Here is a 144179-nt window from a genome sequence, read left to right as displayed (position 1 = left end):
TTTACACATTTAGATATACGAGCTCTGTTAGCTAGAATATGAGATAGCTGAATAACAGTTCTATTAGCTTTCTAGATAATAACAGAATAAAAAAACTGAAAATAAGACATAATAGTATGCAAAAGATGGAAGAGTTTCCACGGCCAACAATGAAAATTCTCCTTTTGCAGCCAAAAAACCAAATGTGCCAAGTCTGTCCAAATTGGTAGGCGCTTGATGTCCTTGTCTTTAGCGGATCGGAGACCCTATTTGATTGCCTTCCCTTCTGATTCATCTGCAGAATCTACAATTCCATAATCAAAGGAAGACACAAACGTATTTGAGCTAAGGTATAATATGGATGCCCGTCCACTTTCCTTGGAGGCACAATGAAAACTCCCATCAGTAAGATGTAAAGAGTATCGTTCCTGTGTATTCAGATGGTGTAGAGGGATAATAAATGAGGTAGGAGAAGGGTGTGGGGTTTGAAGGTTAGTTTCCTGACTGCTGGGCAGATATGGGAAAGACTGTGATGGACATGGTAATGAGGTTGCTGCCCAACGTTTGATATTAGAGAGAACCCTATTCCGTTCATTCCAAATAAAATATAAAATAAAGGAAGCAAATGAGAAAAAAAAAATATTGTACATCAGATTTTTAAGAAAACATTATTATTTTATAAATAAAAGAGTGCAATGATGATGGCGAGAGTAAAGAAATCCTAATAATCCCTATATTAGAAGAGAACTAGATTAAACAAGAAAATGAACATTCAAAAAACAAATGCCAAAAAGATTTGATGCAGATCAGGGGTTCCGAAACCCGAGTCCGATCACTTATGGGCCCACTCAGGTGTTAGATAACTCAAATCACAACAAGAAGTAGCAAAACAGTAAAGAACTTCAGGTTTTACGAGGACATGACAAAACTGTAATTAACGGAAATATTTTAAAGGGATGCAGAGTTGTAAATAAACGGAACTCCCAAATAAAAAGCAATGGATTGTAACGTACCTAATATAAAGTGTAAACTAGAGAGAATAAGTAAACTAAGGATGAATAAGCATACACGATAAAGTGGAGGGTATTATGGGAAGGTGGGGTAATAAAATTAAGGGTAAATTTTATGGACATCCCCTGTAGGTTAGTCCAATGGCACAGACACCCTTAAAAACTTTCAATATATCAACCTTTCCCCTGATGTTAAGCATTGTTAGTTTAAAAGTTTTTTTTTTCTGTAGAGTTAGTTTAAAAGTTGAAATATCCATTTTAACTTCGTTATTATTTTTTTTTTTTGTTTTACAGAAAATGTAATCACACAAACCACACACCAATCCCAAACCGTTGGAGACTAATCTGCAACTACTCAGAGGAAGGTGACCATAAAAACCTCTCCCTTTGCTCTTCTTCCTTCTTCAAACGGTTGGAGACTAACCTGCAACTACTCAGAGGAAGGTGACCATAACCTGCGGCAACTCCATCTTCGGTGACCATCACCTGTGGCAACTACTCAGAGGAAGGCAACCATCATCCGCGGCAACTCCATCTTCGGCGACCATCGCCTGCAGCAACTTCATCCGTATACACCTCCTTGCTGTAACAAAGAAAATGTATGAGAACCTATTGCTGCTTACACCTGAACTCTGTTTCTGTGTAAGCCTTAAACATTTCAATCATTACACCTGAACAGCAAGCCTTAAACATTCCAATCATTACACCTGAACATTCTCTTTGGTGGCTCAGAATTGTTGCACCTAATGCTCTGCAGGTCAGATCAGTGATCGGTTATTTAGCTTTAGTGAGAGGAATAATAGAATTGTGGCACCTAATGCTCTGCAGGTCAGATCAGTGATCAGTTCTTTAGCTTTCTTGATTGAAACCCGACATTAGTGGAAGGAATAATGCATTGAAGATAATGATGTACGCCTAAACCTTTGGGCGGTCTAGTTCGGCGTTTTGTGATTCGAGGTAAGATTCTGAAGCATTTCAATTTTAATGTTTCTGGCCTCTTTGGGTTCTTCAAGAAAGTGTAAACGCCAGACTTTTCGAGGGAATTTAGTCACGAAACTGAAGTGGAGCTTGCAGATGATTTCAACTTGGTTTATCGCTTTTGTTAGCTAACATCAGGGTTCCATCCTGTTGACGTTACAATCCCTTTGCTAGATTCCAGCAGCAATTCGGATCCGGTCTTGGGCTTGGCCCTGCCTCAGGAACCTGTCGATGGAATTGCTCATGCTTTCATCAAATCGCTTTTTAAAGCTTCAGCAGCTCTTTACAAAACAGATCCATGGAAGAGATTGAGACCTCGACATTTGTTTTTGGTGTCCATGTTGGCAAAGACACCGACTGGACCGGTAAGAAACAGCCATTTCCTTGTGCCCAATTCATTGGTGAAGAAGGTGGGGATCTTGGTTTCCATTTGTTTCGATCAGAGCATGATGCATAGAAAATTACGGACTCCAGTGAAAATAAGCGAACAGAGCCATCCGCGAAACCAAACGCGAGAAACATATTTGATGGCGTGAGACGTCGGTGAATGAATTCAATGTCGTTTGCGCCATCGTCGTCGGTCTCCAATCCTGTATACACGGCCCTCACAATTTGGAAGTTATGAGCCGTTTGACGCCGATTTCAGATATGGACTTAATGAATTTGGATTAAGCACTAGACCCTGGAATCTTATATGACATTTATTCTTGCACCAAGTAAACCTTGCCTTGACCGTTGTCTTGGTCAGCCTGGGACCACCTTGCGGAAACAAAGCACCACGGAGTGGATGAGTGAAACTGGCGAAGTAAGCCTTTCTCAAGTCCATGCAAGGACTGAACAAGCTTAGCAACGCTGCCAATGACGCCAACTGTGACTCCGGTCGGTGAATAAGCATCTGAAGGGATACCGTTCAAAGCCATTATTGCACCAGAGAGTTCAGCGACACCAATCAGAAAAAGATCGAGCAACGTCAGATCTCCAGTGATCTTTATCGTTTGCTTTATGGTGTTTCTAATTTTAGGTTTTCTCTATGTTTCTTCTCGCAAGCACTTGATTGGTACTTAGAAGTTGGAATGGAGAACAAACAAAAACATAGCACTCGACAAAGGGCACCCACGTCTTCATGGCAGTTACACTACCTTGCCATTGAGAAACACATCTAATGGTGATTTATTAAGAGAGGACGTGTCTTCAACCCATCACAAAATAGGAATTCAAAAGTCATGGTAAATCTTTTCATACCAAAAATACCCTTCAACAATTTCAATGAACCCAAAAAAAAATAAGCTTCATTAATCGTGTCCCTCATTCTCTCCCAAAAATAGCTTTTATTAATCGTGAGTAGTTTGCATTGAAATTTCTCTTTTTTAGGTAATTATATTTAAATTATTTAAGAAGTTAAAATAAAAAATAAAAAAAAAATAGAAACCAGTGTATGTACGTTACCATGCTCTATACCAATCTTCATTTCCTAAGTTTTTTCTCTTCTTAAAATACCCTTCAACAATATCAATAAACCCAAAAAATAATAGGCTTCATTAATGGTGTCCCTCATTCTTTCCCAAAAAATAGCCTTCATTAATCGTGAGTAGTTTATATTGAAATTTCTCTTTTTTTAGATAATTGTATTTAAATTATTTAAGAAGTTAAAAAAAAAAAAAGACTTTCCCATTCTTCCAAAAAAAAAATAGAAACAAGTCCATGTACATTGTCGTGCTCTACATCTCACTCTCCCAAAAAAATAGGCTTCATTAATCGTGAGTAGTTTACATTGAAATTTTCCTTTTTTTAAGTAATTGTATTTAAATTATTTAAGAAGTTAAAAAAAAAAGACTTTTCCATTCTTCCAAAAAAAATAAATAGAACCGCGTGTGTGTACATTGCCATGCTCTGTACCAATCTTCATTTCCTAAGACTTTTTCATTCTTCAAAAAAAAGAAACGAGTCTATGTACATTGCCATGCTCTACATCTCTCTCTCCCAAAAAAATAGGCTTCATTAATCATGTCCATCATTCTCTCCCAAAAAAATAGGCTCCAGTAATCGTGTCCCTCATTCTCTTCCAAAAAATAGTCTTCATTAATCGTGAGTAGTTTACATTGAAATTTCTCGTTTTTTGAGGTAAGTGGATTTAAATTATTTAAGAAGTTAAAAAAAAAAAAAAAAAAAAAAAAAAACTTTCCCATTCTTCCAAAAAAAAAGAAAAAAAAGAAACGCATGTATATACATTACCATGCTCTGTACCAATCTTCATTTCCTTTGATGATTGTTCTATAAATTCCTTTATTCCTTTGCATCTTCCTTTTTGAGTTTTATATTTGGTTATAGCTTCTTTAAAATTCTTGTTTTCCAATTTTTTTTGGCTTTTGAATTCAGTTACTAAAAGTGCAAGGTATCCTGCAAATTGAAGTCCTGTCATACGACTTGGTACTTTTCTTGATAACTTATTTACATTCATGTGTTTCTTATCAAAAAAATATAAATATAAAAACTAATTTTAGAGTTCATATTTAATTGATTATCTTGCAATTCTGGTAGAAGTAAAATTTTGTTCTTATTTTGTTGGATTTTTTTTTTAATTGTATTTGGATGATTTAAGAAGTTTAAAATTAGTAGGAATGATTAAAGCTTACCCAAAAAATGAAGTAGTAATAGCGAAACTAAAATAGTAGGAAACGTCCTCTCATGTTTTTTAAAATTTTTATTCCCTTTTCTTTATGTAAGTGGTGGATTTAAATAATTTAAGAAGTTGAGAATGAGTAGGAATAGGTACCAGGGTACACTTATATGAGGCTCAAACTCAATTAAATGAAGCCCTTTTACATTAGGAGATAATGTGGCACCAACGTTCTCGGGCTTTATGGCTTAATTATGGTGATAAGAACACTAAATTTTTCCATGCAACTACCTTGCACAGAAGGAGTAAGAACATAATTATAAGGCTGAAATCAAGATCTGGGCATTGGCTAGAGTCAGAATCTGAGGTGGATGTGGAGATTTATGATTTTTTCAAGGAGCTCTGTTCTACTGAAGCTTCTCATAATGTTGATCGAGCTCTAAATCGCATCTCAACAGTGTTTACTGAAGATATGAACCAGGAACTGTGTCAACCTATATCAGATGCCGAAGTAAAGGCGGCAGTTTTCGATATGACCCCTCTCAAATCTCCAGGCCTTGATGCCCCTTTATTTTATCAAAAGTATTGGGATATCGTAGGACCAATGGTGTGCCAAGCCATGCGTCAATTCTTTAATAACCAGACCCATCTTTTACTTATCCCAAAAGGTAAGGCGGTGGAGCGAGAGATCAATACTGCCCGATTGCGCTATGTAATGTCATTTACAGAATTTTTTCTAAAGTACTAGCGAATAAATTGTGCAGAGTTCTGGATCACATTGTGGCTACTGAGCAAAATGCATTTATTAAAGGTCGGTCAATCTTAGAAAACATTATTATTGCACAAGAGATATATCATCATCTGAAAGATAAGAAAGGGGGAGACTACTTAGCATCTTTTCAACTGGACATGAAGAAAGCTTACGACAGAGTTGAATGGGGTTTTCTTGAAGCACTTCATTTAAAAATGGGACTCTGTTGCATGTGGATAAGGCTTCTTATGCAATGTGTGACTTCAATTTCTTACTCTTTCCTTGTAAATGGAGTAGAAAAAAATTTCTTTTACCCAAGTCGTGGACTAAGACAGGGAGATTCACTGTTACTTGTGTTGTTTATACTCTACACTGAAAGCCTATCCTCTTGTTTGAATGCTGCTATGATTGATGGATCCATACCAGGTATAAAAATTAAAAGACAAAGTCCAGAGATTTCTCACTCTCTTTTTGCAGATGATTGCCTGCTTTTTTTTAACTGCCAAACACCACACTGTACGGGCTTTGAAGGATCTTCTTCAGGTTTATTGTGAAGCATCTGGTCAAGCATTTAACTTGGAGAAATCATCTGCAACTTTTAGCTCAAATACTCTAGCAAGAATTAGAAGAAGACTGGCAAAAACAATGGGTATTAAATGCATTATGAAGCCGGAAAATACTTGGGACTACCTACAAAGTTTGGGAGGTCAAGGAAGGAAGCATTCCAAGAAATTAAAGAGCGAACATTATCCAAAATCTCGGGTTGGAAGAGTAAGCTATTGTCTCCTGCAGGAAGGGAGGTGTTACTTAAATCAATGGGCATGGCTACCCCAATCTACATGATGTCTCACTTTTTCATGCCTGAAGGGATACAAGATGATATTATTAAAGCAATGAGAAACTTTTGGTGGGGTCAGAAGGAGAATGAAAAAGTCACGCATTGAGTAAGTTGGGAATGCATCTGCAAGCCTAAAGATGAAGGATTGGGTATAAAAAATCTGAAATCTCAAAACTTGGCATTGTTGGCCAAATTGGGGTGGAATATTATTCAAAATCCTAACAGCTTATGGGTGTACCTCCTGAAGAGCATTTATTACCCCTCTTCAAATTTTTTAGAGGTGTCAATGCGTCTGGGTGGCTCCTCGGTTTGGCAAAGTATTCTCAAAGGAAGAAATTTACTCTTATAGGGGCTTCTTCAAGTGGTTGGTAATGGTCGATCCACTAGAATTTGGGAAGACCCTTGGATTCCATCTCTGGACAGGAATGTGATTTGTAGTACCCGCCCTCCTGATTCTACTCTTTATCGGGTTTTGGATCTGTTGGACGAACAAGGGAAGTGGGATGTTGTGCTACTACGTCAACACTTATAGTCCTATAGAAGTGTCTAGCATCTTACAGATCCCGTTATCTTTATTTGGTGTGGAAGATAAATATTATTGGGGGCTACATCCGCAAGGCTTATTTACAGTCAAATCTGCTTACAAGCTAGTTGAATCTCATTTACAATTACAATCTCAGTCAGCCATTCAAGCTTCTAATATTCCAAAGGCAGTATGGAAAAGTATTTGGAATTCGTGGGTACCTCCAAAAATTAAGGTATTTCTGTTGAAGTTGGTCAACAATACATTAGCAGTTAATTCCAACAGAATGAAGAGGAAAATGTGTACTAGTGATGCATGCCCACTTTGTGAGGAGGAACCTGAATCTGTTGAGCATTCCCTCATTTATTGTCATAAAGCAAGGCAATTGTGGTTTGTTAGTCCTGCAGCTCTACAAACATCTATGGACCTAAGTAAGAGTATGTATGAATGGATTTTGTCTTGGAGTAACCCAAGGGATGGTCTATCCAAATCAGAGAAGAAATCAAGTTTCCTACTCATGCGCTTACAAGTTGGGCAATTTGGAAATCAAGGAATTCCTTTGTGTTTCGTAGAGTAGTCCCTGATCTAAAGACTTGAATTTCTCACATTTCTCTCTATTTCATGGAAATCCAACATCACCAGACTATTGTCTCCAGACATCACAGATAATTTGGTTGAACCTTCTTCCATCCATCCTTCCCATTGTATCTCTATCTTCACTGATGCGGGATTTTCAAGTAATCCAATAGCAATGGGAATAGGGTGCATTGCTGTCAATGAAGCTAAAAAAATCTATTGGGTAGCTTCAAATCATTTGGCTCCAGCTCCTGCTTTGGTGGGTGAGGCCCTTGCCTTGAGACTTGGTCTTGTATTGGCTAAGTCAAAGGGCTATCACAAGGTCGCATTGTTCTTAGATTGCCAGGTATTAATTGAGGATATTGTTCATTCTGATCAACTGCCAAATTTGTCGATCTCGTCTGTTGTCCAAAATATTAGGCATCTTCAACAAGGCTTCTATAGTTGTGAGTTTTTCTTTATTCCAAGAAAGGGAAATTGTTGTGCCCATAATATTGCTAAATGGGCTGTTTGTTTTCCTGAGTTTGGTTGGTGGGAGAACTCATATCCTGAGTCTCTCGCGTCTATTGTAACAAAATTCCCCCCTGTTGAGGAAGAATAAACCGTCTCCCCCTCTGTCTGTGTCAAAAGAAGAAAAAAAAGAATAGGAATAGGTAAAGCTTACCAAAAAAATAAGAATATGAAAACTAATTTTAGAGTTCATATTTAATTGATTATCCTGTAATTTTGCTAGAAATAAAATTTTATTCTTATTTTGTTGGATTTTTTTTTAAGGGAAAATATCTACCCCTCCCCTCTAAGTTTGCCTAATATCAACTCAATACCCAAGTTTTGAAAAATATCTATCCCTTCCCCTACTTTATAAATATTGTATCAACCATACCCTAACCATGTAACGGTGTTAAAAAATTTGGGTAAAGACAAAAATACCCTTTTTAATATCTATTGAAAGCATATGGCTTTCTCCCTTGCTAAGGAAAAGACTATATTACCCTTACCCTTATGTAGAGTTGAAAAACAAAAGACTTTCTTCTTTCTTGCAACACCCAAATCGAGAGTTAGAAGAAGGGGAAGAAATTCCTTGCATTGGCTAATAGAGATAGATACTCCAGATCCAATTAATTCCATTTTTGTTGGTTTAAGCATATCTCAAACTCAACCATCTCACTTACCTAATAGTCCTCCACGTATCACAGGAAACTAAAACTGTTCTTCAGTTTTCACTGAAATTGCCATTAAAGTTTAATAATCAAAATGTATGTTCGATCTCCCCTCCAGCTCTCCCACTCCCACTCCCACTCCCCTCCCTTCCCTCATTGGACCGTAGAAGACTGTCCCAGGTACCTCTGCAGAAAACGAGAAACCAAAACCTTGAACATGGACAGATTTGATCTAAAATTCTCCAAAAATTCTTAGAAATTCTGTCTTTGCGGAGAAGGTTTTTTTTTTTTTTGGGTAAGAATTTGAAAACCCTTTCCCAGAGAACTTTAAAAAAGAAGAACACCTTTAGTAAGAAATTCTTCTGTTGTTTCTGACTTTCCGTTGCACAGTAAAACAAAGGTAGTCAGAAGAAGGGTATAGTTTTACCCCTCCTCTCAGAACAAAGCACTTCCCCTTGTCGTTCTATTTTGCCACTCTACAGTCTCAGAACTTGCAAAACACCAGTCCCATTAGCAGCTAAAAATTTTTATATGTGTACCATTTGGAGAACCTCACTGAGACACTGAGAACATGAGGCTATAGCCAGTGGTAGAGAAGATGGTTAGCTGTCTATTACACATAATAAATTTTGTATAGCCTGAGTGGTGCACTCGTCTGGGGTGGGAACACCATGAATCCACACTCATCAAATTCATATCCCTCGTGGCTCCCTCTTTGTTTCTTTTTGTTTTTTGGTATAACGTCTTCGTTCCCTTGGTTATTTCTTCATTTTTTACTTGCAGGTATGAAAAGTTTTTTCTTGGCTTTTGGGGAAAAACGATGAATGGGATTTGATTTTGAGAATAAAACGATAAGAAACGCCTTTAGCTTTTGGTGTGGGGGGGGATTGGAAGGGTAACATTGGAAGGATAAAAAAGGGTATTTGACTTAAGGGTAATTTGGGGTTTTAGATAATTTCACCTGTCCACGTCATCAGCTATTAGTCATTTTTAACGGTTAGGGTACGATTGATACAATGTTTATAAAGTAAGGGAGGGGGTAGATATTTTTTAAAACTTGGGTATTGAATTGATATTAGGCAAACTTAGAGGGGAGGGGATAGATATTTTCCCTTTTTTTAATTGTATTTGAATGAAGTTAAAAAACAAGTACGTTTGACTTTGTCTTGTAAACTGATTTGTTTTGTAAATTTTATTCTTATTCTATTGGATTTTTTTTTTAAATTGTATTTAAATGAAGTTACAAAACAAGTACGATTTACTTTGTCTTGTAAATCGATTTGTTTTGTGATTTTTTTTCCCTCTCTTAGATCTAGGACATTGCCCCTTAATTTTTATATTGTACAATAAACATTCAACAGAAGACCAATACCCTTTCATAAGGGAAGGATGCTCCGAGTTCCCAGTTTGAAATTTCCTGCTTTAAGATGATAATTATTTTTATATGATTACAACAAAAGAAAGACTCTAAAAGGGGAAATTTGCCCAAGCTTTAGCCTATCTCTCCAACGTGCAACCACTTACCTGTCATTCCCTGCCCCCATCTAAATAAATAAATAACGAATACAAAAATTACATAAAAATAGTAACTCCCACATGACACTTTTTGCAGCTTTGCAATATTGTGTTAAAATTTTTATTTTTTTTTAAAAGTGATACTTTCACAAAAGTTTAGACAGCATTTACGTGGGGAAGATAGGAAAGAGAGACTTGAACATTAGAGAGACACAAAAGAATAGGAGATAGTGAGAGAAAGAGAGAGAGAGAGACGCTGGTATATCTAGAGAAAAAGAGGGAGATGAATATTGTGGGAGAAAGAGAGAGTTATCAAGAGAAATAATAAAAAAGATGGATATCAAAAAAGAAGTTTTTTTTTTTTTTGGGTAGGAAAAAAACAGAAGATATTTGAAATACTAGATATTGATAGTTCAAATAAATTAATATAAAATCTAATATACATTCGAATTGCAACATTGTTTTAAATTTTTTTGTATATTTTAATGTTAAAATTTTTTTTTTGGAGTAATTATACTATGAAATCTCAGTTGTGATCAGAAATCTTGACTGGATAAATTAGTGTTAAAAAAAAAAAAAACCAAGAGAGACAAGGAGACACAAAAGAGTAGGAGAGAGAGAGACACATCGTGAGAGGGGGACTGAGAGAGAGACGGTGAGATGTATATCTAGAGAAAAAGAGGGGGAGGAATATCGTGGGAGAGAGAGAGAGTTACCAAGAGATAAAAGGAAAAAGAGAGTTATCAAAAAAGAAGATTTTTGAAATACTATACACTGATAGATCAAATAAATTAATATAAAGTCTATTATTCATTCGAATTGCAAAATTGTTTTAAAAATTCCTGCATTTTTTTTTTTTTTTGAGTTATACTATGAAATCTTGTTGTGACTAGTAAAACTCAGAATGATAATAAATAAAACGTAATATTATTGTTTATAAAATTTCTATCTTAATTTTTTTCTATCAGGTTATAACCAACGTATTTCAGTTTGAACCGTTACCAAAAAAAAAAAACCAACATATTTTAACTAAAACAGCTATGATTATTTTATTATCACCTTTTTTTTTTGGGTAAAAGTTATTTTATAATTACCGGTATTAACAGATATGAGTGTAAATTATCATGGAATAGTTTTTATTAATTAAATTTATTTACTAAGAAATAATAGTAGAATATGTGATTTGATCATCAACAAAACTTATATGTATTTTATTTAATTATTAAACTATATATATTTTTTTGGTAAAGATTATTAAACTATATATTACATCTGTATTCGTAATATTTCTATTTTTTCTGAATCTATATTAAAATTCAGTTTATTTTTTATTCTATACTTTTTTTTTTTTTTTTAGTTTTTGTATCTCTAATAAGTATAATTAAAATTGCACATTTGACTGAGAATTTTGAAGATTGTTGTCGTTGGGGTGAGAGAGAGACTTGAGAGCAAATGTTGCTCTTAGAAAAAAGAAGACTTGAAAGGATAAATAGGAGAGGAAATACGAAGAAGAGACATGACTGTTTCAAGAGGAGGCGTGACTTTTTTCACTTGCTAATTATCCGTTGGAGAATTAGTTTAGATGGTAGTTACGTGGACATTTTAAAAATAATTTTATTTTATTTTCCAAAAAATATTCCCGATGGTTAAATGTAAAAATCTATTACTATGTATGATATTAATTGGGAAGTCGTTGACAATGGAGGTGTGAATATGTATTGTGTCGTCAAAGTATTAGTTGCACATTTAGCACATGTCCTTTTGTGTACTCATGTAAATATTTTTTATCATCCATTGATCACTTCTTTTAGCTCTATAATAAAAAAAAAGTTTTGAAAATTCTTAATAACTGAAATTACGAACCTTTTTTCTTAATCTTTTGGTAGAAGATATTAAAAACACGTGCAACTTTACTAGTATATATATATTTTAAATGACTAACTGTAACCACTTTCCTTGATAACCATTTCGATTAAGGATACTTGTAGTTGATGGATCCCATACCAGTATGATCATATGCAAAAAAAGATGGAATTCTAGGAAAGTTGGGAGAGATTTAGGGGAGATGGGAGTAGTGGGTGGCATGTGGAGAGAAAAGAGAGATAACATAGGGAGAGGTGGTGGAAAGCATGTGGGAGAAGAGAGAGATAATGAGGAGATGAGAGAGAAGAGAGAGATTTTAGAAGAGATAAATGGAAATCGTGGAAGGCATGTGAGAGGGGAGAAAGAGAGCTAATAGGGAGATGAGAGAGAATCTGATGGAGGACACGTGTCCCTTATTCTCTTTCTAATGATGGAAAGAAGAGAGAGAATCTAATTTATTTTCAACTACCCATATCTCGTACTCCACTGAGCCGAGTAATTCGGCCCTCTTACTATGAGTATACTTCAGATTTCCCATTTTTTCTCTCTCTTTTTTTTTTTCCCGTAACAGCCTACTTTCTTGCAGAAAAAGTGGCTATGTGACAAATTTCTGCCACCCTTGCCCCTTGCTTGGTGTCTATAGTTTTTTGCTGGAAAATAGACTGACGGCCATCCAAAACAATACTTTACACTCTCAAACTACCCACAATAACAAATTGAATATCGAGTCGATTGATATGACACACATTTTACACCGCTAGAAATGGAAATGAGGGACCATGACCCTGAGGCTTGGTGCCATAAAAAGGTGAAAGTCATCAGGTTCTTGATTTCACACCAAATGGCAACATCGATCCGACTTTATATTGACTCTCCGATGGCATCATCGGCGAAACAAAAGTTTAATAAGAGAGACTGTCACACCTCAAACCACCCCCAGGGAGGATCGAGCGGGTGACCCGGATGTCGAACCACATTCGCCAAATCTCCAGGATCTAGAAGCAAACACCACTCATCAGACACACACAACATTTACAATATAATAAGGAAAACAGAGTGCGATGGAAGCTAAAGTGATATATATATACATGAAAGAGCTACAAAAAATACATTGTTCAACAGTAGCTCACAACCCACAGTACTACCCTAATTACATTGTTCGACAAAGGCTACATACATGGCCTTTTCATAGCCCATCATCAAGATACAAAGTATACAAAAGCTGCATCTGTAAGCTATATAAAAGAAAAGTGCCACACGACTATCCACAAAAAGAATGTTCTATGAACATCAAAAGAGAAGATAGCCACCATCAGATAAGCTCCTCCAGCCTAACCTTGTGCACCCGCATTAGAGGGATCACCTCCGTCAGGGTCCACATCAGAATATTCACGATCACCATCACCAAATTGTCCATAATGATCCTCCCACTCAGGGAGATGCCCACCTGCAAAATAATCTAAAAGAAACAATCCCCGAGGGATGAGCTCCACCGAGCCTAGCAAATGAATAATAAATCACATAAGTAGGTACAACCATCATCATCATCATCATCAATCTACATGCTGGGTTCAATTTTATTACTCTACTCCACCTAGCATCACAACTAAGTTACTAGGTATATGCTACTTGCAATAACTCGAGCAACAACCTCAGTCGCTCCCTTATCGATCTTCGGTTGCCACCTCAGTCATTACGGGTAGAACCCACGTTGGGATTAGGAGCACCTACTCCCTCCCTTGGCAGACCCCAAGTTAACCACGTCAACCTGACCCAACTTCTGTTGCCCTCGGCTGTTCAGGAGGCCATGATTACCCACCACCTGCACCCCTGTTGGTAAGGGCTGTAGCATAAGGGTAAATTTACTTAGCTCAATGATCTACATGATAAGTATGAGTTGAGTGGTGTCAACCGTATCCCATTCTACGGGCTACCACAAACCTCATTTCCAGTATGAAATATACTGTGCTCCCGCAGCCCATACTAAGGCTCACCATACCTTTCATTTCCAAGCCGTCTATTACGACATCTAATCTAACAGTTCACATGGCATGTATTTTAGTCATCAATCATTTTATCAACATGCTCATAATAAAAAACCACAGTTACATCTATAATCTCAATGTCTAAAAGTAAATAAATAATAATATAGCACAGATATCAATAATGAAAGTAATTTTATTATCTTTGGCATGTTCACAAGGTTACACCTACAAAAGGATGATCCAATATCCACTCACCTTGACTATACTCCGTTGGTTCCAAAGACTGTCGGTCCGTAAAGGCTCTCAGGCAGGCATCATAGGGCAGACAATCAAAGCCTAAGTAAATAAATTAAAAATATCACATTAATATTCACCAAATTACCCTAGGAGACTAGGAGTAACCTTGGTCCAACTTCTAGACCAAGCAGGACATAGAACTGCCATGCAGCAGCAGTGGTCGATTGGCACTGGTCTATCTAATGGACCAATAGGCTGTTGTGGCCCAAAACCAAAAGGGGTTTATGGTTTTAGACCCAAAAGGGTGCCCAAGTACTATTTTAAGTAACTACAGGGGTTAGGGTCATGTTCTTCATTCATGGTTTACACTGGTTGATTGGATTAGTCCATCCAATGGACCAGTGGCAATCAACGCATTGCTCCAAGTGTAGGAATAGGGTTGTAGTGATGTGTTTTGTATTGGGGTTTATACCAATGGCTCTAAAAAGGGTGTTTCAGACCTTGGGGTAGGTCTGAGACAACACAGGTTTAGGTTCTTTGCAGTGGTTGATTAGTACTGGTCATCAATGGACCAGTAGGGTTATAGTTGCTAAAAGTGCAGGGGCTTCCAGAGTAATGGTATTGGCTTCATATAAGAGGTCCCTAGGTGTTATTCTAGTGGTACCAACATAGGTTCTTGGCCTTGGTTCCATTTAAACAAGGTTTGGTTGCTTGAGCCATGTCCCGGGATGTCAGATTGACTCCAAATAGGTGGTGTAGAGCTGGGATGGCTGGGGTTCTATCACAAAAGGCCTTTCACAGTGTTTCATAGGCCATGGGCTGATCAGGCTTGAAATTGGACAAGGTCTCTGGTAATGGCCGATTGGTACTGGTCCATCCAATGGACCAGAGAGGGTTACAGTCTCAAAACTGAAAAGGGTTTACACCAAGGGTTTTAAATAATACTGCAGTAGTTCCATCAATGATTTAGGTCATGGTTCCATGCTAGATATGAGTTTGGTTGCCCAAAACCTGTCCCGGGGATGTCAGATTGGCTCCAAACAGAGGTACAACACATTATTTTTAACAGGGATTTCATGTAGGACTCTATGCAGGGCATCACAGACCAAGAGGTAAGTTAGGGGTAATACAGGTCTTAATTTTCGATAGTGGTTGATCCAATCAACCACTGCAATCGACCAGTGCATGAGTAGCTCAAGATTTTCAAAAGTCCTTGCTGTTTTGGCTTGGATCTTTGGATTAGTAGCATGCATGGATGATCAGAAGTTACAGTAGGGTTCCATGCATGACATTCAACATATGTATGGTGAAAAATCAAACATGCATGGGGTTCTTAGGGGTTTGGATACCTATGCAAGCATGCATAGCCTGTACACAAGATCAACAGGTTTTTAAACATGTACAATGGTCTTTATCAGTTCTATAACAGCTCTGTTTCAGGAAACAAGGCCATGGATTCATCATGCATTTAGGTATTGAGGCTCCTACACCTATATGGACCATTCAAGGCTAGCAATGGGCATGAGAATCAATTATACAAGCTGTTAATGTCAGTTACAGCATGTATAAATCATGAGAAAATTAGATAAAGGTCAGCCTTAGTAGATACATGCATACATGTAAGAATCCTAGTATCTAAGGCTAGTAAGACATGATTCCTATCACATAAATTATGGAAAAAAATGTTGTACAGCAGGATCTACAGACCAAAGCATGGTTTCAGCCATGAAAAAAGATAGGTAAATAGCGTAGAGTTGCTGGGTTAGAGTTTACCTTGAAGGATCCAAGCTCAAGGAGGTCCCTAGCCTTCTCCTTCCTCTTCTTCTCTTCTCTTTCTCCTTCTCCTTCTCCTTCTCTTTCTCTCTTCCTTCTCTCCAACGAAATGAATAAGAAGGGTCTTTTGGGCTGAAGGCTGGTTTATATAGGTCCAGCCACTAAGGCCTGTTTGCCTAATGCTGTTTTATGAAAATGCATTCTTGAAACTCATTCTTTAATGCAATTGGCTTCAAATTGGGCCCCACATGATCACAGTGTTAGGGTAACATCCCCACAAGTCATTATAGGCACGGGGAGGTGATCCGGGGTGCGAAACACTGGGCCCCATGCATCTGAGATGCATTCTGTGCAGTACAGCAATACTGGTCGATCCAACTGGTTGATCCAATAGACCAGTAGGTAAAACCCTGTTGTTTTTGCACCTAGGTCCCACTGAGGCTTGTGCCATGCCTAGGGCATACCATTAAACCATGTTTAAACATTTAAAATTAAATTTAATCCTGTTTTGATTAAGTAGGGGTTGTACCTTAGGCTGTTTATCAACTAGTGTATGGAACAGTGACACAGACCTGTAGTTGAATCCGGACCGGTAGGTATGACATCACAAGAGTTTCCCCTTAAAAATGAGCACCGGGTTGGTGCACCACAGGTTACTAGTGGGTAAGACCCAGGATCCATTGGGTTATGGACCTACATTCGGAGTTCCGGTCAAGGTCCGGGCACAGGCGTAACAGAGACTATTGCTGCTTACATCAGGAATATGAGAATCAACTTTGGTTTGGGAAGGTAGATGATAGGGGTGTCAATGGGCCGGGTTCGGCCAGGCTTGCCCTAAACCCTAGCCCAACCCTAAGAGCCTTAAACTAAACCCAAACTCAGCCCGGCCCTGCCAGGGTCAAGCATACCCTCAACCCGGCCCGACCTTGGCAAGGTTTTTCCATGCCCGGCCCGGCCCTGATTAACTCTGATTTCCCTGGCCCATTGAGTTTAAAACCTAAAAATGCCCAATCACAGCCCACTTAATAAAACCCATACTATAAAAATAGAGATGAAATTAAGCAAAGTCTATATTGTGGCTTGCACCTATGACCACTTGGTTATAATAACAACCTAAACCATTGTAGCAAGAGTCACAATTATTATATTACATAAATATATACTATGTAATACAGGGTCGGCCTGGCCCTGCCAAGGTCAAGGCCCCAACCTAGGCCCGGCCCACCCCTGCCAGGGCCAGAAAAACAGTAAACCCAACCCAACCCTATATTAAACACAGGCCCGACCCAGCCCTATCCGGGCTCAGGGCGGGTTAGGGCAGGTACGGGATGGTTGGGTTTTTTTGGCACCCCTAGTAGATGAGGCATGATAGGTCGCCTGATGTCATTGGATTATCTCGGCCTCAATCGCAGGCATGATGGATTATCACAGCATCAACAGAAAGACTTGCCCCTTGCCTGGTGGTGTACCCTCCTCCTCGAACCATCTAAATTCTGTTGGACGTAAATCGTGCCCCTTGCCAATGGGCTACGGCCTCTCAGTGTTCATTGATAGCGAGAATTGCCATTGGTTGAGCATATTCTCACTGCCCGATTTGGTAAAGGATTCCCTTCATCGGCATTTCTTCTTCCTCAAACCATTACGATTTTGCTTTCTGGAGTCCTACCAGACGTGCCAAAGTGTTGGTGAGAAAAATCATAACGCACACATAAGGGAACATGCACGTGGTGCAAATAGCGTGGGCGTGCCAAAACCTTTGCGCAGGTTCAAACGAGGCTGCTATGGCCTGTCTTAGCTTCCAACCAGGACGAAATGGCTTGCTCTAACTGATGAACCGGCCTGTTCTGACTTTTGACTGGGACGAAATGACTTGTTCTAAGACGAAACAGACTGTTCTAAAAGGCTAGAAATGGCCTGTTCTGACTTCTAACCAGGACGAGAAGAGCATCCTTTCGTGCCTGAGTAGCTCTAAGGTCTTTTGGGTAAAAAAAAATTATGATGGATGAAGCGATTGAAAATCAAATTGCTTACTTGCAGTCTGTATCCGATTGGAGTTAGTACAACTTATGAAATCCGACATTGATGAAGTTTACAACTTGGTATTTACACTACAACTATTCTACGATCAAATCGCATAATCTTCCAAAAATAGATTTGATGAAGCTTCCACAACTCTACCAGCCATGGATTGATGGAGCTTGCAACTTGATGTTAATGGTTGTCTTCTGAAACATGGCCAAAAAGACAAGGTTACTAGAGTTATTCTCCAAGCATCTCCCAAAAAACTGTTTTGATGAAGCTTCCACAATTTTGTCAGCCACGGACTGATGAAGCTTGCAACTTGATGATGATGATTGCCTTCTGAAACACGGGCCAAAAGACATGATTATTAGAGTTATTCTCCAGCAAGACCTACATGAATGCCTCTTGAAGCACAAGCCAATGAGTCATCGGTGATTTTTTTTTTTTAAATAATTTTTTTATTGAAAATTAAAAAGAGGCAAACAAACCTACAGACAGATTAAAGGCAAAGCCAGCTAAAGTTAAAAAAGGGGGACTCCGTCCTAAAACATATTGGCAAGGGCAACAAGCCGCTCGCTCACCCCAGAGAATAATTAAATAAGGCTACGGGGGTCCGTGAGGTGCACCGAGGGGTCCTTATCCTATTCGATTATCGAAGGATCCCACTATAAACACCAGGCCAATCAAGAGCCACATGGGCCAAAAGAGCCTCCTCCTTAGGGGAAAAGGGAGATAGAATTTTTTGCAACCCTACTCTTAACTCCTTTTTAACTTGACGTTTTTCTACTGACGCGTCCACTGCCGTAACATCAAGATTTGCATTCCTTTGACTTCGAGTTCTGCCACGACCATCTCGAAGAGCATTCCTACGTCCATCAAAATTTTTCTGACCCAACACCTGAGTCCACCCGCCTTGCACCTCTTGATGAGGTTGAATATAATCTGACCCACGAGAATCCGATCTTTGAACTAATTCCACCTCATTAGGCATATTTAGAACGATAGCCCCATCTTGAAAGTGGGAATTATGCACCTTCGAACTCCCTCCCTCTCTTTGGTTCGGCACTAAAATTTTACCTTGATGCTCCGTATCAACAATACCATGTTCCAAACACGTATTTTCGATGCCAACAGTAAGATAGGGACCCGAATGCCCTCCAATTAAAAAATTGTTTGGCTGATTATCAACTCCAACATCACCAGTAGATAAGGAATTTGAAGAGGAACATATAGAGTGACTCGTGGGGGATTTCAATTGATTGACTCATATGGTGATTTCCACTATAAGAGCTCAAGGCCACCCGCTCTTCAGCTAATGAAGTCAAAGCTGATTTCTCCAAAGTCTCATTTGCTACAGTAAGAATAGGTGCAATTGAAACCTGTTCCTCTTGTTGGATCATGTTCACACTTTCAAGAATTGACAGTCCTTCAAGATGGTCCAGTCTAACAGCCGCCCCATCAAAATAAATGTTACCATCATGAATAGGAGTATTTCTTATCTCATTAGTAGCAGCTGACAAAAGAGCATCGACTCCCACCTGCAGCTCTAGCTCACTGGCTGAACCTTCCCGCTGCAAACCATGAGAACTAGGTCACAAAAAAGGATCCAGATTATCACTGTCTTCAAACCGGATATTCTAATTGAAGGGCTCGCTGCAATGTTGTTCTGGACATCCCTATCTCCATGCTCAGAAGCATTAAGAATTCTGCCTATAGGATGCCAGTGAAAATGGAGCCCACCTTCTTCAATCTCCGTGTTGGGGCTTAATTGATTAGCTGCTTGATCAAGCCCCCTCTTCGAAGACTCGCCTCTCTCCAAAGCTTGCAATGCCACATCACTGGAATTTTTTGTCCGCTGTCTATGATCAAACACGATCTCTTTCCCTCTGTTATCAACCGGAGCACCTAGCTCCTTCTCCCTGCTTGTCTCGGCACCCAGTCCAACAACCTAAACCTCCATCGAAACCCCTTCTGGAGGGTTGCAAAACTGCTGACCAGCGGCCCTAGCATTAGCGTTCTTGGGCTTTGCAGCACCTGTAACGATCTTCCTACAAGCCTCAGCATGGTGATCAAACTTGAAGCAGCTAATGCAAAAAGCTGGGAGCTTCTCATAAACAATTTTCTAAAAAAAACCTGAGGATCCACATTCAATCCAGATCTTCTTTGGTAGACAAGACTGCAAATCGATCTCCACACAAGCCCTTGTGACAATCATCCTAGAGCATGCCGTCGTAGGCCCATCCATCTTTAACACCTTTCCAACCGCACCCGCCACTAAAAGAAAATAGTTGCCCTGATAGAGATTGATTGGCAAACTCGGGAAAGAAATCCACACAGGAACAATTGATGACTCCATCCCCGATTTAAAGAATCTGGTCCACTTAAAAAACCTGAAGGAAACCCCTTGATAGATGTTAGTTCTTTGAGCCACACTCTAATATAATCTGCATGATTCAAAAAGCGGAGAAGTTAGTGTCCCTAATCAAGGGAGGAAATTATCACGTCTGCCGCCAGATGAAAGGAAGATTGCAGATCCCTCTTGATCTAAAAAGTTGACGGTCTACCATAAGAGCATTTAGCCACAAGCGCCCATTGCAATGGCTCCTTGGATCGCAGAATCTCCTCCTCTGTAAAGAAGATAGCTGGAAAGCCCAAGTGGGTCAAAGGCGCTTTCACAACAGTCGTAGGCACCTCCACCATAGATGTCCTGGCCAAAGCAGACGCAAAGGACTGCGCCGCCAGCCGTCTAGGATCCAGCGCGGGAGGAGCCGCCATCAAGCCCTAGCAGGTCACGGGTGCTAACCCTAGCAGGTCATTGTCTCTGAAAAAGACTTGTCCTAACCCGAAAGATTAATTACTCTTGATGAGTCATCGGTGATTGGAATCCAACTCCCACGAAAATTACATGACAATATGAGAGATCTACATCTTGAAAGATAAAAAAAGAAAAGATAAAAACTCTATTGTAGAGTGTTGTGTTGTTGATTGTCTGTCCCTTCTTTGCATTCCCCTCTTTTATAATTGCTCCCTGGGTGGTTGTGGTAGTTCCAGCAACTTCCATGAACCTTTTCAGGTGGTTAATCCATAATTTCCTGCCCTACCGTCCCACTTTGTCATTCAAAATCAAAAGGGAAATTCTTTGATGACAGCATGCAATGCGCAGCCTTGAAGCACACACAACCGAATTCCGATTTGTAAAATTTAGGTGCAAACACTTTCTCTTGTTGTTGTTGCCAAAGATTATTCCAGCGACGACGACGTGACAGTAGTGCCAAGCGGACCATCGAGAACACAAAAGCTTTAATATGAAAGAGTGTTGTACTTCACGGTATTCACCAGTTCTGGAACGAAAAAGCTTTAATTTTTTTTTTTTTTTATGAGAAAATAAAATATATTACAACTAGTCAAAAGATACAGATATGTAGTTCCTTGTTTGAGCATTTTTAGCTAGGTTTAATTTGAAAAGAATGTGGAAAAAACTTTAATTTGATTGCTTAGAGGGGAAGAAATGGCAAATTTTATCTAATCGCTTTTTTATCGGTAATCAATCCCTCTCTAGCCGTTCCAAATAACGTCTACGACCTCCTCCCTGAATACGGCCTTCCAAAGGGTCTCATTCCGGATGTCATGAAATCCTTCTCAATGTCCGATGAGGGAGACTTCAAGGTGGAGCTTACACGCATTCGCTATGTTCAGTTCGACGAACTCGTCTACTATGATAAAAAAAGATGACTAATAGTTGAGCTACGGTGTTGTTTTTTATGTTTCTGGCATTCAGGCTAAGAAATTATTTGTTTGGGTTCTTGTCACCGGAATCAAAGCCGTTCCCAACTCCGACCTAATTGAGTTCTATGTTGGGTTTTTGTCGGAGCAGTTCCCGGTCGAGCATTTTCAGACTATTCCCGCTTGTAACAACACAGCGTATGAAAATCAACAAGGGACAGATCGGGTTAGGACTGTTGGATCTTACTTTGCCACGTGTCGACATTTTAGGGGTCCACTAGACGTGCACTCGAGATGATAAAATCCCTGAAAACATTATTCGAATTCTAGTATGTAAACAGAAATCTGATTAAAATCTAGGAAAATGCTTGATTGTTGATAGATAGAAGGGAAGAATCTAAAGCTCTTGAATCAATTATGTGATTTTTCTAGATTTGAGTAAGTACCAAAGCATTGATAGAACCAAGCCTACTATAGGATCTTAAAGAGACTCATTCCATGCTAGCTTTTAATTCTTGTGTTAGGAGTTAGATCCCACTCTCAGATTACACAAAACTAATCACTTCCAGGCTTTTATGTTTGTAACACAAGAAATGAATAGGAAAAAAAAAATTCTGAATTTATGTATCTTTTTCTTCTTCTTAAAGTCCAAACAAAACCTAAATTACATTACATCTGAAACAGCAGATGGGTCCCACTAGAGAGTAAATCATATTTGCCACTAATCACTTGGACTCGTCCGAAGTGGGACAGAGAGAGTTTGGTAAGCGAACTTTGACCAATCGGATAAGATTATAGGGGCATTTATGTAAAATGACATGGTCATTTTATCAATCAGATTCATATCTAACGATCTGAAATCGTTATGGCACCTTCCCACATTCTTTTCAAATCAAAATCCGTAACAAATTATTAGTGTGCGAAGATTTGGAGGGAAAAACAAAGAAAAAAAATCACGAAAATTTTCAATCCCGCCGGTTTAAAAGTGAAACGAAGACAATAAAACGTAATATACTTTAGCATAGTATAAGTACTATTTAAAAGCCCAACAAGATCTCTCTCTCTCTAACAAGCTACCTCACTTTTCTGTACCAATTTTCCTTTTTTTCTGTTCAGACTCGTTCACCAGAAATTATCGAAATAGAACGCTGGATCTCTTCGGGGGACATGCCTGACGTCGGAATTTCGGTGGTTCCAGAGCAGGTTAGCATCGTGAACTCCCTGAATAGGTGCAGGTTTGTTTCGTTTTTCTGATTCATTTTTGGATTTCTGGTTCTATTTTGTACCTTCGACAAGATTTTTCAGATCTGCCTTCAGCTTTTCGATATTTAGAACAAGTTTCGTAGTTACGGATGGTGGTCGGGGGGAAGCGTTTTGTTTAGGGTTTCTGTGCAGCTGCTTTTGTGCAGTTTTTTTTTTTTTTTTGGGTTGGATTTTAGGTTCTGTTTTCTCGATTTCCGGAGGAAATCCTTGAATTTGGGGATTCTGCTTCGGTTGTTGAATGAAATGAAAGGGGACCTTGTACATGATCGGCGTGGGAAGCTGGAGAAGGATAGGGTGCCTTCGGGAAGATTGATCATCAAGAAGAAAGGGGATGAGGCGAGTACTGCTGTTTCTTCTGGGAAGCAGAAGCTGTTATATTCGAAGAAAGAGAAGAGAAAGCGGTTGATACTCACTGATTCTGAATCTGACAAGGACGTGTTAGTTTCTCCCCGTAGAAAGATTGTCCGTGGAACCACTCGAGATAGTAATGGTTCTGCTGCTCCTAAAAATAGTACTGTAGATTATTCTAAGAGCAAGGGAGATTTTGAAAGTGGTAGGAAGAAGAAAACTAGGTCTGAACAAATTAAACATAGAGATGATGCCAAAAGTGTTATGAACGGATTTGCTGAAGATGAAATTGGAAGCAAGAGAAGTAGGCTGGATGTTTTTGAATACACTGATGATCCCATAGTTGACACAAAAAAGCTTAGGAAGTCGCCTTTTGATGGTGTTGCAATTGGTACTGGCGGGCACAGCATTTTGAGTTTGAAATTTCGGGAGTCAAGTGGTAGGCGGAGGGAACTTGGAAACGAAGGTAGCAGAAGTACAGTGGTTGAGAAGAGGAAAAAAACTGTTTTTGACAGGACTAGCACTGAACAGGAAAGAGGAACAGATTGTTTGGATAAGAAGAACAAGTTTGAGGGAAAAAGAGATGGACCATTTCAATCTGTTGGCATGCTTAGGGAAAAGTCAAGGGATTCTGGTGATGAAACTATCAGGCTGCCTGGGAAAAACGGTGTTTTGAAGGTGATGATTAAGAATAAGAAGAAGGTACTTGGATCTGAAAAACCTTATAGTTACCATGACACAGAAGAAAATGGAAAGGATTCTGAGTCTGGAGACACTTCCATTTGGAACACACCACTCTATCCTCTCTATTTGAAAAACAAATCCCGCGATGAACCGGATTCTTTTGTAACAAAGAACCAGGTGAATCTGCAGAAATTCTCACCAGCTAAGAGCGAGAAAGCCTGTGATTGGAAAATGGAGGACATTGATGCATCATCAAAGTTGGATTCAAAGGAGATGGATCTATGTAGTTCCAAGAAAGTGGTAAAGAGCAAAGCAAAGAAGAATCTAAACGATGAAATCCCTTCACCAACTCAAAAGGAGGGAAGAGAAAAGTGTTCGAGCACAAAGAAACAGTTATTACGAAATCACATTCGAGACATGCTTCTCAGTGCAGGCTGGACAATTGATTGTAGACCTAGGAGGAACAGAAACTACTTTGATTCAGTGTACATCAATCCTGCGGGAACGGGTTACTGGTCAATTGTAAATGCCTATGAAGCGCTTAAAAAAGAATATGAAAAGAAGAACTCTGGCAGCGAGTCTAATAGGATCAATTTTCCTTTTACTCCGATACCAGATGAAGTGCTTGGTACACTAACAAGGCAGACACGTAAAAAGATTGAAAAGGAAATGAAAAAGAAGCTCAAAAACAAGAAAGGGAGTAAGATTTCAGAAGAAGCCAGACAAAAGAAATCTGCCAAAAATAAGCACATTATAAAGAGGACCGGGAGAAGCAAAGATGGAGGAACAATGAGTTCACTAATCAAGCATACTGGTAAGTTGCTGAAAGGGAGAATAAAGGATAATGATAAGGGGCTAGCCAAGATTCAGAAATCTACTCAATCTTCTAAAGAAGTGGATGATGCTGAAACTCTGCTTCATGAAGAGAGCAATTCGAGTGTTATCTCACACAAGGGAATGCCAAAGTCAGTTAGGTTTCAAAAGTCAACCCTTGCATCCAGTGCTCATATGCTATCAGGAAAGAAAAATAAAAAGCCAAGTCGTTGTGCTTTGTTGGTTCGCGGGTCCAACACTGGTGTAAATCCAGATGGTGATGATTTCATTCCATACTCTGGAAAACGAACTGTGCTTTCCTGGCTTATTGATTCAGGAACTGTTCCTTTGAGTGGGAAAGTGCAGTATAAGAATAGAAGGCGCACACGAGTGATGCTGGAGGGTTGGATTACCCGGGATGGCATTCACTGCGGATGCTGTAGCAAGATCCTCACTGTTTCAAAGTTTGAGATTCATGCAGGAAGCAAACTGCGGCAGCCGTTCCAAAATATTTTTGTAGAGACTGGGATTTCTCTCTTTCAGTGCCAGCTTGATGCATGGAATAGACAGGAGGATTCTGAATGTCATGGATTCCATTTCGTAGATTTTGATGGTGATGACCCAAATGATGACACCTGTGGCATTTGTGGAGATGGTGGGGATCTGATCTGCTGTGATGGCTGTCCTTCAACTTTCCATCAAAGCTGCTTGGGTATACAGGTGTGTATAGATTATTACATTCCTTTTTTTTTTTTTTGGTAAATATTATTACATTCCTGATGCTTGATAGGTTGTAGATTTATCAATTCTCCTGTTATTCTCCTTTTTTGGTGTGTACTACTAGAGTTTGTGAAGCATAAAAAGGAAAAAGGGATAAGGGATTGCTGCGTTTGAGTTGTTATTTGTTTATTTAATTTATTAGATTGGGTTATCTTTGGGATCATGTGCACGTGCTTGAGAGGGCAGTACTAAATACCAGCTCGGATGCAATGTATCCCAAAAGCAGATGGTTTGGGCTAAAATAAGTCTTCTTACTATCGGTTTATCCCTGTCCTTTTGAATATGTTACTCGGGTAGATCCTTTGATTTTTAAACAAAACAAAGTGCACTTAATTCCCTTTTAACCAGAAAAGGGAATGCTATATTTTGTTGTTGTTTACTTGTGGAATTACTCATGAAATTTCCTTTTCATTTCATTTATTAGATGTCATGTCCATTTTCCTGTTTCTTGCAGATGCTTCCTACAGGTGATTGGCATTGTCCAAATTGTTCATGCAGATTCTGTGGGGGAGTTGGTGTTAGTATTGCTCAGAAGGATCCTGTAACTACCTCTGCAATACCCAAATGCAGTCTCTGTGAAAAAAAATGTACTAATCCTTTTTTCTTGTTATTCTGAATTCTTTTGTTCTTCATTTTTTTGTTTACTACATTCTTTTTAATTTTATTCAAGTGAAAGTTGTTTATAATTTTTTTGCTATTGCAGATCATCAGTTGTGTGTTGAGGAAACAGATGTTGTTCCTGTTGATTCCAATAATCCACACTCTTACTTTTGTGGCTTCAAGTGCAAACAGGTGTTACTTTTAGTAACTGGTTTTTTATTTGAACGTATTTTAGCTACTTCAGTTGGCTCTAGCTTTGAATGCCTGTGCCTAGCTTTGATTAGCAGTGTAGCACTGAGGTTCTTATATCATTACAAGGAATCAAATTTACTCCAACTCTGATTTTCATCATTGCTGAAACTGAAATATTTGGTGATTCACCAAATCATTGTAATTTTTTTACAAGGTTTGAGATCGAAACCCAAATATTTTGGGTTTTGACCGAAACTCTACATGTTTTGGCTGGCTATTTCATTTGTCTATCTATTTTGGTGGTCAAATGGGTGTATTTTGGCCAGAAACTGCGGGGAATCCTAATTAAGCATCTCTAAACACATTGAAACTTTTAGTTCATAAAAAAATAACATCAAAGTGATAGTTTGGTTTTGTACCCTAGGTTGGTAGTGTACGCCATATCCTGTTGTATACTTTTCTCAAATATAGCTTATTAGAACACACAGAATTCAATGAAAACAACTAAATGACGCATTTGGAATGAAGAAAAATCATATAAACTACACGAAGTTTACAAGTACAAGTGTTACAAGTAGTCAAGTGGAATTGTACAACCAAGGTTAAAGCACCACTACTAAACCATTCCTCTAACTCTATGTCAGTACCACATAGAGTTCCGAGAATGCTTGAATCCATTGGGGGACGAAATGACTGAGAATTCACGAAAGATTTAAGTTTTGACAAAGGTTGAAAAGAATGCAGGCTGACTCAGAATGTTGACTGAAATTTAGAAGCATGATTTTTTAATTGTTTCAGTTGATTATGAAGGTAATCACTAGTGGGATTAATTTTTCTGCTGGTAGAAGTAAAATATGGGGGAATGACCTGACTAAATGAGAAATACTTGAATGTCAGGGTGGTAGTTTGACTCAAAACCTTGACCCCCCCCCCCTCCCCTTAATGTGGTGGGAGAAAGGATCAAAACCCCATTTCCATGAGAAGGGATTATTTCCATCACTTAAAAAGATTCCTGTTCCAAAATTTGCCGTTTTTAATGTTGAATTTCCATTGCAATGCCATCAAAACCTTAAAGACGATGAATAATGTCCATTCCACACTTCTCTCTCCCTGTGGCTGAAAAATGAGGTTTCTGCTCAAACTTTTGCCTCTCCCCTTGTGGCAGAAGCTGCTGCTTTCCCAGAGACAATGTTGCTGGCTTGAATCCTTGGATTATGGAAGGCCATGATTGAATCAGATTGCAAGCTTTTGATGAAATGCCTGAAAAATGGAGTGCCTCCCTTAGAAATTCATTCATTGCAGACGATATCCTTGGCCTTGCTTGAGATTTTGATATCTTTTTTTTCTACTTGATTAGGATATCATGCAACTCTGTGGCTCACAATCTTTGCACATGGAGCTGCAAGACTTCGATTGAACCAATTTTGGTCTCTCACCAATGACATCTCACCATACTCTCTCATAGAGCAAAGCACAAAGTTATGTTTTTTCCCCCGCAATCTCATTAATCAAATTCATGTACAGGGCTGTAGTCCCTTACAAACTTATATATAAGACTTAAAAGCAAACTAAAGCACTTAAAAGGGAAGGCCTAACCTAATCCTTAACTAATAAGGTAACATAAACTGCGTAGGAAACTAAAATTATGAAAGAAACTGACTTAAAACAGGACTCTAACTAAACTAATGAGGTAAATCCCCTTTTTTTACTTTTCACCCATATTTTAGGCTCATTAATTAGTCCAATACAAAGAAAACCCATGGGATCAAAGGCCCAACACCTGCATAACCCAACCCAGAGCTTATTTCCAATACAATAAGCCCTCTAGGTGACTTATTTGCATCACTCCAACTTTGAATCTTGCACAAATCTTCCAACAACGCAGCAAATCCTCACCTCCACTGCGTTCCTCTACTGCCCAAGTACTGGTTCCAATCTTGTACGACAGTGATTTGGCCAATAAAGAACCAAAACTGTGTTTTCCAAGGTTCTGAATAAAAGTAGGCGAACTGCAAGAAATGGTTGAAATTTCTGCCCTTTTCTTGTGAAATGTGGGATTTATAATATGGGATATGAACAATTTTGACCGAAATATCGGCAAAAACGATACAAAAGGCCGAAATTGTGGTCGGAAGATTGACATCTTTGTGTATCGCAAGCTGTTGCATTTTGACAACCTGTGAAACCAATAAATTTCATGAAACTTGGGTACCATGATTTAGAGGATGGGTTGCTTCTCATTTTTTTTGGTGGGAATAGATAGGCCCCAAGGAGATTTAAACTCATGATGTCTTAATTATGAGGTGTTGATCTTTGCCAACTGAGCTACCCCCTTGAGGTGGTTGCTTCTCATTTACTTTAGCTTTCCTTCTTCTACCCGAAAAAATCAACAACAATAACAACTCAGCCTTATCCCAACTAAATGGGGTCAGCTACATGGATCCTTACTAATGTAGTCCTGGAATAGGAGATAATCCTACTAGGAGCCAGGTAAAAACAGGTTCTGGTCAAGCCTTCTGTTTGGGGCTGATTAGGGGCTGTTTAGGCCAAATTTTAGGGTTTAGGATAGGAATTTGGGAATGGGTTTTATATGGCTTTAATAGGCAGATCTGGGGGGTCATTATGGGATAAAAATAATTGGATTTGGATCAGTTTAAATTTTCTGCAGAATTAAGGTTAGGGTTTCGGGTTTTAGAATTAGGAAAAATGACTAAACTAGGGTTTTGAGTTGGAGTATTGGGCTGGGGCTGAGGTCGAGTATTAGAGGGGCTAGGGGGAAGGTTTGGCTGCAGCAGGGAGGTTTTCTGATGGCTGAATATGTCTAAACAGAAATTTAGGGTTTTTTTTGGGTTTAATGGAGAAGAGAAATTTTAGGGTTGGACAGATCTGATCAAGCCCAAAGCTGGATCGAATGAAAGGGTTGGGATAAGGATGCTATGTCTGAATTTTGAAGGGGTTTTGATGATAGGATATGGCTGGACAGAATTTAGAGTACTAGGGTTTATGAGATTAAAACAGAAAATTAAAGGGGATCGAATGGGAAGGGAAGGAAAGCTAAAACAGAAATTTAAAATCCAAACTCACACTGGAATCCACCGGCAGTAGCTTGAATCGTTGAAGGATGAAACTACCTTCGAAGAGAGATCCTTCCAGCCGTCATGGCGTAAAGAGTCGCAGGAATCCACCCACCCTTCCACCTTGATAAACCCACAAGGATGCATACATTCACAAGGGAGCAAGGAGCAGCAACAAGCAGCCATGAATTCTGTCTTTTTTAAATTCAAATCTCAATGTGGGGGAGCCTCCCACGATCCACTTTATTTATAATAAAGGCCTAAAGCCACATCCTAATACATTCTAACTACCTCCTCACTTAAAATCGTGGAAGGGTCCTAATTGAAATAAAATTACTAATTTAAAATAAAAGAATCTACTTAAAACAACTAATTTAAAGAAGATTCCATGTTAGCCAATAGGATATAAGGACCTATTGACCAATAGGAACACTTCAATTAAATTAGACCCATTGAACCAATTGGATGCAACCAATTCTAAACCGGTTCAATAAAAATAACTAAGTATTGGGCTAATCCCGTATGCAACCTATATACCCCTAGTTCCTCATTAAAGTGGCCTATTACATAAAAAACCCTTGGGAACAAAGGCCCAACATGTATATAACCCAACCCTAGGCCTATTTCTAAAGAAATAAGCCCTATTTGGTGATGATCCTGCATCACTTACCCTCCAATCACCTCAATTCGAGGTCATACTTGATACAAGGCCTAAGCTATGCATGTCTTTCCTCATTTCTCCTATGGTAATTTTAGGTTTGCCCCTGGCTTTTGTAGTTCCTTCAATATGAATTAATTCACTCCTTCGTACTGGAGCATCCAAAGGCCTTCGTTGAACATGGCCATTTCACCTCAAATGACTTTTTCATAGCTTATCATGTATCGGAGCTATTCCCAAACCAGCTATATTATGATCATTGATTCATTTCTTACTTTATCCTTCCTAGTTTTGCCATTCATCCATCTCAACATCCTCATCTCCACTACACCAAACCAGCTCTAATAATAAAAGGGAACCATTTTCAAAATGGGTTCTTTGGGGGGCAAATAGTATAATGCAAGACTGGTTTGGGTGGGATTGGTCCAGATTTGAACTTTTTGGTTCAAATCTGATTCCATCAATTGGGTGACCTGGTTCAATACAAAGGGCGTACCCATGGCACAAGGCTCGCGCTACTGCGGGGTCTGGGAAGGGTCATAATGTACGCAGTCTTACCCCTGCTTTCGCAGATAGGCTGTTTCCAGATTCGAACCGGTGACCACTTGGTCACAATGGAGCAACCTTTCCATCGATTGACCTGGTTCAATGAACCAGTCATTTCAAGTCTAATCGTGTGATGATTTAGGACTTCATTTCGTTCTTTAATTTATTATTCAGTTATTAGGATAAGTTTAGTAAGTTGTTAGTGTCTTGTGGGGCCTATTCCTAGATTTTAGGAATCTTATATGCACACAATCATGGGTACCATAGGGAGTAGTTCCTTTTCAATTAGTCTTTACTTTTTTTATTATTAAAGTGTTGAGTCAACTAGGGACTCTCTAAGATAGCTTGTGGTTGGAGAGTTTTTGGCAATTTAAAAATTTTCCTCTATTTGGATTGAGTCAGTGTGATGTAGATCGACCAGTGATTACCTGGTCAAAATTTTGGGTTTATTCAAACCCATTGATTTCCAGAGTTAAGTTGGATTTACTTCCAGAATTAAAGAGGAGATCGATCAGTTATTTAAGGAGATATTTTCTATCCTATTTCCTACTATATCTAGCAGTTTATTTCCAGCACATTATGAGGTGATTGATTAATTTTATTTGAAGACTGTCATTAGCTATTGCCAGCCTGTCATGAAGGGTTTATTTTCCATAATTGAACAGATATTGTTCAGCTCTATTGGGAGGAGATTTTGTGACCAAGTGGGCCCCACAACCAGCTAGGTAGTGAATACAAATTGCAGATTCAATTGCCAATACATGGAGGACTTCTACAGCTGTTATAATTTTATTAGATAGGTTTCTATTGGGATTTGTTTCCGTTTTTGTTTTATTAATTAACTTACATGTAATTAGAATGTTTGTTAGATTTAATTTCGTAGATAGATTAGGACTGTTATTTGGTTTTCTTTAAATATATTTGTAATAGCCATTAGCTGGGAACGATTGAGATAATTAATATTTGAAAATTTCTTCATGAAGTTGTGCGATTCAGGGGAGAGGTGAGATGGCTTGAATGGGTGAGAGGCATAGTTGTCACGGCGTCACGGCGATCCAAGTCGGTGGAGGGGTGTCACGTCGATATATCGACATGTCGCCCGCCATGGCGTTGCCATGGCGAGCATGTCGACCATGTTTTATTTTTTATTTTCTCTATTTTTAATGTGTTGATAGATGTATACTCAAGCCATGTTTTATTTTTTCTCTATTGTTTCTCAAGTTTTAAGAAGAAAATTCAGAAATCGAAGAAGAAATCGAAGAGGGAAAGAAGAAATCGAAAGAAATCGAAGAGGGAAAGAAGACAGGAAGAAGAAATCGAAGAAGAAATCGAAAGAAATTGAAGAGGGAAAGAAGAAATCGAAGAGGGAAGAAGAAATCGAAGACAGGAAGAAGAAATCGAAGAGGGAAAGAGAGTCTGGAAGAAGAAATCAAAGAGGGTTGCCATGGCGTAGGTCGCCATGCAGCCCTCTCCAGCGCCAGGACGCCATGGCGTCGCCATGGCGACGCCATGACAACTATGGTGAGAGGCCCGGGAGAGAGTGAGAAGCTCAATCCAAATTTATCCTTCTACCTATCTTCTACCTATCTGTATTAGTTGATTTGCTTGTGAGAAATCTGTGTCTTGAATCTACTGCAATCTGAGATCCATTCAAAGATCTAATTGGGTGGTTATTATCCTTGTTCGATTGCTGAGAACTGAGAAGTGCTACTACTGATATCTTAGTGATCCTGTTGTGGAATTAGTTCCTAGTTGGGGACTGATTCTACATTATTTGGTATCAGAGCTTACCATGGCCAGCCATGAGTTACCAGAATTTTACTATGGACTGGAGCTTGACCTTCATCACACCAAGGTGATCATTCGAATATTCAAAACTCGAGGTCCAGTTTTCCCTAAGTGGGGGGGGGGAGCTGATGCGGATTGACCAGCAGGTACCTGGTCCAAGTTCTGGGTTTATTCAAACCCATTGATTTCTGCTCCAAAGTTGTCCAGCAGAATTAAATTGGATTTGCTTCCAGAATTAAAGTGGATTTACTTCCATAATTAAAGAGGAGATCAACCAGTAATTTAAGGAGATATTTCTATCCTATTTCCTATTATACTGAGCAGTTTATTTCCAGCACATTATGAGGTAATTGATTAGTTTTATTTGGAGACTGTCATTAGCTAGCGCCAGCCTGTCATGAAGGGTTTATTTTCCAGAATTGAACAGATATTGTTCAGCTCTATTGGGAGGAGATTTCGTGACAAAGTGGGCCCCACAGCCAGCTAGGTAGTGAATACAAATTGAAGACTCCATTGCCAATATGTGGAGGACTCCTACAGCTGTTATATTTAGTTTTATTAGACAGGTTTCTATTGGGATTTGTTTCCGTTTTTGTTTTATTAATAAACTTGTATGTAATTAGAAGGTTTGTTAGATTTAATTTCGTAGATAGATTAGGACTTTTATTTGGTATTCTTTAAATATTTTTGTAATAGCCATTAGCTGGGAATGATTGAGATAATTAATATTTGAAAATTTCTTCATGAAGTTGTGCGATTCAGTGGAGAGGTGAGATGGCTTGAGTGGGTGAGAGGCCCATGAGAGTGAGAAGTTCAATCCAAATCTATCCTTCTACCTTTCTTTATTAATTGATTTACTTGTGAGAAATCTATGCCCTGAATCTACTGCAATCTGAGATCCATTCGAAGATCTAATTGAGTGGTTGCTATCCTTGTTCGATTGCTGGGAAGTGCTACTGCTGATATCTTAGTGATCCTGTTTTGGAATTAGTTCCTAGTTGAGGACTGATTCTACATTACAGTGTTATAAACAAGGTTTAAAATCTCGTCTCATCTCGCCATTTCGGGCTGGTTGAGATTTCCGAAATATTCGAAATATACTGAAATTTCGCCGAAATATGGTATTTTTTCTGCCATATTTCGGCACTCCATCTCGGTGGGTTTTGGCCATATTAAGGCCTGATACTTCATGTACACCTTTATTTAAGCTAAATAAACACATTTAAATCTTCATATTGCAAAAAAATGAACTCAAAGTGGTGTTTTGGGTTTGCACCCTTGATTGACAGTATACGGTTGGACCCTGATGTATAAATAGTTAAATACACATTGTTTAATGAAATATACCGAAATTTTGACGAAATATACTGAAATTTCGATGAAATATACCCAAATATTCTGAAATTTGAACATTTTTCATTTCGGAAGCCCATTTCGTCTTTGTAGTGTCGAAATTACCGAAATATACCGAAATTTCTGCGATATATTGTGAAATTTTGAACCATGGTTATACATTTGTAAAGGCTTAACAACCTTCTTCACGAATTGAAGAATGAAGTTGGTTTAGTTATTGGATAAATGAGTGTTGATGACCTCTCTTTCCTCTCTCTGTCTCTCCCCCACAATTTGGGTTTTCTCTCCTTTCTGTCTATGCGACATCTCTCTCTTCTCTCTATTCTTCATACTTGTGGCAACCGGATTATGTCTTTCTTATTGTCGTCACCAACATATCTTTTAGATCTGCATCAACTTGGTATCAAAGCCGAACTTGAGTCTACATCATGGAGGTTGATCCATACAATTTAGCCCAATCTATTAGAGATGGTCTCTGTACACTGCTAACACGACTTTGTGATCTCCAAACAAGAATTCATGATCTTAGGACAGGTTGTCGAAAGATTATTGATAATATTGACCGCTTTTGTGATGAGATGTCGAACCTCGAACATGATAGAATCTTTAGAGGGCGGATCACGGGTGGTCGAAAATGTGGACAACGAAAGTGACGATCAAGCTGAAGTAAATGGCTCGATCAAGATTGAAGCTGAGGAATTGATTGGTGGTTCAATTGCAGATGTGGAGCCCCACAATTAGAGTTCAATCGGAGAGATATCGATCATTAGGAGATTGTGACGGTTGATTGTGAGATGCATAGGATCTATACCCCCATCAAAGCTTATAATGGTAGATGACCAGCCATATCTAGTCTAATCATGGGGATGTTTTAGGACTTAATTTTCTTTCTTTTATTTATTATTCAATTATGAAGATAATTTTAGTAACTTGTTACTTGTGGGGCCCCTTCCAAGATTTAAGGAATCTTATATGCACACAATCTTAGGTACCATAGTGAGTTGTTTCCTTTTCAATTGGTCTTTTCTTCTTTTATTATTAAAGTGTCGAGTCAACTGGAGACTCTCCAAGATAGATTGCGGTTGGGGAGTCTTAGGCAATTTAAAATTCTTTGTTTATTTGGATTGAGTCAATGTTATAAATATGTAAAGGCTTAACAGCCTTCTTCACGAATTGAAGAGTGAGGTTGGTTTAGTTATTGGATAAGCGAGGTTGGTGCCTCTCTCGTTCTCTCTCTCTCTCTCTATCTCTATATCTATATATATATATATGTATATATATATACATATGTATGTATGTATATATTCTATATTCTTTATACTTGTGGCCATGGAAGAAGAACTCATTCAAAACTCCAGGTTTCGACCGAGTTGTCTCGATTTCGCAGCCTACCAAGACGAGATATGGGTCGACTTTAAATTCGACCTGGTTTATAGAGGTTTCACATGGTTTTGATATTGTTTTGGCCATATTTTGGTAATTTCACAAGTTTCGACTTGAACACCTATATAAATTCACTTATCCCCATCAAAACATGAGGACACCTGGCTTGAAACCAGGATAGGAACTTATGCCAAATATCATTTAATTAAATATTTTTTTTACTTGAGGTATTGTTCATAAATAAGCAAATATCCCGTATTTGAATCCAATAAAGATAGTTAAGAAATCAAATTCTAAAAGGATAAAAAATACAACACCCCAGTTCAAGAACAAAAACTGGATTTTCAACGATACGTGAAATTTGTGACTTTCTAATGGTGGGTTTTTTTTTTATCAAATCTAAAAATTCCATAGATCTTAATACAGTAAAACATTGCTAAAAACCAAAAGAGCGGCAAAATATTAATTTGTTTTGATATCTAAAAAAATATTTTCATTCAGAGCGATTTTGATAGCATTCGCGCATACAAAATAAGGTTTGACCAGAACATAACTCCTTCAATATAAATCAGACTTAAGCAATCTTGGAAATGTCCAAGAACAATATACACTATCAAACTTGGGTCAGAACCACAAGTATTATTTTGAGTGTTCTGTATGTGAAACTAATGCACGGATTGGGGTTTCACGGATTGGGTTCAAAATGTAAAAAATAGGTTGCACAACAAGAATCATGGAAAAAAAAAAACTTCTGGGCCTCGAAACCAAGGTTTCAAATTGGCTTGGAAAAAGTACCAGGTTTGGACCAAGATATGGTCGAAACCCCGGGAAAACTTGATTTCTAGCTGGTCAAAATCAGTGTCGGCACCGAGTTTTTGATCATTGCTTGTGGCATATGTATCAGCAAGGTTATTTCTCTTTCTTAGGCCCATCAGCAGCAGATCTTCTCGCAGATCTGCATCATAGTAAATTATTAGTAACTAAGTCTTGTTTTACAAAGATTTACTTTAAGTGGGGAGGAGGAAGAGAGGGTAGATAGGTCATTTTATCAATATTGCAATAAAAGAGGGGCAGTGGAGAAGGATGAGAGAATGGCGGGGAAGGAAGAAGAGAAATGTTTTGCAAAATCTGTAAGCTGTAAAATAAGTTATGGTAATTTTGGAAGAAAATTTCTATGGTTATCAGTAAGTGGTATGTCAATTGATAAGGAAGAGGATTTAGTCTTTATTTATGGAATGTGGAGAGGGAATCTGTAAATATATTTTGTCAGACTACTGCTTTGCTATTGGAAGCTCTCTTGTGTAGATCAGAATCATTCACCGTGAGACTATTTTGGTTGAAATAACCTACTTTTGATTCGAATCTGAAGTTGTGTATCATTGCTATAAGATTCTAATAACTGGCTGTCCTTTAATTTCTGGACTTGCATTTTTCTCTATTTTGGTAAGTAGTGCTTGAGTCTGTTTATTGATGTAGCTGTGACCCTTGTTGTGCCGAAGGACCTAGTTTGTGTTCACAACTTTACAATGTTCTTCCTAGAAGCCTCTAATAAATCTTAAGAAAAAAGAGAGTATGTTTCACTCAAAATCTAATTCAACTTTATCTTATTTTCTTGAATCTCTCATGTAGAATTTTTTTTTTAAGGGGGGGGGGGGGGCAAAGAGCTTGTTCCCTGTCGTGATGTGATCCCACTCATCAGTAGAAGTGGAGCTCTCTCAATCATATCAAAATTCGACATAACTTTTATAAATCCCACCAAGGCGATACGTGGGTTTGGGCTTCTCCTTCTAGGTTTGACTCTGGCCCCGAAGCCTGAGGTGAATTTGACAAGGGGAAGTCAAATTTTGATGTTGCAACCAATACTTGACAAAACCGAAAGATGAGTTGCCTTGTATCGGGTGAAGAGAAGAGGGTGTGGTAGCTAGAATGAACAGTCGACTACCATGGGAGAGGGAATCAACTACGAACTGCCATCTCCTGAAATTTTGCTACTTTTTTTTTTGTTCATTTTTGAATTTCTATTTATCTTATTAATTTCTACTCTAGCTTCCCAGAGGTTTTGAGGGTATGGTTGAATTCTCTGAAATAGATCCAAAACTAGGTATTTATAACCAAATTCTTTCTTATGGCTTAAAGAATTTCTATATCTATAAAAAAAGAGCGTCCCAGTGCACAAGGCTCTTGGTACTGTAGGGTTTGAGAGAGGCAAATGCATAGTTGTCAAGACGCTAGGCGATGCAAGGCGTTTGAGGTCCTCCCTAGTTGACCGCCTAAGCGGCCTAAATCGCGTTTCAAAATAAATTTTTTAATATATCAGTTTTATGTGTGAAACAATCAAAACACACATTTGGTTTATATGTTCTTGAAATTGGTCATTTTCAAGTATTCCTAGTTTCACATTTGGTTTATATTGTTCTTAGAAAATATGATGTTATCAATAAGTAATTAACCTGCTCTCGATTTAGAGAAATGTTCTTGTTCTCTAAGAAATTTGATTGATTAAATGATTTTATTTTTACATGAGACTTTTTGTATTAGGTAGAGCACCAAACCAGCTTTCCAACGAATCCAAGATCACTTAAATCTGATTTGTATTGAAGGAGTTATGTTCCAGTCAAACCTTATTTGGTGTGCGCGAATGATGTCGAAATTGCTCTAAATGAAAATATTTTTTTAGATATCGAAACAAATGAAAATTTTACCTCACTTTTGGTTTTTAGCAATGTTTTACTATATTAAGATTTATGAAATTTTTAGATTTGAGAAAAACCCCAACATTAGAAAGTTGAAAATTTCACCAACCGCCAAAAATCCAGTTTTTGTTCTTGAACTAGGGGGTTGACTTTTTATCCTTTTGGAATTTGTCTTTTTAACTATTTTTATTGGATTCAAATAGAAAGTATTTGCTTATTTATGAATAATATCTTAAGTGAATGAACACAGCTTTAGCCCCGCTTTGCGGAGAGGCTGTTTCCATGTTTCGGATTATTGATTCATTTTATCCATCTAAAAAGTAAAAAATAGATGATAATTATTTTTTATTTTTGGACCTCTTCAAGCAACAAAGTAAGCAATGGTTTTATGAGGTAGGAAATCAAGTTTAAGGGGGTAGATATAAAAAAAAAGTAATCAAAAGAACTAACTGGAATGTACAATGGATATAATGGTGGAGCAGCTTCCATTTTGTGATTTTTCATTGTAGTTTGTGGGTCCGAAACTTCATCTGGGCCATGGGAGTGCAGTGATTCCCAGTCTAGGCTGTGGGTTAGGGTTTTGCTATAGTTTCAAGGTAGTGGATTTTAGGATTTAAATTGGGTGAGGTGACCCCATTGGGCTGCAGATTCAGGTTAGAAGTGATTTCAAATAGATGTTGAAAATTGGGGAGTAAATAAAGAAATTAATAATGGATTCTTAGGTAATAATAAATGATTGCTATAACATATTTATTATAAGAGTTTTAGTTAAAATTGCTGTGAATAATGAATTAGTTATCTTTCTGAATGATACTGAATCAATTATAAGGTTCAGACTTCTCTTTTCTAAAGCCTTTGGTTCTCGGTGAACACTTCATGCATTGTTTCTCTATGGGTGAATAAGCATTTAAATGCTCATGGTTTCCTGTACATGGCCATTTTATATGCTAATAATTTCTTAAAGACATTTTCTTTGGTTCTTACTTCAGTTGATGCAAGCTGATAGAAGTCTCTGTAATTTGTCATCCATCAAGTGCCTCTAGCAATTGAATAATGCAGTAGGAGCCATTGATTTCCAGCTTCCAAGTGGTTATTATCCATAAACTGGTTAGAGTTTATTGACCATATGAATTTTTCTCTAAGGCATGTTATAGTTGATGATTTTGATGACAAATTCTGTAGTCTGCAAAAATATTTTCTGATTCGTTGTATCTTTCAAATAATCTTTGGCCAAGGATAATTGGATATGCACTTTTCAAAGTCCTCATATCAACAACATTGGAGGAATTTTGTAATTTAGGTGCTTATTTCTGTTGCTGTTAGATCTTATTAGTTTGAAATAGTGGGAAAAGGAGAGGTGTATTCTTTTAAATTTGCTATTTATTTGCACAGATTGGTGGATTGATGATGCAAAGATATATCTGGAAGATCTATCCCTCTTAAACCGAATAATGTACAGAGCTACTTAAAACTAGTTTTAGTTGGATTAGTATTAATATATTAAAATGTGTAAGAACTATTGGTTATGGTTTTTCCTAATATTGTAATATCTGAGGCTTTGTTTGTTTTAAAACTATTAATTATAGGGAGCTCTAGTGTATTAAGGTCTTGGTGTAATGCCTCAAATTATTCTAGCTCTCTTGGCCTGTGTTGTCTGATACTTCTTTCACACTGTTTCCCTTTTTTGATTTGGTATCTGCTCATTGAAGGCCACACATATTCGTATTAATGTTATTTTTGTTTGTTTGTTTCTTTTTTTTTTGGGGGGGGGGTGTTGGGGGTTGGTTCTCCAGCTTTTTGAGCAATTACAGAAGCTTCTCGGTGTTAAACATGAGCTTGAAGACGGGTTTTCGTGGACTCTCATTCAGCGTTGTGACTTGGACTCCGATATGTCTCCCCGTGTGCTGCCTCAAAGGGCTGAATGCAATTCTAAGCTAGCTGTTGCACTGGCTGTTATGGATGAGTGTTTTCTGCCCATTGTTGACCGGAGGAGTGGGATCAATTTGATTCACAATGTTCTGTACAGTTGTGGGTAAGGACTTGTGAATGTATATTTTAGGAATAGTAAAGTTTTGGTTGATGCTACACTGTTGAGCTTCTTAGCTTTACACGCTTTGTGAAATCAAATTTGACACTTGTCGCAATAAAATAGAGCATTGGAATTCTGGCCAGTTTTGGAGCCATGTGTTTCTGAAAATGTAGATTATTGGTGGGTTGTCTGTTTATTTTTGCTCAATGCTAGGATGATTAGGTCCTTCACTAGGTCTTCACCATCTTAGGAACAAAGTAGTGGTTGGAGAAAGAGTTTCCTTATCTTTATGTCAAGACTTCTTTTATTGCTTTTACAAATTTTGGGAAAACAGGAGCATTGTTGCTGACTTGATTTCCTGTGCTTGCATTAGTTTTTTACACCTGTGTAATGGCTTGTTATTTAGCCATTAGAAACTGTTCGACTTGGCTGTACTTGCTATTATCTTCATCTGTATTTGAATACTCTTCTTTTCCATTGCAGATCAAACTTTAATCGTCTAAACTATAGTAGCTTCTACACTGTTGTTCTGGAGAGGGGTGATGAAATCATCTCTGCAGCATCGATCAGGTAATCTTTCTCTTAAGGTCATGGCAATTAGCTCACTATGCTTCTGATTGGTTGGAAAAGAGCATTTGACTTTGAGATCCTGGGAAGACAGGAATTGATATTTTGTGATTCTTTAAACCTTTAAAGATGGAATAAACCAGAACTGCTGAGGATGTACTCTTGAAAACTGGGCTGTCATTGGGCTGAAGAGGATGTCCGTTGACTCAGTTCCCAGTTTGGACAGGCCAACCACAGTGGCTTCTTAGAAGTAAATAGAAATAATAATACATAAGATTTTGAAATGACTAACTGTAAATGGAGAAACTTAGACAATACTTTTAGCTCAAGGAACCTATGGGTTTTATGTCAACTTGGTTATACATAGAGAAGATGATATGCAAGGGGTCCAAGAAGGCTTTACATTCAAAGTAATGAAAAGGATTCCAAGACAGAATGTTTGAATGGAGTTACCATAGAGTTTGTTAAAACCTCTGGTTGTCCATTGTTGCTAAGAAGAGATCATTCTTTTCAATAATCAGCAATCGTAATATAAATCAATTACCGTGAGGATGTCTTTTTTTGTTTTTATTTGTTTTTTGTAATTATTAGTTTAACATCTCCCAGTAACATATTTGATATAATAGGGATATGAACTAGTCATTGAACATCCAACGTACAATAGTCTTTCTTTCCCTTGCATTATTATAAAAGCTGATATAACATAACAAAATGTTGATGCAGTTAACACGATAGTGGATTTGGGATTATTTTGTAATTTTGCAAATTTATTTAATTAGGGAAGTAGACATACATAGGAGATTTGATTGTTAATGTTATCTAGTTTCCCAGTTTGGTTTGGTTGCTATATTCAGTTAATTTAGAGAATAGGAGTCTTTGCTTATTATATTGTAACCATTGAATGAAAGTAGAAAGTAGTATATTTGAAAAATGGAATATTGAATTTGAAGTTGAGTTTTACCTCATGGGCATGTGCGCGCATGCTGTCTTCCTCCTCTAGTCTCTCTTTCCCTTCTTCAACCTACAGCTTCCCAGGTACAATTTCTGCCTTTTATTTGTTCATTCCTCCTATCCTCCTTGTAACTCAGGTACATTCCACCCTCTTTCTTTTATTTGTTACGTACCATTATTTTGCTTACTTCCCTGTTCCTGCAACTTGCGGTAGGTACAGCCACATAAGAGCGTTTGAACTCTATTACTTTTCATCTGTTCTTCCTCATAATTTGGGGCTTGAGTCACTACCTTAGGGCGATTTAAAACTCACGAGGCCAGTCCCTAAAGATACCTCCACTGAGAGATCCCAGCAGATTTCAGTTGTAGCACCATAGGAAGAAAATTCTGCTGATGCCTTCCTAACCTTGGGCTTTCACAATCATTGATTCTTTTACAACTAGTTAATTGCAATTTGTAAGAATTGAAATGGGGTGTGGATTCAGTATGAGTGCATTAGAAGTGAAGATGATAAAGTCTAATAAGTGATGGGGATATTAAAGAGATGGAAAACTATTTCTATGACTTCCTAAATGAAAGCAATATAAGTAATAATGTGTTAGAAGGTTGCAATAACCATTAAGAAGCCACAAGTCGATACATACAAAAATTAGGGCATCTGAAGTAAAGGAAGCTTTGAAGAAGATGAAAATAGTAAGGCAATAGTTCCAGATTGTATTCCAATAGAGGTGTGGAAGCGCTTAGGAATCTGAGGAATAACTTGGCTAGCTAAGTTGTTTAATAAGATTGTGAGTACAGAAAAAGGCCAGATGAATGGAGGAGAAGCATTGTGGTTCTGATTTATAAAAATAAAGGTGATATTCAAAGCTGTAATAACTATAGAGGAATAAAACTATGAGTCGTATTTTGAAATTATGGGAGAGAATAATTGAAACCCTCCTGAGTCAAGAAACTAATATTTCAGACAACCAATTTAATTTTATGCCAGGCAGATCAATTACAAAAGTTATTTATTTGCTTTGGAGACTAATGGAAAGATTTATAGAATGTAAGACTGATCTCCATATGGTTTTATCGACTGAGAAAAAGCTTGTGATAGAGTCCCTACTCCCTAGAGAGATAATTTGGCAAGTATTAGAGAAGTGTTTCAAGTGAATATGTGAACATAGTTAAAGATATGTATAATGGTGTGGTGACTAATGTAGGAATTGTTGGGGTGGGGGACATGGTAGTGAATTCCCATTTACAGTTGGTTTACATCAAGGATCAGCTCATGTTTGTTCGTGCTAATCATAGATGAGTTGACTAGAGACATTCAAGATCAAATCCCTTTGTGCATGTTTTTTGCTAATGATATTTTTTTTTTGGATGAATAAAAATTTATTACCAAGAAGAGAAAAAAATACAACTTACAAGGCCCTGACATTACAAAGAGGGGGAGTCAAGGGGCAAATACAATAGTAGGGGAAAGCCCCCAAGCTTCAACAATCAACCTATTTCTAGGAGTGTTGGCACAACGGGAGGGGGATGCCGAATTCTTGGATCTGATATAAAAAAGGATGGTGTCCCAAATCTGTTGGAAGGATCTTGACTTAGAAGTTCATCTTCTGAAGTTACATTCCAACCAAATGTGGTAGGTAGCAGCTCTAAATGCAAGCTTTTCCACAATAGCGCAACAGTCCTTCCCAGGGAAGGTCATGTCCACTTAAATACATTCTGTGCCAAATGGAAGAATTCACTTCCTGTGAGGCTAAAATTTGGACAGTAGGCCTTTCTAAATAGAGGAGGAGAATGGGTAGTCGAAAAAGAGATGATCCACGTCGTCTAATGCATTCCAACAAAGGCAGCAAGAAGTAGAAACAAGGATTTGGCGCTGAAGGAGGAATGCCTGAGTAGGAAGACAATGAGTGAACACCCTCCAAACTGTGAAGCTATGTCGCGGGATGTGTTTCGTAAACCAAATCAGCTTGTGCCAAGTTTTGATCGAGCCACGACTTCTAACAAGATCCTAAGTGGACTTGGAACTGAAAATCCCTGAGGGGTAAGCAGTCCAAGAAACAAGGTCGTCAGTACCAGGGGGTCTACGAGGGATGGATAACATACCATTCCAGATGGCCGTTAATGAGTGGGAGGGAAGGGGGGGGGGGAGTCTTGCATGCTGATAATGTTTGAGACCCTGTCTAACCTTTGCTTGACTAGCATTGTAGATAGCTCTGTCTCCAACAAGATGGATAAGAACTCCCATACGGTGCCAATCATCTAGCCAAAATCTCGTGGTAGCTCCATCATCAATTTGGGTTTGATGTTTGAAGTGCAAAATCTTCCTCCAAACGCAAGAGGCATCCAAAGGTGAGGGAGTGGTCCAGATGGTGTCCTTACGAAGGAGGCGTGAGTAAACCCAGTCAACCCAAACACTTTCCCTCTTGGTCGCCAAGTTCCAAACCAGCTCAAGGATCTTGGTTTTATTGACATCTTGAACTTCTGCGCAGACCAAGGCCTCTTCATCTTTAGAAAGGCAAACAGAAGATCAATTGATCAGGTGGAGAAATCTGGATGCCATCACTGCCCTTCCACAGAAAGGCGCTTATGAGAGACTTTGACTTTCTGATGATAGATTTTAGGAGACTAAAAATGTTGGACCAGTGGATATAGGATGAATGAAGCATGAATCAGCGCTCAAGATGGCCCACATAAGATAGAAGCTTGGCCTTCCAGAGTTGGAGTTTCTTGCGCAGAAAATCCAAAATGGGGGAATAGTGGTGGACAATCAATCTGGAGGGGATGAGAGGTAAGCCCATGTATTTGATCGGGAGCCGGCCCAAGGAAAACCCAGTAGTATGTAACAAAGTGAACTTGACATTCTCAAGTACTCAGCAAGGAAGAGAGATTTTGAGTGGTTGATGCAAAGGCCAAACAACTGCTCAAAAAGGGTAAAACAAGACAAGGTGGTCTCCACCGATAGGGAATCAGCTTTTGTGAAGACCATTAAGTCATCAGCAAAGGTAAGGTGAGAAAGGTTGAGGACCTTGAATTTTGGACATGGGGAACATGAGCTTCATATCCATGGAGGATCTGCAGAGAACTTTAAGGGTGAGGGAATATAAATGGAAAGAGAAGATATCCCTAACAAATGTCAATGAAGGAAGAAAAGAAATTGTGGGGTTACCATTAATAAGGACCAAGAAATGAGGAGAGGAAATGCAATGATAACCCAGTTGATGAAGTTAGGGGAAAGACATCTTGTATAAAACAATACGAATGAAGTCCCAAGACAAGGAGTCAAAGGCCTTGTGAATCTCAGTCTTCTTAAGAGCAGCAGGGATGAGGGGTGGGATTTTCTATCAAAGCCTCTGACAAGTTCATTGCAGAGAAGGATGTTGTCACAGATGCTTCTTCCTGAGATGAAGACAGACTTCTTGGCAGTAACAAGGGAGTCAACAACGAGTTTCAAATGGTTGGCAATGAATTTGTAGAGGAGATGAGATGAAAGTCAGAGTAGAAGCCCGTTCTTTCGTTGGGCTGAGGCAAACAAAGTTTGGTTGATTCCTTTATGCGACTGGAGTTGAAGAAGCTTTGGATGGCTTTGACTAGGTCAGGTCTGATGATGTCCCAGTAGGAGATGAAGCCCCATACTAAAATTGTTTCGGCTTATGGCTTGGTTGGTAAAATAGGTGGCAAAAATAAATAAAAAATTCAAATTTGTAGTTCATTATGGGTAGGGACACTATAGCCAAAATAGAACGGTTCGAATAGATGGGAAGGAAGAACCACTGATAGCATTTGCAACTTCTTTCCGATTGAAAGGGGTTGAACGGTGCGGTTCTTTTGTTCTTACAGTCGTGGCAAGAGAGGTTGATTATCCAATAGTTGGTGCTATTGGGGTAGTTTATGGGAGAGGATAGTGGACAGGATTTCCTCCTCAGAGGGGATGGCCTAGAGGGATGGAGAGTGGGAGGAGGGAATGAACTTGTTAAGGAGACCCTCAAGAATAATATGGGGAGAGGAAGAAAGGGTGGGAGATGGATTTGAATAAATAAATGGGCTCAGACTTGGTGTCCTCAATAGAGGAGAGAATGGAACCATCACTCATAAGAAGATTGGTAATGGAATTGCAGTTGGATCTCATAGTTCTGTGGAAGTAGGTAGTATTGGAGTTATCAAGCTCAAGCCATTTGATTTAGGATTTCTAACAAAAGAAGCCTTTCTCTTGGGCAATCAGGGAGTGAAGGTCAATGGAGGAGCACACATACACGGCTTGAAGGAGGTTTAGCAGTGTTGGGATCAATACCGTTGCAATGGGATATCAGAGTACGGGTAGGAATGATGATGGAAGAGAGTGGGTAATATGAGTTGTGGTCGGTTGGGATGTACTCGAGTTGAAGTCCAAAGGGCTTGGGATCTACGAGTGAGGGTATGGGTTGGTAATAGTGACAGAAGGCCCATGTGAGATGGGTTTAGGTAGTGGAGGTAGCAGGTGGACTAGATGGATAGGACCCAAGAAGAAGAAGGGGTGGAGGGGCAGATGGGCCAAATGGTGAGGGCCCGAGAGAGGGGGGACTTTGGGCTTAAAGAGGGGTGGATGGACCCAAAGGGAGGATTAGGCTGAAAGGTAGTGGGAGAGTGGGTTATAGGATTGGTGGGTCTCGCAGTGGTAGATATGTGAGGATTGGGTAACCGAGGAGAAAGAGGTTGTAAAGTAACCTCGTTAGAGAGCCTTAACACTGTTTCGACTTGGGGAGAAAAGGAAGTAGCATAAGTTGCTCCCTCCATCCACTCTCTGCACCATCTATAAGGCAAAAGTGCAAAACTCCCTCAAAGGGCAAATGGTTTCTTCCTATTCACTGCAAAAGTGCAAAACTCGTTAAGCCCAAACTCCAAGGCACACAACTTGTCTTCAGCAGTAGAAGAAGCGAATAGGAAGAAGCCATTTGCCCTTCTAGGGAGTTTTGCACTTTTGTCATTTCATGGCTTTGTTGTCTAAAAGGCTGAATTGGTAAGAGCACAGTTTTGGCTGATCCAACTGAAGTAGGGTATGAAGTGGAGCGAGAGGCATTCTCTAGATGGAGAATGTGGCTGGCTGGAAAGGGAGCTCCAAGTCATTCAAGGTGGTAGGGGGTTGGGGAGGATGGGTGGTAGAGGGAGGGAGGAATGAGATGGGTGGTGGCGGCCAATGTCCGCAAGAAGGTTCTCTCACGGGTAGGGTCTGTCCTATAATAAAACTTCAATGATTTGCTGATGATAATGTTTTTGTCAAAAGCAAGGATAAATACCAATTTGGAATTATGGAGATCAACCTTGGAATGGAAGGTTTTAAGATAAGTTTAGAACCAAAAAAAAAGAAGAGACTAAGAGTGAGGTGGTGAAATTGATGATAGGGAGTTACTGCAAAGTAAAAATTCTAGGTACTTGGGTCTTCTTATCATCCTTGCTAGGCTAACCGGTTATTACTGTATTCCTATGCTGGACCTTATCCGTAAAAGGCTCTAGTTGTGGAAAGGCAAATTCCTCTGCTATGCAAGAAGGATTGAGTGTATCAGATCAGTTCTTCAATCCCCCTACATCTACAGGTGTGGCATCTAGGGCTTCCTAAGTCTACCATTAAAGCAATGGAATCCCTCTTATGTGCTTTCCTCTGGAAAGGGAAAGAAGCATCTAAATTCCTCCACCCAATCAGTTGGAACTTGGAACTCCATTTGCCTTCCCAAATTTGAAGGAGGTCTTAGCCTTCACAGAATCCGTGATTTTAATATTGCGGGTATCCTTAAGTTCATATGTAAAGTCTCCATCAGGCATGATTCTATTTGGGTCAATTGGGTTTACTCCTACCAACTCAAAAAATGACTCCATTTGGATTGTTCCCCTTCCCGCTGACTCATCTTGGGTCTGGCGTAAAATCCTTCTCCTTCGCCCCCTTGCCCTTAGTGCAACTTCCTCTGTGATTGCCGATGGGTCCTCCATCTCCCTCTGGCTTGATCCCTGGCACCCCCTAGGAGTCCTTTACAACTTACTTGGGGCTCAATCGGTCTACTCTTTTGGAATCCCCAAATATGCTCCTCTTTCCTCAATCATCTCCAATGGTTCTTCGTCCCCCCTCCCTTCCCCTCCTCTCCCTCCGGTCTCTCTCAGGTTTGGTCCTTTCTCCCCATCACCCCCTCTCCCCTTTCGTGCGGATAAGGTTATTTGGCTCCCCTCCTCTAATGGTCTTTTTAGCTTTAGATCCGCTTGGAATTTTGTCAGAACCCCAACCCCCAACTTCCCTTGGCACAAACTAGTTTGGTTCAATGGCCATATCCCCTACCATAGTTTCATCGTTTGGAGAACTCTCAACCTTTGCCTCCCCACCCAAGCTTTCCTCTTCCACCGCAACATCCCTGCCCCCCCTCCCCTATTGTATTTTTTGTTGGAATGGCATTGAGGATATCGATCACCTTTTCTTCTCCTATCCTTTTACCTCCACTATTTGGAAAAAAAAGCCCTTGATTCCTTTTGGCCCCGTTGTAGGAGATCCCCACCCTTTGCTCGGGAATGGCCTTGGTTGGGTATGACTTTTTCTGGTAGCTATATCTGTGATAATGTTGGTAAGCTTGTGTTCGAGGCTCTGCTATCTCTCACATTTGGATGGGGCAGAATCTTGGGTGATGGACCTCCAACTCCATTCATTCAATTTGGAAATCCATCTTTTTTTATGTCGGCTCTAAACTTCATATGCTGCCCCATGGTTCCCTTTCTGATTCCCCAAGGAACAAGCACATTGTTGTATCTTGGGTATTAGATGTTTCTCTTTTTCAGTCTCCTAGCCCCCCTTCCTAGGGCTTGAAACTTGTATAGTTCTCCTTCCCGCTTTCTCCCTTCTCTCCCTTTTGGGGTTTTGGTAAAGAATTTTTTATTCACCCCAAAAATTTTTTTTTTTAGGTACTTAGGTTCAATCATAAAGAATGAAGGAGAAATAGAGAATGGTGTTGCACAAAGAATTAAAATAGGATGGATGAAGTGGAGGGGCGTGTTCGGAGTGTTGTATGATCGATGTATTCCTTTAAAACTCAAAGGAATAATTTATAGGATAGTTATACAACCAACAATGATATATGGAGCTGAATGTTGGGCAGTGAAGAAACAACATATAGATAAACTTAATGTAGCTGAACTGAGGATGTTGAGACGGATGAGTGGTAAAACTAGAAAGGATGAAATAAGGAATGAACAAATTAGAGCTAATTTAGGAGTAGCGCTGATACATGATAAGTTGGAAGAAAATTGTTTGAGGTGGCATAGACGTGTGCAATGTAGGCTTTTGAATGCTCCAGTATGGAGGAGTGATTTGATTCAAATTGAAGAAGGAGCTAAAAGAGTCAGGGTTAGGCCTAAAATGACTCGAGGAGAAGTGGTGAGGAAAGACATGCATAACTTAGGACTAGTAACAAGTATGGTTTTGAACAGAGCTGATTGGAGGAAAAGGATCCATGTAGCCGATCCCATTTAGTTGGGATAAGGTTGTGTTGAGTTGAATACCTGTATTGGACTCCCAAATTTTACAAGGTAACCAGGTGTGTACTTGTGGGTTATGTTGGGGCTGGTGGGTACCCTGAGTATCCAAATACCATGCCCATCCATTACCTGATAAGGGTTATATCATACCCAATCCCAGACTGGGGGTGGGTTCCTGTTCTAACACGCTCCATTACGATCCCTAAAATAATTGTATGATTGATTATGGGAAAGGTCATGAAATGATTGGGCAGTGTTTCTATGAGCCATTTTTGTACCTAGATTTTTGGGAAGTTGAACATAATGTTTTCTTGAAGCTGTCCGATTCACATGGTTGCTAGAAATCTGTGGAAACTGGCTGGTCTATTGAAGTTTGTGAGAGTTTGGTTTATGGCTATAGTCAAATGCAGAGATGTCCAGTTTGGTCTCATCCATATTTGACCTTTCACCTGGTTTCAAAACTATGGTGGGACATCATACTTGGTTTGTTTTGGTAGTTGAAACCTTTGTTAATTGTTTACTGGCCTTTGCTACTTAGGCTTTGTAGTTATGTTATGTATTTAAATGACAGAGCCTTATTTCTAAAATCTCAATAGTTGATTTATTCAAATAAAGGACCTAATCTGAAAATTTTACTTGTATGAATTGATTTTATGCGTACACCAACTGATTGAAACAACAGCAATGTTGTTCTTCATGTGAAAAATGACTAAATTACAAAATAAAGGATTTACTTTCTAAATTTGATTGAATTACATTACCTGGTGAATTTTTTAGCTTACGGGATTCATTTGTAGGAATCATGCTCCTCCTCTGGCTCTGACTAAATGTTATGGTTGTATAGGATCCATGGGACAAGGTTAGCAGAGATGCCCTTCATTGGGACTCGTCATATTTATAGACGCCAAGGAATGTGCCGTCGGCTTCTAAATACAATTGAGTCGGTATGGTTTTTAGACTTTCTTATTTCTTGTTTGTACATGTAAATGCATTAAAAGTAAAAAAAATAAAATAAGTTATTAGTACTTAACAGTTACTTGGTTTGGGAAAGTTTGGGTGTAGTTGTTAAGTTTGTCACTGATCCTCAAAACCTAAGTAAAACAGGACTAATTTGCAAATGAATGGAATACATGAAATCACCCCAAATATTGTCTTGTTGTATGTTGGTACTGTTAGTTGCATTCGCATTCACAGGTGGTTGACACCTTTTTGGTTTTCTGTGTCCAGCTTGATTTTTAGGTTCTACTCAAAGCTAATTATGTTTCAACCTTGTATTTTTCTCATTTCAAATCTCGACTCTGCTATGGGAATAATTTTTGCTGAAATCATGTGTAGGTCCTCTGCTCTCTAAATGTGGAGAAACTGATCATACCTGCTATCTCCGAACTTATGCATACATGGACTGTAGTTTTCGGGTTCAAACCTCTTGAGGAGTTGCACAAACAAGAAATGAGATCCATGAATATGCTAGTATTCCCTGGTGCAGATCTTTTACAGAAGTTTCTGCTGAAGGATGAACTCTCTGAGGGGAATGTTAGTGCTGTTGAAGGTAACTCATAACTGATATATTTTAGTTTTCTGTATAAGCTTTATTATTATTATTTTTTAAAATTTTGAATTTGGTTCACAATCTTGTGCCGTTCTTGTCAGTTATGGAGCCTGTTGTAGTCCAAAGCGGTGGCGATAGGCCTAAGGCAGCAATGGTATACGATATTGGTTGTCCTGCTGAGCCTGATGTCACTGCCTCTGATAAGGGTGTTGTCCGTGAAGGTCAAGTAAAAACTGAAGAAGTTTCTGCTGTTGGATCAAGTTTCCAGGATACTGGTGGTTCTTCGCATGATACTTCTGATGTGATGCAAGGTCCATTAGATGGTCCTGCTAGTCCTAATGTCTGTGCTTCTGATGAGGATGTTGTCTGTGATAGTCAAGTAAAAAAAGATGAAGTTGCTTCTGTTAGATCTGGTTTCGAGGATATCAGTGGTTTGTCACATGATACTTCTGATTTGATGTGCAATCCTTCAGATGGTCCTGGTCAAGCAATGTTTCAAGCTTTCACGGAGAGAAGCACGTCATATAAGTCTGAAGAAGTTTCTATTGACTCCGCATCTCTCCTTTATTCTTGTCCCACACAAGATGAACTTGTGAAAGAAAAAAAGCCTCCTGCTATTCCTAATGTCTGTGCTTCTGATGAGGATGTTGTCTGTGATATTCAAGTAAAAAAAGATGAAGTTGCTTCTGTTAGATCTGGTTTCGAGGATATCAGTGGTTTGTCACATGATACTTCTGATTTGATGTGCAATCCTTCAGATGGTCCTGGTCAAGCAATGTTTCAAGCTTTCATGGAGAGAAGCACGTCATATAAGTCTGAAGAAGTTTCTATTGACTCCGCATCTCTCCTTTATTCTTGTCCCACACAAGATGAACTTGTGAAAGAAAAAAAGCCTCCTGCTATTCCTAATGTCTGTGCTTCTGATGAGGATGTTGTCTGTGATATTCAAGTAAAAAAAGATGAAGTTGCTTCTGTTAGATCTGGTTTCGAGGATATCAGTGGTTTGTCACATGATACTTCTGATTTGATGTGCAATCCTTCAGATGATCCTGGTCAAGCTATGTTTCAAGCTTTCACGGAGAGAAGCACGTCATATAAGTCTGAAGAAGTTGCTATTGACTCCGCATCTCTCCTTTATTCTTGTCCCACACAAGATGAACTTGTGAAGGAAAAAAAGCCTTTGTCGGATTCTGCTATTGCATTTACTACTCAATCTAGTTCAGAGGGTGAGGAAGATTGTTTTCTTGAAGTAAAGCTTGATGTTGCTGGCACTAAACCTGATCTTTGCTCTCTAGAGGAAATTTCTCTGCAGAAAACTACCAAGATAACCGAATAGCGGAATGTTATTTCTACTTCTAATTATGTGGATACTGAAGAAAACATCCATGCATCTGGTTGTGGTACATTAGACGTCCATGATGTTAAAACTGAAATCATTGCTTCTGATCCTCATTTGCATGCTTTTGTTGATGGTGTATATCCAAGCTATTGCTGCCAAATCTGAATTCCCAGATGCTGCTTCTGTGCATTGTTCACCAGTTCCCAGTAGAAATATTGTTTGCCATCTTTCAGAGGGTACCATTCAAATCTGTCCTCATGATGCTCAACCTCTTTCTACTCTTTCTCAGTGTAGTTTTCAGGGTTCTGGAGAAAGTTTTTTACATCAAGATTTCAAGTTGCAAAGGTCTCCAAATTTTCTTGTGATGCAACTGTTACTGGAACTGATACTCATACAGTCAAAAGTGAAGCTTTTGAGGTTGTTGGGCGAGGATCCCTTCATTGTCGATTCCAAGTGTAATAATGTATCATCATAGTAAAGGTTTTGACTCAAGTGAAGGAGAAAATACTGTGGCTTCAGTTATACCTAGTTACCATGGTTCTTGTGGAGCTTCTGTGCATTCTTGTCGTGTTTCTTCTGTAGGACTTCATTCTCAGGCCGAGTCAAAGTACTGGACTTTGTAAATCTGAAACTGTGCATTTCCCATTAAAATGTACCTCCTGAGGCAGATACTTGTGGTGCAACTTGTTTTGAGTTGAACCATCAGGATTATAGTGAATTTAATGTACATGAAGATGCTGCTGGTGAATGTAATTGCCATGGTTCTGATGCAGTTACTTTTGTGGGAAGTCTGAAATCATCAATAGATCATTATGTTCAACTGAGTCTGGTTCTCAAGTTGCTCATGTGGATGTGATGTGGCATAATTCTGAGTCCCTGTGCAACAGCCTTCCCCTAACTTCTGGTGGAGGTAGTGCATATGATCTTCCTGAGATGATTATTCAATCTAACCAGGCAACTTTGAGTTTATTCCAAGCAAATGCTTGATGAGCATGTTGTAGGTGTTTTTGGCACTCTACCTTTTAACTCCATTATGGGAAGTTGTAATTGAAGAGTTAATCTAGTTCTTTTGCAAATTCAGATGTTAAGTTAAAAATGAAGTTTTGATGATAAAACCTATTTCATTGTTTCAGCAGCATAGATACCATATATTCTGTTATATTATTTACTGCCACTTCACATTTCTAAATGATCTCATAGTAGGGCCTCTTGAGATGGTTTTATGCTGTACTGCTACATGGAACAGGCTGGAAGCCAAATATTTGTAAGTACGTCCATGACTTGATAAAAGATGTTTAGTTTTATATATCTCAGGGTACACTGGTGTGCTTGTTTTTTGGGTTGGAGAAGGGCCGGGGCCTGGAATGAGCTATTGAGATGTATTCATTTTTTTAATGGATGTGTATTAACAGAACAGTTGGCTGCATTTTATCTGGGTGCTTTGATGTGGAAAGATCAGATCCTGGCCATGGAACTGAATGGATCCATGCTTTATACCTATAGAAAAGGTATTGATCGAAATTTGGACTTCCATATCTAACTAATATGGAATTCATGTGTCTGTTTTGATCTTAAATTGGATATGGATCACCAAGCAAGGTTTTTTTTTTTTTGGATAGGTAAGCCCCAAGGAGAGTTCATCTCATGACCTCTTATTTGTGGTGTTGGTCCTTGCCAATTGAGCTTTCTCCATGGGCTTCCCAAGCAAGGGTTTTAATTGGGGTTCAAGAACATGATTGCAGTTTGTGGTGTAAGTATTGTTTCTGTTGTTAAGTTAGCTCAGATTCAATGAAAGCTCCCTGAAAATTCCAGGTTCCTAAGATTTCTACAAGAAAGTGATGCCTTCCCCTTTGGCACCTGGATTTTTTGGGCAGTTATAGAACTGCATCTGTTCCTAGAAGAGTTAACTTGGGAGCTTTTGAAGTTTCACCCTTCTCTCTTATGAAACTGTAAAATTAATTTATCAAACGAGAAAAACAAAGAAGTATGGATCTCTATATCCACTGTGGTGCCCATTCGGTCCACTACTCTCCTCTCATGTTCTTTTAGAGGCACCTACAACCTTTTTACATGCCCATATATGATGTATCTGTCTAGGGGGTCAGAGGTTGCATATCCATGAGTAGGGGTTTGTCGGAGGTTGCATATCCATTACATGTTTTTGTATATCTCTCTCTATATTCCTTGGTGGGGTGATGGGGGCTTGTATTTGAGTTTATTCAACAATCCTATTTGAACCTGATGTTTACCTTTCCCATCATGCAATGATGTAGCAGTCTTATTAACTCTCCTATGGTGTTTATGTTCAAGAACAATATGGCGCAGTTTTTGGTGGAATATTGAATAGTACAAGACTGCCAATAATACATTATACTGTACCTTGAGATGAAATGTTTCGGGAGTCAAGTTGGACGAACAATGTGCTTATTCTATGGATTGACCAAGGGCATGCTTGTGAGAGTGGACCATGCAGACATCTCTGTAGTCCACTTGTCAGCTTGCAGCATGATCATTGCAGATCTTTTGTGAGGAGACTGTACAGTAAATTTTGGTGCAGTTTGTCGACTGAAACATGCTAACGATGAGTATGCTCATATGTCAATGTCTAAGAAGTTCATTTGAATTGTTAAATTTCTTTCGTCTGTTGCAAATTTCAGAAATCAGAGGTCAAGGTGAAAAACAAGATCTTTTTGAGTATGCATGATGATACTGTATGCCTTATTTATTTATTTTTTTGTTTGTATCATTATCAATCTATTCATTTTGTTATCTATTGGACCTGGATTCATCATAGACTTCTCATTTTAGATTATACATGTTTCCGAGCAAGTCATAGATCCAGACTTAAGTGACTCGTCTGCTTCATAGATGGGGCCTAATAATTCTCCTATCTAATATAACTCTTGAATGACCCTTGATTCCTTAGAAAGTTTGAATATCTAATATAGCTCTTGGGTGGTTAAGTGGGAAACAGTCGATGATTGGAAATGTGCCACATGGCCGTAAGAATTATAGGTGGCATATGGAGCATTTCCATGTGATTTTATTCTTGATCTGTTTCTTATAAAAAAAATTTCTTGGCTTGGGCCATCCAGTCTTTGGATCAGTGTTTAATGGGTCATATCTATGATATGGCTAAATGGTTCATCTAGAATTAAGGACCTTAGGTCTTATACAGTCCTTTGTTTGAAGGAGTATAACAATTTATTTCCCTAGTATATTGTAGATTTCTTGTAGAGGATCGACCATGGTGGAACGGTTAGGTTGCTTCATTATGACCAAGTTGTCATGGGTTAGAGTCTCTGGAAACAGCCTTTCTGCAAAGCAGGGGTATGGCTGTGTACATTATGACCCTCCCCAGACCCTGCAGTAGCGGGAGCCTCGTGCACTGGGTATGCACTCATTGTAGATTTCTTGTAGGAGCTAGGTTCCTGGGATCTGTCTTCCCTGATTCCTTTAAAGCTTGCAGGTATCAATATTACTTCTGTTTTGACTCTTGAAATTCTGAAGTGATAGAGAAGCTAGAATGAGAAGAGAAAATAGGAAACGAGGGGAAGAGAAGCGACAGCAAATCTTAAATAACTCCAAAATATCATCTATCCAAAAGATGGATTAAGGAATCGGATTGGATGAATCGCCTCATTCGAATCAGAATTGCTATCACCCGATCTTGATTCTTAGTGATTCTCCACAACCTATTTTGGATCGGGTGATCCGATCCAGAGTGATCCGGATCGAACCGATTCCTGCAACTTTCCCTTTCCATCGACGACAATCCTGGCAGAGCATATGCTTCTGAAACCGGGAGAGAGGAAGAAATGGAGGGTGGAGTATATAATTGAAAGGCGGATCTGTTCCTGGTTTCCCAGCAAGGTTGATGTTGCAGGTTGCCAATCCCTTTCCACCCTTCTCTTGTTTCTTCCATCACGATGGGTTGTGGTTACCCTTTTGTGTACATGTAATGCCAATCTATCCATGTCCATTCTACATTCCCCATTAAGACACTCCTGCTGCATACCTTTGTAACTCAGCTCGCCTCAATGTAACTCACCAGTTGTCTGTCACGATGTCCGCACGTCATGTCAAGTGCTGACCATCGGTCTCTGGGAGGCTGCAATGGCCTGCGACAATGCGTTTTGATGTGCTAAAGGCTTGGGGTTTGTGTTTGAGGAAGAGGGAAGAAGTTGGAGGAAGCCATGAAGGAGAAAAGGTTTTGTCTTTATATTTTAATATTTAATTGACCATTGTTTCAGCTGATCCAGTTCTCTGGATTCTTTGACAGGAACCGGCTGATTCTGTCTGATCCGGAACGGGATCAGATCGGAATCAGTGTGAAACTATTCATCTCTGATTCTGAACTCTATAACCTTGATCCCCAAAAAAAAAAATTTTGTATATCCTTTATTTTTCTATTAACCAAATTCTCAGTATGACGAATTACCCTGCAACGTATGTACATGGCATATATGAATTTTAACAAGTAGCTTACAGTCGCTTTGAAGCAAGTGTCATTCCTTCTTGAAGCTTTTTTCTGATTGTTCAAAATTGAGTATGTTGCTTGTTATCTGTGTTGAAGTTAGTAATTTAATGGGGGATGAGCAAGGGAAGAAGTGGCATCTAGGTGGTAAAACTAAATTTTGTTCTGGTTTTAATGCTGAGTTAAGACGGTGGTGTATGTTTGATAGCTTGGGGTCATTGTTGACTTGATTTCACACTGAACTACCTGAATTTTGGTTCTCAAAGTTAAAAGGTTAGAGTTGCTAAAATAAAATAGTTGATGGGTTTGGAGACTTTAATATTTCCTTGATTTGGAACAGATGATAGACTGTATGGAGAAGATATTAGTGAACTTAATATTTCCATGCTGCAGCAACATATTACTTGACTTTTGCAACATCCTGGGGAGAGGATGGTTTCAAGTAAATTTAAAGGTCAAGCTTAAACGAGAGAGTTCTGTGGAGTGTAATCATCCTATTCAGTTTGGAGGAGAGTACTTTTAGAGGTATGAGGGAGGAGATAAAATAGCAGAAGCAAAGTAGTATTTATATTTATATCATTCCTTCCATCTTTAGCTGGTCATGGGGAGAACTTATACTGTAAAAACAGATCTGGTCTAAGTCTGTTCCTTTGAGGATTGAAACAAATCCTTAGTCTAGGTTTTTCTATGGATAATATGCAAAAAATGTGAATCTAATTGACAAATTTGTGTGAGATCGAGGGGAGGCAGATGGAAATGTGTATCATCTTCTTGTCTGCTGTTGGATGATCTGCATTTGTGGTTTATGGTTCTTATTTTGCTTGTTGGTAAAAGACATTTCATTTCATAGCCATACATTCCTTTTGCTGAGCATGTGTAGATTCCGAAATTGGTATAGTTTGTAGTTTGCTGGCTCGTGTGGACAGACCTAGGAGTAAGGGAACTCCAAGAGTGGGTATGTGAGCTCCTTTATATTCTGGGTTTTTCTTTTGTTTCAACTGTATAGCTTGCTGCTTCGTTATGGATTTAAATGCATCTGTTTTACAGTTTCTGATATATAATGTGCCTATGAGTCATTCGACACTTTACTGTTGCCTAACAGAATTAGGGATGACAATAAGTTGGGATAACTGGCTAACATGTCCCTTATATTGAAGCAATATCCCGTGTTTGAAGTAGTCATACAGTCCCGGAAGCTTTGGTGGAGTCTTGCACTGGATTTGGGTTCATTTGGTGAAACTGAAATGGTGTACATTGTGTTGAATTTCATGTTTTGTCTGGGGATCTTGAGCATTTATAACCAAAGCCCATAAATCTGTCCAGTTCATCCTTAACCATCCTTATCTAGAATGAATATTTAAATCGAATTTTTGAGAGATCTTAGCCATAGGTTGAGAGTCAGTTAGATGGGTGCATTGGGATTGGCTCATCATTTCAGATCTTACTCCTTTGTTTTATGGGGTGTTGGGTTATTCTCTGCTGCTTGTCCAGGCAAGAACTACGTAAATCTTGTACCTCTAGAGAAATGAGGGTTTGATCTTCTAATTTCTTGAGCATTGATTCCCCCGCCCCTGCCTCATTAGTTAGTCTTACCAGGATTTTTAATGAAAAGAACACCTGGAAAATTGAAGACAGTTGTCACGGGTGTTGCATTTTGGGATAAACAATAGAGAAGAAATTCATCTTTAATTGAAAGTATAATTTTCTTGATGTTGGCATTTACTATTTTTCTTATGGTATAGGGATCTTGAAATTTCACAATTCTTGCAAACTACATGTTTGGTTGAAAAGTCTGCATTGTGGTCCACAGTGAAGTTTAAAGACCTGGTTTTTCAATGTAAATGACAGCATTAAAGCTGAGCTGTAATTGATATGACAACTGTAGCCATTTTAATTTGACTTCGACCAAGTTGTGACATTTTCTACTAATACAAACACTTATTATTATTATTACAACAACAACAACCACTCAGCCTTATCCCAACATTATTATTATTATTATTATTTTAGTGTTGTTATTGTTGTTGTGCTCAATCTAATATGCGTTGCTTCCAAGCTTTATGACAAGGAGGCAACACCCACTTGATTTGCAATGATTTTGTTAGGTTTTATATTCCAAAGTTGATATTTTCAGCAATGTCAACTGGGAATACAGTGGTTGGCTGCATTCAGTGCAGGGGATCAATTTATGCTTTTACCTACTGTGCTGCTAGAATTTACATCTTCGTTTGAAGCACACTTTGTCGGCCTTAGTTTTTACTATGAGCTTGTTGAACTTGAAATTCCTTTCCAATTAGTTTTGCTTTATTCATGTACTGTTTAATCCATTATCTTCTAATCTAATATTTGCTTATTTTCAATAGAAAATGTACCCCTGGCTCTGAGCATATATTTTTTATTTTTCCTGGTCTTGACAGTGAAAGATCATATAAATGCATCTTTTAGTAAATGATTGTATCTTCTTTTTTATTTTTCAGGTAATGATAGATAAAGGAACATGGATTCACACAGCATATTGGGTCTTCCTTTGAGTTTGTTAAAACTTCTCCATGCTTTTATTGCGTTTGAGAAGATGGATAAGATTCCAAAGACAGGTATCTAGCAGACTGGTTTGATTATTTCCTATTGATAACAGAGTTCAATGAGTTCCTGTAATACATATTTAGCTTTGCGAAAATGTTTCCTATACAGCCAATGAACTGTACACCCTCTTATATAGGTATTTTTTTAATATGAATGATACCATTTCCCATGTCACCATTGGTGTGACACGGAAGATCACCCACTGGCAGCGTGGGGAACCTATCCCCTTGTTCTTTATTGTTTTGGTCGTAATTGAGAGCTGGCAATTTTTTGATTGTTTTTTGGTGGAAAACCCTTCACTTTTTTATTATTTAGTTTTGGTTCTGGCCGTGGAATCCATCAAGACGTGCTGGCATGTTATGTTGGGCCATAAAACCCCACACTCACTGTATTTAAACTTCGAAATGTGCTTTTGCTCTTGAGTGTTCTCAAAGATACACAACGATTCCAATTGGGGTGGGAGTTTTTAACTATTGTTGTTTCAATGAAGGGAGAGAAGATGGATACCTACACAGGGATAGTCCCTTTCATCTATGGTATGGTTTGTCAGGTCCGTCGCCGGTGGGGATTTCGAAGGCTTTCAACCGAAGAACCATTTGGTTTGAGTAATAAGAGATTTCGGATTGCTGTTCTTGCCGTCATAATGTCAGGGAAGTTGCAGAATGCCGCAAGGTTTATGCTTGGGTGTGGGCGTCAACAAAAGGTTCAATTGCGTTTGATCCGTGCATAATGTGTGACCTATTATCATCTGAAGCCGATTTGGTGTTGTGGTTTGATGGTCTGTTAGTTTGATTATTTGTTGTGATTCAATTGTAGTGATTCTTTTCCATTCTTTCAACTGTAAGATAAATCCATCGTTCTCTAGTATGCCTTTTCTATTATTCCCAGTATCCTTTTTCTTTTCTCTCCCAAAGTCAAATTAGTAAAGCTCCATTTGGTTGCAAAGGAAATTAGTGGTAGGGAAGTGAAAAAATGTCAAACCTAAAAAGGAAAGATTTGTAAATAGGGAAAAAGATCTTTAGTTCTTGGTGTTTCTTACGCCCTCTCACAGGACACCGTGATATAACATCTTTGCTCCTGAGGTAGATACCTAGGTGTGTTCACCCATTGGCCCAAACGTTTGTGTAGACACCATACGACAAAGTAGAGATCTCTTGTCCAAATAAATATTACCACATGTTTATGGCATCAACTCCAAATAATTTTATATTTGATAATTAAATTTAACTTTACTTAGCAGCAAAATCTCTTGAATTTGAAAAGTAATATAAAAATTAGGAAGACGTGTCTAGCGGCATGGCCTCTAACACCAGAACGGGGCCAAACACAATGCGTATGGGAGCATCAACAAGAAATGAGATTTTTCATATTTACAGGGTGGGACAGCCATTTCACCTCCCTTTGTTTTTGGACACAAGCACTGTGTTGTCAGGCAAGGGTTTTTTTTCTTGAAAAGAACATCTAAAAACTATCAGTACTAACTATGATGAGAAATTATAATTTATAGAATTATATTATGTATATATTTATAAACTTTTCTTTTTTAGGTTTGAAAATTTTCACTTCCTTTCCATCAATTTTCTTTGCAACCAAACGGAGCCTATAATCTATAACAGATATTGATGCTTTACGGAAAAAAAATGTTTAACTTCTCTATTGTTTTATGGAGTTTCCAATGCCAAAGATCTTGCATGATATGTTTGTTTTGGAAATGTTAGTGGCGTACCTCTCACATGCTAGTCTTTGACCCTCTCTTGTTTATGTTAAACCATTTTCTTCACAAGGACAACGAAATACAATAGCTATATTTGACTCAATATGCAATTATCATAGAAAAAAAAAATATGGAAAATGTTCTCTGCACTGGGGTGTAGGATGTGCCCAGGCATATGGGGGCTGGGCGAAATGACTGCCCCGCCCCTTGAATGACCGAAATGGTTGCCTTGTCCCACCCCATATGTCTTGGCGCAGACCGTGCACTCTCGAGTAGAGAACATCACCCCAAAAAATATTTATGTTGCATTGGTCCCCAAGATATCTTGAGAACTCAAATAAGGAAGATACAGACGAGTTGTGAGGTTTCTGTGGCGGAAAAGAAATTCAACAACCATCCCAAGGGGGTAGCTCACTTGGCAAAGTCCAACACCTCCAATTAAGAGGTGATGAGTTCAAATCTCCTTAAAGAAAAAAAATTTCAATAGAGTAACAATGTCCCATGCCTTGCCTTTGTCATCATATCCTCTCTAAGTTATCCATCGCGAAGGGGAGAATTGTATCTAAAAAATTGAAATCAAACCGGTATCAAATCAATGGACCGCTAAGAGCCCGTTAAGAAAAACACAAGAACCCAAAACCGACCGAACCCCAACATCTCCTTAATGGTTCAGATTCGATTTAGACACCTTTAACTCTAGCACACTGGCAATAGATCGATTGGGACCACTCTCTCTGAACTCTTGGAGCTTATCATCCTGATCCTACTATTGCTGCTTGGCTAAGTCCCCATGGTCTTGTAACTTTTATCTACACCTTGGGCTCGTAATCCATAATAATATTAAAGCTTCCTTCGGCTGAGGAGGATGAGGATGGTTCAGTTGGTAGTGTCACGATGGGAGGCTAAAAAGGTACCATCTGTCATAAGCTTCTATCGTCGTAGGGATCCTGCAGGGAATGAACTCCAATGGAGGAGATACTATTTGATCATCCCACATCAACGCAGCCATCTGTGCCTCTCAAGTGGTCCCCATTGTAAACCGATCCCTACTTATCTCGAACCCCCCCCACATCTGGAATATCTTGAAGCAATCCGTTTCGATCCGATTTTTAGTTTGGTTCAATGTCTTATCGGTTTTAGTCCAATTTGGTTTCGGTGTCACAAACCCTAATCCGAAACGTGATCCAATAAAAACTAGTGATCAAGAACTCGACCAAAACCTGTCGAAACTATTGAGTTGTCTCAGTTTCGACAGGTTCTGAGACGAGTTGGACTGAAACTTTTAAAAATCCCTTAACTCGGCCTGGTTTCGAGCGTTTCGGTCTGGTTTCGACTGAAACCGACGGTTTCGATCGAAAGCAAGTCGAAACGGTCGAAACCATGACCAAACAACATGCTTTTTCCTTGGTTTTAGCTGAACTGAACATGATGCCAATAATTCACAGACCAAGTATCTTTACTTTTAGGTGCAGAACCATACTACACAGCCTTATCTTCTACTCCTACCTTCTTTTTCCCATTCAAACCAATGACAGCCTTATCTTCTATTCCTATCTTCTTCCCTTATTTATTTTTTTCTTTTAGTTAAAATTCCATTATGAGTCAAAGTCGTCAATCATTCCAAAGATTTTTTATTCAAAATGGAGAAAAGGATCTGATGAAGAAATATTTGGGAAAAATGAAGTTGTTCTTGGTATTCCTTTTGTTCTATTCTATTCTATTCCACAGTAATTGTTCAAATTGTATGTTGTATTGTTTTGTTGATTTTGCTTTTTTTTTGGGGGTTCATAGATCTTGAAAAGAGGAACATTTGAAGGAGGAGAGCAGTTTTTACGGAGACATCTCCTTGTATGACAAAAAGCTTCTCAGGTGGGCTGAGGAGTTCAATAAAGATTTTGAGATTAAATTCCAACCCTCTGCTTTTCTTTTCCAATCGGTAATGGACTATCATACCAATTGGTCCCATAACATGTCATGGGATACGTATGTTGTGCATTCGGAGAAACGGTTTCACAATTTTCAGTGGTACGCTGCTCGTGGATTAGACCCACCAAGAAACTCTGCATGGAATTGAAGAGGGGCATCTTAATATTTTATTTGGATTCAATGTATTTGTTATACCCGCACCCCGGATCATAATTAATTATTATTTCTTCCCCGTGACGTGTGGTTATCACTGCCACGTGCTGGTGAGCTGTTCTCACTGGTGGTCAAACCCAGTTACAAATTATTGACCATGATACGGGCTTACCATTGACACACCATGGCAATGGAGAAGTAAGTTCTAGCCCTTGGCTTATTTATTTATCCTTTTCCTCGATGCCCTCGAAGTGCGGGTCAAGATTTAGACCGCCTGGGCTATTTTAGTTGAGTTGGGAATATTCTATTTGTGGGTCCCACTTATTTAAGGGAGCGTGTGATGGGCTTATAATCCTATGGTGGATGGACCCATCCCCAAGTGGGTTCTTTTCTATTTGAAACCTGTGGGCAGACCCATTTAGTTAAGATGCCCATTCAACTTGAGGGCCCATTTGACTCTATTTGACCCAAAGATGGATTAACCCATTCCTGTACCCTAAATAAGACCATGGGTCAACCCATTAAGCCCTCTTGATCCATTTAACTTAAACTATCCATTTGGCCTAATGACCCATTTATCTTGGATCCACCCATTTAGCTATTTGACCCATTTAACTTAAAGTACCCATTTAGCTATTTGACCCATTTAACTTAAAGGACTCAAGACCCATTTTCTATAAATAAGACAAAGGGGGGGGGAGAAGCATTCATGTTCATTTCTTCTCCCATCTAACCTAAATCGTGGAGGAGAGAAAGAGGAGAGAAAGGAGAAAGAAGAAAGAAGAAAGAAGGAAAGAAGAAAGAAGGAAGGAGAAAAGGAGAAGGAGGAATGGAAAAGCTTGGTTGAAGGCTTGGAACCTCACCTTGTGGAGCCCTCTACGTGGAGCTTTTCTACATTGGGGAAGGTAAGCCATTGAAACCCACATCTCTTCATCTATTTTGAGTTTTGAGGTTTGGGAAATGGGAGAGATTCGACCTAGGGTTCTCTTGGAACCCAAGGAATCGATGGAACCTCTAAACCTAGACTATGGTGGAGTTATTTCACTCCATTACAACCTCTAAGCCTAAGCAATCTCTTTCCATTTGAGAAATTTAAGGTTTCTACCCTATTATGTCCTAATTTAGGTTCTCTTTGTTTTTCCTCTTAAATCCATGGGATTACATGGACCTAATGAGGTCTTAGAACCCTAATGGACCTAGGAGGAAGCTTTCTTGAAGCCTCCCTACCTTTAAACCCCTTGGAAAATGAATCCCTAGCAAGAAACCCTTCAATTTTTGATTCTCGGTATGTGGTTTTACATGTGGTTTCGCACCTGAGAAACCACACCTGCAACCACCCTTGGCAGAGACCTTCCTAAGCCCCTGGTTAGCTAGGATTTACATGTGGTTTTAGACCTGCAAGAAACCACCACCGAAATTACCTTCCCGAGAAGGCCCCGTGAAGCTCGGATTTACACTCGTTTCGCTTCGAAACCACATCTCGCAACCGACCTTGACTAAAACTGCCCGAACCCCTGGTTTCCTAGGATTTACACTCGGTTTCAGTTTTTCAAACCACATCCAACCGACCTTGACTAAAACGTCCCGAACCCCTGGTTTCCTAGGATTTGCATGTGGTTGCAGAATTTGGGCATGAAACTACTCCTGCAACCACTTTGTTTCTAAAACCTTATACTTAAGTGATTATGGAAGACCTTTTGGGGATCCTTTCCCTTCGCTCGTTTAACCTTATTTCACTTTTTGTTTAGGTTAATATATTCATCTTGTGGCTTATTGCTTGATCGAGGCGACAACTGATAATCTTGGTGCTTGGCATATACGTTGTGAGTGGGTTTGGTTGTTTGGGCTTGATATTATTATTGCATTTTATATTATGTCATCATTATAAATTATTAAGCATGCTTGTGCATATTGCATATTTTATATATGAATGTTATGATGTAAATTGGAGATGCTTTACTTTGATGGGTCTCATTGCGGTGGGTGCGTGCTGGAACCCCGGATAATATATATAATTATGAAGAAATTATGCTTGAATGTCATGTTGAATCAGATGCGCCGTGCGTCTGGTAACCGGGCACTAAACCGGATGAAAAGTTGATGCGCCCGGATTACATCTCGGGACGATAGGACTTGCATGTAGCGTGGCTAGGATTTTACACCCTTATGCTACGACCCTTACCAACAGGGGTTTAGGTGTTGGGTAATCGATACCGGATTCCGTGGAGGTGGGAGAGGCCATCATGGTAGTATTGGTTATCGGGTCTCCACTCGAGTGGTCTTGGAGGCTTCGATCGGCGTAGGTCCCACGTGACAATTGAGGTTTCATTGTGGCGATAAGTTAAGTGACCCACAGTGTCTCCCGAGTTGTCACGATGATATACCTCGACTTAGTTGTGATGTTAGGTGGAAAATTTACTTAACATATGCATGCATCATTGGACTATGTGAATTGTGTGTTTGTGCATCCCCATCCCCTCACTGGCTCAGTGGAGAGCTAACCCCCTCGTGTACACAATTTTTAGATTATGATGCAGGTACGGAGGAGCCGGAAGTTGTGTTAGAGGAACATGGCAACGGGTGCCCTTGTGACGATTGCGCCTACGGGCCGTGAGAATTCTTGGGACTTGTTCCCCTTTTGTTTATTTTAGAGCGTAGGCCCATGTAAAAACATTTACTGTTATACCCTTGTTAATCATTATTAGATGGTAATGAAAAATGGATTAACTACAGTATTTATCATCTAGGCTTTGATCATCTTGTAACTATTGATTTTATACGCTTCCGCAAAACTACTGATCATTTGGAATGTAATATTTCCCTTTCCGCACTCTGATATTATATTGTTTTAATATTAGTTATGACTGTGCGTTGGGACACTGTGTCAGTGATCCTGGCAGCTTAGTAGGATGATAAGCATTGTCCTAGTCACCCCTTATAATGTATTTTATCCCTTGTTGGGATGGGGGCGTGACAGAGTGGTATCAGAGCAATGATGCTCTGCACCGACCACAGTCTCGCGGACTCTTGATTTACTCTCCACAATTAGGTTCTAAACTAAAAATCTTCAAGAACATAAATGATTGTGTGCAGACATAGGAGAAGACTGATTGTGGTGAAATAAGAACTTAGAAGATAATAGGTAACATGGAACTTAGGACTTGAACCATAGGCTGTTAAGCTACAACTATGTAATTGTTTGGTTCAGTCTTAAGTAGGTCATAAATGAGTAACTATATGTTAAAATTCATAAACAATAATGAACCAATTATAACCAAGCATAATTATCAACAATGATTTAAACAAGAAAGAAGTAAGCAAGTACATAAAAATATATAAGATTAATTAGAAATGTCAAGTTGTTCCAAATCTTCCCAGAAGGCAACCATATTCTTCTTATTTCAATATTCATCATTTTATCTATTCCAACAAAAACATACGATTCTATCCTGCTCAATCAAAAGATACTAATCTAAACACCATGATTGTTCCAGATTCTCTGCTTCGGCATAACTGTGTCTTTCCCAACTCAAAATGCAAGATCTCATCTGTTCCAACTCAAAACATTTGATTCTGTTCATCTCAGATTAAATATACAAGTCTACCATTTCTAAAAGTTTTCAGTTTTGCACCCTAAGACAAAAACTAGAAGAACTGATCCGAGATAACTTCAATTTGTTGAGAGAAAACTGAGCTAGACATTGCACCACCGCCACCATCGCGACCAAGAAAGGTGTCGATGCCACCTACCTCTCTCTCGATACCTCTAGGCGCCAAGTCTGGTTGGAGAGTTGCTTCGTGACCTCATCGAAGCCATCCACCACTCGTAGGTTCAGCTGCCTTATGGTCGCGAATGTCAATACCTCCCACTTGATTAAGGTATAGGGATTCCTTCTAAGTGAACAATAGGTCCTTGCTCCTCCAATGGACACGTTGATAACGCCGCCAACCGTGGCCGCAATGAAGGCTATAGGAACCCCCTTGACACATGAAACAACCCGATAATTCTGTATGCCTGGGTTCTCGGTATCCAGATTTGTATAGAATGGCAAATGAGTTGTAGGTAGTATGGTTCAGGAAGGTTGAGAATGTTGGTCCACCCCAATGCCTCGAATCTCTGCCCCACCATGGAAGCTTTGAGATCATCCAACACTACATCCCGTCCTTCCACTATATTTTTAAAGCGGAAGTAGTCTGGGTAAAGCTCTTGGTCCTCTATCTTTTGAAACCATAGTGGATCTAGGACAGTTGGTGCAACTTGTTCAACGCATGTACGCCGTGCTCATGGGGCCATTAATTGTTTTAACCTGCAGGCAAAAGCTAAGATTGATAGCAAATTAGTACCTTGAATGCTAAGGCCTAAGTAGATGATCAATGTAAGGTTGTGAAGCTCAAAACCTAGCCCTTGATTTTTCTTTCAAAGCAAATTAAATTACAGCAGAATTCTTAGGCTAGAAAATTCTGATTTTTTATCCAATTGTGATCTAAGAAGTTGGGAAAAAAGGAAGGCATGGCCATTATGTGAATGACATGATAAGTAATGAAGATTCATGGTCATAATATGCTTAGAAAATAATGCTTTATGCAAAGTAGTAAGTTCAAACAAGAAGTAGACTTGTTCGATCATGGAGCATGCCTTGGGCTTCAAAAAGAATTTTCAGATTTTGTGATTAGAAGTTTGAATCTTGAGAAACAAGTAAAGTTGGCTTGTGACAACTCAAAGGATGTAAACTAAGCCCTATCTAGTAAGACCGATTCATACATGGCAAAAGAGAAGAGGAAAATTTGAGTAGGTTTTGGTTTTTCCAAAATCCAACCTAAACCCTTGAGTTAGATGCCAAGATTGTATGCAAGCCTTTGTATAGGTTGCTTATGGTGAAAAAATGGTTAAGATTAGATTGTGAGTAGCCTACCGAGCAAAAGGAAACAAAAACCCCAAGTTTTATAAACCTGAAATCGATTTTGGGGTTTCTCCTTGAGAGAAATCAATGGGAGAGAGAGAGATCTAACCCGAATGCGATTGGATGTTGTTGAGGAGTAATTGGGAGCACTAAAATCCACCGAGGGAAGAGAGAGCAAGAACGATCACGGCTTTTGGTTCTTCAAATGTATTAGGATTGTGTTTCGAAGGAGGGAAATAAACCCCTAAGTTGCAGGTTTTAAAATTTTAAATTTTTGGGCCATGCGGTTTCACCCGTGGATTCAATTTTGTGAAACCCATTGAGAATCCATGAATTTCTGAGAACAAAATTTGATTCTGTAAAAGCTCGGATTTACCTGTGGTTGCAACTTACTGAAACCACACCTAAAACCTCCTAAGCTAGAAAGGGTTTTCTTGCCCTGTCTTGATGAACCAACCTATGTTAGGCTTTTATTACCTCTATTTGATGTTTTCCTCGCCCCTCTTGTGGCATATCTTACCCCGGTAACTTAAGCTTTATCTTGGCAAATAAAAGTATAGAAGTGAAATGTCTACAAGATGTGAAAATTATATTGTGACAAGAGCATATAAGGGAAAATGAGACACGATAACCATAGGAAGATGTTTGGAGTAAAGAGAAATGAATAAGATCAATGCACATGTAAAAATCCATGTGAGATTCCTAATGCGTGGATGTGAATAATGAGATCAATGTGAACAACATATACTTTTGGCTACTTTACATCCCAACCAATATCAAACAAGCAAGTTATTGGATGAAAATACGCCAACAAGAGACAAGAATTATTTATTTAAGGAAAAGAGGAAAGATTCTAAGGATTTTATCAACAATCATGTATACAAGAGAATATGCTTGAAGATAAGACAATGTGATAATTTTCTATGAGATTTTATGACATGTAAAAGAATTAGATTTGAACTTGGTGAGTTTTCCCAAAATACTGTGAATTGAGGACTTTACTACAACCAAAACTTGAACATAATCCAAGTAAAATTCAACTATATATGATAAACCTAGCAACAATCTCTAAAATACTTGCAAAGACTTGAAATTTATAAAAGATGCAATAATCAAACAAGGATCCAACAACTTAGTGCCATCGATCAAATAGGACTTGATTACACCCAAAAATCCTAGTTTCGGCCAATCAATTTTGGTATGGATTTGGTGTACATGGCTATGGGATTACAAGCAAAATCAAGACATGATCACAACTTGAGATGATTCATCCCAAATCTAAGAAAAGAGAAAGTAGAAATGGGAAGAAAGCCATATCTTGAACAAGTGAGAGTTAAACCTTGAGGCTTAAGATTACAAGAAAACCACCCGAGGGAAGCTTGAACGGAAGTCCCTGTAGAGCTTTTTCTCCCTGCGGTTATGTTCCTTTCTTTGGAGTCAAAAGTGAGTTTTAAAACTCGCGGCTCTGTTATGTTAAATTTTTGCAAATGAACGAACGAGCAAATCCACTTATCGTGAATCCACTCCGCATAAAACTTGAAATTATCATTATAAATCTGTGCGGATCAACGAACGGATCCACATTCATGCATCCGTCCGTAAATCCGTTTGACTTAAACCCTCTCGGCCATTGAGACTTTTGAGATCGGACAAACGAACGGATTCGCATTCCACATCCGCCCGTTAGTCTACTCTCCCTATTTTCGCAGAGGAGCCACGAACGGACCCAGAGTACTGACACCGCTCGTGAGTCCACCCGATTTCTTTTAGGATTTTTAGCTTGTTTTGGAGACCTTTGACTACACTTATATGTGATGATTATGTGCCTATACCCTAGATCGGACACCCCGTTGTGTGACCCATTTGTGGGAACCACCTAAGTCTAGTCAATACCTTGAATTGAAAGAGGTTAGGACTTGTACCCGACTGGGCCAGCTAATAAGAACTAGCAGGCATTGGTAACCGTTGTGACTCCTCTCTTACATAAGAGGAGAAGAGTTACCTTTGAGGATGAAGACCTTCGATCCTATGAATTTAAAGACCCGAACCTTATGGATAGGAAAACCTAAACCTATACGGGTAGAGACCTTCAATGGGGTGCGTAGGAAAGGAAAGTAATGGACTGGTTTATTTGAGTAAGCCATGAAGGTCACGTGTATTTGGAAGTCATTCATAACACCTCAAGCTAGTGACGACTCTATTTGAACTTTACTTGGTCCATCCAAACCTTGTTTAGACTCATAGAGGAAGTCCTACACCGTGATTTGACTTTCCAAAAAAAAAAAGGGACTTAGTGAACCGTACCTGAGAACTTCTTGTTCTTGTGGATTGACCTAGATGACAGATATGTCCATAGGGATTTGAATGTAATTATTGAATCTATGCCTACATATTGGTGTGATAAATATATATAGATATCCCTTAGAACCTTGGACTTGTGTGACTAGAGTGATTCTCTGGTACTACAAGTATGACTTACCTCGACCTTGCTGTGAAACTAGTTGGTGCCCTGACCTTGGTTGACCAAACCTTAGGGTAATGAAGAGTGAATTTAATGACCGGATAGGTTAAATTATGGAGACTGCTTGAAGAGTTGACTTGGATAAAAGCTAGTAAAGGTTGTTGGTTCTCGAAAGAGGACTGATGTGGACTCTTCCCTGTGGGATAACTGTGTTGTAGGTTTAAAGGTTGTGAAAGCTGAGATTGAAGGATGTAACAAGACCTTCTCCAACGACAGATATGAATGGGGTAATGGATCACCAAATGCGTCCCCTCCGTACTGGGAGTGAACAATAGGAGATTCCATCAATATTCCAAATCATTCTAAAGTTGGGTTAGGTAATGAGACAACCAGATGTGAAAGCCTTCAGAGTGTGAACCCTATGTTGGGACATGGACAGGTTAAATCCTCTAACCTAAGAATGACCAGAGTAGTGAAGGCTAGAATGGTATCACCTGATCTGGAAGATTTAGGGAACTCTGTTCCTTGAAACTTAACTTAGTAGTTGGAACCTTGCTTTCATAGGGTTATTGTGAACCACACCCCTGTGGTAATGTGACCCTGTAAAGAAAAGAGAATTGTGAAACCTGACTTGCTGTGCCATGTAGGCACTGCCTCATCTTGACTCGACCTTTGACTTAGTTCAAGATGTGGGTGACTTGGGATGTTGTTATCCAACAGTCCTTATCACTTGAGACCCTAGCTGCCTCAAATTTCGGGGACGAAATTTCTTGTAAGGTGGGGAGGATGTTATACCCGCACCCCGGATCATAATTAATTATTATTTCTTCCCCGTGACGTGTGGTTATCACTGCCACGTGCTGGTGAGCTGTTCTCACTGGTGGTCAAACCCAGTTACAAATTATTGACCATGATACGGGCTTACCATTGACACACCATGGCAATGGAGAAGTAAGTTCTAGCCCTTGGCTTATTTATTTATCCTTTTCCTCGATGCCCTCGAAGTGCGGGTCAAGATTTAGACCGCCCGGGCTATTTTAGTTGAGTTGGGAATATTCTATTTGTGGGTCCCACTTATTTAAGGGAGCGTGTGATGGGCTTATAATCCTATGGTGGATGGACCCATCCCCAAGTGGGTTCTTTTCTATTTGAAACCTGTGGGCAGACCCATTTAGTTAAGAGGCCCATTCAACTTGAGGGCCCATTTGACTCTATTTGACCCAAAGATGGGTTAACCCATTCCTGTACCCTAAATAAGACCATGGGTCAACCCATTAAGCCCTCTTGACCCATTTAACTTAAACTATCCATTTGGCCTAATGACCCATTTATCTTGGATCCACCCATTTAGCTATTTGACCCATTTAACTTAAAGTACCCATTTAGCTATTTGACCCATTTAACTTAAAGGACTCAAGACCCATTTTCTATAAATAAGACAAAGGGGGGGGGGGAGAAGCATTCATGTTCATTTCTTCTCCCATCTAACCTAAATCGTGGAGGAGAGAAAGAGGAGAGAAAGGAGAAAGAAGAAAGAAGAAAGAAGGAAAGAAGAAAGAAGGAAGGAGAAAAGGAGAAGGAGGAATGGAAAAGCTTGGTTGAAGGCTTGGAACCTCACCTTGTGGAGCCCTCTACGTGGAGCTTTTCTACATTGGGGAAGGTAAGCCATTGAAACCCACATCTCTTCATCTATTTTGAGTTTTGAGGTTTGGAAAATGGGAGAGATTCGACCTAGGGTTCTCTTGGAACCCAAGGAATCGATGGAACCTCTAAACCTAGACTATGGTGGAGTTATTTCACTCCATTACAACCTCTAAGCCTAAGCAATCTCTTTCCATTTGAGAAATTTAAGGTTTCTACCCTATTATGTCCTAATTTAGGTTCTCTTTGTTTTTCCTCTTAAATCCATGGGATTACATGGACCTAATGAGGTCTTAGAACCCTAATGGACCTAGGAGGAAGCTTTCTTGAAGCCTCCCTACCTTTAAACCCCTTGGAAAATGAATCCCTAGCAAGAAACCCTTCAATTTTTGATTCTGCAGGTATGTGGTTTTACATGTGGTTTCAGACCTGAGAAACCACACCTGCAACCACCCTTGGCAGAGACCTTCCTAAGCCCCTGGTTAGCTAGGATTTACATGTGGTTTTAGACCTGCAAGAAACCACCCTGAAATTACCTTCCCGAGAAGGCCCCTGTGAAGCTCGGATTTACACTCGGTTTCAGTTTTCTGAAACCACATCTGCAACCGACCTTGACTAAAACTGTCCTGAACCCCTGGTTTCCTAGGATTTACACTCGGTTTCAGTTTTCTGAAACCACATCTGCAACCGACCTTGACTAAAACTGTCCTGAACCCCTGGTTTCCTAGGATTTGCATGTGGTTGCAGAATTTGGGCATGAAACCACTCCTGCAACCACTTTGTTTCTAAAACCTTATACTTAAGTGATTATGGAAGACCTTTTGGGGATCCTTTCCCTTCGCTCGTTTAACCTTATTTCACTTTTTGTTTAGGTTAATATATTCATCTTGTGGCTTATTGCTTGATCGAGGCGACAACTGATAATCTTGGTGCTTGGCGTATACGTTGTGAGTGGGTTTGGTTGTTTGGGCTTGATATTATTATTGCATTTTATATTATGTCATCATTATAAATTATTAAGCATGCTTGTGCATATTGCATATTTTATATATGAATGTTATGATGTAAATTGGAGATGCTTTACTTTGATGGGTCTCGGTGCTTAGGTGGGTGCTGTCTTGAACCCCGGATAATATATATAATTATGAAGAAATTATGTTGAATGTCATGTTGAATCGTATGCGCCGTGCCGTGCTGGTAACCGGGCACTAAACCAGATGAAAAGTTGATGCGCCCGGATTACCTCTCGGGACGATAGGACTTGCATGTAGCTGTGGCTAGGATTTTACACCCTTATGCTACGACCCTTACCAACGGGGTTTAGGTGTTGGGTAATCGACACCGGATTCTCGTGGAGGTGGGAGAGGCCGATCATGGTAGTATTGGTTATCGAGTCCGCCACCGAGTGGTCTTGGAGGCTTCGATCGGCGTAGGTCCCACGTGACAATTGAGGTTTCATTGTGGCGATAAGTTAAGTGACCCACAGTGTCTCCCGAGTTGTCACAGTAGCATATACCTCTGACTTAGTTGTGATGTTAGGTGGAAAATTTACTTAACATATGCATGCATCATTGGACTATGTGAATTGTGTGTTTGTGCATCCCCATCCCCTCACTGGCTCAGTGGAGAGCTAACCCCCTCGTGTACACAATTTTTAGATTATGATGCGGGTACGGAGGAGCCTAAGTTGTGTTAGAGGAACATGGCAACGGGTGCCCTTGTGACGATTGCGCCTACGGGCCTTGAGAATTCTTGGGACTTGTTCCCCTTTTGTTTATTTTAGAGCGTAGGCCCATGTAAAAATATTTACTGTTATACCCTTGTTAATCATTATTAGATGGTAATGAAAAATGGATTAACTACAGTATTTATCATCTAGGCTTTGATCATCTTGTAACTATTGATTTTATACGCTTCCGCAAAACTACTGATCATTTGGAATGTAATATTTCCCTTTCCGCACTCTGATATTATATTGTTTTAATATTAGTTATGACTGTGCGTTGGGACACTGTGTCAGTGATCCTGGCAGCTTAGTAGGATGACAAGCGTTGTCCTAGTCACCCCTTATAATGTATTTTATCCCTTGTTGGGATGGGGGTGTGACAGTATTATTCATGGTTCAAGTACTTTATAATTATGTGAACTAATTATAAATTTATAATACTATTTTAGTGTCTGTATTGTATTAGTGCGTACGTTAGTAAACTTGGGTCAATAACCACAAGTACTATTTTCAGTGATTTTTTGGTGTGTTTAAAATGTGAAAAATAGGTAACCTACAAAAAATTAGACCTAAAAAACTTTATTTTGGGGTCGAAACCTTGGTTTCCCCATCAATGGTAAAAATTCCCAGGTTCTGACTGAGATATGGCCGAAATCGAGACGAACTCGATTTCTGGCTGATCGATCGAAACCTTTGTCGAAACCAGAGTTTTAGAACCTTGATAAAAACTCATTGGTTTCTAATCGATTCGGTTTCGGACTAGGTTTTGACACCCCCCAGTGGCAGTACCGGGGCTCCCTCCGGTACTCCCTCGTTAGACACGTGGCATGAACGTTGCTCTGAACGAGGTTTCTCAAATCAAACTCCACTGTGAGAGCGAAATGTGAAGCATCTCTCAGATGGAGCTCTTCTCACAATCTGCTCTCCTGACATGTCCTCCGTCTCAGTCCCTGAAATCTAGGGTTCGCTTTGTGGATTTCTCTACGATTATCCTCCCGAAGCGCTTGCAATTCTCCACACAGCCGCAGAATCTGAGACATATGGAACCTCAGAGAACAGTCTCTTGTGTCTTTGGAAATGGAGAAAATGGTTCTGGTTCGCCGGTGACAACAATTCCTGAGGCAGGTAGGTAATTCAACCTGATTTTATTCCTAGGGCATCAGTGTTCTACTGAGTTCATGTCTGTGAGATTTTTCGTATTCGTTGCCGGTTTAAATCTATAGTTTCGTCCTTTCGGCAAACGATAGGCGTGGAGTTGACTACTTTAAGCATCGATAGGTCGAATCGGAGAGGTCAAAAGAGTGACCAAAGAAACGAATGTATACGTGAAACTAAATTTAGATGGCTCGGGAATCGCTGACAGCAGCACTAGTATTCCATTCCTGGATCATATGCTGGATGTGAGTCATTTTGAACTTCCATTTCTAGATTTTAATTCTGCAGTTTGGAAAGTGGGAGGTTCTGCGCGAACACAGTATCCTTTGAGAACTGATTCAGCGCCTATCCCTCGTGTCTTTTTGTTTTATTTACAGCAACTTGCATCGCACGGCCTGTTTGATGTGCATGTAAGGGCTTCTGGTGACACTCATATTGACGATCATCATACGAATGAAGATGTTGCTCTTGCGATTGGAACGGTGATCATCCAATGCGTTATAATCGATTGTTCCAAATTATGCTATTTCCTTCATGGACTTCTCATTACAAAATTGCCTGTTCATGATTTTTGCTCTCACACTCGCCCATTTTCTTTACTCGGCTTGTTCTTGCAGTCACTTCTTCAGGCGCTTGGGGACAGAAAAGGAATTAACCGGTTTGGAGACTTTTCGGCTCCACTTGATGAAGCTCTAATACATGTTTCACTGGTATATTGTTTATTTATATTTGATCGTGATGTTAGCAAGTATGGTGACCTACAATGTGTGTCTATATGGAAACTGCAAGATTTACCCATTGGCATGAACAAGCACTCTTTTCTTTATAGACTCAACTGCACTGAACAGAAATGTTCACCATTTACTGAAACCCACCATCTATTCTACATGTAAATATTTTTAATCTTAATTTCATAGATTTAATTTTCTTTAAAAGTAAATCTATGAAATTACGGAATACTCTTTATTTTTAGATTCTTTAACCGTACGCCTTTTACTCTGAATAACAACATCAAGAACAACTCAGCCTTATCCCAACTAAATGGGGTTGGCAACATGGATCCTTACCCTCCTCGAATCAGCTCTATTCGAAGGCATACTTTATACAGGGCCTAAGCTATGCATTTCTTTCCTCACCACTTCTCCCAGAGTCATTTTGGGTCTACCCTAACTCTTTTAGCTCCTTCAATCTAAATCAAATCACACTCCTCCATACTGGAGCATCTAAAGGCCTTTGTTGACCATTACAAATGCTACCTCAAACCAATTTCTCATAGCTTATCATGTATCGGAGCTACTCCCAAATCAGATCTAATTTGATCATTCCTTTATCCTTCCTAATTTTGCCACACATCCATCTCAACATCCTCATCTCAAGCTACACTGAGTTTATTTATATGATGCTTCTTAACTGCCCAATATTCCATACCATACATCATAATTGGCCATATGACTATCCTATAAAATTTTTCTTTAAGTTTTAAGGAATACGTTGGTCACATAACACTCCGGACGCACCTCTCCATTTCTTCCATCCTATTTTAATTCAGATTGTTTGAACACTTTGACCACCTACTGGAAAAGTACTCTCATTGGATCATGGAGATAGTCTTTCTTTCTTCCAGCCATAGTTTGTTGCTAGGTTAATTTGGCCATTCTAACCATTGGACTGATGGCTTGCAAATTGAACTGGCCGCGTGTCAAGTTCAAATCCAATGTCAACCATTTGGCCCATTGAATATTGGAATTCCTCTTGTATTTTCAGCTGTTCAATGGTTTTCAAACAAATGGAATTCTCAATTAGTATTTGTGGCAAAGTTCAACTGGGCTGATTTGTTTTTTTGGATTGGTGAGTGGGCTGAATTTGGTGCATGCAGAGAGTAATGTGACACAAGATGCCCAGAAACTTGAGCACCAACTGAGCTGCCTGCAATTTGGCCTAACCCACGACCCACTGGGAGAACCCCTCACCCTCAATATTTTACAGGAAAAAATGGGAGTTTCTGACAAGCTCAGAAATTAATGAATCTGCAATAGAAGGATGCGTATGGCATTAAACCAGAATGATGCAGTCACAACTGTCTGATTTGGCCTAGGAAGACCTTATTTTGGACTGTGGATGGTTTCTTTAGGCCCTGAGTTATTTGTCCTATGGGTTTCATCTAATTTATAAGCCCATCTTTGGGGGATTAAGTTTTCATACGGGAATAGTGTCTTAGCTTTTCAGTGTTTTAGTTGGATTATGATACTTATTAGCAAATATAGAGTACTGTTTAAGTCTATTTACTTTATTCAGTGTGTGAAAGTGAATAGGATTCCTTTTAGGAGTCTACTTAGGAATTTTAGGAGTCCTTCTATAAGTAAACATACCCCTGTCCATTAAGCATGTTTTGAGTAATAGGAATTGAGATTTGTATGAGTTTTGGCACTGTTGAGTTGTGTAAATGTGGGTGAAGGCTTTTGTTTTGGCCAGCTGCTTTATTCTTCTGTACTTGTAGTTTGGTTCTTTATCATGTTGAGGTGTTATTTCTCCTTAATTTCTATTCTTGTTCTTCTTCTTCTCATCTTGATTCTCTAGTATCTTATACTGAATATCTACCATATTAATCTGTTGAGACATTGTTTCCAGTCTTTAAATCTGACTTCTGAATTCTGTCTACATTATTGTTAACCAATTTCTGATATCTGATCATCAATGTTTACCTTATTTTCTCAGTTCTTGAAGTCAGCTTAAAATATAAGGTGACTGGAAACCATCTGTTAGATCTGATCTGATTGTCTGGATTTTTTGTTCAATTGATATGCCTGATTAAACTGTTTACTCAACCAGAATTTCAGAGTATTCAGGCCACTAGATTCTGAGATATTTTAATTCTCCTATCGCTCATCTAATCTGTCCACATATTATTCCTACTAATTTTCTATTGGTCCTGGTATTATTGAAGTCCTTTGCTTCTGGATTCTTTTTAGAACCCTGAATTGCACTACAGAGTCTCCACATAGTTCCATGCAATTGTCTGTATTGTATTTTTTTTTTAAATCTTGTTGACTTTTTTATGCCCAAGGTATAACTATCTGGGTATCCTAGTAACTCACACATCTTTCACTCCTAACAAATTTCAGTCTTTTCAAAAGCCACTGTTTATATGTCTATCGGATGATCTTGTTTTACTAATTATCATTCTGGTCTCTTAAATGTGGCACTGGATCCAGTTGGTTTGAGCACAAACAGTGACAAGCCTGGACCTGAAATTTAAACTGGGCCAGTATATTGACAACCCTAATTTAGGAAATCCAGTGAGTTACCCAGTCAAATAATGAAAATTCAGGTGGCATTGGGCATGTGCACGTCGAATGACTTAAGTCAGATTGCATCAGATAATGAACAAACACCTACCCAGATGTGATTCTAATCTGGTTGGTATTAACCATCATAATCTATAACAGACCATCCACATTGGTGGGATGGTTAAAAGATTATGCCTACTCTATGTTCTGCAGTATCCATTTACTTTCTTCAATACAAGTTGTTTGCTTATTAGCATAATTTCTGGTTCAGGATTTATCTGGGCGACCTCATCTGAGTTATGATTTACAAATACCCACTGCGAGAGTTGGAAGATATGACACCCAGGTAGTTTGCTTCACTGTCTCTAATAACTCCTTATAAACAAGTTCAATCTGTTTCGCAGACTCCAAAATAGAGGTATTAAGTAGTTAATGTTTTGTTGATGTTTTTTCTTATTGAGGCCATGTAGATTTCTTCAGTAATGTGTGTAGTCTATCTAGTTGCCAGTTCCACAGTTTCAGCAAAGCTACTGGTCTGCCTACCTTTTTTTATTTCTTTATTAATTTCTTTTTCGCTTGGAAGGGGTGTGGGGGATGGTCCAACTTTCTTGGGTGCCTTTGCATTTAAATTTCTGCGCATTAAGTGTCAATTAGTTTTGCATCTTAGATTACATTGTGATATGGAAGCCATGCCTCCTGGAAGTTAAAACTTTAAATCCAACCTTTGATTTTTGCCATTTATCTCTATTTTGGCCTACCTAAGAAATAAACTTCCCAGCTATTTTGTGCTGACTATAAATATTGATATCTTAAATTGGATGTTTCTTGTAGGCTTTTTATGACTTGTGATTGTTTAAAAGATTCCTACAAAAGCAATTCATCTGATATGCTCAATAAAATTTTTAGACCCCACTTCTAGTTCCTTACTTCCTTCCCTGTAATATAATCCGTATAAGCAGCAGGCATAACCACAGATCATTGAGCTATTACTGAAGCCCTATAAAGCTAAAAGCTTTTTCGCCGTTTGGTGTAGGCTTCATTTTTCAGCCCCCAAATTTTTAAAGTTACAGATAGCTATCCGCTTTTTTTATTTTGTGAGATTTGAAATCTGATAACCATATAGGAAATGGTATTTCTTTTCAAAGTACTTCAAATCAAATACCCCCCCACTCACAGCAGTGGTTTGTGGAGGCAAACCAGCCATGTCCTTAACCATGATGTTCAGTGATAGGTCCCTCCATTTGTCTTCATTCGGTAAACTGCATAATAGATACTGAGATCCTCTTGCTTTTGACTTCTGTTTTACTTTTTCTCTTGACTCTCTACTTATGGATGAAATATATTGATCCCATGGTATGGATGCTGTGATTCCTTCAGCTTGTGGAGCACTTTTTCCAGTCCATTGTGAATACTTCTGGTATGACACTCCACATCCAGCAGGTAATTATGCTCTGCTTCTTGTTAATTTTTGGAGTGTTTCTAAGGTCCCTTATATGCCTCTAATCTTCTCATGTGTCAAAATGATAATCCAACTTTGTTATTAATTTTGGGTGAGTAAAATTCAATCCAGCTTAAAATGCATCATAAAAGTTCTCGGGGCTTTACAATACAAGTAAAACTAGTGGTACCTCATCAAATTCTTGAATACACTAAATGAATTTTGGGAATTATCTCTTTAATTTACTTTTCGATTAAATTTTGCTTTTATTTATTGCAGCTAAAAATAGGAACTTAAAATAGACAGGATTTCCTGCAGTCCTGCTGTATGAGGACTATGCACAGGAATAGCCACCGATGGAAGGGCAGGCAAAGCATCTGAGCCACTTAAACACTATGTATTACAAGCCTACCTTGGAGATACTTTGTCCTTACCTTGTATTGGAGGCTTTTTCTAGCCTTCCCAACTTCATGAAATCGATCCTCATTATTTAAAAGGATTCTTACTTCCCACTCCAGTTTTTGCAGAGTCATTTTCTTATAAATTGGTAAAGTTGTATTAGTTAAGCAAACAATATAAGTGTAAAGCCTGATGTACAAAATCTAGCTTATGTGTTGTCTGGGTTTATATACAACTATATGGAATTCAGATGGTGAAGAAGACGAAAAATGAATGACCCTATCTCGATGACATCTTGAAATTTAACAAAAAAATTTAATTTCTGGATGCAGCTTGCTGGGAAAAATTCTCATCATATCATAGAAGCAACGTTCAAAACTTTCGCTAGAGCTCTTCGTAAAGCAACGGAGTATGACCCACGCCGTCTCGGCTCTATTCCAAGGTCTGTTTGGAGTATTATTGTTAAAGTTTCTGTTAAATTTTGTTGAGATGTGTTACCCGATATTATAAGGGTATTTTGGGTTTTTTATTTATGCTTTATTTATGTACTTTTGAACAAGGGTAGGATCGTAATTTGGGCTGTGACTGTTCACGTGAACAGTGTCGTGAACAGTATCGTAAATAGTGTCGTGAACAGTGCTTCCCTTTGTAATCTCTTTTATTATTATTATTATAAATAGAGAGCTTGACTGATCTCATTGATCATTCAAGCCATTCACGAAATTCCTGTTTTGTTAACATGGCATCAGAGCCAAATACACTCTGATCTAGGTTTTCAAAACCCACCTCCCTCCCTTCAATTTTTTTCTCCTTCCCTCCATCGAGCTTCTTCCCTTCTTCTTTCTTCCTTTCTTTTGGTTCTTCTTCTCCCATTAGGGCAGCACTACTGAGGTGATCGTCATGATTTAGTTGCTGCCCCAATATACCTCCTTTTTGAATCGAGTGGAGCTGAAGCACTGTCTGCGATTTGAAGATTCCTATTTTTTTTGGAGATCAGGCCTCTACATCTATTTCGGCTGCATCTTCTATTGTGGGATCTTTATTTGATATTGTTCTCAGCCCCTATTCACTTCATCAGATTGGTTGAAGACCCCAGCCCCTTATCGATCTCTCTTCTTAGGGTTTTTTTAAAAACCCTGACGTTAATCGATCTTGGGGTTGGGCTGCTGGTTCCTGCTGCATCTGATTGGCACCCTTGCTGCCTTCATTCGACATCATTCCCAGCCTACATATCTGAGATTTTTTGCTCCAATACAGCCCTTTTCTATTGGGGGTCGATTCCAGAATTTTTGGATATTTTTGGCTGTTTGCTTCGCTTCATTGAAGATTGGTTACTCTGTGCAATGACTGGTTCAGATTCTTCTTCGCCTCTTCGTATTGATGGCCAGCCCGGACTGATTTTCTTCCTCTTGCTGCCCCAATCAAACTTGATGGCTCTAACTACTGAAGTGGTCTCGGTCTACCTATTTGACAAGAGGCTGGCCGTGGCCTCACTAGCCATCTTCTTGGGACAACAACTAAACCAAAGGGAAAAGGGTTCTCAGCTCAACAAGTAGTTATCGAATGATGCGATGGTGATGTCCTACTTGATCCATTCTATGCAAGGGGATATCTCAGACAATTTTCTTCTATTGGACACTGCCCATACTATCTGGAATGGTGCCAAAGAGACTTATGGTCGCACGGGGAATGATGCACAGGTCTATGAGATTAGAAAGAAGGCTAATGCCACTACCCAACAGGAGCTCTCTGTCTCCAAATACTATGCTGCCCTCAAGAACATGTGGCGCAATCGGATCATTACTCCGACTATCGCCCTCTCACTCTCGATCGGCTGCCTATCGCAAACACGTTGACAAAATACGTGTCTATGATTTTTTGGCTGGACTAAATATGGAGTTTGATCCTATTCGGGTGCAAGTACTTGGGCAGTCCCCTTTTCCATCCCTAGAACAGGCCTTTGCCTTGGTTCATAATGAGGAATCTCGTCGGGCTGCTATGCTGCATTCCTCTACTGTTGATCGCTCCGCCTTGCAAGTTGCTTCCAATACTCCTTCTCTTACCACTACTGATGGTGGTACTGCTGTCCCTAAAGGTCCTGTCAAGTGTAAACACTGCAACAGGCTCTATCATACTAAGGCTCAATGCTGGAAGCTCCATGGGAAGCCTGCTGATTTTGAGGAAAAGAAAGCCTGTGGGAAGTTTAAGCCCAAGGCTCATATGGCTGATTCTCCTACTCCTGCTGCTGCTGCCCCTTCATCTGACATTGGGCTTACTCAGGATGAGCTCCTAGCTTTCCGTCGCATGCTACAGGCCTCTTTCGTTGCCTCCACTACGGCATCTACAACTGCTGCCCCTCTTGGTTCTAATTTTGCCTCAGGTACTCCAGTTAGTAGTCTGTGTGCATCAGCTGTATCCAGTCCTTGGATTATAGATTCCGGTGCCACTGACCACATGACTGGCTCCTCCCATGTGTTTCATCTTTATTCTCCATCTTCCGGCAAAGACAGTGTTCGAGTAGCTAATGGTTCCCTTTCTCCTATTAATGGGAAGGGTTCCATACGCTGCTCCCCTACCCTTTCATTAAAATCTGTTTTGCATGTTCCGTCCTTTTCTACCAACCTTCTCTCTATTAGTAGTCTAACTAGAGATCCGAATCGCAAACCGACTTTTTCCCTTCTTATTGTGTCATACAGATCCGGAGACGGGCGTACGATTGGGGGTGGTAAGATGCAGGGTGGTCTCTACTTACTTGACCCGGGTCAGCCTTCTACTTTGCATTCGGCTTCCTCTACAGCTCTTCCCCTGACCTTCATCTCTGGCACTGCCGACTTGGTCATCCATCCCTTAGTACTTTGTCTCTTTTGTTTCCGAGCTTGATTAAGCATTGTAATAGGAATGAGTTTTTATGTGAAGCTTGTGTTTTGGCCAAACAGACTCGTTCCAGTTATTCTTCATTAAATAAAAGAAGTGAGTTTCCTTTTGCTTTGGTTCATTCTGATGTGTGGGGCCCTGCCCGTTGTACTTCCCTTTCTGGTCATCGATGGTTTGTCTCGTTTATTGATTGTTATACTCGTACCACTTGGGTGTACATGATGAGCCATAAAAGTGAGGTCTTCAGCTGTTTTCAGTTATTTCATCGTATGGTTCAGACCCAATTCAATGCCACCTTGCGCATTTTATGCAATGATAATGGCAGAGAGTACATGGAGGGTCAGTTCCAACTTTATTTGGTTGCACATGGTATTGTCCATCAGACCAGCTGTGTTGACACACCCGCCGTAATGGGGTTCTTGAAAGGAAAAATAGACATCTCCTCGAGGTAGCCGGGCCATTATGTTTGCACGGCAGTTCCTTCTCACTCTGGGGTGATGCCATTCTTACCGCGCTTATCTCATCAACCGTGTGCCTACCGTGTCCTTGATGGTCGTTCCCCGTTGATCTCCTCCAGGGCTCCTCCTCTTTTGTGGTTCCCCCCAAAGTTTTTGGTTGTGTTGGCTATGTCCGCAATCATCATCCTCATGGGAAATTTGATCCACGGAGCATTCGATTGTATTTTTCGGCTATTCTGCGACCCGAAAGGATACAAGTGTTACCATCCACCTTCTCGTCGTTTTTTGTCTCCATGGATATTGTCTTCCATGAGTCCTTGTCATATTATTCCCGGAACCTCTTCGGGGAGCGGGATCGGGGTTTTGAAGATGTGTCGCATATTCTTCCGGCTTCTATTCAAGGGGAGCCCTCAGTAATTCAGGCTCCTATAGTGGCTCCTATTCGGGGGAGCGTAGACCGATCGATCAAATCCTGTTGATAAGGTATATACCCGGGAGCGCACGGGACAAGTTGAGACTACCACCTCCACAATCGTCTGCACTTGATCCAGATCCAGACCCTACTACATCATCTGGTAAGGATCCTTCCCTTGACTTACCTATCGCTGTTCGTAAAGGCGTTAGGTCATGCACCCAACACCCCATCTCCAATGTTATTTCCTATGATGCTTTATCTCCTTCCTATCGTGCATTTGTTTCTTCTCTTTCCTCTGTTTCTATTCCTCAGAAATGGTAGGAGGCGATTGCAGATCCAAAGTGGAAAGCAGTCATGATGGAAGAAATGATGGCCTTACTTAAAAATGAGACATGGGAGCTAGTTGTTCTTCCTTTGGGTAAGAAACCAGTCGGGTGCAAATGGGTATTTGTTGTCAAGCGAAGCGGATGGAACAGGTGGATAGATATAAAGCCAGGCTTGTGGCGGAGAGGCTTCACTCGACTTATGGGATCGACTACCAGGAGACATTTGCCCTTGTTGCAAAGTTGAACACTGTCCGGTCTTCGCTTGTCTTGTCTGTCAACTTTGGTAGGACCTACAATTGGATGTAAAAATGCATTTCTTCATGGGGAGTTGGAAGAGGAGGTTTATATGGATGTTCCTCCGGGTTTTTCCTTTGACAAGACCCATGGGAAAGTTTGTAGGCTCAAAAGGGCACTCTATGGGTTGAAGCAATCTCCACGGGTATGGTTTGGTAGGTTTCATAAAGCCATGGTCTCCTGTGGATACAAACAGAGTCATGCTGATCACACTCTGTTCATCAAACGAAAGGGAGAAAAGGTCACTCTTCTCATAGTTTATGTTGATGACATAGTTGTGACTGGTAATGATACAGATGAAGTTTTTCACCTGAAGGCTTTCTTGGGACGGGAATTTGACATAAAAGATCTAGGACAGCTAAGATATTTTCTTGGGATTGAAGTTGCCCGTTCTCCAAAAGGCATCTTTCTCTCCCAGAGAAAGTATGTTCTAGATTTACTATCAGAGATTGGTTTGCTTGGTTGTCATCCTTGTGACACTCCCTTGGAAGCTACTACCCGTCTGCAAGAGAAGGATGGTTAACCTGTTGATAAGGGCAGATATCAACGATTGGTGGGCAAGCTAATTTATCTCTCCCACACCAGACCAGATATTGCCATTGCTGTGAGTCTTGTGAGTCAGTTCATGCATGATCCTTATTCCACTCACATGGCTGTTGTTCTTCGTATTCTCCATTACTTGAAGTCAGCTCCAGGAAAGGGGATCCTTTTGTCTCCTCATGACCATCTTCGCATTGAGGCTTACACAGATGCTGACTGGGGTGGTAACCCTAATAGGAAATCTACCTCCGGCTATTGTACTTTTGTTGGAGGAAATCTAGTCACATGGCGGAGTAAAAAGCAAAATGTTGTGGCAAGATCTAATGCTGAAGCTGAATTCCGTGCTATGGCCCAGGGCATATGTGAGTTACTGTGGCTTCAGAGTTTACTCCTTGATATTCGTGGTTCTGTTCATCTTTCAATGATGTTGTACTGTGACAACAAAGCAGCAATTAGCATTGCCCACAATCCAGTGCAGCATGACCGTACCAAACATGTGGAGATTGACAGACACTTCATCAAGGAGAAGTTAGAGAGTGGGCAGATTTGTATTCCTTTTGTGAAGTCTGGAGATCAACTGGCTGATGTCTTCACCAAAGGGTTGAGTGGGAAGTTGTTTTATCCTAGTCTAGTCAAGTTGGGCATGTGTGATATCTATGCCCCAACTTGAGGGGGAGTGTTGAGATGTGTTACCCGATATTATAAGGGTATTTTGGGTTTTTTATTTATGCTTTATTTATGTACTTTTGAACAAGGGTAGGATTGTAATTTGGGCTGTGACACTGTTCACGTGAACAGTATCGTGAACAGTGTTTCTCTTTGTAATCTCTTTTATTATTATTATTATAAATAGAGAGCTTGACTGATCTCATTGATCATTCAAGCCATTCACGAAATTCCTGTTTTGTTAACAAATTTGTATCACTTCTAATGCCATTGATTTTCCAGCAAAATCCTTTTAGATATCAAACCTATTCACTGATAGAAAACACTGCAAATTTCTAACAAGATGTAGTTGGCAAAATTCCAGAAACATTTAGTGGCCATCAGTGTGCTCACTAGCTTCTATTCCTCTTTGATGTAAAAAATATCCATTACATCTGCCTTTTGTTTTCCATCTCATGTAGGAAATGCATCTCCATTTATAGACTGCTTCTCAGTTGAGTAACAAAGAATAAATACAGAAGGAACCATTTTTTGTTGCAAGGGAGGGGGAAAGGAGGGAACCATTTCTCAAACCCTACTGGATACCATTTTTTGTAGAACTAACGCTTGCAAAGTTTCTGAAAGTATCCTAAAACTTTCCACTTCTCACAGTTTCTGAATATTCTGCGGCTAGTATTCTGAAACTTGAATTCTATTAAAAAAAAAAATCTAAATAGTACTTCTCTCTTGTTTACAGCTCCAAAGGGGTTTTGTCACGTTCCTGATGTTGCTAGGTCAACTTGTAACATGGGGTTCAACGCGCCTTTGAGGTAATGTTTACAATAAGATGCACCCCCTTTTCAAATGAAAGGGTCACGTTTATGCTATTGCATTGTTTAATGTCGGTAAGTTTCATCAGAAGAAGGTGAAACCAAGTGAAAAACAACAAGAAGTCCTGATTTATTTCTCATCATTCTTCTGAATCTTTTCTCCGAGGTTTGGGTAATTCAATGTGGGACAGATGTTAAATGAATCCAAAGTATTCAGGTCTATACGAGCACTGGGTGAAAGATAAAAGTACAAAAATCGGAAGTTCCAGAATACATAGTTCTTTAAGTTACCCTCCAATGAAGTTCTTATTGTACAAGGCCATTCATTTTTTTTGACGTTGTCTCTCTCTTTTGAAGCCTATGTTTTTCAAAGGGATGTGATATGTTGACCACATTATTCCCTGATGGCACAATACCTTTTATGTCTATTTTCATTATCTATGGATTTCAAAGCAACTCATAATGTGAAATAAGAGGTTTTCATAGTACAGATATTAACCATTAGTGCCAGAATATTTTCTTCTTCAATACATATGTCAGACAGCATTGTATCTAAATTACAGAAAAGAGGTGAGGGAAGACTATTATGCACATAGAAGTATCGAACCAAAAGAAAGGACAAGGTGAATCTTTCACAATGGATGAAGGTAAATTTTCCCCGTTATTTAATGCTACATCTAAGAACACTGCCAACACAAGTGAGATTTTTTAAGCAGGGAGAACAATTCTTATCAAATCAGTTTTGAATTCCATCCCAACTCTTCAAATGTATTGTTTCCTCTTTCTCAAATCTCTTTACAACACTGGATTCTATCAGTGCTTCCTTTTGGAGAGGGCGCACCAGTAACAAAGGCTTTTGCACCCAAATTCACTTTGGGGCAAAAGTTTTGTGCCAAATATTTCCCCAACAAGTATCTCCTCAACCCATCCACTCCATATAAATCAGGATATTGGACTTGGAACAATATCCGATCAATTTTACCAGATTTTAGGAAAATTGTTTGCTGGCGCATCGGAACAGGTCAAAAAAGTCAACATATGGACGGACCCATGGATATCATACCTACAAGGCTCCCATTCTCCCCCACACACACTGTTCTACCTCACCCAAGATATAAATTTGTTAATGAGCTCATGAGTGGTAGAACATGAAATACAACACTGATTGCCGCCATCTTCGCCTCCAATATTAGCCAATACACTGTTTATCCCACAATGATCAACTCTTCACCACTACTAGCAAATCAGGTATCTTATCCACTAAAAGTGCTGCTGCATACCTCTGTGTTACAACTTGCACCATGAATCATAACAATAAACTGTGGAACAGAGTTTGGAAACTGAAACTTTATCCCAAATTTAAAGTTTTCATTTGGAAAGTCCTCATTGATGGTCTATCAACTGGGGATACATAACCAAAATAAACCCCAATCTCAATGCATGCCCCATCTGCCATGAAACATTTGAAACTGCTTGGCATATTTTCCTCTCATGTCCGCTTTCAGAGAGAATTTGGGTTGTTGGCTCACTTAGTTTCCGAACAGAATATCTTCAAGGATCCAGTCTGTTTGATGTCATTTCACAACTCATCTCTGATCCAGCACTATCAAAATCTGAAGGAAACAGAATTCTCTATATTACGGCCATCACAATGTACTTTATATGGCTCAACAGGATTGAGACAGTTTTCAACAAAGAACAGCTGCACCCACCCTATCTTAATTGTGAAACAAATACAAAGGTGGGAAAGAGATCTTCATCTCAGCCCGGTTGGTATAGAAGATCAAAGCCAAACTCAAACTACACAATCTGCTACAGTCATGCTCATTATCAATCTCCTTCTTTCTGGAGTTGAAATCGATCATTGAAAGGTGGGTGGAGATCAGCTCTTATTTTAAACCACAGGTTTATTGCAGCTTCAATGGATTTTTTTCCTCTAAGGTTCCCTCACCCATACGGTTGTGAGGTTTTTTTACAGATGTTCGACATGTGTCAGTGACAAATCCAATGGCTGGCTTTTGAAAAATTAAGTTATTTATCTACTTATGACTCTCTCTCTCTCCTCTCTCCACTCCTTCCTCAAAACCACTCTAGTCTTCTCTCTCCTCTCTCCATGTAAGCAGTTTCCCAACTAAAGAGTAACTATCACGTCTCCTCTTACCCGCTCTCATCGCTCTCCTCTCTTTATTCCATTTCCAAAAAGAAACGAAGAGCGATTACTTTCCATTCTATATTGAAACACCACCGTCTCCTTCATGAGCTCAGAGATGCAGAGAGTTGGACGGTGGTGTTCTGTGAAGAAGAAGAGTGGGAGTGGTGGTGTTCTTTGGCAAACCTTTGAAGCGGTGAAGCGGAATTGAAACTGAAAACAGGTGCAGAACAACACCAACACCTGAGACTGAAAACAGGGGAGGAAAAGAAATGTCCCCAAAGAACTCTCCTTTCCATTCTATATTGATATAACCTGGGAAAAAAAACTTCCATAAGGTTTTTAGGTCTAAAAAATGATGCATGCTCCAAGGACTAACAAAGACGCTTCGATTTTATCAAGGTCTCAGATGCACTCGAACTTGCCCCAAATCGTTTAGGGTTTGAAAGTACGATTCAAATATTTACAATCCATTATTTCTAGATTCATTTTTTTCAGACTTCTAATTCTTCCAATGAAGATCTCATGGTCCAAGACTCTGATTAGAAATGGTTCAATATTAAGAGTAAAACTGAAGACTTCCACGCTGATGATATTGTTTACGAAGGTGGCTCCTTGATTCTATTTGTTTTTTGTCAAAAATCTGAATCTCATTCAACTTCAGGATCTTTTTGATTTGGGTTCTTTTGGTTGTTGGAAATTACGGTTTCTGATTTAAATAATATTTGATTTGGAGTTGGAGTGTTACCTTGGTGTTTGGCGATGGATTTTAGCCAGCTGTGTTTCTCCTTGTTCTTCCCCTCTCTATCTCATTTCTTAGTTCTCTTCTTTTTCTTCTTCTCCCTCTCAGGTCTGTTTCCCCCATAACTCCTCTTTTTCTTTAATATTACTTTTCTTATGTTAGTATTACAACTATCTTGTTGTACCCAACCTATGCTCTGTTCTGGGTGACACTTGCAGCCAGAAAAGAGTGGATTGATCTCCTTTGAATCTGTTCTAATAAATCTGAAACTTTGTGTGTTGGTTACCCTCCAATGGGTGAACCTACCTTCACGGTTCCATCAGAGACCCTTTCTGGAATCAAGAGGTTATGAACTGAAGTTTCACCCAGTGTTCCCTCTCATCTGTTGTGGAATAAAGTTAGGGTTTTAGGGCTGGGAATCGTAGCCTTAATACCAGAATGAAAAATTAGTTTTTTCTCTGCAACAGAATTTTTGTTTGCTTCTCACGTATTTGCATCAATCAATCTCTTCCACCAAAGTTAGGGTTTTAGATGGAAGAATGGAATAAAGTCTTTTGTTCTTCCCGTCTTTGTCTCTCGGCTTCGCTCTTCGTTGATTTTTGAAAATGGTATAAAGAGAGGAGTTAGACGAGATCGGGAAAGAGGAGACGTGAGAGTTACTCTTTATTTGGAAAACTGCTTACGTGGTGAGAGGAGAGAGAAGAACAGAGTGGTGTTGAGAAAAGAGCGGGGAGAAAGGAGAGAGAGGAAGAGTGGTTTTGTGGAAAGGCTGGCGACAGGAGAGGGAGAGAGTCACACGTATATAAATAACTTAATTTTTGAAAAGTCAACTGTTGGATTTATCGCTGATACGTGTCGAACATCCGTAAAAAGAACCTCACAATCGTATGGGTGAGGGAACCTTAGAAGAAAAAAATCCATGGACTCTCTAGAACTAACCAACTGGTTGACAGATGTAGAAGCTCACCCCTGGTCATGGAGGCTCTTTGACTTGAATTTTGATAGCAAAATTAGTCTCAGTTTATTTAATTTTGTATCTATTATTAAGCTGCCATATCTTAGCACATTATGCCAAATCTACAAACTCATTTTCTTTTCATTAAAAAAAAAAAAAAAAAAACTTGTTATCCTTAAGTTTATTCTCAAAAATTATTTAATACATTATTTATGTGAAAGAGCAGGATTTACCTTCATTGAAAATATGTCTCATCTTAAAAGTGTAAAATAAATAAATAAATAAACTTATAACTTTCTAGTTCACCACTTTAGGTACAATAAAAATTTCCCAATATATAGACAGACGAGGTAACTCGATACATTCTGCATATGCCAGGTCTCACACATGGTTTCAAACCTCTAAGCAACTCAAGATTGACATCCATGATATGACATGGCATTACAAGGCAGGAACTCCTCACCCTATAGGTTTAAAAAAAAACTGTAGCATATCAACAGAACATTTGTGAACCAACCTAGCAGTCTTAATGCCGGCCTGCTAGTTACTCTCTTGATGTCTCTTCATCCTACAGGGAACATGGCAACTTGTATCGTTTGTTTTTGTTTTTGTTTTTTTGTTCTTTCCCTAGTTTATTAATTTGGTTCTTTCGGTTTTTTTTTGGGGAAAATTATATTGTCACCTTTTGAGGTTTGTATTAAATACAGAATGATCCCCTGTGTTTTTAAATTATACAGCCTCACCCCTTTAGTGAACGGTGTTAAATAATACAATGTAAAATACCAACTTTAACCTCTTCTAATATCTTGTTAAATAATGTTGAATGGGAACTGTCAATTTTGCCCCTTAAGATTATAGACCAAAACTCTATTCAATTCAAACCCTCTTTACCGTTGTCTTCTTCCCCAAACTGCAGTTGCCGAAATCGCTGGATCTGTAACTCCATCACACAGGTATTCCCTTCTCCACCTGCCATTATCTGTGTCTTCTCTCCCTCATCTCAATTACTCATCTCTTCTCCCTCTATTTTCTCTCGTATTTTATGTCCCCTGCTCTCACGCCTATCCCTTATCACCGTTAACCCTAAAAGTTCAGCAAACCCAATGCCGGTAAGCCATTCCTCAAAAATCCCTGCAAAATGTGCTTGCTCATTTTTCATTCCTTCTATTCTTTTAAGCATGAAAGCTGGTGGTGGAGATTTACCTACTTCTTGGGACAGAACCAACCATGCCTGCTTCTCAATATCAGGATTATCTTCAATAAGCACTCCTTCCAATTCAAAGATTGCACCCAACCACCCAGCCCCCATTCTTTCCTGCCGTAGTAGTGAGTTCCATAGAGAAGGATTATCTGCCTTATTTGGGGGTGGCAACAAACACGGTCTTTGTTGTGTGCTTTTATCTATCCAGTCATTCAAATCCCGGGATGATCTCTCTTCCCTCGGATATCAAATTTTGAGGCGAAATCTTAGGTAGTTGAAATAGCTCATAAAAAAAACACATGATGGAAGAAATATACAGAAAATTGAATACAAAAAGGGGAGGTTTTGAAGAGAAATTCGTATGTCGAAACAGATATGCGAAATAAAACATCAGAAGGAAGGAATCACGCCTTACAGAGGATCGAAATTTTAAGGACTAAAAACGATTTCAACAAATTTCAGAAGAATTCTGATCAAAATTCACAGCCAATTGCCCAAGAAAGAGAGAAAAAATTGAAGTATTTTACAGACGAAGAAATTTATTGGATACAAAAGGAGAGGTCTATGATCAAATATCAATTGAAACTTGCACGGAGAATATAAGAACCGAATAACGTGAACAAAAGTGAATAAACTTTGATAGCGAAATTCAGATGAAAACCATACATATAGGTGGAGAAAAGCATCGAAGGTGGTATCTGACCAGAGATCGATAGAGAGAAAAGAAGAAAGAGAATTGTTTTGCAGCTTTTCGGCACCGATCTCGTCTTTTCCAACGTAAAAGAAGAAAAAAAAAATCAATAAAAGAGGAATAAATTAGTAAAGGTGGAGAGAGACACGGAGACATGCACTTTGCTGAGAAATCTTCCACTCACAGAGAAATGAGAAGTTTGCAAATTCGAACCGAGAAGCGAGAACTCAATTACGAATTCGCCTCTTTTGTGAGTTCCTTCCTTTGCAAGAGCCTTAATCAAGAAAAGGGCTAATAACCCGTCGACCCAGAGGGGAGCTGACAAAAATCAAACATTCTTCGCCTGTGGAAACCATCCTTGATAGGAGAAAATTGAGACACAGGACGGTGCCCAAGAAGGGACGTCGTTGTTGAATCCACCATTTTAAGCCAATTTGAAACAACGACCACTACAATTTAACCCAAATGTGAGCTTCAGAAAAATATCTCGTTCTCTTTTAAGGTAGAAAAATATAATTTCAATGCCCTCTTTGAATTGAACCAGCACCAATCAACAAACCATTCTGAAACAAACCAAACTCCCCTCGTTTCCAGAATCCAGACCTACAAATTGAGGTTTTAGAACACTGTAACTTTCTTCAACTCCTATAAAGATACACAATTTTTTCAGGCAGGGGATGGAGTTGAGAACCCTAAACTGCAGATGTCGCCGGGTCGTCGCAGTTCAGAGGAAGGAGTGCCAGAACCCTAAACCCTCTTTGTAATTCAAGTATCAGGGGGGTTGAAGTTAGGGATGACCTATGGGTAAAGTGGTAAGCTCACACCTCATTAGGGGTATATTAGTCATTTGAAGGCAAACTTAACTAACACTGTAACACCTAATTAACGGAGTGGAGCTGACTGTAATAACTAATTAAAACTCAGGAGATGTGGCTGTATAATTTAGAAACATAGGGGTGTCTCTATATTTAGTGCAAACATCAGGAGGTGATAATGTAATCTTTTCTTTTTGGGTTTTTTGTATGTATTCTTTTGGTAAAAGAGAACATTACCTAATCATGTGGCTCATGCACCTAGAAACAGTAGTACATGAAAGTACCGTCTTGCCTCCTATGAAATCAAAAATTACTTCTATGTTAATGCCCCTATATGCATTATTATTGCCCCCCCCCCCCCTCTCAAATGCTACACGACAAGACAACGATCATTTGCCCTTTTCTATTGATAGGAGGGGGACGGGGGGAAGGGAAGAACAACAATCATAACCTTATCCCAACTAAATGGGGTCAACTACATGGATCAGAAAAGATCATGACAGTAATACAAGAGTAGTAGAAGGAAGAAACGGTAAAAGAGGATTAAAAATAAATAAATATAATATAATATAATATAATTACTAAAGGAAAAAGTCAAAGCAATAGTCACAGCAGCATCCTAGGAACATCCCCCTACTAGGAGTTGGCTACAAGGGTCCTTGTCCTCCAAACAACTCTATCCATGATCATACTAGGATCGAACCCTACCATATGCTTATCTTTTTTCACCACTTCTCCAATAGTCATTTTAGGACTGTCCCTACCTCTTTTAGCTCCTTCAAATTGAATCTAATCACTCTTCCTAACTGGTGCATTCATGGGTCTCTTTTGGACATGACCAAACCACCTCAAGCGGCTCTCACAAAGCTTGTCCTGGATTGGTGCAACTCCCACTTCGGTTCTAATACAAACATTTCTCACCCTATCTCTCCTGGTCTTGCTACACATCCTCCTCAACATTCTCATCTCCGCTACACTCATCTTATCTATATTACTCTTCTTAACTGCCCAACATTCCGCTCCATATGTCATCGCTGGTCTTATTACTGTCCTATAGAATTTTCCCTTTAGCTTAATAGGCATGCGTTTGTCACATAAAACTCCTGATGCTCCTCTCTACTTCATCCATCCCACTTTAATTCTACGGGAAACATCATCCTCTATATCACCCTCTTTGTTAATGGTTGACCCTAGGTATTTAAAACATTCACTTTGTGGGAGCTCTCGCTCCTCAAGTTTCACCACTTCATCACCTCTCCTGATTGAAGTTACACATCATATATTCTGTCTTTGTTCTGCTTAACATAAAACCTCTTGATTCTAAGTTTGATCTTCATAATTCCAGTTTCGCATTAATCCTTTCCACCGTCTCATCTATCAAAACAATATCATCAACGAAAAACATACACCAAGGGACCTCCTCTTGAAAATGTCCGGTTAAATCATCCATGATGAGTGCAAACAAATAAGGGCTTAGAACTGACCATTGGTGTAACCCAATTATAATTGGAAATTCATTATTTTGTCTCTCTGCTGTTTTGATACTTGTCACCATGCCCTCATACATGTCCTTAATTATATCCACATAGATACTTGAGTTCCTTTTCTTCCCTAAGACATGCCCAATGGGCTCTCTAGAAACTCTATCATAGGTCTTTTCTAGGTCGATGAAAACCACATATAGATTCCTTTTGTAAGCTCTAAAGATTTTCATAAGCCTCCTAAGAAGGTAAATAGCTTATGTCATTAATCGCCCTGACATAAAACCAAATTGGTTCAGATATATCAATTTCTCTTCTTAAGTCAACTTCAATGATTTTCTCCCAAAGTTTCATGGTAACCAAATCATGAGATAGCCAAAAAATATGCACTTATATATAGCAAATCCTATTCAACAACAAAAGCCTTCAAAGGATTGAGATTCCCATGGGAAGCGTTTCTTGGCATGGTGGTAGCTGCCAATGCAGTAGAGGCCTAACTTAAGTCCAGAAAGAGATGACATATTTGACTTCCCCACCCCATGATTTAGTATAGGAGGATTGGTACCTTTGAGAGGGCTGCTATGTGGCAGGCGTGAGGAATCCAGCCCCAACTTGACTAATGCATTTTGTCGAGCACCTGGCGCCAACTCATTCAGCACAACAACCTGACCATTATTGCTACTCAAGATACTGGGGGGCCACTGCATAAGGTTCTATTTGATGAGTGTCTACAAAAAGTTCATTTTGAACACAACCTCCCCAAAACAATCGAGAGATCACATGTTTGACTCCACCCCTCCTCTCCCCCCCCCCCCCCCCCCACAACACACAGCACACACACAAAACGGACGCGTACATCCCCTAGCCGCCCTTCCTTGAGTCGGGATGACAACTCCTAATGGCCTATGGGCCCACGATTGGAGATGACAAAACCCCCAACTGGACGAAGGGGGTTTGCCCCGAATCGTTATCGTCTCTACGGTTCCTTGATCGGTGCGGTTCCCTAGCGCCTCTCACAAGAGGGGGGTAGGACCCACCCTGACACTGACCGAACGCTCAGCCCGGGTGAAGTCCACCCTCCTCTTGTGAAAGGCACTAAGGAACCGCACCGGTCAGAGAACCGCAAGATAAAAATTCGGTTTGCCCCATATCCTAATCCATCAGATATGGCAGAATTTTTTATTTTGGGATTTCCCACATCACAAAAAAAAAATAAAAAAATCTGGGATTCTTTCCGAAGGTAATCTTTCCACCATCATATTTTCTAAATATAGTCCACTTGCCCTATGTTACACTTGTCATGCAAGAACCTAGAATAAAAAATAAAGAAAAAGTATCCATTAGAGCACCAAAAATCACCGGTCATTCCCAGGATTTGGCATTTCCTGGGTTGCTCGCGTCTCACTTGATAAACCTGCTTCATCTGCTTCTCACCATTGGAGACAGTTTCCTGTTGTCTAGAATAGAAGCCTTAATTTCTAGGTCGTTGCCTGTCAATCCAATTGGTCGGTGGCAATGGTGGGGACCCCAAATTCCAATCAGTTGACTGGTGTAGGTTTGGTGAATATTCAGCATTTTGCACCCCATTATGTGGCCAAGATCTCACCCCTTCTTCAATCGTCACGGCAGCCAGCCCTGTATTCAAGTTATACTGTTCTTGATACGATTGCCCATCTTGTGCCCTAAAATTCTGTCTGTTGCCTTGCATCTCATGGAAATTTGGGCCTGTTCTTGAGCTAGTAATGGTGCCTCGAGGAGGGTTGTAATGTGCATTGTAATAATTCAGGTCCTGAGGAAATCCTCTTTCATATCCAGAAGGTCTAGCTGGCCAAGGCCTATTGACCATCTGGTTATGAAAATTCCTCTTAAGTGGGGCATCCAACAATGCAGAGGAAGTCGCGGTGTTAGCTTTGATTTGAAGTGTGTTTTTAAGCAGCCGATGAGCTGCTTCTCCCAAAAGGGGTCCAGATATAGCCCGTGGTACAAGTGGCCTGAAAAAAGAGAATCAAATAAATGTTGGGAACACTTTTTTCCAATTCTACAAATAAGAAAACATGACTAATCATAATAAAGTCCAAGAAGTAAAGGTGCAGAGACTATAGTCTCATCCATCCCTTCCTTAGCAGATCAAAACAGAGGAATATTCTGTTTGATGAGTTTCAAGGCCACCATCAACAATTCACTACACTGATGCAAAGAAGGATCACCTGTATACAGTTACCGATATATCCTCTTATAGGATTCATGGGCTTTCTGTTGTAAAATTTAAAGAAGTGTGATGTTACCTCTCTCTGAATTGTGAACGCCGTCCACTGTTGTCTTCATGCCATAACACGGGGAATGGTTTTACGTCGTAAGGTTTTATAATCTGTCAGTTAACTAAATGTCAGACATGAGCATCCCTGGAGCACACATTGGAACATTACAATTTCTAAAAATAGACAACTATCATAAACCTAAAAATGCACGTACACTGCACCATAACGATTTCTAAAAATAATCAAATATACAAACCCCAAAAACATCAATATCATTTAAAGTATTTACAAAGCAATGCAACAGAATACAAATGTTTCTAAAATAGAAGAGAATTTACTAAACCCATTGGGTCTTTTGGACAACTAAGAATAAGGAACATGCATACCCAGGGGATTGGGTCGCAATGAACCTAAATAACTCCCTTCCTTGGTGTCAGTATTGGGTTTGATTTTCAGATTGTCCAGTTGTGTAATAATAATATTTCCGACTCTGCTCAGTTCTCTATTTTCTTAGAAAGAAAGGCAAACGTAGGGGCCTCATGAGTAGGATTGGTCAGCAGAGTTCTCAGAGTTTCTTGTCCACTTGGTTTATATTCCTTTCTTTTTGATGAAATCTTAGAAATTGGGAGAATGACTTGGGTCAATGAGACAGAAGCCAGCTTTATTTATAATGTAGAATAGAAAATTCTTGAATGAGTACAAGACCAAAATATCCCTATTGACAATTCTACCCTTGTACCCATATTACAACACTCCCCCTCAAGTTGGTGCATAGATATCAATCATGCCCAACTTGCTAACAATAGAACTAAACAACTTAAACTTAGGCCTTTGGTAAGAACATCCGCAAGCTAATCATCTGAAGGAACGAAAGTGATGCACATCTGCCCACTATCAAGTTTCTCTTTAATGAAATGATGGTTTATCTCCACGTGCTTTGTTCGATCATGATGAACAGAATTGTGAGCAAAGCTGATTACAGACTTACTATCAGAGTACAAACGCATAGCATATCAACCTTAATTCCAAGGTCTTGCAACAACCCTTGGGGCCAGAGAGCCTCACAAATACCTTGGGCCATAGCCCGAAACTCAGCCTTTGCACTAGAACGAACCACAACTGTTTGCTTCTTGTTCCTCCAGGTGATAAGATTTCCTCCAACATAAGTACAGTAACCAGAAGTAGAACGCCCATCATCAGGTGATCCAGCCCAATCTGCATTTGTATATGTTTCAAACTTCATGTGACCATAAGGAGAAACCAAAATTCCTTTCCCAGGAGAAGCTTTCAAATATCTCAAAATTCTGTGGACTGCATCTAAATGTGTAGAATAGGGGTTATGCATATACTGGCTTACCAGACTTAATGCAAAGGCAATATCTGTACGAGTGTGGGACAAGTAAATCAGTCGTCCTACCAATCTCTGGTACTGCTCTCTATTTACAGGTTCCCCTTCTTTTGACCGAAGGTAACAATTAGGCTCTACAGGGGTGTCAGCTGGCTTACATCCCAACATACCTATCTCAGATAATAGATCCATGGTGTACTTTCTTTGAGATAAAGAGATTCCTTTGTTTGAATAGGCAACCTCAATACCCAAGAAGTACCTAAGCTTACCCAGATCTTTGATCTCAAACTCAGTACCCAGAAACTTCTTTAAAGAATCAATCTCCCCCTGGCTACTCCCTGCGATGACTATGTCATCCACATACACTATCAACCATAGTTGTCACGGCGTCACGGCGATCCAAGTCGGTGGAGGGGTGTCACGTCGATATATCGACATGTCGCCCGCCATGGCGAGCATGTCGACCATGTTTTATTTTTTATTTTCTCTATTTTTAATGTCATTTAGTATGCTATAGTATATATCTTATAACATCAAAAATCAGCATGAAAGTGTACTACCAATATACTATGATTTAATTCATGAAAGAGTAATATCCATTAGTGTACATGAAAGTATGAAAACATAGATTAGCCTATCAAATAACTGTGTATGTGTGCCTGTGTGCCTGTGTGCAAGGTAAGAAGAAGAAAAAATATAAAAAAACACCATCTCTGTGGATCGCAAGCTCGCAATCGCAAGGCAAGAAGAAGGGGGAAAAAAACGAGAGAACTACGCTGTAATAAATCCCTCCACCCCCCCCCCCCATTCTGTCTCTCGACTCTCTCCCTGTCTCTGTGTGTGTAATTGTGTATGTGTGGCTGTGTGCAGGGCAAGAAGAAGATAAAAAAAAACACCTTCTCTTTCTATGTGCAAGCCTGCAACTGCAAGGCAAGAAGAAGAAAAAAGTAAAAAAAAAACTGAGAGGTCTACGACTGTAAGCAAGCCTGCAACTACAAGGCAAGAAGAAGAAAAAAGGAAAAAAAAACAAAAAAAACTGAGGTCTGTCATCGTGTGCAAACCGCAACTCGCAAGGTAAGAAGAAGAAGTTAGAAGAAGAAAGAATGCGGAAGTGAAGAAGAGAAGAAGTGAGAAGACGAAGAAGAAGAAGAAGAATCAAGAAGAAGGATCGAGTCGCACTCACGGAGGACTAGGAGGAGATTGGAGAAGAAGAAGAACCAAATAAATAAAAAATAAAAAATTACTTACCTGGAGGTTGCCGGAGGGGTTCGAACTTGCCGAGAGTTGCAGACTTCCAGCTTCAGTTCTTCTTCTTCTTCTTCTTCTTCTCACTTCTTCGTCTTCTTGACTCCTTCAGTCTCCAGACGTCTCACGAAGTCTCTCTTTTGTCTTGACAAACTTTGCGATTTCTAAAATCCCCAAATTTCAATTCCAATTAGGGATTTAGGGAATACTACTAAAGTGTTCTGTTTAATCTTTAATGGTTTTAATTTTTAATGTTAATGTGACCAATACAATTAAAGGAAAAAGCATTTAAGCTTTTAAAAAAAAAAATTTTAAACCTGAGTTTTTTACACTTATATCGACCGATATGCCCATATATCGTGATATGGCGTCCATGCCGACGCCATGTACGCCATATCGGGCGATATTTATACATGAGCCATGTCGAAGGTCAATATGCCAGTTTCTCCAGCGCCAAGACGCCATGGCGGCGCCATGACAACTATGCTATCAACATTGTCACATATTTGGTAGTCCTTTTAATAAAAAGTGTGTGATCTGCATTGCTTTACTTGAACCATATGGAGAGCATAGCTTTATGAAACCTACCAAACCACGCCCTAGGAGATTGCTTCAACCCATAAAGAGCTCGATTGAGCTTACACACCTTTCCCTGAGTCTTCTGAGAATCAAAACCTGGTGAAATGTCCATGTAGACTTCTTCAACCAAGTCACCATGCAAGAACACATTTTTTACATCAAGCTGAAAAAAGTTTCATCCCTGATTTACTGCATAAGACAGGAGAACTCTCATAGTGTTCATCTTAGCTACCGGAGCAAACGTCTCCTGGTAATCAATCCCATATGTCTAGGTAAAGCCTCTAGCAACCAGCCTGGCTTCATATCTCTCAATACTTCCATCAGCCTTGTGTTTGACAGCAAAGACCCATTCACACCCTACAGCTCTCTTTCCCAGTGGAAGCTGAACCAAATCCCACATGCTATTTTTGCCAAGGGCTCTCATCTCTTCCTCCATAGCTTCTTTCTAATCTGAATGTGCCACTGCCTCCTGCCAGGAGTTAGGAAGCGAAACAGAGAACAAAGAAAAAAGAAAGGTTTGGAAACTAGGAGACAACGAGTCATAAGAAACCACATTAGAAATTGGGTGATGAGTACAACTACGTTTACCTTTCCTAACAGCAATACGAAGATCTAAAGTAGGATCATAAGGAGGAACATATGGAAGCTTACCAGAGGGCTCAGAGTTAGTATTACTTGGAACTGTTTCAGTCAATTCTGTAGGAGAGATGGTAGTAGGTCTGTTGGTTGTGCTTTCTCTTCCTGGCATATATCTGAAGTGACTTATCTCCTTGAACCATTTTTTCCTTTCCTGGCTAAATGGTGGTTTCAATAGGCACAGGAGTTTCCCCCTGAACAGGAACCTCACTTTGGCTTTGCTCAGTCTCCCCCTGAACAAGAACCTCACTTTGGCTTTGCTCCTGTTCCTGACTAGCAACCCCATCCTCAAGAACATCCTCTTCTTCCCATGGTAGATCTATAGGAATTTGAAGGACCCCTTCCTGGTGAACAGACTGCCCCTGAAGAGGGACAGGGTAGCAGGGAACATCTTCCTGAAAAATAACATCCATGGAAATGAAGACTTTTCGAGAGAAATGATAGTAACATTTATATCCTTTTTGGGTAGCAAAGTACCCCAAAAATGTACATCTAGACCCCGGGGATCTAATTTCCCATGGACATGGTGATTACGAAAAAAAGCAACACAGCCAAAAACTTTAGGAGGGACCGGAAATGTGGTAGTACCAAGAAGAGTTTATATGGGACTCTTATTATTTAGGACACGAGAGGGCATCCTATTAATAAGAAAGGTTGCAGTGGTAACAGCATCTCCCCAAAACCAAACAGAAACATTCATAGCAAACATTAGGGACCTAGCAACCTCAAGAAGATGACGGTTTTTTCTCTCTGCCACTCTATTTTGAGGTGGAGTATCAACAAAGGATGTTTGATGGATAATCCAATGGGAAGAAAAATAGGACTGAAATGTCCCAACCGAGTACTCAGTGCCATTATCAAACCGAAGAATTCTGATTTTAGCATCAAATTGAGTAGAAATCATGTTGTGAAAATGCTGAAATATAGAAAACACATCACTCTTCTGTTGCATTAAATAAACCCAAGTTGTACAACTAAAACAATCAATAAAAGTCACAAACCAGCGATAACCAGAAAAAGACACCACACGGGCAGGGCCCCACACATCAGAGTGAATTAAACTGATTGGAACCAAACTACGATTATCCGACACAGGGTAGGTATTCCAAGTCTGGTTTGCAAGAATGCAAGGATCACAATGAAAATTGTTCAAATTACATAATTTAATAAAACTAAGGAATAAACTAGATAGAGTTCTGAAGGGTGGGTGTCCCAATCCACGATGCCAAGTGTGCAAATCAGCAAGGGTTTTGGAAGCAAATTCTGGGAGAGAAACCACAGTAGATAATGCAGTAGGAGGTTGCTCTAACAGGTACAGGCCACCTTCCATCTTACCACATGCAATCGCACTGCTCGTTTCCAAGTCTTGAAATACATAGTGAGAAGGAAAGAAAGTCACTTTACAATTGAGCTCACTGTAATACTACTAATGGACAACGTTAGTTGAAAAATTGGGGACATGAAGAACAGAAGATAAAGAAAGGGAAGTTGAACAATGGATAACACCCTTGCTACATATAGGGGAAAAAGAACCATTAGCAACCCGAACTTTATGGTTACCAGCTAATGGAAAATACTGGGAAAAAATTTTTAGGAGAACTCGTCATGTGATCAGTAGCTCCAGAGTCAATGATCTAAGAAAAAAATTTGACAAAGGAGCTATGACCAAAAAACGAAATACCTATGGTAGAACTGTCAGAGAAAGGTGCAGTAGTAGCAAAGGCAACACTGGCATGGACCAAAGGTGCTGAAGTAGAAGATTCCAACTTAGACATCAAACTCTGCAGGAGAGTCATCTCATCGACATAGAGGGGTATACTAGAGGAAGCATCCTCAGAGGTGGACTGGTGGGCAACACTACCTCCAGCTCTTGGCTGACCACGCCCACGAGGCTCAGGTAGACGACCATGGAGTTTCCAACAACGATCCTTGGTGTGGCGTTCCTTCCCACAGTAGTCACACTTCACAGGAGGGCGACTAGCTGGAGCAGCAGGACCACGATTTTGGACCCCAGGTGAGCCAGTAGAGGAGGTCAGAGCCCCTTCGGAGGGAGCCGTATATAGGGCAGCACGGTCCATGGGTGGAGGATGCACCATAGCTTCACGCCGGCTTTCTTCAGAGGTCACAATGGCATAGGCCTGTACAAGGGCAGGAAAGGGATCCTTATTCAAGACATGAGCACGGATGGGATCATACTCCATATTCAAGCCCGCCAAAAAATCATACACCCAAAACTTTTCTTCCCATTGGCGGTAGGAAATAGTGTGAGCTTCACATGTAGCAGTAAACTTCCCAACTTCCCATAGAAATCCAAGGTTTGCTAAATACCCCGCATGGCATTATAGTACTGGCTAAGAGTAAGATCCTTCTGTTCCATCTTATGAATCTCTCAACAGAGTTCGTAGCACTGGGCAGCATTACCAACCTTAGAATAGGTTTCTTTGGCAACACTCCATACATCGGCAACATTCTCCAACAGAAGATAACTCTGGGAAATAGCAAGATCAATCGAATTGAGAAGAAAAGACATCAGAAGGCACTCATCGAGATCCCATTTATCTTGGGCCTTCCCTGCAGCAGTTGGACGAACGGAGGTACCCATCAGATGGCCTTTCAAACCATGGGAACCAATAGCAAGCGAAACAGACCTCGACCACATGAGGTAATTATTGCCATAAAGTTTAACAGAGTTAGTCTGGAAGGTAGGGAAATCCTTCTCACGGTGCACAAAGGACCCTCCTTGTCCAGAAGAAATGGCAAAATTTTCGTCGTCAGACATGGCCGTGGAGAAAGGCAAAAAAAAAAAATCATAAGGCTTCACTCAAAGAAGCAGCACATAAAAAAATCTCCAAGAGAAGCGGGAGATTTATTGCATAGTAGAAGGAAAGGGCCCTTGGTGGGATACACTAACCACCAAGGGAGGGAGGGAAGGGGAACCCCTACGGCTATGGCAGTGGTGGTGGAAAAAGTTGGAGGGGAAAAAACAAAAAAAAAATTGGAAGGGAGGTGGGGCAGTAGGCTCACGAGAAGAGAGAGAGAGGCAAGACGGGAGAGAGGAGGCAAAAGTGGTGGTGGTACTACGGTGGTGGTGCTGCGGTTCTGTGAGAGGCGGCCCTATTGGTCTCTCAAGCATGATACAAAACCCTAGGTCAATTTCTCTTGGCCCTGGATACCATGATGAAATCTTAGAAATTGGGAGAATGACTTGTGACAATGAGACGCAGGCCAGCTTTATTTATAATGTAGAATAGAAAATTCTAGAATGAGTACAAGACCAAAATACCCTATTGACAATTCTACCCTTGTACCCATATTACAACACTTTTGAACCTATGAAAAGAAAGGTATTTCTTCTGGTTTTGGTCAACCATCCAAAGCACTATTCCTAGTAGGACGACTTCTATTTCTTTCTCTAGTAGTAGATTTTTGAGTGTTAATGCAGTTGGGTGGTTTACAACTGGCCACTATTAAAAACTTATCTTCTGGCAGTTTGTAACCACATTTTCTTGAGATAATGAATAAAGCGAAATTTTTGTTTTTCTACTTCAACGTATGCACTATTTGGGTGATGTATTTTTGTCTGAAAAGCTACATTTCCAGTCCCTTATATTAGAGTTCCTGCACTGATTTAGAAATAGAAATTTTATGATTTGAATCTAGAGAGTTGACCTGAAATACAACATCCATATTAGAGATAATGCAACCAACTGAAAAATGTCCCCATGAGACTTTGACTGTGACTTCATCTGAATGAGGATGCTCAACCTCCACCGACTGCTGAGAAGTATAAATACATGTAGCTGGTTTGACAGACAGCTCTAGGATTTTGAACTTATTGCATTATACTTCTTTAATTTGGATCCCTCAAACATATATTATATTTGTTGACTGAGCTTATAATTTTCTACACTCGGAGGTTCAGTTGCTGGATGTACAGAACAGCTGATAACTTCTAAGGTTCAGCACCAGCAATGAGTAATTTTCAGAAATAGAAATCCTGAAAACTAGAAGGGGGATTTTACAAAGCAAGTTAACATAACAGAAGCAGGATATTCTATTCTTATTCTCAATCAGTCCACTAGGAATCAATTGAATGGATTGAAAGATAAAATACAATGTCAACTGAGACTAACAGCCCGTGTTCAGATGCAGATAATTAAGGATAACTACAGGAAAAGGAGATCAATGAGGATGATTAAAGAAACATGTGCTAATGGAGTAGTATAACATGGAAAGAAAATCCACACAAAAGGCTATATTCTCCATCCGACTGTAGAAAACTTGAATATGGAAAAAGAGGAAACAAAGAAGTTATACTGTAATTTTAAAGAAGTAAAGAACCAGAATGATTAGAGAAAATTGTGAAAGAAAATGAACTAAAAGACAGAAAAATAGAGGTGTCAAGCTTCAGCAAAGTGCACTCAGAAGTTTTCATGGACTCCTGGAGGTAGCAAAGCCACCAACACTGACAGAATTTGCACACGAGGCCACACAACTTAAAAGAAAACTTGATTTATATGTGTCAGCAAAAATAGCGAACAAACCTCTTCTCTATTAACTTGATCACACATTCTAGTATGGAACCCCCCCCCCCCCCCAAGTGTACTAAGTAAAGTGAACTGTTGACCACCACATAAATAGAACTTAATGAATCCAAGCACAAAGAAAAACTAATGTAATATTCTAAGGGGTGGAAACCTTTTCACATAATTAAATAGAAACCAAACTTTCCATGCTGCATAACTATGGTAGCTCAGGACTCCTGGGAAAATTCAAAAAACACCAATGAATTCAAGAAAAACTGGATTCAGTATGCACACCACTAGGAGATCACTGCTTGAGATGCCAAAATGCAATAACAAATAGGGAACTCATGGCCCTCTCAGAAGGTACAAAATTATAAATAACCATTCCCATCAGACACTGCCACCCAGAGACACATAAATTAAGCATATCTAGGTACCAGGGACAACAAACAAATGTCCACCATGTCCTCAACAATATTAATGACTATATAGCAGTTATCAAGGCAGCGCCTTGTTGGTGTCGCCCTGGTTTCTTTCCCTCCACCACCACCTTGTCACCGTGACAACTATGGTATATAGTTGTTTGCAATCAATTCTATTTTGAAAAAAAAAAGTTAATAGCTTTTGTATACCTTTTTGGGCATTTTTACACCTTCCGGAGGTTCTGGAATGTGATTATGGGGTTGAGGATTAAGATAAGTAGCATTGCTGCATGAAAGAATACTGAATGTGAGAAACAGGAAAACCTGAAGCTTCACAAACCAAAGATGGCAAGTGGACAGTAGACTCACAGGACACGATTGTTTTCAATGTTTGGCAACCCCTTGACTGGGGAAGGAACTACTCTCTTATACCCATTTCTTTCACATAACCAAATGTAGCCATTCATTCCGCCGCTGCAATAATTCAGTAATTAAAACCCATGTTTATATACATTATCAAAAACCATCCAGACTGATTCAATAAAGCAAGTAATATACCAACCAACCTTATATCTGTGTCAATTTGATAGGCGGGGAATATTTCTGAAGGAGCTGACTGATAACAGAATACGTAGCATGGAAGGATACGCCTTGCTAAAGGATGGCTCTCATAGACATATAGCAAATCATACATAATTCTATTTCGAGCCTTTTCTTCTTCCTGAGTGTTCCCATCATAAATGGCCAATGTCAGCATCCATAGCATAAACTCAAAATAAAAGGATTCAGACACAAAAACCCAAAAACCAATCTTGGAAATTGATTGCTATACTAACTACTTGCAATGGATCTAAATCCTTCCATTGAAAAGTATGAAACATTTAAAAGGAATCAATGGAAAACCATCAAGAGTTGGAAAATTCAATTTTTTCCCCTTTAATTACCAACTAGTGCCAATATAATATCCCCCAACATTTTTTGCATGCTCTCCTGGGTCTGGGAGTAATAGTGAGGCTTCCTACGTCCACAAGATATCTAATCTCTGATGAGAAATCCAAGTATCATTTGTTTCTGAAATCTGAGATTTGTGGAGATTGTTGTGAATTATAGAAGACCAGAAAAGAAAAAAGAAAAAGAACGGGAAGAAAAGATATTAATTGCCACACCGTCAAAGTTTCCTCAAGCTTCTTTGTTGCAGCAAGCAACTTTCTCTCATCGATGAACTGCAGCTTTGCAACGCCCTAAGCTCCAAAATAATTTGCAATACCTCCCATCAGTTTATATCATAAGGATCTATAGACATAAGCTGTCGATCAGAAATTAAGGGCAAGAATATACCTGCCATGCAAAGCGTTTACCATTCATGTCAATCTCAAAATCTGTGCACAGAAAGAAACCCAACATCATAAGAAAGAGAACAAATGTTTGAAACAATATGTTAACAGAAGAAAGGCATGAAACAATGTTTAAACAACAAAGTTCTTTACCGGCAGGATAGAAGGAACTAATTGGTGATGAAGGGTCAGTCATCAATGCCCTGAAATGTTCAGGCAGAGAATTGGAACTACAACAAGAATTACGCTTCACCATCAGCCCAGAAGGAAAGAGAACAGTGTCTCAATGCCAAATGTAAAATGTTGCCATTCCAAATAATTGCAAGACAGACAACTCAGAAATAAAACAACCTTGCAGCTGGTAATGTTCCCATAAGCTGATCAAAGGGTTTAAATGGTTCTCCCCGGAAAAATGTGATCTCTAGATCTGCCAAATCTTTAAGATCAGAAGCAAAAGGAGCATAGTGGTATGGATAGTACCTGATAAAAGCAGAAAATGCAAGTACCACTTGTAAGCACTATAATGAATATTAATATTCCAAAGCTCCTGATGGAAGAACTGAATGAAGGCCCCTCTCCCCTGGCGGTGCTAAGGTAACCCACCATACAGTCTCTCATCAAGGAGATGTCAGGACAAATTCACCCTAATAGATTGATCTTAGTCATACAATCCATAGATATTTTCTTGTATATCTCCACATTTTATGATGTACCAAAAGAACGGTAGGATGAATGGTATATATCATCCAACCAGGTTAATATTTGGTTTTGAACATCCCTGGTAGGAACAAACCAAACTCCCTATCTGAATACAAACTGCATAGTTGGGAGGAGAGTTTCCACTTGTCCCATTATCCTGTCTGTACAAGCACTCATTTCTCAGCAAGGCTCACATCAAATGGACATTTGTCAAAATGTTATCTGGAGCCGTGTATTTTATACATCTAAGGTAAACGGATGGAAACATGGTATTAAGTATTGGTCGGGGATTTGACAGACAGTCCAATATATGCCGGTATCAGATGGCACCCATAAGATCTATGATATACAATGGATCAGAAAATCCACACGAATACCAAGCTTTTGCCCCTTGCATTGGTTGATCCTTTCTCTGAATCAACCAAACCACAATGATCTGTATGACTATGCCTGGTAACAAATATAACAAATAAGGGGGAAAGAAAAAGATAGACAGGTTTCCATTGACACATGGCAAAACATTAACACCCCCCCTCCAAAAAAAAAAACAATAACAAAAAGGAATAGACACGGTTTCCATAACTGACCATAGCCAAGAGCAGACACCTTGGTAGTAATACCGCATGACCCAGCATAGACCTTCCACGTACTTCAAGACCTATGAAAGCATGTCTTTAGCCGGTGATCTTCCAACAACCAAATAAACGAACATCTAATGCAGTCTTGTAAGTTTATGTGGACAATACTTCACAATGACATATAGTATTGGAAAGCATAAAGAAGAAATTCATTTCAGAAAGAAAAAAATTTATTCTAGTAAATGTTAAACCATCATATTGTTCAAGAGAGTGTACCCATAAAAGAATGACTCAATCATTCACAATATCTACAATGAATTATGAGTCTCCTCGATTTCAGAAGGCTCTAGTTTTATAAGAAGTGCACAAATTACATTTAAGAGAATGATCTTTGATTAATAAAAGATACAAAGAAACCATTAGAAAAAATTCAAAACCACCAGATGGCACTAGCCACTAGGCACCAACTAATGCAGGCACAGAGCAAGAATAGGCCCAGTTTCAATAATAATTAGTCATGGGCTTTTAATTTTATGGGTTTTAATTGTAATGAGCTCAAATATAAGGCCCAAATCTTAAGTCCAAGGGAGGATATGCGGGATTATTTTTTGGGAGAGGGTTTCCAACGCCAGTGTGGGGGGAAATCTCCCACACCACACCAATTAGGCCACGGGTATCGATTTCGTCAATAAGGGCTCACACTGTCAGGGAGGAAAGAGAGTCTAGGAATGTGGGAGGGTGTGGAAAGCATCCCACACTGACGGTGGGTCCATTAATAGAGTTGTAAGGGGTTAGCTTTAGTTTTTAAAAATTTCTAATTTAAAAGTCTATGATTAGAAGCTTGTTAGTAAGAGTCCTATTTCTCTGTCTTATAATTTTCTCACCTTTTTTCAGTCTTTACGTTGCACAACGGTAACTCTCTCTTATCGATTTCTACCTTCTTTGCTCTCTTTCTTCTCTAACTCCAATCACAGGCTGCTGTACTGCTGCTATTCTAAGTCCCCCATCATTATCAGCAGGTTAGCTCTTCTCTCATCATTGTTCTTCTTCTTTTTTTCCTCTGTTCTAGCCCTCTTACGTATATCCATCACTTTTTCTATCCTTATTCTTCTCTGTAGTTCTTCTTTCTTTTTCTTTCCTCACTTCTATTCTGTTCTTACAATCTGTGCATTAATAGTTCAATATTGCTGCCCCTTGTTTCATCTGAATTTCACACTGAACACATCCCCTAGTCAATTCTTGATATCCCTAGTCAATTTGATGAATACTGTTGTCATTATTTTATCGTACAATTTATTTGTTAGATATTCTAATCAAGGGCCAATATCAGAAGCTTCTTTGACCCTAATTTATATTCTAGAATTAGGGTTTTAGCAGCTGCATCACCATCACATTGTAACTACTGCAAAAAGATACTTCATAATAAAGATGAGAAATTGTATTCATAATAAAGATAAGAAGTTGTAATTAGTTTTCGGACATTCCAAGCATGATACCTAAGTACCTAACATAATGTCACTATTCATTAATATCCAAAAAAATCTGTATATGAAAGTTAGAGGGGGAAAAAACTGTACGCATTTGATATATGTAAATCCACAAACCATGCATGACTGTTAAACAAAATGCAGACACTTTAAGTCCTATAAGTTAGGCAGAACCAGCATATGCTACTTTCCAGCCTAAACCAACTAATACTCTTCAAGAGAACATAAGGAAAAAGAGTCTGCTTAGTTAAAATGAAAAGGAAATTTAGGTGTAATATATTAGGGTTTCTGCTTCTGAGTTTTAATGTTGAAGAGGGTCTTTGGTGTAAAATGAAAGTCAAATTCTTTGTACTTGTAAATATAAAAAGTACTGATGTATAATGTGGAAAAGTATGCTGCCTTTACAGATAAATATTAAATACACATGAAAAGTCAAATATAAGAGAAAGAAAGTTTCTGTTTCCACTTTCTTCCTCGCTTATCCTTTTTCTCCTTATCTTCCTCTCCTTTCTTTTTCTCTGTTCTTTTTTGCCATTTTCTCTCCCCTCCTTTTCACCCCTGGATTTACTTCCCCCACCCCTCCCAAATTTTCCCCCAAGAATTTTGAGTCTCCATACCTGACAACTTGGTGACCAGTTGCCTATGCCCTAGGAAACTGCCTTGTCCCCTATGCAATGGCTAGGCAACACTTAAAAAACTATGGAAAGAGTGTACCTTTTATCGACAACTATAGAAAGAGTTTATCTTTTATCACTTTAATGGGCTTTGAATATTAGGTATAAAACATCTTCTCCGATAGGCACACCAATATGTACCTTTTAGTAATGTCATGTAAGAGCGCACCATAATTCCCCATCCATATACCCACAATTCTCAAAAACCAATCAACAGAGCCTAAATAAAATAACAAGTTCTATGTGTTCCTTCACACTAATGTGGGTCATTCACCATTTATTCAAGAGAGATCAACAAAACCAAAAGAAGGTTCATTAGGTACTTGCAGTAGGTTTCTTTATCAACTGTAAGGAAAAAGGAGTTTCACATGTATAACAAGGAAATTAATAATGAGTAAATAATACCAAATCTTCCCCTCTCATCACACCCAATTTAACTAATACTTATCCCTATTTCCAGGGATCATGTAGACATATCATGTTCTGCAATTCCAGACAATCTAGGGACATATCGATCAAAAGCCTCTCCAAAGGATCTGACTTGAGAAAAAAGGAGGGCATGATAGATTCTCCAACTCAGTATTATTTCCGCGTAGGGGAGGTAAATTGGCAATAGGTAATGTAGGGGCAATAAATGTGTGGTCTCTAATGCCCTTATTGGCTTATTCTTACCCTAGGGATGTTGGGGTTCTTCATATTACCCTCTAGGCCTATAGGTTTAGGTAAGGATTTGTCCTTGAGAATTCCCATTATCAAGCAAGTAAACGGCTAATGTAGGGTAGTTATTTCAGCCAATAATTCTTGTAATGCCACGCATTCCTGTTTGCTATGTTTTAATATTTTATTTGTTTATTTATGAATATTTTAATGTTTTATACAACAACAACAAACTCAGCCTTATCCCAACTTAATGGGGGGAATATTGTAATGTTTTATATTCTATTTTAATACATTTTTAAATACTATTCAAATGAATTATCCAATATTGAAGTTACTATAATGTGTATTATTTATTCTATTATTTTTGTATAAGTTATATGAATTGTGTGAATTTTATTTAAAAATATATCCTATGGTATATGTATATGTATGTATGTATGTAATAGGTATAATATATGGTGTGTATTTGTATAGTATGCTAAGTAAATAGTAAAGCATGAGGTGTCAAGGTTAGTAGTAATCAGCTTAATTAATATTAACTAAGATTTATTAACCTAAGTGTTGTTACTTAGTGTTAGTGGATTATTTGAGGTGACCACAACTGATTAGGCCACATGGCTGCATATGCTGATGCCACCATGTGCATGCCTTAGCTTGAGGTGGCATGGGAGGGACTGCCACACATCAAGAAAGGAGGAGGTGGCTATGGAACTTCAGCCACCTAAAGATTAAGGTTTCTTGGCTGAGTGTTGAGTTAATAAAAATGGTTTGACTATGGTTAATCACGGTTAGTAGTTAGTACTGTGATGCAGATTTATCACCAAACTGGGCTTCTTTTATTAGGAATAAGTCTAGGGTTGGGTTATATACATGTTGGGTCTCTGATCCCATGGGTTTTCATTGTAATAGGTCACTTTTATGGAGCTAAAGTAGGGGTACCTAGGTTGCATACGGGATTAGTTGTATACTTAGTTTATTTTCATGTTTTAGTGTTTTAAATTGAACCGATTGAACCCCTGGTCCAATTTAAGTGATTTTAGAATCTTTTTAACTTAAGTTATATTTTAGAATCTTTTTAACTTAAGCGGCCAATATAAATAAAGCTACCGAAGGGCTCCTCTTTACCTCACTGTTTTAGAAAATTTTGCTCAAGCTGCTCTGCAACTTTGTTCTCTCCCTTGGAGATTGTCTTGTGTTCGATCAAGGCTGGTTGGATTGGTGTTTGATCCAATCGACACCTTGCGGTGTGAAACCAGGGTGGTTCGTTGGTGGCATTGGTGATTGATCCAATCGACACCTTGCGGTGTGAAGCCCGGGTGGTTCTCTTCAAATTCTACTTTCAAGTTTTCTGTCCAAGATCAAATTTTTATTCAAGCTACTGCCATTACAAGCTGCTGCCGATTAGTCTTTGCTATTGCAAGCAAGTTTGGAAGCATCCTCAACCCCATACTTCTTCTTCTCATCCTCTACAGCCCAACACTTAAGTTTTCCCCCTTCTTGTTTTCAATTTCCCATAACCCTAAGTCACCCATAGACCTAACCAGTCATCACCTCAGCCCCAAATTTGGATTGAATCTTCCCTCCTCAATTGGGAAATTCGATCTGAGTTTGATCTTCAAACTCCCTCACATACCCTAGTTCCCATCACTTCCATTAAAACTCCATAAACCCTAATATCTGCTCAGCCCATCCCAACCATCAAACCCTCACCCAAAGCTGGCCGAGTGACTCTCCATACTTGGAAACTCGATCCAAAGCCCACTCCAAAATTCCCCCCCCATTAAACCCTAGATTCCCTCACTTTTCACTTTCTAAAAACCCGAAACCCTAACCTGCTGCCATTCTAGTTTACACACTTTCGCTCATCAAAACATCTCAGGACCTTCCCTGATAAACTCCCCTACATCTGCCTAGCATAACCAACACCTCAAACCCTAACCCTAATTTTGACCTAAAACCCTATTTTGACTTAATCGGATCACCAGTTCATATCAGATCCTGGTTTACTAGCTCCTAGCTGGTCTTCTATCAGTCTAGGACTACATTATATTTTCTGCCCTTTTCTTCATGCTTTGATCTACATCAAGGGGTGCACAACTCCAGACTCTATAGGCTGTGAGTGCACGTGGTGCACTAACCTTTGAGACAGGGTTTGAGAATTTATGATCTTTTGGATAAACTATGTGTTAAAACAATCTTTTGTTGTAATATAACTCTTGTTAACACTGCTGAACTCTTAGTGTTTGCCACCGGTTGTTGTATACACAATGTGTAGATCTTAAATCCAGCTCTGTGTGTTGTTAAGTCTTCTTCTATGTATGTGTGTGTTGTATGGAAGTTGGATTATTGTATAAATGCGAATGGTGATTTCTGACCAACACCCATGAGGGCAAGACCTTATACCCTATCCGAATTAGGGGTTGTTACAATTCTCATTTAATCTCAAACATTCCAATTGGACCTTTAAGGAATGGACTACAAATGGACCTTGAGCTACAAGTTATGGGCCTATCAAAGCGTTATGGCTATTAGTGTAACCCTATCTAGGCAGGTAAATGGGTAAAATGGAGAGAGGAAGAGCTGTTTACCCTTACCCAACCCATTTAACTAGGCGGTAAGAGACGCCTAAGGGTTGTTTACCCCTACACTACCCATTTACATTACCTTCCAAAGTAGGGGCGGGTATAGGCAAACAGGTATTCATTGCAAGCCCTACTTCTGCCAATAAAATTTTCAGTATTCGTTATCTTTTTTTATTCCGTTGCTCATTGCAACATGAAAATTCAATATGCTTCCTGTACAAAATCCACAGGTGCAACTGTTAGCCATTAAGTTGTCCTAACAGGCTAACAGCGAAAGAAACCAGAGTACTTTTTCTAGTCACTAACAGAAAGGCATTATTTATTTATTTATCTATTTATTTGGGTACAGAGGCATTACATACAAGAGGATAAAAGAACAAGAAAGTATGGGCATACCCAGTGCACGAGGCTCCCGCCACTCTGGGGTCTGGGGAGGGTCATAATGTACACAGCCTTACCCCTGCTTTCGCAAAGAGGCTGTTTCCAGACTCGAACCTGTGACCACTTGGTCACAACGGAGCAACCTTACGGTTGCACCAAGGCCCACCCTCAAAGAACAAGAAAGTGCTCCACAAAATCAAAGCAGAAACAATGAAGAAAGACAAAAAAGAAAACCAAGTCTCACCATGGCACAGTACATCAACTGAAAGATATATTACAAGACGTTGTCCTCCAAACCCAGAGAAAACAAATGAAACAAAGTCAAGAAATAACTCATATTTCTCAATGAGGCATGACATAAAGAAGCTATATTCAATAAAGTCTAATATTCAGGAAATTTTGGAGAATAAAGCTATGTTTCTTATGTTGGAAAATTTTCCTGCCACATGCTATTGTGGGTTGTGATAATCTTAGTTTCTCAATTTTCCTTCATTATTTTCTGTTTCACAGTTATTGTTCATGTTTCCACCATTCGCAGGAACTGTTCACTTGTACCATTCACAAATACCAATCCCTCATCCCATCAGAAATTTAAGAATGAGAAATTACAAGTAACTTATAAAACAACAGCAAGTTCAGATATTGGCTAAAAGAGCAGAAACAACAATCAAAACTAAATGGTTACCGATTAAAACTGAGTGTACTTACAACATCTTTTTTAACTTCATCAATTTTCTTTGGGTCTGATATTTCAAATTTCTCAACATAGTATCTCTCTTTGTAACCTGGCTCCCCTAGTTTCACCTGAAAAATGAAGATCATAACCCACTTCAGAGTCCAGTATTTTAGGAAAGAAGATTTGTTCTCTAGTCTCTATGTTCTGAGCATGCAAGCAAATGTGCAGGCAGCTCAAAAGCATCTGAATCCAGACAATGAAATAATGCTAAGGGCAAATTGTAAAGAACCACAAAGCCCTTTGTTTAATGGATAAATATAACACTTAAAACTCCTGGACTCATTTACATTTGCATCAGTGGCTCAAGGTTCAAGGACCATTTAATATATAAAACTATGTCAGCAACACGCATATGGAAACATACCATTAAATGAAACAGAGAAACCCCTACTAACCCTGTTTCATAACATCTTGACACAGTTAATATTTCAAAGAATTGAACTTATAACACATAATAATAGCATCTCACAGGTGTAAGTGAAAGAATAAGTGAATGCAACTGCATCTAGCTTCAGTTATTGGTCATTGAATTTCTTTTAAGTGATCCAGATCAAGTAATACGATATGCATATTTGGAATTACTGTTTACAAGTAGGACACAATCCAAGTGTGCATGAATCCAGTCGTAAACTGTACAGTAGAACCAGCAGAGATGGCAGACCTTATCCACAGCCAACATCTGAGGCTCCTCGGAATTCTCTCTTCTCATTTTAAGCTTCATCTCTTCATTATTCTCATGTGCCTGAAATAGAATAACAAATATACGCTCAGATAAAGAACAAATGAACATCATCACCTACACATAACACAGGTTTAGAAACACCCTAAAGCTAACCACTTTGATTTCCTACAAGCACACCCCAAGGGGTTTGACTATACAACACATATAACACAGCAGGAGAGGTCCTGAGTCTCCTGACTATATCAGTGGTACTTGAAAACCTCCAATGACCCATTGCTTTACAGTATTACATGTCAGCACATAATAAAAGATAGAAAAATGGCAATAGTAAAGCAAGAGTTTATAACAATAATAAAGGAAATCATTCAGCCCCCACATGACAAGAAGAGACCAACTAGCCAAGCTTGGCTACATGGACCATCCACAAGACATTAATAATAATAACAATTTAACACCTGGCTGTTTAGAAAGAATCTCCTTTAACAGGTACACTTAATTTTGCCACAAGGAAGATTAATGTGGCAAATCTGACTGCTGGATATCTAGGAATGGTCTGAATAGGCCACATATCAAATTTCAGCCTCAAATTCAATGATTTACCCTCCCATCTAATGCCATACTCTCCGTTGTATGTCCATGCACCACCACTATATTCCCATGAGCAGTCTTGGTAGTCCCATACTCCCATATTTTTCAATTCATTGTTTTGCCACTTGGAAAACTCAGATAGGTCTGAAATTTGAATGTGAGCAGGGGACCTTAGTATCTACCTGTCCACAAAGTCTCAGCCTTCATCTGAGCTGCCATGTGGCGGATCCAGGTGTCATTAAGGAGATTATATCCTTGACTTCCGTGTAGGAAAACCAGGTCCCTAATAATTGTAATATAGAGAAAGATGTTACCGCGAAAAACTCCAAAGCAATGAAAAATTACCCACAGCCCCCTATGATAAATAAATAAATAAATAAATAGCACCTCAAACAGGGGGAAAAAATGAAAGCCTATAAAAAGCCTTGATTTTTTCAAGAGGAAAATCCCGGGGGGGGGGGGACAAAAGAGAAGATATTTCACCCCGAAGATACCATTTCTAGGCTAATTATTCACTCTTCCTAGATCTAGGCCTCAAGGGAAATAACCTTTTGAATACGAGCTCGCTTCTGAAAGATTTGGTCCTCGTATACTGCAGCTGATTGAATAAAATGTTCCACCCTTTCCAATAAGACCTGCATATGTGACATACCTAACATCAGCACAGTCATGCATTTAAAACAGCAATCAAAGTAGAAAATTTGACTTTACAATCATATCATTATAGCCATGAGCATGAGTTATCCTCGACTAATGCAATATAAACATTCCATTTTCACCCCACTTTCAAGTTCTCATGGAAGAAACGACAAAAGGTTGGCTATATATATACATATATAACAAGATTTTTTTGTAATTAAAAAACGCAAAGCTTTTCTACTACAATTGGAATTTTGAGAAACAAATATACCCTAACTCACAAATTTTATCCCCTCCCCCCGGGGCTAGGAGGAATTATCTCATACAAATCAAAGCAAATAAATAGAAAGGTTTGTCTGTTTGTAACCTTCTTGGTTACAAACAGAATTTGTAACCTAACTTTCTTTGCCCCCAATACAATGACATGACACCATGAAGGAGGGTCTAATGAAGTAATTTCCCAACATGTGATGCAACCACATCTCAAATTCATGATTCATCTCTTATTTAGGAGGGTAAAATGCGGAACTTGGAAGATCTATTTGCAGCTGCCTTTGGTTGTCGCTGTCTGCATCAATCTGCATCATCTGCGGTTTTCAAAAAGCTGCAATGAAACGCGTCTCTTCTATACTCATCAAAGAATCAACCCATGTAGCAGTGAATCTATTTTTCCATGGTGGAGGACTAAAATAGACCTTTGGCACCCGCCACCCGAAGCATCAGCAGTGACGAAGTGGACACCTTACCACAACTGAGGATATATATAACGCTGCGGCTGCCTAACGGTGCTTGCTCATCTTCACTATGGTACGAAGGGCTGGGCTTTTCTTCAACACAACGCCCTTCAAACCTTCGATACAATATCTCAGAAACAAACTAGAAAAGGGGTCTACTGTTTCAAATTGATCCTGAAGAAAAGACTAAATATCCGTCCCTTTTATGTGCCATGTTTAGTGTTTCATATATCAAAAGGAACACGCCAACAGAGAGTTGCAGACGAAGTACTGATGAAGAAAGGTTTCAATTGTTGAAATTAGTATGCCATTGTGTGCCAGCGAAGGAGTCTAGACCATTGATCTTCCCCCAACTAATAATGGCTGTCGGACTTAAAATCGGTTTTATTTGAAGAAGTAATTTCGCAGTTGTTTCCTCATCCCCATTACAGAGTTACCACTCTTGAATGGAACGGATTCTAATTTGCCATCTCTATGGACAAAACCGCTTCAACTTAACATTGCGATTAGAGATAGCCAACCCATCATAGAGATCAACCTGCCTTTGATCTTTTGTAACCCATTATAAACTAAACCTACTCACTCAGCTAATCCTTCAATGTTCATATGGGATTGGTTCTCCATGGATGCTTTCCCCCAGCAAAAAGGCTGGACTCACTTCGCTTTGTTCCTCCAACGATCTCGGCAGCGTGGACAATGGGATTGCATGAGAACAATTGAACAAAAGCAAGGGCTCAATCTTAAGCAACTGGAAAGGAGAAACTACATAATTAATTTGCTCCAGTTCTAAGATGAAATTTGACTTTTTTTTGGAAGTAATCCCAACTTCCAGGTCAAATTACATACTGGTCTTCTTTTAAAACATTATATGCCTTGTGGCCAAGGGGAAAAAAAAGAGCCAATAAAGAATTTTGTAACCAAATCAGTTGTAAAAACACTTCCTATAAATAAAACTCAAAGTTGCCAGTTATATCCCCAGAAAACAGCATAACCTGAGACCTAGTTACGTAGAACAAAAATTATGATTTTAAGGTCCAGTGTTTCAACCAGGTAAGAATTTCTGTGATGGATCAGTAACTTAGCTTGAACTGATAAGCAGAATCTGCCTTTTAAAGTATCATAGGTCAGAGGCATTTCAAATGGCGCAAATACAGTCTTCAGTTGTTCTAGAGCAATAAATCTTGAAAAGCACAAGCCTGAAGCCTCCAAGGATACCAACAAATGGATGAAGACAAGAAAAAAGACACAAAAGTGCAGTCTCCCCATTCTTCTAGAGCAATAAATCTTGCAGAGCACATGACCCCAAGTCAGTCGACAAAGAGTGAAAGCAAGTTAAAAGCCATATATTTCATTTTTCTCCACTTAAAAATAGACAGTAACTGTGCCTGTCCATTAACCAACTCACCTGGGTAGCTATCTTTTTTCGAGAACCGCCCAAAGTTCCGAGCAAAAAGATGAAATTATTTTTGAGTATTTCAATAGAAATAATGAAGCCCCCAACATGAAGGGCTCATTACTTCAATTAGTCCCTGTGTTCCTCAAATGGGTCTCTTAGTTGTTGAGAGGGTTGCCCCTATTTTTGTAGTTCTTATGATGCACTTGGAGCTTATCAGCAGAAACGAATCAATTGAGATAGTACTTTCTGGCTCCGGCGGTGGCTAGATCAACGCGTGATTGCATCAAGAGAAGTTCCCATCAAAATTCAATATGAAAATTTGGTTACCTATCATGAGATTTATGGACACTATCTAATAGTAAGAAGTGTAAAAAGAAATTCGTTGTATATGCATTCAAAACACTGTTGGTTTGCTCTAAACTTACCTCAGGTAAGGTCTAGTTCAGGCACATCATCAAGTTGAAGGGGTTGATTTTGACCGCAAAATTTCTCTAAGGGAAGGTTCCACAGGCAAACCTTTTCGGCCTCACAACTGTGTTAAATGGCTGCTGTTAGACTTGGACCCATTTTATTCTGATTCTCTCAACTCATTCTAGGAAATCATATATTGTCGTTCAGAATCTTCAGATAATTGACAAATCCCTATGAATTCCGTTATGAGAGTTGACTCAAAGCATGATAGCATCTACAGGCACCATTTGCTTGGGGGCTATATGGTGGAGGGCCGGTGGAGGAGAGAAGAAAAGGGAAGAAATCGGACAAGAAAGAGGGGGGACGAAGATCACACAATCACTTTGGCCATGCAGGCACTCACAACCACTATTCCATTCTATTCAATCTGTCCAATACGTTGGTTACAAGCATATAAATAATAAAAGAAACAGACTTCAATAAGGAAACAACAATACTGGGACTCTTAACAATTTAAAACTTGATAAAACTATTCCTACGTATCCCACCCAAATTAAAGATCTCATTACATTATTATCCCAATAAAATAAATAATAAAATTCTAAACATCTACCAGAATAAAATCTATATTTGGACCCGGTGCTTGCTCTGGGTTCCCAAATGGATTTGGGTCGGTCCAAGGTCGTGCACCTGCATCAATTCCCCCAGTGTTGAAAAAAACTCGCCCAAGAGTTTTGTAAAACGAGAGAATCAGCGAGGAAGACGCTGGGTAGTAACAGAGGAGGCATGTGATGCAAGGAATGAGGCTCGATTCTTACGCCGGCCACTCCAGGAGTCCAGGGTGAGGAATCGACCCACTGTGAGGGAACTGACCAAGGGGGCACTCGAACCAGTGGTGCAGGATGGAGCTTGAGTTCATATTGTGGACTGCTGAAATCAGGTATGTTTCCTCTTTTGACGCCTCCCACTATCGCTTCTCTTCTTCTTAACTTTTTTTTATGCCGGAGGAACCCTAAGGTGAGAGTGTGGGTTGAATGTTGTTGCAGAAAAAAAAAAACAAAAGGAGGGCGGCGGGGGAGGGTGTCTCTGGAGATCAAATGGATGGGGTGGGCATGAGAGTCGAAGGGTGTTTGGGTTTTTTATTTTGATGAAGGGTGCGGCGAGGTTTCTGCGGGAGAGGATTGCTACGGGAGTCGGAAGGGGTTTGGGGATGTTGAGGTACCACAGGGGTTGAGACAGAGGCGGTAGGAAGGGATGCTTTGTTGTGGAAGTCGAGTTTTTTTTCTCAGCAAGATGTGTGCCGTTAACTGAGCAAGCAAGAGGAGCAGTAATGGAAGGGGAAAAGAAGGGTTGACGAGGAAAGAGATGGATCCTTTAGCTCTTGCATAGAAATAGAAACCTAACTAAAATGGAAACAACTCCAAGAGGAAACTAAACAAAGTAGGCAATGACTCAAACAAAGAAACTACCAAGGGAATCCTATGTAACCAACCCAACCTTCTAAAACAAAGAGAATTAATTCTCCTATGTAATCTACCAACCCTTGTCAGACCAGAAAACCGGTTTAGGACCAATCCTTGGTTCGGGCCTCCAAAGTGGGTCATGTCGGTCCAGCCAGGCCAAGGCAACTGCATCACTATAAGCATAGCCTTAAGGATCAGGGATCAGTCCCGACTGGTCCAGATTTGGATCATCAAGATGGGCTACCTGATCCACAGGACTGGATGATCCAATAAGAATTCAATCATTGATCGCCATCCCATGCATTTACAGGATTCAATCAAAGGCTAATCAAGCTTATGGATTTAGATTTGGATTTTGGATCAAGGCTAATATCAATCCACAAGCAAACTTGATTCAACCAGCCAATACTTGAAATTATGGCTATAAGCCTTTGTCTTCTCTTCCACCACCACTGGAGATCATTCCACCTGCACAAGAGGTCTGGTGGCTGAAATACAGAGGGGGCAAAAGAAGGAAATGGCACTGCTGCATCATGTCAAAGGAAAACAATGGAGGTTCAATTGGAGAGGATTGTAGATTCACCAGTTACTAAGATAGGGTTCCAGCATCCTCATTCTAATTCACTCAACCTTGATGTAGAAACATTGATTATCACAATGCAAACATTTTACATTAACCAAAGTAAAGTTATCAAGGCAACGGCGAACTACGTGTGAATAGTATGTGAAACAATATCAGAAAAGGAAAACCAGAACTAACAATGTAGGAGGAGAGTGCCACAAGAGAGAGTGACAGTTCATAACATGTGGCAGTCCTCTCCCCATTGTTCATATAAGTAACCAAATACAAACAAGAAATAAGTAAAAACTAAAAAGAAAACAGACTACCACAAGGTCTGACAATAATACCCCTGTGGTACTACATTCATATTTATATCTTAACAGTACGTTTGCCTGTCTCTCTCCCCCTAACCTCATGTTTTCTAATGTGTTGTTGCCAATTAATCTATGCAACTGATGTTCTTTCAATCATGCATCTCATCGCCACATAACCAGCACCAAGGAGTTGGAGTAAAAGAATCTTTGTATTGGAGGTGGAGGCCAACCAGCACAGGAATCTTGTCTCTTCTCCTCAAGATTGACCAAAAGAGTCAAGAACTAGTCAAGGCCACGAGTAGAGTAAGGCTTCTTGTCGTGGTTGTTGCAGAAGACTAGAAGCAAAAAAAAAAAAAAAAAAGAAGAAAACGAATTTGGAATAAGCAAACAAGCAAATGAGAAGAAAGGAGGGGGAAAAAAGGTCAGAACAGAGAAGAAAACAAGGAATAAAAACACTAACACAAAAATCGGAAACAAAGAAAAAGGAGAAGAAAAGAAAAAACAGGGAAAGATTCCGCAATAGAAGCAGTGGAAGAGGAAGAAGAAATCGGAACACAAAAGAAGGAAAAAAAAAACAGCGCAGGGTTCTGCAAAAGAAGAAGAAGAAACTTACCTGACATTCTACGGTCAGCAATTGCAGATGTTGGGACAAGCAGCAAAGCAGAGAAGGGTTCCGTTCCACAGTCTCAGCACATTATGCTGGTCATCAAGCCATAACGAAGTGACATGGCTGCATAAATCCTTGAGTGATGTCCCTCATCACCTGGCTAGGCAATACCCTGTTTTAGAGTCTCTTTTCTTCCATTTCATTTATCATATCTTCTCTCAAAACTGTTCAGTTTAATCCTATATTTGGTTTTTTCTCTTACCAGTCCTTGCCGCCCTCCTATAACTACCATAAAATTCTATTTCCTTCATTCAATTAGATTACCAATAATATTTCTTCCCAATTTCAGTTGGTTACTTGGTTTGTTCTTTTTTCTGGTTCAGTTATTGAATTTCAAACTTATCCACTAGTTCGTCCTGTTCTGAACTTGGCTATCATGATGTTAAGGAAGACTAACTTTTTTTATTTTACAAATAAGGACCCAACTGTTTCCCATTTGTTGAAGATTCACATAAACTTAAATTCATTATTAATTCACCCCTTCTGAATTTTAACTCCAGAGAAATTGGTACGATCATGGGGTTTGGAAACCCTGTTGGGTTCACCATGGGCCTACCCAAGTACTAGATAACTCAAATGCAAGAAATAATGACAATTCTGTAACTATATTATAGTTTCTAGGAAGAGTGGCAGAACTGTAAATAGCCAGAAATTAAAGTACTGTCCCTAAGATGCACCCCCGGGCGATACTAACCACTAAGAACTTAAAATTCCACTAAAGATGTGTTTATGATGCGGCGGAGTATCATATGTAATGTAGTCCTAGATAGATGATAGAATCTACTAGGAGCAAGGTAAATTCAGACCCTTGCAACCTAATAACCGATTGGCAGTTTTGGGGCTGTTAGGTCAAAACTAGGGTTAGGTTCAGGTGAATGAGGTAGAGTTTTATTTAGTAAAATTAGACAGGCCTAGGGGAAGCTAACAATGTAGGTTGAATGATGTTTAATTGAAAATTTTGAATTTCAGAAAATTAGGGTTAGGGTTTCGGGTTTTGGGAAATAGAAAAGGGGATGAACTTAGGGTTTAGGATGGGATTTTGGACTAGAGCTTCTGGCCGAGTGGTATAGGCAGTAGAGAGGTGATTCGGCTGGAATATGAGCAGGTTCTGATGGTTAGATATGGTTGAATAGGTTTTTTAGGGTTTTGGGGTTTTGTAGAGATGAAGGGGATTAGGGGTTTTGACTTTTGAGGAGAGGATGGGCCTAGGGTTCAGGTCGAGTGTAAGGGGTGAGGAGAGGGAGCTGTGATCCAATTCTGGTGGTGTTCTAATGAGGGAATGGTGCTGGACAGATTTTAGATTAATTAGGGTTTATGAAACTCAAATAAAATAAAATGGGGTGTTAGGGTTGGCTGTAGAAGGTTAGGAGAAGAAAGTAGTTGCAGAAAATTAAATAACTTACTGGTTTTGCAGGAGCTCAATAGCAGCAACTTGAATCAGCTTGTAGAAGAGTCTCCCGATCTTCACAGATGCAAAGAGTGAAGAAGAAAACCATCCGATCTTAACAGATGCAAGAAGTCGATTGATAATCCCCCAATCCCTTCACCTTGAGATCCACAAGGCAAACACTCACTAGGAGCAGAACAGCAACAATGGCAGTAATAGCTTAACACAGAATTTGAAAACTTGAACTGTGGGGGAGCCTCCCACGATTTTCTTTTATTTATAATATGGCCATAGGCCAAATCCTGGGACAATCTAAATCCCTCCTTCATAAATCGTGGAAGGGTATGACTGAAATTAAAAGTTAATTAAAACAACTTAAAAGTTAAAATATTCCTAAGTAACCAATAGGATATAAGACCCTATCAGCCAATAGGAGCATTTCACTTAAATTGGACCAGTGGTTCAACCGGTTCAATTTAAAACACTAAAACATGAAAAATAAACTAAGTATGGGAAAAACTAAAGCTGAAAAGAAACTAAGTACTAAACTAAGGCTCCAAATACTAGGCACTAATCTTAGGGCTTCTTCTTCTTGCGGGTGCTTGGATCTGCATCAATATGATAGGAGGTGGGGTGATGGGAGATTATGTATTAGCGCTGCTGCCTACAAGGATGTTGGTTTGGTAGTTAAGGAAAAGGAGGATACAAAAAGGGATTAAAATTTAATAACCAGGGTAAACTTGGAAACTAATAACAAAGGAATGATGGAATAAATAAAAGAATGGGGGTATTTAAGACAATTCATGAATGGGGGGTTAAGATATATCGACAGAGACTGTTTTCAACCTCTGTCTATAAAACCAGCGGGGAAGGGCATTCGAGTTAGACAAAGAGAGGCCCCTCGACTAGAGATTTCAAGCACGGCAAAGATGGGCTCGATTCCGACTAACCACCCATCAATCCAGGTATGAATACCCCTCCCCCAAACAACATCCTTCTAACCTGAGTAAATTCTTGAGACTATCGCTGGCGGAAAGGGGAATCCAGTGCTACTTGCTGAGCTTGGCCTGGAATTTGGGATTCTAGGGCTTTGGTTACCCGGGAAATGCGATTCAACCGCTTAGGTCACTGAACGACCTGAGTTGTCTTCTCAGTACCCCGCAACCTCTATAAGATCAAGCTATTGTCGACACAAAGTCGACCATGGGCCACACTGGGGTTTATCAGATGGGAAGAGAAACAATAAAAGGAAGAAAATAATGTACAGCAAGAAGAGACGGAGAGGTCATACCTTAGCAGAGGGAAGAGAGATAAGAGAAAAGGAACACTGCTGAAACACCAAACGCAGGTAACACTTCAGCCAAACTCAATATTTGAATTCATTCTCTAAAATCTATCGTAGGTTACATACTAATATATAAATAAAACTCCAAACATAGAAATATAAGCTATTCTACCTAGGAAACTAAACTTAAACAAAGAAACTAAAATACGGAAGCTATATCCTACGCAGTCTACCCAAAATAAAAGATCAGAATAAAAAAAAATTACTCCTATGTGGTCTACGCCCCCTTTACACCAGAAAATCGGGTTGGGCTGGTTGGGTCTTGGCTTAGGTCTCCAAGTCCAGCGAGGTTAACGCAACTGCATCAGAAGTCCTCTTTCCTAGATTCTGATCTATCTTCCCTCGTTTACACCAGAAGCTCAAGTTGTCAAGTAAGGGACCATAATGATGTATATCAACACACAAACCCGCTCTAAATGTAACACCATTACGTGGCACCAAAGGGGCATAACACGTAGGGGCACAACATCTAACACAAACCCTCCCACCAGGGATCAAACAACCGACCTCCTGGCCCTGATACTATGTTGCAACCACTTATCCCAAAAGATCAAGCTGTTAAGTAAAGGGCTACAATAATGTATATACATACACAACAACAGGTCATAGAATTGTCCTTATTCTATCCTATTTGTGCACATGATTATGAAATTGCTTTTTTCTTCAAGTGGAATCCAAAATTCCTAAATTCGATGTAGGCTAGAGTTTTGGGCAACCACGTCACAAATTTTAATCCTAGAACCCCCACTAGAAGTGAGACGAGACCACTTGAGGGATGACGAGAAGAGGGAGCGAAGAGGAAGCGGTAGTGATGCAGATCATAGATGGAAAGAGAAGATGAAATGGTTTGGTTAATCATTGAACCAATTTTTACGCAAACAGACCATAAGATTGGGGATATTTTGCAAATTTTTAATTATATTTTTATATGGGAATTTTAGCTAGGATTGGTTGAGTAAGATATTGAGTCCAGTTCGGTTTCCAATTCTGTTTTAGAATACGTATAAGAGTCTTTTTCTTTTCTTATTTATATGCTTGTAATCCAATGATTTTGATTTTTTTTTTTGGTAAATCCAATGATTTAGAGAGTGAATAATGGAATGAAAGTTTGAGTTGGATTTACCTCCTGCTTGTGGAGTTGGTGCGACCAGGTTGGTCGATTGCTTCTTTCTTCTTCTTCCTTCTTCTATGTCGTGTCCGTCTCTCTTTTCCCCTTTCTCAGGTACGTCTCTCCTGATCTCTCTCAAGTTCTATTCTTTTGGCCTCAAAATCTGGGGATCTGTTCCTTTCCTAGGGGTGAACCTAACCATAGACTTTTGTTCCAAACAACTAAGCAGTTGTGAGGTGCAAACCCTTGACCAAACCTGGACCTGTACATACAGTGATACAGTCAGGTTTAGTTTCTAACCTTGAATGCTTCTTTATCCCTTGCTGACTTGGGAGTCTATCAATTGTATTCACGAGGGTTATCAGTTGGAAACCATACTTTGAATTTTCAGATCAATCCCTGGTTAATTGAGAGAGAAATCACTCTTGGTATACTTTCTGGTTACCGCTTGTTTTGAGTTCTCCTTTCTTATCATGGGAGGTTGAAGAAGGTTGTGACAGTATTTTAAATGTCACCATATCCCCTTCTTTTCCTAAAATAACCCTCTTTATCCTTAATTTTTTTTTATCCTTACTTTTTAGTTAATGCCTAGCCTGCTGCCAACCTTTAACTAATAATTTCTATCCTATCCCTTCTCTCCTTATCTACCTTAGTAACCCTTTAAAACACTGGTTAATCACATAACTGCCATCAGCCTCGTTGTTTGAGTTGTTTAACACTTAGATGAGTCCATAAGTGATCCAAACCAGGGTTTTCAAACCCCGGATTGCATTAGGTTGCAAGGAAAATTTCTATGTATTAGTTCAGGGTGATGAATTGAGACATCATTTTGCTGATACGATCTCAGAGTTTTGAGATTTTTCTACAATTACAGTAATAGGAAACCAAAACCTACTTATTGCCACTCTGTCTCCACACAACAGATTTAGTGCAATAACAATAATACATTCAAAATGAAGTGATGAAGTCTACCAACTGTTTTGAGAAATTTAAAATAATAACCACATCTAATAATAATATAGGGAGTGGTTTTCCTGGACATTCGCAAAAAACTGCCACGTGGCAGGTCAAGTTGGGCTGAAATTTTGTGGACTTGATAGAACCCAAGGTCCCCAGCTGACATGCCGAGTTTCAGTCCAAATGGAGTTGGCCAAGTGGCAAAAGAAAGTGTTAAAGTCTACCAAGTGGTGTTGTAACTTGTAAGGGGTACATGACCATATGTACCGTGGGGGTACATATGTGACCTGTACACTTATTTATACAGCTTGTGTCAGTTTTGGTTTCCTTTTATTAGTAGTTAAGGTAAGTTGGTTACCTTCTTTATATGTCAGTCTCCTAATTGGAGTCTATTATTAGTTTCATATTCTACATTGCTAAGAGGTGAGCCTTGAAACCTCACCCCGATTTTGCATTTCTCTCCTCTCTCACGCAACTCTCTCTTTCACTCTTGCTCTTCTCTCTCACAGTTCTCTCTTCTATTCTACCTCTTCTTCTTCTTCTCCTCTGATCCAGGGTTTTCTAACATGGTATCAGAGCAATGAGGAAGAGGAAGAAGAAGAAGAAGAAAAAAAATTCTGCTGACCGATCATACCTGTTACCGCTGATCGATTAATCATCGTTTGCGGCTATTGTGTCTGCTACTGTCGTTTCTTGTTTTCTTCTATTGCTGGTTCTTGAGGATTGATTCGTTGGTTAAACCACTGCTGTATCGAAGCACCGAAAAGCAAGGGGTTCTTCGACCGCCTTGCAATTTTCTGGGTTTGGATTCTTCAAATCTGTTGTGTCTGCTACTAGTTGTTGCCATCTGCTGATCGCTGGAGTTGGTCGTGTGGTGTCTGCTAGTGTTTGCTGTTCTTGGTATCGATTTTCAGAGAAGAAGACATTGCTGATTCTATTGCTTTTTCGTACATGAAACCATATATGCTACTATTTGCTGATGTTGGCACTCAGTTGGAGACGAAGGGTTTCAACGGTTCAAGACGACCATCGATTTTTCTTGGTTCATTCGATTTGCTGCTGAATCCTTTGTGCAGATGACTTCGATTCATTGGTTTTCGCCTCTGTTCTCATTCTTGGTTACCGCCCCACTTGTTTCTTGATTAAAAAAAAAGTGATTTCTTAGTTGGGGAGATGGGGAGATGGTTGTCTTTTTCTTTCTTTAGTTTCCACTAAAATCCATCCACGGTTAAAGACACCCTCATAGTTGTGTGGCCCTTTAATTTTTCTTTCTTCTTCCAGTTTTACCCTTTTGTTTCTTGGAAGACAACTCCAATCATATTTAACCTTTTCATGTCATCATGTGTCACCATTACCTTATTTGAGTTTCCTCTTTTACCCTTATCATCTTCCTTTATTCAGCTTATAATCTTATATCCATATATTCTGTTATTGCCTGGTCTATCCCCAACCAATAAATGCTAATTCCCCTTCATGTCTCATTACTTCTTTATTTACCATTGACCCCTTGAAAAATTCTGGTTATTTATCACTGCCATTGCTTGTTAATACTTGAAATCTTGTTAATTTGGTGGGCCCATAAGCAATCCAAGCTGGGTTTTGGAACCCCGGGATGCATTATTTCTTATATTTGCTTGGGTGCTCTAATCCTTGGGTGGGCCCGTACATGGAATGTTGGAACCTGGCATTGTTGGCGCACTCTGTCTGTCTCCCATTGGCTATATTGTCATCTTGTGGCTTTACTTTATTTGTCCACGTGTAATGCTACACATGAGGGGGAGATTGGAGATTATTATTGGTGGCATATTGGAGCATTGGGGATTAGAGGTTTCTACTGGATGGTGATTCTTATTGCTTGATTGGAGGTTCTTATTTTGCTTGTATCAGCATATTTGGAGTTTATTAAAGGTTCTTATTTTGCTCATATCAGCATATTTGGAGTTTATTAAAGGTTCTTATTTTGCTCGTATCAGCATATTTGGAGTTTATTAACCGGCTAATTATTGGTTTATTTGGAGATTATTATTACCTGCTCGTGTCCTCAGCAACTTATGAAGATGGTTATTTCTGGCATGCAACAACACTTTTGTCGGTGGTTTATGACAATCTATGTCACATTTATCAGTGGTCCGTAGAAACCGATGCTGCATATTACCAGTGGGCCGTAGCAACCTTATGCTACACATTACCAGTGGGTCGTAGCAATCTTATGCTACACATTACCAGTGGGTCATAGCAATCTTATGCTACACATTACCTGATGCTGCACTTTTATCTATCTTCTTATGAAGATTCTTGTTTTGTGCCCTTTAGAGGGTTTTGATGTTATGGCTTTATGCCCTTTTGCCCCTGTGTGGGCTTTGATATTACGGCTTTGTGCCTTTGTGCCCCTTTTGTGTGCTTTATGCAAGGGGTTGTGTGATTGTGCCCCTTTTGTGCGCGTTGTGCTCGGGGTTTTCTTCTTTGAAGATTTACTACTTGTCTTCTTTGTGAAAGGCCTATGGTGTTGCTGCTGCTGCTTTGGTGTTCTGGCATTCAAGAAGTTTTCTCTACTGCCTATATTGTTGATCGTTGCTGATTGGGTTTCTTCACCATAATTTGTTCTTTAACAGATGCTACTGATGACTGCTATGATATGACCTGATGAAGTTTTCTCCAAGGTTCTACACTGATGTTCGTGGTGCTTCTCCAACGTGCATGTTTTTCAAGATTGAAGATCATGGGATGTCCTTCTTGTTGCAAGCTGGAGCTTTTCTTTGCTATATGTATACTCCAGCTTGAGGGGGAGTGTTAAAGTCTACCAAGTGGTGTTGTAAGGGGTACATGACCATATGTACCGTGGGGGTACATATGTGACCTGTACACTTATTTATACAGCTTGTGTCAGTTTTGGTTTCCTTTTATTAGTAGTTTAGTTAAGGTAAGTTGGTTATACCTTCTTTATATGTCAGTCTCCTAATTGGAGTCTATTGTTAGTTTCCTATTCTAGGATGTAAGTCTTTTTATATATATTGCTAAGAGGTGAGCCTTGAAACCTCAACCCGATTTTGCATTTCTCTCCTCTCTCACGCAACTCTCTCTTTCTCTCTTGCTCTTCTCTCTCACAGTTCTCTCTTCTATTCTACCTCTTCTTCTTCTTCTTCTCCTCTGATCCAGGGTTTTCTAACAAAAAGCTTTGAAGATGCAGTGGAAAAATAGAATTATGAAATCTTCTATTGAATTAAAAAAATTTCAGCAGTAGTTTGTAACTCGGTTGATCTCAGATTCGCAAAGAAATAGAGAAGATGGACAGATAGAAGAAGGGGGAATAGGAATGGGTCTCTCACCCACGACTTCTCTCCGTACCTGCCTCTCACAGGAGCTGTCTCTCACAGCCATTAACGGTTTTAAGCAAGCTCGTTCTTTTTTCCAACTTAACCATGGGTTGTATTCAGCCTTGTTCTTTATTTAAATAGTAATTGATTACAACCAAAGTCTTCTAGAAATAAAATAAAATCCTAATAGTAATCTAATTAACTAACAAATAAAAAATCCTAAAAATAGAAACTATACATTACTTAAAAACAACTCTTTCTTGTGTGGAAAAGAAACCCCTAGATTTTGTCATAATTAGAAACTAATTACAAATAAATCCAACCATTAGTTGGCAAAATAAAGTCTTCTAGAATTTAGAAACTAATCTAATCTAAAAATAGAAACTAAAACTGACTACTAAGCAGATTTTAAAGTATCAGTTTGTATCGTATCATATCACTATTGGTACCGATACGATACATACCAAAATGTCTCTTTATATATATATATATTAGAAACTAATCTAATCTAAAAATAGAAACAAAAACTGACTACTAAGCAGAGTTTAAAGTATCGGTTTGTATCGTATCATATCAGTATCGGTACCGATACGATACATACCAAAATGTCTCTTTATATATATATACTGTGTCGAATTGTATCAACCGATACGGGCTGATACACTTATCAATGCCATCGATACAATTGATAAATGGGTTCGTGGGTGCATTAATACATATCGATATGTATCGGTCGATACGGCTCGATACATACCGATACCATCGATACAGACGATACATTCCATAAAAATAAAAAATAAAAACCCTTTTCACTCACAGACTCGATACAGCTGCTGTTCTGGCAGAAAAATGAAGGAAAACTCTCAACCGAGAGTCAAAAATCTTGCATTTAATCTTGGTTTTTCACATTTTTGGACTAAAAACGAATCAAGGAGTGCTACAAGCCTACAACATCATCCAACCCTCTTGATGGTTATAGACTATTACAACATGTAAGAAACCTTAGCTTTTATAACAATTTCAATTTAATGCACTTGTCTGGTTATAAATTATTCTCCATTTTAGTGTTTATGCATGATACTTGTTATATCTTGCTTATTTATAATGTTTTTTGTTCCAAAAGTGTATTTCCATGTGTGACCATTTCCATGCGTATTTGTACCGTTCTATACGTATCAAGAGATTCGTATCGCATCGTACCGGAAGATTCGTATCGCATCGTATACGATACGTCTCTTAAAAAACCCCCAACCGATACGATACACGATACCGATACAACCTTGCTACTAAGTCCCCCACAAAAAGACAAACTGAAATCCTAAATTACATTTTGACAGCTCAATCTCTTGGGATAAAAATCTCCACGTAACTAGCATTCAAACCATCCTCCATACAGATGGCCATGGGGCCCACCAGATCTGGGAAAATATACTCTATTAAACTGCTGGCTGATACTCTACCCAAATCTAGAAATTGGAAATAATAATCCCCATGCAATCTGGACTAGGCTGCCTCATGAGATGCTCCATCGAACCAACAAAAACCCGCCACATAAGCAGACCAGGCTGTCTCCCACAGCAGTTGAATCCCACAACGATATTGAGCTGGTTTTGGGGCCTTGTTCCTGCGGCTACACATGGACCTTTGATCTACATCACTAGGCATGCAATTAAAAGATACCCTCTAGCCTGCAGTCACTGCACAGTCCTGACCCCTACGAAACTTTTTCCTAACTAAAACAATAACAGTAACAATAAGGATAATAAAATTACAGAAAGCAACTAAAATGAGATACTCAAAACCCAACTTCAGCCATTGCAGAATTAATAACCAAAAACACAAACGTATGATGCATCTGTAGCAGAATCAGATGTACAAAACTGAATATTGCAAAATTTTATGGAAGACACATGAAGCAAACTGATTACCTCACCCGCGTCTGTAAGATAACCACCCATAGCATGAAACTCTTTTTTGTAGACAGACATCAGTAGATTAATGGCACCCTAAAGTTGCAGAAAAAAGTGGGTACAAATTTTATAAATAAATAAATTGAAATTGAATTTCAGTCAATTGAAAAAAGAATAAGTAGCCACCAAACTAAAAATAACTGTTTTGAACAATGTAGCTGAGATCATCCTTAAATACCTACCTCACGGATTTCCAATGTTGGCATGTGTGGAAGAAAGTCATTGCCGACAAAGAAACAGAGAAAAACAAAATCATCCACTACTCGTTCAAAGTTTAACTCAAATGGAGGGTTGGGAATCTCTAAATCATACTGTAAATATTCTCGCAACACCCAGATATTGAGGAACTGCCCACAGAATAAATAATGGAATATGAAAACATTTCCAATAGTAGGTCAGTGTGTTGTGCCCCAGAAAAGAAAAGGCAAAAAGAAAGAAGTAGCACACACCAATCCAAGATTGGAGCATGAAATGCAACCTGATATTTCTTTTTGTGAATTGGGGTGTCATTTATTGCCTTCTCATTTAAATCTGCACCTTGTCCACGGCACTCAGCAGCCAGATGACCGACTTGACCACATATAAAGCATTTCTCCTGTTGTCCTGGCAGGGAGATCACCTGTGCAGTCGCTCACAAAATTTCTGAGTCCAATCATAACAAGTAAACAAGTTATAGATGATGAGAAGTGCTCAGAGAATAGTAGCTACCTCTCTCAAAATTGAGAAGTGAACCTCATGAGTAGCTAAAGACAGCATGATCAGATCTGCATCCTGAGCATGATATAGCAAGCAATTCATTTCAGACGATGGATCGAAGAAAAGGAGGGGGGGGGGGGGGGAAGAAAAATAACTAAGGTGGACAAACCAAAATGACACAGAAGAAAAACATATTACAGCCATGCAAAATTACACTTACCAAACCATATAGACAATGCCGCGTGTTTGGATTAAAACCAGGAAGGTTACGTTGTAACCGGATGTAGGACATGATTTTGTGTTCACCCTCACCAGGAACGTTTGAATCAGAGAGAATAACCTTCAAATAATCACCCAATGCAGCCCCATGAATAAATTTAGAGAGAGGGAGAAGTATCCTGAAAACCAAATTGTTCAGGAGACAGAACCAGCACGGATTACTCCACATGTGAGGAATCATCCAATCCTAAGAGACTAAGGGAGACAACATCAACTTAAGGAGATTCTAACCTTAATGAAACTCCAACCAGCGTTGTGGTTCATCCTACACTGAATGTAATATTGAAGAGCTACAGACAACACAGCCATAAATTGAGTGCCTGGAGTAATGACATTTGAGTCTGATGTTTCAGCCTTCTCCTTAGGACTCAGAATTCTCCCCCCAGCTTCAAACTCCTTCCTCAGTCTTTCCTCTTCAGCTTCCTATGATATAAAATCAAATAACAAGTTGAATATTCCAGCCACCATGAATCTCAGAATTAGATATGGCGGCAAGAAAGCTTACAGCCTCAGCAGCATCTTTTGCAGCTCTGAAGCGCCGTGTACGCTGCTGATTCATTTTAGCTCTTGGTGCAACTCCATCTGCAAACATTCATTAGCCAAAAATTGATTTGATCCGAGTCAAAGAGAAGGTGAAAATTGAAAAGAAGCTAAGAAATCCAATATGCTCACCTATTGCCATGTAAAGCAGCTTTCTTGGGCGGACCAATGAAAATAGATGATCAATGTAATCAAATATTGATTTAAATACATCATCATAGGTGGCAGGAGCAAGCTGCATATTCCAACATTGCACTGTCAGTTGGGTTCAATTGATAACAAATAAAACTACGTTCAGAAATATAAAAGAAAAGGAGATGCTCCCCCAATACCTACCCCTGAAATACAGTTTATCAAGAAGAAAACCAATGTGGTAAAATATTATAGAGCCAATAATAAACAAATATGGGCTTGTATAAAATTGATGCAGATAAGTCACCTAAAGGCTTGTTTTATTGAAAATAAGCTTTGGGTTATGTAGGTGTTGGGCTTTTGATCCCATGGGTTTATTTTGTAATTGGCCACTTTAATGAGCCTAAAAATATGGGTAGACAGTTGGAAAACGGGATTTACTTCATTAGTTTAGTTAGAGTTAAGTTTTGAGTCAGTTTCTTCATTATTTCAGTTTCCTAGTCAATTTATGTTACCTTATCAGTTAAGGATTGGGTTAGGCCTTTCTTTTTTAGTGTTTGAGTCTGTTTTTTAGTCTTCTTTTAGTACTATATAAATTTGTAAGGGACTGCAACCTTGTTCACGAATTTTATTAATGAAATTTTGGCTTGAGCCTTTTCTTTTATTCTATGAGACTCAGATGGCTGTGAGATGCGGTGCTTTGTGGTGGGAATCCAATCAAGGCTAGGTGGGATGACTAAATAATCCTTTGTTTTCTGCCATTGTTGCTGCCTGCGATTTGTCATTCCTATCACTACTAGGATTGCTGAGTTGGAAGGTGAATCTCTGCTCCGATTCAAGTTCTGATTTCAGATTCATCTTCTTCATACTGTTAACTGTTGATACCTGTTTTAATTTCTGATTCTGTCAACTAAATAGAGGAATCCTATTCATGCTATGATTACTTGATTTTGGAGGTTCTATATTGCTGGTCTCTAATCTGTTCACAGAACTGTCTAATCGATTCTGTATCTGTTTCCAGATTTAAGATCTGCCGGCTGGTTAATGGAGTCCTATCTGAAGTAGGATTACCTTTGATACCCTAACCCTGAATTCAATTACAGTTAATATCTATTATGTTGGCTCTGAAATTAATAGTACTCAATAATATTCTGTTGGGTTTATTGAGTGTGCAACCTGTTCTTTCATCTGAGCTCTGAATTGACTGATTTGCCCTTCTACTCCAACTAGGATTCCTTATTGTATTCAGATTTAACCGTAGGATCTTGCTGAAAATTTTCAGAAAATATTTCATTCATTAATAGGAGAAGTCGACCTGAATTTCAGGTCCACCAGATTATTGGATTTTGTTCTATGATATTTCGTTCAAAAAACTACTTGTGTGTATCTCTTTGTTTTCAATCCTGTTCTGATACTGTTTTATTCTTTTAAATCAGTACTACACCAAAAAAAAGAGCAAGCTCTTGCAGCTCCACGTTGACTTTACCGCCCATATCTGAAGAAAATGGTCTATATACTCATACTAGTCGCACTTCATGATAATTTCAATTCTAAAATATAAGTTTACACCAAAATAGACTTTACCTACTTTGCTTATTCAATTTGTCCAGTTGTAAAACAAATAAAAAGAATGATACTTTGAAATTAAGAGGAGATGAGTTCCGAACATGCTCCAATTGCAGACCTTATTGAGTAACTTCAAAACTTATTAATTTCTGCAGACTGGTCTGCAATCTTCTTATTTTGCGTTGCCCCACATTTTAGGAATTTTTTGTTTTCCTTACTTAAAACTCAACAGTATAATCAATAAATACACTTATCAAAGGTGGGACAGGATTAATGTTTGTCTGTCAGCAGCTCTCCCCAACCCCAAAAAAAAAATTTCCAAACATTAGCATCGATTCCATTTCGCAATGATGAAAGCTAAGAACGAACGTCCGTAATAAAAATGCATACCTTGCCTTCAGGGTGAAAACAAGGATGAATAATCCCATTCATGTCTAAGTAAAGGTTATCGAATTCCATGTTGTTCGGATTTGGCTTAGAGACGTCGATAGGTAAAAGGACGCCATTCACGCCCTCCGAAGGTTCTTCTTCGATTACATCGGCAATTGATAGAGGGTATCGATCGGCGAGCCATCTGTAGAACGCTGGCACTCCCATGATATCCTTGCAGGGTCAAAGCGGAAGCGACCTTGAAAGAATAATTAGGGTTTTGCAGCACAAGGGAACTCCTGGATCTGTGACAAATGATGAAATGACAATATTCATTGAGCACAGACCGATTGAAACGTCGAATCCTTCGAGGAGTAGATGAATTAACAGTAAAAAATGGAAAATAAAATTGGTATAGGTATTTATAAGAAAAAGAAGCGAGGACAGTAGTCGCGACTCGGTACTACGGTCTACGGATTCCAGGGAGTTACACTACAGACAACACGTACAGGAGACTTCGAGATCCAACGCTGTGATTAAATGAATAACCTTGACGAGACGATAAAGCCCCTCGGACTGAAATCGAATTACGAAATTTTGCTCTTATCAGCGCCCACAAAGACACGTCAGGCAAAGGATAAGGTTAAGTTTTTTTTTAGGCTTAAGCAATTAAAATTGAATGTTCCGATACCATAGTTGAAAAACTGGGTTTTGATTGGGACGAGTCATCCGAGTCGAGTCAAATTTTGAAAAATCTGGTCAAGAGTCATGTAGACTGGCCAAGGTAAAAAATAACGAGACTGGGTCATAAATGGTCTGAGTCAAATAAGACTTGGTATTTTTACCCGAGTCATGACAAAATCGCCGAATTTAATCGTTTTTGAAAAAATCATAAAACCAGTTCACTTATAAACGGAGTTAACAAAATAGTAAATTCATAATCTAAAACAATAAGGAAGCCTCAACTCCTTAATTCCCCGTATTTTTTTGTATTTTTATGATTTTTTACTAATTTATATATATTTATTGTATTATAAAATTTAAAAAAATGACTCATTTTGATCGGATTTGACAAGGCCGAGTCACCATGTTTTTATAGAAGATGAGTCAAGTCAGAAAACCTGATTTTCCAACAATGCTCAATACAAGGTAGTCGCCTGATGATTACTCAATCGAATACTATGACTGACCGTTTATAGTTCGATTAGCCTCTTTAAACTCATTTAGCCTAATTATGACCCTTTTAAGGACCGTTTATGGTCCATTTAGTCAAATAGCTCAAGTATAGCCCAGTAACTTTCAGCCCAATTATGAACTTGTAACCGATCGAATATAAATGTGGCCATGCCTTGGCCTATAAGGCCCGATAACCTAAATGATACGGGGCCTTAAATTGGAGGGGACCGATTAGACTGGATTACTTGACACCCCTAAACTGAATTGCAATCCATAAGAGGTCTTATGAAAAGAGGAGTTAATAGCTGCTCTTATTTCCGGACCAGGATCCTCTACAATACCGGCGGGGCGACAGTGCACATCCGACGGCACAACAAAGGCCAGGTGGCACACATGGCACACATGGCCTCTGCTGTACCGTTGGATGTGCACTGCCACCCCGCCGGTATTGTAGAGGATTTTTATCCCTTATTTCCTGTAAGAACTTAATTGATATCCCTGATAATAGTTACAATTTTCGTCAAGTGTTAGATTTCTTCCTTCAAGCAATGAACTAAAACTTGCCAATTCAAGTGCAATACCGCACGCTGAACTCTCGTTATACTAGTTGATTTCATTTCGAGTCTGAGTGCTAAGGCTTTATGGTTAGGTATAGGCGACCTGAAACAATAGAGACAAGTTTTTTACCATCATTGAGAATTAAGCGTTCAAAATCCATAGCCTTTTTTTTTTTTTTTTGGTGAAAAAAACCCATAGCCTTCAGCTTTGAAGAGAAAGTTGCATTTGAGAAGACGAAGTGGTAGGGTGAAGTAGCTTGTGTGTTGAAATCCGAGGGGTCTTTGTATCTCGATTTTATGGAGTGATGGTAATAAGCAAAGAATTAAGTGTCACGTTTGACTTCTTTTTCTATGAGTTGAAATAAAAACTAACACTAAAAAGAAAGGAAAATTGTAAACTTATACAACCTTTGCAAAATCAGAGTGAGATAAGGAGCCAGATCCAAAGAAATGAACGATGAGAGACAAGAATGACTGATGGGATAATAATTCAGTTCTCAATCCCAATGGTCCCATAGCCAATATTTTCTTAGACACCTCATAAGTAAAAAATAAATGTCATAATGATTCATGCGGAGAACCACATAAAACACAATAGGGCTTTATAGGCAACCATTTAGCCAAAAATGTCATGAATAAGTGAACCATCAAACAAATGCCTCCTTGATACACCACTTTTTGTGCATCTAATCTCTACTTTACACGTGGCCTTACTTGGACTACAAGCAAATCAGTTCTCAAACCAAAACCCAAAAAGCCATGCCCAAGACAATTATACCGGCCAGGACACGTCAGCAAAGACAGTTGTAAACTTCCAAGTGGGTATACGTTGATACCGTATTTCACATGCCACATATGGAAGAATCCCAAGATTTGATGGGGGAATCTCGATTCTTGTAAAGGTTTCCTAATCCGAGCATGCATGGACCAACTTACCAGAAAGGAAAGGTCCTCTGGCAGATTGATCGGAAGGATGTAATAGGAAAAGGATTGGGCATGAACTTGTATAAATAAGAGTCCTGTCGCTCATGAAAATGAGAGTTCGTTCATTCGTCTATCAATAAAGAAATCAAGAAACGTAGCAGAGTTATCTTCTTTTTTCCTAATTCATTCCTAGCCCAAGGCTAGCTTGAAAGTTGTACTGCCTGAGGGTCTTCCTCCGGCAAGATTCTTTGTCCAACACTCCCAAAAAACATCTTGAAGTTATGGTAGAAGTTTCCAAATGAACCTCCACCATCTAGAAGTAAACGAATCTGCCACCAAACACCTAGAAGATATATTGAAAAGTAAGTAATTAAAGTATCCAATTTGGTAGTAAAAATTCACTAAGGCACACCACCAATGATCCTCATCCGAGGATAGAAAAATCTTATGGATTTCATCAACCAAAGGCAAAGGGAGACAAGAAGACAATAATTTTACTACAAAAAAAAAAGAAGACAATAAGTTCAGATTCCATTGTTGTGCTAATGTATAATCACTCACACGTTGAGGAAGATCCCAATGAACTTAATTAGATGGATTATGAAATAGAGGAGCTGAGGGGAACCAAGGGTCTGACAAAAAACAAGTATTCCGGCCAGTCCCAGTATTGATAAAAACAATCTTCTATAATACCAAAAGAATCACAAACAATGTTATTCCAAGCCCAATAGCCTCTCTTAGTCAAGGCCCTTGGTTCAAAAAGAGACTTTTGATGAAAATACTTGGTCTGTAAAACTTTCGCTCACAAGGCTGAATGTTCAACAAGCAATCTCTACCCTAATTTCAAGAGAAGAGCCTTATTATGGGTTAGAAGAATCACACAACCACAAGCCCCCTATATTCTCAGGCAAATAGACCTTATATTAAGAAACTGGAAGAAATTTTCTCACCCTCACCTTGTCCCCATTGTATAATTTAGAACAAATAGAATCAAGACTTCTACTACAAACTTTAAGAAGAAATGCAAAGTAGAATATAAGATACGCACGGATAGAAGCCAATACCGATTGAGTCAAAACCGATGACTGGCATAGGATAACAAATTGGATTTCCATACTGAAAGCCGACTCGCGACTCTTTTAACAATATGAAGAAACCCTCAACACGGGATGTCACGCCCCTATTCTAGGCAAGGAATATAATACGATGAAGGAGTGACTAGGATGACGCGTGTCATCCTACTAAGCCGCCCGGATCACTGACATAGTGTCCCAACGCACAGTCACAACCAATATTAAACAATATAACATCAGAGAGCGGAACGGAAATATTACATTCCCAAAAGATCAATAATTATGCGGAAGCGTATAAGATCAATAGTTACAAGATGTTCAGAGGCTAGATGATAAATACAGTAGTTAGTTACATTTCCAATGACCATCTAATAACTGTCAAAAGGGTATAACATTAAATGTTTATACATGGGCCTAAGTTCCAAAATAATCAAAAAGGGATCAAGTCCCAAGTATCCTCACGGCCCGTAGGCGCAATCATCACAAGGACATCCGTCGTCATGTTCCTCTAACATAGCTTCCGGCTCCTCCGCACCAATGTCATCATATCCCGACAACTGGACCTCGAGTCCCGCGAGATACCCGCCATCTGCATCATAATCTAAAGAGTGTGCGCACGAGGGGGTTAGCTCCACTGAGCCAGTGAGGGGATGGGGATGCACAAACACGCAATTCACATAGTCCAATGATGCATGCACATGTTAATTCCATTTTTCCACCTAACAAACAACTAAGTTAAAGGTATATGCTACTGTGACAATTCGGGAAGCACTGTGGGTCACTTCCATTCATCACCACAGTGAATCCTCAATTGCCACCCGGGAGTCTACGCCGGACAATGCCACCAAAACATCCCAGTGGCAGACCCCAATGTAACCATCACTACCATGACTGGCTCTCTCTCACACCACAGAATCCAGGCTCTGGTTATCCAACACCTAAACCCCTGTTGGCAATGGTCGTAGCATAAGGGTGCAAAGTCCTAACCGCAAATATACTACATGCAAGTCCTATCGTCCCGAGAGGTAATCCGGGCGCATCAACTTTTCATCTGGTTTAGCACCCGGGTACCAGCACGACACGGTGCATACAGTTCAATATGAAATTCAATCATGGTATTTCATAAATATAAATATAAATACTTGGGTTTTTGGCACCGGCACTCACCGGCGCCGTAACCCATCAAAGTAAAGCATCTCCAATCAACATCATATCAATCATATATAAAAGTATGTAATATGCACAAGCATACTTAATAAGTTATACCGATGACATGGTATATAATGCAATAATAATATCAAGCCCAAACAACCAAACCCACTCACCCTAGGTGTTATATCCCGAAGTTATGAGATGTCGCCGCGATTAAATAGCACGTTGCAAAATGGGAGATTAAACCTAGTGAAAGAGTGAGATAGGGTTAATTATGTCAAAGGGGAGGGTTCCCAAAAGGTCCCCCCCATAAATTACCTAAGTTGTAGATTTTAAAGGTAAGGTGGTTTTATGGGTGGTTTCATGTTCGAACCTAAAATCACATGTAAATCCAACCTTAATAAGGGCTTATGAAGGGTTCTGCTAGGTGCGGTTTTATGGGTGGTTTCACCTCAGATATGAAATCGCACCTAAAACCAACTTTAACCGAGAGCTTCTTAAGAGGATGGTCTCAGGGTGGTTGTAGGGGCAATTTCTCGTAGGTCTTAAAACCGCAGATAAAACCACATGTCTCCAAACCCCAAAATCAAAGGATTCTTCACCAAGGCTTCCATTTCCAAGTAGATTGGAGGAAAGAAAACGCCAAGAGAGCTTCCTCCTTGGCACATTAGGGTCTTAAGACCTCATTAGGCCTATGCATCCCAAGGATTCAACAAAGGGAAGCAAGGAGAACTTCATTTAGGGTATAATAGGGTAGAAACCCTATGTCTTTCCATTGGGATGGGATTGGGAGCTTTGAGGTTAGCCAAATGAGTAAGATAGCTCCACCATGATCATGGTCATGAGTTCACATCGATCCTTGGGTCTCAAAATAAACCCTAGATCGATTCTATCCCATCTCCCAACCCCAAAATTCAAAATAAAGAATGAATAAGGCTTTAAAGGCTTACCTACCTCAAGGAAGTGGTACCCACGTTGAGGCTCTAAGAAGCAAGATCCTCAAGCCCCCTATCAAACTCCTCCTCCCCTCTTCTCCCTTCTCTCCTTCCTCCACGTTTTAGGTTTGGTGAGAATACTAAAGAGAAGTAAATGCCTTTAGTTCTAAATAGGCAAATGTAACTTTAGGACCCGTTTGGTTGGGTAACATTAGAATAGAAATCCATTCTTAGTTCATTAAATCAAATGGGTCTAATGGGCTAAATGGGTCGACCCACTGGTTTCAAATAGAAAAGAACCCACTTAGAGATGGGTCCATCCACCATGGGATTATAAGCCCATCACACGCTCCCTTAAATAAGTGGGACCCATAATTGGAAATATTTCCTATTCAACCATACTAGATCGGGTGATTTAAACCCTGACCCACACTTTGAGGACACCAAAGGGAGGGGTAAGTAATTAAATTAAAGGTTAGAACTTACATTTTTCTTGTCATGGTTTGTCGCCCATGACCCCGAACAGTCTCGCCACGGCAGTGCCAAGTTCATCACTGAACAAAGTGTCCAACTGAGGCGACGGTCCAGGATGCTCTCTCCTAAACTCTTCGCTTCCCGGGTTGGTAATTGGAGGATAGTCGACAAAGTTGCCATCGACGAACTTTTCCCACTGCCGGTTGAGGAATCTTTCCTCCACAGGCAAGCCCGTACTGTGGTCAATGATTTTGTAGCTGGGTTTGACCATCATGGAGAACAGGTCACCAGCATACATAGCAGCGGTATCTACACGTCACGAGGAAGAAATAATATTTAATTATATTCCCGGGGCGCGGGTATAATACGAGACCTAGATGAAAAAGACTGGTTACCAGATAAACAATATCTCGTGACATTTCTTTAATCCCTATAATAAAAGCTAGCCTCAATTTCTCACCCCGATGGACATTCTTGCTAAAAAAGAGGTCACTCTTACCATAATTAATGTGCTGACTCGACAAATCATAAAACAAGTCTAATATGATTTAATGGTCAAAATATCGTTAGTAGTGGAACAATAGAAGATAAAAGTATTATCATAAAAAAGTAAATAGGAAACTTCAGTTGCAAAATGAGCAACCATAACAACATGAAACATGCCTAGATCCCTTTAAGCAATTAAAAGACGAGGGAGCACCTCCATCGCAATAATAAAAATATAGGGACTTGAAGGGCACTCTTGGTGAATTCCTCTAGTATGGTCAAAAAACTCTAAGGAGCCCCATCCAAATTGGTATAATAGAAAACAAAAGAGAGAATGTACCCAACCAAATCACACCAAAAGTCTCCAAAACCTAAAAATAAAAAAATGGTCCGAACAAAATCCCATTTAGGTCGTATGCCTTAACCATGTCTAATTTGATCACAATATAACCCATATTACCCTTCCGTCTTCTTAAGATAGTGAAAGATTTCATGAGCAATAATAACATTATAAAAAATTTGCACATCTGGAACAAAGACAGTCTTAAAAGGGGATATGAAATAATGAGATAAGCCCTTAATTTATAAGCAAGAAGTTTGGCAATAATCTTATAAACCACATTACTTAGACTAATAGGCCGTAAATCCTCCACCTTTAAGCCATCCACATTCTTATTAATAAGAAATAATAGAGTGTGACTAACGCCAAACAAAAGAGTGAACTTCTGAAAATTTTGACAAACAAATTTATAAAATCCTCACCAACTAGATTTACAACAAGATGCACCCAATAGTATGTGTAGTAGCACAACTTTATTGCAAATGTCTGCTAATAGACTTATGAATATCTTATATAGTTTAATAATCGCGGCCCAATGCATAGTGGATAACATCATTTGTAGCTCATGAAATGTTCCATCACGTGCATAAACGATTTGAGGGAGGGCTAATCTCCTTTGTTCATTGATTTTAGGGTTCATCTTCCCTAAATAGTTTAGGGTTTGATTTTCAGTTTCAAACCCTAAGCGATTTGGGGAAGAAGAGGGCAATTTGGTCACTTTACTCTTTAATTTTAGTGGGTTTTTGTCACATGAGCATTTTGATCATTATATTCCCTGCAACTAACATCTAAGTGTCTATGGTCCCAGACTAATGGAATGGACTAAAATTTTACAATGTTTTGAAAGTAGGGGGTACATGTAAATTGTAAAGTTATAAGAGTGCATTTGGACAAATGGGCATTTTAAATGAGGGCATTTGACAAAAATTCAAATAAAAAAATTAAGAGAAAATTACACTATCACCCCTTGAGATTTGTATTAAATACAGAGTGACCCCCTGTGTTTCTAAATTATATAGCCACTCCCCCTAAGGTTTGGTTAGTTGTTACAGACAGTCCCACTCCGTTATATCATTCCCGTTAAGTGGTACGGTGTTGGTATTTCATGACTTAAAATTACTAATATACCCCTAATATACCCCTAATTGCTCAATTTTTTTCTTTTTCCAATTTTACCCTTGAAATAAACTTAATGGGACCCACCCCATCACCAACCCTCCCCCTCCTCCTCCTTCTTCTTCTTCTTCTCTTTGCAACCCCACTAGCCCCACCACCTGCTGCAACCCAACCCCACCCCCTGCAACCTAACACCACCACACCCCACCCTCCCCTCCCTCTCCCTTTGTTCCTTCCCCAACCCCCAACTTCCCCGCAAGAATACACAACAACAATAGGCCCGACAACTTCCCCCATCATTCCTTGTGAACTTGTTCTTCTCCAACAATAGGCCCGACAGCTTTGACATTATCCACATGAATGTCGAAGCTGAGACTGAATTTAGAGGCAATGATGGAGGCAACTGAGACTGAATTTGCATCTCCAATTGAGAGAAACATAACTATTTCTAAGAACAAGAAAACATATTGAAGCTTCATTTCTATTATTCCCTCAAAATCTTCTCTATATGTATGGGATTTGAAGAGTAATCTCACTGGTTTTAGTTTTAGGAGTAATATCGTAACAGTATCAAACTATATATATCAAGAAACCTGAAATTTTGCCAAGCGACTTTTGTTTTTCAAAGATGGATGATGCAAGGAAAATGGGAGCTGGACGAATTTTCAAGGAATGGAGAAAGGGCACAACGACTGATAAGGACCGGAACACGAAAAACAAGGCAGTTTTCTTTCTTAACTGTTTCGTCGCTGCTTCTGTC

At 39.3% G+C, this 144179-nt stretch overlaps 4 protein-coding genes and 1 long non-coding RNA gene across 18 annotated transcripts in view; 3 read left to right on the top strand and 2 right to left on the bottom strand.

Annotated features, from left to right (window-relative positions):
* Nucleotides 1-2514, top strand: part of LOC122643768 (pentatricopeptide repeat-containing protein At1g62914, mitochondrial-like) — a 6217-nt gene extending 3703 nt beyond the window's left edge. Inside the window, exons 3-5 of the mRNA XM_043837351.1 lie at nucleotides 1747-1817; nucleotides 2096-2332; nucleotides 2425-2514. Coding sequence (XP_043693286.1) covers nucleotides 1747-1817; nucleotides 2096-2332; nucleotides 2425-2514 — 398 coding nt within the window. The remainder of the gene's footprint in view (nucleotides 1-1746; nucleotides 1818-2095; nucleotides 2333-2424) is intronic.
* Nucleotides 2515-22634: 20120 nt separating this feature from the next.
* On the top strand, nucleotides 22635-51642 carry LOC122643767. Its single transcript, XM_043837349.1, has 9 exons — nucleotides 22635-24804; nucleotides 24850-25378; nucleotides 25893-26025; nucleotides 26142-26230; nucleotides 39519-39757; nucleotides 40238-40324; nucleotides 49602-49701; nucleotides 50093-50306; nucleotides 50408-51642. The coding sequence occupies exons 1-9, from the start codon at nucleotides 23057-23059 to the stop codon at nucleotides 51640-51642; spliced, it is 4374 nt and encodes a 1457-aa protein (XP_043693284.1). The 5' UTR covers nucleotides 22635-23056.
* An 890-nt stretch (nucleotides 51643-52532) lies between these two features.
* Nucleotides 52533-69607, bottom strand: LOC122642000. The gene is made up of 3 exons (XR_006330004.1): nucleotides 69593-69607; nucleotides 53174-53181; nucleotides 52533-52660 (listed from the first exon to the last, which is right to left on the bottom strand). It is a non-coding gene; the product is annotated as an uncharacterized LOC122642000 (long non-coding RNA).
* A 4466-nt stretch (nucleotides 69608-74073) lies between these two features.
* LOC122641976 (imidazoleglycerol-phosphate dehydratase 1, chloroplastic-like) lies at nucleotides 74074-100784 on the top strand. 12 transcript variants are annotated; one of them, XR_006329995.1, is made up of 8 exons: nucleotides 74074-74352; nucleotides 74497-74627; nucleotides 74760-75092; nucleotides 77941-78015; nucleotides 79047-79109; nucleotides 79839-79948; nucleotides 85816-85935; nucleotides 100774-100784. XR_006329995.1 is itself a non-coding variant. In XM_043835339.1 (8 exons), exons 1-8 carry the CDS (start codon nucleotides 74127-74129, stop codon nucleotides 85841-85843), a joined length of 822 nt encoding a protein of 273 aa, XP_043691274.1. In that variant the 5' UTR covers nucleotides 74074-74126; the 3' UTR covers nucleotides 85844-86159. The 12 variants fall into 12 exon arrangements, 9 of the variants coding, with proteins under 9 accessions (XP_043691274.1, XP_043691273.1, XP_043691272.1 ...); XM_043835339.1 differs by lacking the exon at nucleotides 100774-100784 and having other exon boundaries at nucleotides 74506-74627; nucleotides 74760-74864; nucleotides 75000-75092; nucleotides 85816-86159; XM_043835338.1 differs by lacking the exon at nucleotides 100774-100784 and having other exon boundaries at nucleotides 74760-74864; nucleotides 75000-75092; nucleotides 85816-86159.
* LOC122641975 (5'-3' exoribonuclease 4-like) lies at nucleotides 95126-135561 on the bottom strand. Of its 3 annotated transcripts, XM_043835329.1 has the most exons (22): nucleotides 135208-135561; nucleotides 133252-133354; nucleotides 133085-133161; nucleotides 132811-133002; nucleotides 132521-132640; nucleotides 132313-132375; nucleotides 132083-132223; nucleotides 131787-131951; nucleotides 131563-131640; nucleotides 115886-115972; nucleotides 114729-114809; nucleotides 114040-114135; nucleotides 107557-107627; nucleotides 106622-106750; nucleotides 106424-106500; nucleotides 106275-106315; nucleotides 106103-106177; nucleotides 105503-105657; nucleotides 105306-105410; nucleotides 105147-105222; nucleotides 96208-96290; nucleotides 95126-95913 (listed from the first exon to the last, which is right to left on the bottom strand). In XM_043835329.1, exons 1-22 carry the CDS (start codon nucleotides 135412-135414, stop codon nucleotides 95394-95396), a joined length of 2742 nt encoding a protein of 913 aa, XP_043691264.1. In that variant the 5' UTR covers nucleotides 135415-135561; the 3' UTR covers nucleotides 95126-95393. The 3 variants fall into 3 exon arrangements, with proteins under 3 accessions (XP_043691264.1, XP_043691265.1, XP_043691266.1); XM_043835331.1 differs by lacking the exon at nucleotides 95126-95913 and having other exon boundaries at nucleotides 96207-96324; XM_043835330.1 differs by lacking the exons at nucleotides 132521-132640; nucleotides 132811-133002; nucleotides 133085-133161; nucleotides 133252-133354.
* Between the last annotated feature and the right edge of the window lie 8618 nt (nucleotides 135562-144179).

Source organism: Telopea speciosissima, chromosome 10 (genome assembly GCF_018873765.1).
Source record: "Telopea speciosissima isolate NSW1024214 ecotype Mountain lineage chromosome 10, Tspe_v1, whole genome shotgun sequence".
NCBI lineage: Eukaryota > Viridiplantae > Streptophyta > Magnoliopsida > Proteales > Proteaceae > Telopea > Telopea speciosissima.
Note: the sequence above shows the minus strand (reverse complement) of the source record. Positions and strands in the feature narration are given on the sequence as shown.

Excerpts from the sequence above, each read along its gene's own strand:
- LOC122641976 (XM_043835333.1), top strand. The coding sequence starts at position 74,127 with ATGGAGCTCTTCTCACAATCTGCTCTCCTGACATGTCCTCCGTCTCAG. Across the intron at positions 78,016-79,046 it reads TTGGAAGATATGACACCCAG|CTTGTGGAGCACTTTTTCCA; the intron begins GTAGTTTGCTTC and ends TGATTCCTTCAG. Across the intron at positions 79,110-79,838 it reads TGACACTCCACATCCAGCAG|CTTGCTGGGAAAAATTCTCA; the intron begins GTAATTATGCTC and ends TTCTGGATGCAG.
- LOC122641975 (XM_043835329.1), bottom strand. The coding sequence starts at position 135,414 with ATGGGAGTGCCAGCGTTCTACAGATGGCTCGCCGATCGATACCCTCTA. Across the intron at positions 106,751-107,556 it reads GGTGTCTGCTCTTGGCTATG|GTACTATCCATACCACTATG; the intron begins GTCAGTTATGGA and ends TGCTTTTATCAG. Across the intron at positions 106,316-106,423 it reads TAGTTCCTTCTATCCTGCCG|ATTTTGAGATTGACATGAAT; the intron begins GTAAAGAACTTT and ends TTCTGTGCACAG.
- LOC122643767 (XM_043837349.1), top strand. The coding sequence starts at position 23,057 with ATGAAAGGGGACCTTGTACATGATCGGCGTGGGAAGCTGGAGAAGGAT. Across the intron at positions 26,026-26,141 it reads CAGTCTCTGTGAAAAAAAAT|ATCATCAGTTGTGTGTTGAG; the intron begins GTACTAATCCTT and ends TTGCTATTGCAG. Across the intron at positions 39,758-40,237 it reads AATGTTCTGTACAGTTGTGG|ATCAAACTTTAATCGTCTAA; the intron begins GTAAGGACTTGT and ends TTTCCATTGCAG.